At 35.7% G+C, this 118,782-nt stretch overlaps 9 protein-coding genes and 1 long non-coding RNA gene across 13 annotated transcripts; 5 read left to right on the forward strand and 5 right to left on the reverse strand.

The window, feature by feature from the left end:
- The first annotated feature begins 806 nt into the window (after positions 1–806).
- Positions 807–9,417, forward strand: LOC109012488 (chaperone protein dnaJ 15-like). The gene is made up of 11 exons (XM_018994160.2): positions 807–1,397; positions 2,022–2,145; positions 4,891–4,973; positions 5,046–5,157; positions 5,235–5,339; positions 5,519–5,569; positions 7,722–7,811; positions 7,927–8,035; positions 8,142–8,290; positions 8,376–8,429; positions 8,812–9,417. Exons 1-11 carry the CDS (start codon positions 1,255–1,257, stop codon positions 9,025–9,027), a joined length of 1,236 nt encoding a protein of 411 aa, XP_018849705.1. The 5' UTR covers positions 807–1,254; the 3' UTR covers positions 9,028–9,417.
- A 6,514-nt stretch (positions 9,418–15,931) lies between these two features.
- On the forward strand, positions 15,932–17,110 carry LOC109012487 (zinc finger protein GIS3-like). Its single transcript, XM_018994159.2, has one exon. It carries the CDS (start codon positions 16,083–16,085, stop codon positions 16,830–16,832), a length of 750 nt encoding a protein of 249 aa, XP_018849704.2. The 5' UTR covers positions 15,932–16,082; the 3' UTR covers positions 16,833–17,110.
- A 6,263-nt stretch (positions 17,111–23,373) lies between these two features.
- On the reverse strand, positions 23,374–32,029 carry LOC109012486 (cysteine--tRNA ligase 2, cytoplasmic-like). Of its 3 annotated transcripts, none has more exons than XM_018994157.2 (10): positions 31,729–32,029; positions 31,201–31,466; positions 30,093–30,156; positions 26,754–26,915; positions 25,623–25,793; positions 25,264–25,545; positions 25,050–25,175; positions 24,352–24,585; positions 24,108–24,224; positions 23,374–24,017 (listed from the first exon to the last, which is right to left on the reverse strand). In XM_018994157.2, the coding sequence occupies exons 2-10, from the start codon at positions 31,368–31,370 to the stop codon at positions 23,757–23,759; spliced, it is 1,587 nt and encodes a 528-aa protein (XP_018849702.1). In that variant the 5' UTR covers positions 31,371–31,466; positions 31,729–32,029; the 3' UTR covers positions 23,374–23,756. The 3 variants fall into 3 exon arrangements, with proteins under 3 accessions (XP_018849702.1, XP_018849703.1, XP_035542347.1); XM_018994158.2 differs by having other exon boundaries at positions 31,733–32,010; XM_035686454.1 differs by having other exon boundaries at positions 31,201–31,575; positions 31,729–32,010.
- Positions 32,030–51,763: 19,734 nt separating this feature from the next.
- LOC109012485 lies at positions 51,764–53,438 on the forward strand. Its single transcript, XM_018994155.2, has 3 exons — positions 51,764–52,769; positions 52,872–52,949; positions 53,153–53,438. The coding sequence occupies exons 1-3, from the start codon at positions 52,020–52,022 to the stop codon at positions 53,156–53,158; spliced, it is 834 nt and encodes a 277-aa protein (XP_018849700.1). The 5' UTR covers positions 51,764–52,019; the 3' UTR covers positions 53,159–53,438.
- Positions 53,439–58,239: 4,801 nt separating this feature from the next.
- LOC109012539 lies at positions 58,240–59,588 on the reverse strand. Its single transcript, XM_018994243.2, has one exon. The coding sequence runs from the start codon at positions 59,173–59,175 to the stop codon at positions 58,381–58,383; it is 795 nt and encodes a 264-aa protein (XP_018849788.1). The 5' UTR covers positions 59,176–59,588; the 3' UTR covers positions 58,240–58,380.
- A 3,868-nt stretch (positions 59,589–63,456) lies between these two features.
- LOC109012484 (glutamine--tRNA ligase-like) lies at positions 63,457–77,263 on the forward strand. The gene is made up of 23 exons (XM_018994153.2): positions 63,457–63,798; positions 64,178–64,228; positions 64,482–64,553; positions 64,695–64,794; positions 65,071–65,166; positions 65,680–65,741; positions 65,948–66,049; positions 66,170–66,262; positions 66,997–67,149; positions 67,238–67,293; positions 71,483–71,573; positions 71,659–71,745; positions 72,196–72,393; positions 72,479–72,577; positions 74,073–74,204; positions 74,304–74,440; positions 74,539–74,638; positions 74,714–74,809; positions 75,173–75,273; positions 75,355–75,460; positions 75,571–75,660; positions 75,771–75,900; positions 76,961–77,263. The coding sequence occupies exons 1-23, from the start codon at positions 63,661–63,663 to the stop codon at positions 77,053–77,055; spliced, it is 2,385 nt and encodes a 794-aa protein (XP_018849698.1). The 5' UTR covers positions 63,457–63,660; the 3' UTR covers positions 77,056–77,263.
- Positions 77,264–81,399: 4,136 nt separating this feature from the next.
- Positions 81,400–83,231, reverse strand: LOC109012482 (transcription factor MYB62-like). The gene is made up of 3 exons (XM_018994152.2): positions 82,722–83,231; positions 82,495–82,624; positions 81,400–82,329 (listed from the first exon to the last, which is right to left on the reverse strand). Exons 1-3 carry the CDS (start codon positions 82,870–82,872, stop codon positions 81,696–81,698), a joined length of 915 nt encoding a protein of 304 aa, XP_018849697.1. The 5' UTR covers positions 82,873–83,231; the 3' UTR covers positions 81,400–81,695.
- Positions 83,232–86,922: 3,691 nt separating this feature from the next.
- On the reverse strand, positions 86,923–94,305 carry LOC109012483. The gene is made up of 4 exons (XR_001999453.2): positions 93,677–94,305; positions 91,086–91,166; positions 88,044–88,180; positions 86,923–87,482 (listed from the first exon to the last, which is right to left on the reverse strand). It is a non-coding gene; the product is annotated as an uncharacterized LOC109012483 (long non-coding RNA).
- Positions 94,306–97,056: 2,751 nt separating this feature from the next.
- On the reverse strand, positions 97,057–102,961 carry LOC109012481 (probable NADH dehydrogenase [ubiquinone] 1 alpha subcomplex subunit 12). Its single transcript, XM_018994151.2, has 5 exons — positions 102,832–102,961; positions 101,839–101,865; positions 98,667–98,755; positions 97,530–97,639; positions 97,057–97,459 (listed from the first exon to the last, which is right to left on the reverse strand). Exons 1-5 carry the CDS (start codon positions 102,921–102,923, stop codon positions 97,304–97,306), a joined length of 474 nt encoding a protein of 157 aa, XP_018849696.1. The 5' UTR covers positions 102,924–102,961; the 3' UTR covers positions 97,057–97,303.
- Positions 102,962–103,480: 519 nt separating this feature from the next.
- LOC109012480 (ERAD-associated E3 ubiquitin-protein ligase HRD1B-like) lies at positions 103,481–114,575 on the forward strand. 2 transcript variants are annotated; one of them, XM_018994148.2, is made up of 8 exons: positions 103,481–103,517; positions 104,194–104,738; positions 106,020–106,196; positions 107,407–107,556; positions 107,638–107,843; positions 108,489–108,645; positions 113,349–113,640; positions 113,971–114,575. In XM_018994148.2, exons 2-8 carry the CDS (start codon positions 104,206–104,208, stop codon positions 114,130–114,132), a joined length of 1,677 nt encoding a protein of 558 aa, XP_018849693.1. In that variant the 5' UTR covers positions 103,481–103,517; positions 104,194–104,205; the 3' UTR covers positions 114,133–114,575. The 2 variants fall into 2 exon arrangements, with proteins under 2 accessions (XP_018849693.1, XP_018849695.1); XM_018994150.2 differs by lacking the exon at positions 103,481–103,517 and adding an exon at positions 103,894–103,947 and having other exon boundaries at positions 113,971–114,224.
- The last annotated feature ends 4,207 nt before the right edge of the window (positions 114,576–118,782 follow it).

Below are 118,782 nucleotides of genomic sequence, written 5' to 3' on the forward strand. Positions count from 1 at the left end.
TATATAAATCATTTTTCCATATATATATATATATATATATATATATATCAAAATAGCCATATTCCAATTATGACTAATCACTTCCTAAGTCAAAATAGCTTTTCTCCAACAAAGCTCAACCCATAAATTAAAAATTGCTTGTATGTATATATATATATATCTTGACCCAATGGTATTGAGTTTTTCACTAAAGAAAAGACGAAAGGAATGGTAGGTGAGACTGTATGGAACAGTACATTAATCAGGATACTGATCGAATCCTCCTTATAAAGCAAGTTCAACCCCCCACCATTATTATTATTATTATTATTATTATTATTATTATTATTATTATTATTTATTTATTTATTTTGTTTCAAAGATGTGTTTTGTCTGGTACAATTTGTAACCATACACAGGAAGTTACTTGCCAGAACAGGTCATAACCAACCTTTTTTGTATGAATTTCAAAATTATTATTATTTTTTATCTGTAATAGTGTAAATTGCAGCATTCTTAAAGTAATACCATCTTTTCTTTTGTCAAATATTAATAGAATCAAATAATTAAGAGATTCATTTTCACTTTTAGAAAACTATATAATTTTCAGGAAAAAACAAAAACAAAAATTGATATTCATAAGATTAAAAAAAAAAAAGGTAGAGCTGAGTGATGTTTATAATGACAATTGGGTATTGACAAACCCCAATTTGTTAGATTATTTTATACTTATTATAAATAAAACTAATAGATTAGCTGAAATTACGTAATATCACTGAGAGTTTGAAAGGATAATATATAAATAAAGTAGATTGAAAAACAAAAGGACGAACTAACGAAGAGGAGGAAAAAAAAAGAAGAAGAAGAAGAAGAAAAAAGAACGAAAAAGGATAAAAGAAAAAGAAAAAGAAAAAGAAAAAGAAGTTGAAAAAGAAAATATTCACATCTGCTCCCTCCATTATATTTCCGTGAATTCCTAAACCCTAGAGCTATCTCTGTTTTTTATATCCACCATTTTTTTTTTAATCTGTGCAATTAGATCTCGCTTCGATTAGATCTCTGCTACTCGATGTTACATAATCAGTTTCCGTGTTTTCGAAACTCCCGAGAAAGTTCAGCGATCCAATGATGCTTTGAATTGCGTGTATTTTGTTGGAAAATTTTGACTTTTGTTTTCTCGGTCGTAAACTCCTATTTCTTTAGTGGAAATATTCTACGATTGGAGCAACTGACGGGAAAAGATAGGACTTTCTGATTAGAGAGAAACGAGGGTGAATGAGAGAGGGAATGGGGACGGGTTCGAAGATGGAAGGACCTTCGGCCCCAGTGAATCGGAGAGACCCCTACGAGGTACTGTGCGTTTCGAGGGATTCCACCGATCAGGAAATCAAAACGGCGTATCGAAAGCTTGCTCTTAAGTAAAATTCGCTTCTTTCAATATTTTTATGATTTATTTATTTGTTCTTTTTTATGGTTAATTCTTGATTCTTTTTCTTGAATATGTTTCCGGTGCTGGAAATTCTGGTTGGCCCAGCATGGTATTGTATAGGAACTTATGATTGGGAGTTTGATAATATGCGCTATTAAGTTCGGTTGCAACCTTAGTTTCTAGCTCAATGAGGTTATTATTCTGAAGAACACGATTGCGCGATTAGAAATTCGGAAATGAATCTTGGGAGGTTTGTGGCAGATGAATTTAGGGAGCAACCACTCCTATACCAGCGGTTCTGCTGCTAAGCTGTTGATGTTTTATTACTTCCTTTTTTATGAACGTCATCGTTCAAGTTGATAGATTCATCATTTGATTCAAACAAAAAATGCTACCCTTGTTACTCTGTTGTTCTTGGATAGATTAGAAAAACAAAGCCCATTTGATAAAATGTGTTGAACATCAATTTTAAAATGCTACCTCTCTCATAAATGTGGTGTTATGACTTCAGTGCTCAGTTGAGTTCGTTCAATAACTTTTTCACCGGTGATGAAGATGCTTATCCAATTGAGCTTTTGCATACGATGTGAACGTGAATTCCAATATTGGACAGGTATCATCCTGACAAGAATGCCGCCAATCCTGAGGCTTCTGAACTTTTCAAGGAGGTTGCATATTCTTATAGCATCTTATCTGACCCTGAGAAAAAAAGGCAATATGACAGTTCAGGGTTTGAGGTGCGTTTCTTTCTTCTCTTTCGATTATATACTCCTTCCTGGGAAGTAATGTGGCGACAGTGGCGTTCATGCATGTGAGTGGTCTAAGTGCATGTGTGCCTGTGAAAGTGTTGGCAGGAAGTAGTAACATTAACTACAGTAAATTCTGGAATAATTTCAAAATTTAGTCATTCCTTTAATGACTTCTTATATTTCCATTCAAAATTTCTGTTTGTTAACTGATGGAAATGTTGTGCTACTTATAAAAAAAACTGATGGAAATGTTGTGCTACTAATAAAAAAAACTGATGGAAATTTTGTGCTTAGTTTTTTCCCCCTAAGCAAATGTTGTACCTAGTTAATTAGAAGGAAATGATGATTTATAACACAAGTCCTTTGCACTATGTGTGATGTGGAGCCCATCCTCTTAAGAAGGCCTTCTCTGTCTTAGTCAATATTCTAGGGAAAAGATGCATCAGTGGGAAAAACATTGCGAAATTTGGATGGAATAATCATTGAGAAGTGGATTTTATGAAAGTAGCGTGCGATGAGGAGCTGGACTTGTTGGCCTATTTCTTTGTCCAATCGTACTAGGTGTGAATAAGACATGGGAGAGAAGGCAAAATGCATTGGGCCCTATCCAAAAGGGTGATGTTTGAACTGAAATTGTTTTACTGTGCGTTGTATCCCAATGACCAGTCTTCTTTCCCATGGAAAATCATTTGGAGGAGTAGAGCTCCTCTGAGAAGGTTTTTGCTTGGGACGCAGTTCCATGGAAAATTCTCCCACTAAAAAACCTCAAGGAAGTGACAAATAATAGTGATAAATTAGTGTTGCATGTGCAAGAGAGATGGGAAACTGGTCACTTGTGAAGTAGCTAGTACACTTTATAAAGTTGGTGTTCTCGAAAGTATGATCATTCCTCCATGTTCTTTGTCCAATTGTACTTGACAAATTAGTGTTCTTTGCTGGAAAGTCATTTTGGTAGCCACATAGTGCACTTGGAGGGAGAGGAATGATTGTACTTTCAAGAATATTGAGAAGAATATGGAGGAACTAAAGGATGTCTTCTTTAGTTCTCTGTATCATTTGATGGCCGTAATCTTTAGTTTTTTGGATTTGTTTTTTGAATCTTTGTAATCTTTCTACCTAGGTGTGGCTAATGTATTTTCCTGGTCAGGTCTCTCTTTCTACCTAGGTAGCTTTAATATATAAATTTTTGAGAAGTATTAGATTTACACAGAGGTTTTACAAAAGTAAAATTACATTATGATGTAGTTTGATGTGATTCGTTAGACGTACTTTACATTAAAAAGTGCCTTACAATCTAATGTACCACATTGAGACATGTTAGTTTGTAAGTTTGCTTTTGTAAGATCTCGGTGTAGACCAAACATTTTTCTTTTTTATAAGATATTTTATTAATGACCAAAAGGCGTTGTAAAGTACACAAAGGTTATACATTAGATAGAAGATAATTTTTTTAATAACCAAAAGGTACCGTGTCTCTAAATTATATCTTGTACTTTACAGTGCCTTTTGGTCATTAATAAAAGTATTTTATAAAAGGTTATATGTTAAAGCTATCAAGATAGAACAATGGAGAAGCTGAAAGTTTTTTTCTTTAAAACATTGTTTTCTTGGGTGGGGGCCATTGTTTGTAATGGACTAAATGTCCATGACTTTCTACGTTCAGTAGTAAACTCTAGTTAGGTACTTCTCATGCATACTCCCAGTGTACTTAGACTTTGCCTATTATATGAATAAAATTTCTTGATTACCGATGATTACCGATCAAAAAAAAAAAAAAAGCTATGAGGATAAAGATTGAAAATTTCTGTGCTGGGCCCTGAAACTATAGAAATTGACAGTTGGGCGAACTAGTAGGATATCCCTCGCATTGGTGTGGAATGAATACAATGCTGTGTAGTGAATACTTTACCTACTTATTAAAAAAAAAAAGAATTGTAGTATTGAAGGGTTAAGAATGAATACATAATAAAATTTTCCTGTGTACATGGGCTTCGTCTACTTCATTCATATTAATGAAATTTTCATTTTACTTATGAAAGGAAAGAATGAATACATAGAAAATAACCACAAATTTATGAAAAGGATTACAATATGTAGATACCAACATGGGTATCGGACATCGACATGAGTATGAGGGATAGAAATTTTTCCTGAAAAATGGTGTAAAAAGTGTTTTTAGCTCTTTCACTTATACTGAAAATTGTTACCATGCCACTTAACCACAAGGCCAGGACCATCTCCAAAATCTCACACAGCCACAACCTGTACACATTGGCTACCACCATAGCCAAGACTATCTCCCCCCTTATACCCTAGCTTTAATATGGTTAGAAAAAGACTGCAAAAACCATATCCAGCTCTGGTCTGAATCCACCAACCTTCCAACAACACCAAAGGGTCATAAAAAAGCACTCAATCGCAAAAATACACACAAACCATCTCAAACAAATCCTAATGTCATGTTTGCTAATAAAAGTAATCACTTCCATTTTTCTATTTTCTTCGAATATAGCATGTATATCAACAACATTTTATTAGGATTCACTAATTCCATGTATAGTTTTCATTTGACTATATGATTTCACTTCATGTTTCTAGGCCCTTATGGATCTAATGATGCATATGAGATAGTTGGTTCTGTTCTTGCAAGTTTTCTTTTTATTTCCTCATTTATTTTTTCCACTAGAATTCCTTTTTAATCTTTTATCACATTTTAGTCATTAAATTATTCAGGCTCTTGACGCTGATGGCATGGATATGGAAATTGACTTGTCTAATCTTGGTACTGTCAACACAATGTTTGCAGCTTTATTCAGGTAATATCTGACTTGTTATACTAAGAGCTGTCAGGGTCATTGGGATTTAATAACCTCTCATTTTGTCTATAGCAAGCTGGGTGTCCCTATTAAGACTACAATTTCTGCAAATGTTCTTGAAGAAGCCTTAAATGGCACTGTTACAGTCAGACCCCTCCCAATTGGAACAGCAGTTAGTGGAAAGGTGCCTACACAGTTTATACTGTATGGGGCCATACTCTCAGGTGTAATTCCTTTGCTGATTTTTGAATGCTGCTGCAGGTAGACAAGCAATGTGCCCACTTCTTTGGTGTAACAATCAATGAGCAACAAGCTGAGGCTGGGATTGTAGTAAGAGTTACCTCATCTGCACAGAGCAAATTCAAGGTTTGAAAGAATTTGTCAATAAGATCATGTAGACTTTTGCATGACTGTGGGACATCTCTCTGTCTCTCTCCCCCTTCAGTCCTCAGCCTGTCACTATGTGTCTGTGTGCCTGTCTATCTTTGGATCTACTTTCTCTGTACTATTCTTTCAAATTGTAACATTAGAAATTGATTTTCCAGTTACTCTATTTTGAACAAGATGCAAATGCTGGTTATGGCTTGGCATTACAGGTATATATATTTTTATTTGGTGCTTTTTCAACCCAGTTTTCTATCATTTATCCCATTACTTATTTTATTTACCGTGTTTGTTCTAAATTATATGCACCATTTGTTTGGAAAGTTGAGAAAGAAGATGCATTCAATTTATCTCATGTTGATGTAGTGTTTGGATTTCTGTTGTTATATGATATCCCGCTAGTTTAATACAGAAGTTTATAGTATAGAGGTATTCTCAGTACTCGCTTGACACAACCTGGTTTTCTTTGGCATTTCCAGCACTTTTGAGTTTTCTGGAACTTGAGTTCGGTCATATAACTTTAAATGCCTGCATTAAACTCATGTTATTTTGGTATACAAGATGCCAAAAAAAATAGTGTTTGACACAATACTGAATCTTCTCCCCTTATATTTTTCTTATGCTTCTTGTTATTCCTTTGTGTAAGTGGAAAATTTGCGAAATAGAATTGAAGCATGTAGAGCTGTGAATATATGCTAAATTGGTGCTTTTTTTTTGGCACATAGGCCAAGAGTATGGAATATTATGTTGTGGTTTTTGCAATACATGTTTGAAATAACTTTGAGACTTTGAAGAGGTAAAGTGAAACAAGCTGGTTAAAGGGATGTTGTAGAGCCATGGTATTTATTAAGTTTCCAAGATTCAGCATTCTTCTCCAAAGGGATCCATCCAAAGGTTCTTGTTTTAATGGGCAGGTTTAGCTTGATGAACTGTGGATTGCAACAAATTAAGATGAGCACTGGTGTTTGAAATTGATGTTTGAAGAAACAAAGCAAATCGTGTTCACCATACTTCTCTCATTCTAATTTTGGAGTGAAAAGGGTGATCATGAATGTGAAGTTGCTGTACATGTGTATGTGTTTTTGAGAGAGAGAGAGATTGTTGAATTTAAAAATGTCCCAAGTAATGAGCTCACCCCTTATGCGTGTCTCCCTTTCCATGATTCTGTTTATGTGAGACCAGCACTGAAGAATCACCCAAGTAATATATCACTGAATTTCTCATTGGTTGTAGTGTTACGTTAGGATTGGAGAGATTATTTCTCTGTGTCTAGAATTGGCTTCGGTAGTTTCTTGGAGCGAAATGTACTCATTCTTAAATAAGGTTACCCCAAGCATACTCCCTGTGGAATACTGGTGTATGGTGTGTCTGTTCTTATTCTTCATTTGATGAATTGACCTTTTCTAGTGACTTAGAGAAAAGTGTTTAGTCATCTTTCTCAGTTGTATCACTTGCTGGAGCAAAGGCAAGGCAATAGTATTTCTACGTCTCAATGCAAAAACTTGTGCCCTTTCATACATCATAATTTATATCTAACTGGTTTGGAAAGTTGATATGGGATTTGTTATTTTGAGAGTGAAGTGTTATATTTTGTATCACTTCTTATTCACCTGTCACATTGTTCCACATATTTGAGAATTGATCTAAAGAAGCATATTCCCGATCATATGATATGCGAGTCTGTGGTCTATAAAATACACATACTTATTATATGTGTCAATTTAGTAGGGTGCCGATGAAACAAACAGAAAGTTAGTATGGTTCCGATGAAACAAACAGAAACATGCACTCTCCCAGCTTAGAACTATGAGCCTCCTAGAGCATGTCTCAGCCAATTCATTGAAAAGCGGCATCCTGTAAAATTATATTCATTTTCTCCATTTGATAATCTTCACGTGAAAATATTTCCCATAACACCACTCGAAAGTTCAAACATTTCCCGAGCTTGAATTTGGTTCAGCCTGTAAACGCATGCAATCTTGTGTCCAACTAAGACTGCTCAATCAATCTCATCCACTTGCACGTTTGTGTAAAAGTTGGTAATTCTAATTTCTAATAGTCATTGGTTCTGCCGCTCTAGGAGAGAATTCCATAATTCAAATCAAAATTGAGGAATGCACCTAAAATGGGGTCAATTTTTAAGAAAAGCAAGCTATTTCAATGTTTGAATTCATAAGAGTTTCCGTTAAACAGCCTAGAATGGTGTCCAAGGATTTTTTTTTTCAGGTTTTGTTTTATCAATACCAATCCAATACTTGAAAATCTGCGCAATTGAACTACATCCATTTTTTCAGACATTTATTGATTCTCAAGGTTGGTTACTTCAGTAAACCTGAGATGCTGTATCTCTCTCTCTTTGCACAGGAAGATAGTGAGAAGACTGGTAAGTTGACATCTGCAGGGATGTACTTTTTGCATTTTCAAGTGTACAGAATGGATTCAACTGTGAATGCGGTATGCAAGCTTTGCAACCTCATCATCATCATAATATTGGTTTGGGCAGGGATGTGGGTAAAATATTCCTTCCTGTCATTTTTGAAAAAGTGATGAGTGAATCCTGTTGGTGCAGTTAGCAATGGCTAAGGACCCTGAAGCCGCTTTCTTTAAAAGGTTGGAAGGCCTTCAACCTTGTGAGGTCTCAGAACTAAAAGCCGGAACTCACATATTTGCTGTTTATGGTGTGAACTTATTATTATGTCCCTTCATCATCTTGCTTTATTACTTCATATCTATTAGACTTGTTCATCTATTCTGTTATGCTTACCTACTCTGAATTTTGTTCAGGAGACAATTTTTTTAAGACTGCTAGCTATACGATTGAGGCGCTTTGTACAAAGTCATTTGAGGACACAACAGAGAAGCTGAAGGATATCGAGGCTCAGATTTTAAGAAAGAGAAATGAGCTACGTCAATTTGAGACGGAATACAGAAAGGTGGAGATCCTGCCTTTTAGTTATGGTTTGTAATTGGTATTTGGTAATATCCTGTTCATACAATTTTCTTGGGATGTTTTTGTAGGCATTGGCACGCTTTCAAGAAGTGACCAATAGATACAACCAGGAAAAGCTGTCTGTAAGTTTTATATATTCCTCTTTTTCATAACTGCATTTTAATATACGCTATTGTCTCTGGTTTCTCGCCCACTGGTCCTTACACACGACACACTTGCAAATTTTAGTATAATAGGAAGCTAATGGGACCATCTTTATTCTTTTGGGGGTTAATTGGGGATGCCATAGCATGAATGACTTCATATTTGATGTCATTCTCTTTTTTTATTTTTTTTGTTTCTCAGTAACAACCTGTGCTGCACTCTAGCACCTAAAATGTTTGTACTTTCAGATACACATGGAATCTTTATTTTCTTTTCATGTGTAAACTTTAAATCATTTTGTTCAAATAATTAAATAAGCTGACTCGTCTTCTAATATCTCCATTTTGGCACATTAATCAGGTCGATGAGCTTCTGAAACAGCGAGACAATATCCATTCTTCATTCTCTGTAGCAAGAGTAGCCAATGGTAGTGGGAGTGGCATTAATTTAAGTAATGGCAGTAGTAGCAAAATTACTGGTGAAGATTCAAAGGCAGAGAGTCCTGGGGAAGATGGAAGCTCAGATGGCAAGGATAAATCAGCCAAAAAGAAATGGTTCAATAAAAAGTTTGGTTGAGAAGGTGTTCGGCTTATTCTGTATTATTCAAGTGCTTGAATATCCATCCTTGCGTTTATATGTTTGGGCGTCTAGCTTGCTGCTTACAAAAGGCTTGCATTGAATTCCATGTTCGATTTTTCTCCGAGCTCCCCCCACACAGGTTTTCCGTTACTGGTTTTACAATTTGGTTGTAAAAACATTTGAGATTTAAAAGGTATGTGTATTAATGCCGGTGTATTCATGATGCTACTAAGGAAGAGTCGATTCATTCCTCTTTGGTTTTTATTTGTAAAAATGAAATCTTCGCTCCTTGAAGCATCTTCTGCTAATGACAATGTGCACGAAGAATTGAAGTATCCTCCGCCTCTGCTAATGATAATGTGCACGAAGAAACGAGTTGTCACTTTATTATATCCTTTTTTAACTTGTTTACATTAAGGAATCTTGAATATGTGAAAAGTGGGCCGAAATTTGGGGGAAGATGAAGAAACAAATGAGACCATGGGGCGATGGGAAATACGAGTCCTGATCCATAGAGAGGAAACAAATTTAGTTGAGATGTTATCTCAAAGATTTGCACAACAGGTGCGAGTAGGAGATGGAGCACATGATGAAGGCAAGCATGTCACCGATGGACAGTTTGTTCAAGATTATCAACTTTTCTTCGACGGAGTGGCTCACCACTGACGACCCAGAGGCAACATGATTAGTGTGAGGTATATGGGCAAGGAGTAATTTCATGGCCTACAAGAATTCATGGACACGACAGAATAGTTAATGAATTCTTAGGATGCTATCAAAGTTTTAACGGAGTCGAGTCGAGTTGAAGTGGACTGTCCAAATATGAGAAGATGGAATAGAAAGGATTGAAGGGGGCCTTAGGGGTCCTCCGCCCAGACTAACTCCACAAATTAGGCATAGGAGTTTTCCTCAGCCATTCATGAAATCACAGGCCGCAAGCTCATGTGCTTATTTTCTCCTTCCTCTTTTTCAGGAGTCAGTATTCGGCAAACTGTTCCAACACTATCATTGCCAAATGCACGCATTAAGATCGAGGCTATTCATGAGTATTGATAGAGTAATGTTCATGCAAGTCGTACGTGCTGGAGTCATTAATTTTCTTGATCTCGATCGATCGATGTCTTTATAATTAGGGCCATATTGCATGAGTTGCTTGGACTTTTTCCAAGGGACAATGACCCCAGGATTCTGGAGGAAATTGAACTCATTTCAATTTATCTGAGTTGAGTTTAAAAATTTAGGTCTAGCCCAACATCCAAACACACAACTCACAAATTATTAAATATCACTCAACTCAAGATCCTTTTACATATGAGACTCACAATCATTTTCAACTCAACATCTCTATCTTTAAACGCTGAACCTATAACTTTTTTCAACTTTCTATAAATATATTTAAACTCATCTTAATATCAAAACACATCTAAACTCATTTTAAGTGGCCTCTACAAAACTCACTTTATCATCTCAACTCACTACTATTTATAAAGAACTTAACTCATCTCAATTCAGCTCAACATCTAAACGAGGCCTAAATGTTCTTGGTTAAAATAAGACAACATATATGTAGATCATTAGGAAGCTGTGACGCTTAAACCTTTTCTTATTATAAGACATGAACAATTAGCTATGGATTAGGGGGAACTAATTAAAGAAGAAATTTGTACAAAAATAATATTTTGATCACGAAAATTCGAAAGCAATTCAGATCTTGAACATACGTACGCGTATGACTACTTTTGTTCATCCTCGTTCATAATTACTCTTTGTTAATTTCTACAATCCAAACACATCATCATGATCAGAAGCCATGATGTGGGAAAGATTAGAAGAAAAGGGAAAACATTTGAGGGTCAGATTATGGGTTAAATAGAAATAATATTGTGGGTATTAATGGAAACATCCGAGTGTCTGATCTCACTTCATTAACAAGCCAATTAAGCACATTTAGTTTGTCTCATTGATTTACCAAATTGAGTTCCCATGACTCCAAAGTCCGAGCACATCATGATTCATTTGAACATATATATAGAGTAATATATATATACACTTTTTGAATTTTGATGGAATTCATAGCCATCATGGTTTAATTACTTAAATGTTTGGCAATATTATTCTTGAAAGAAAATATTTTAGTCACAAAAAGATTACACAAAAGTAAATTCACAAACTGATATGGATTGATGTGGTACGTCAGATTTTAAAGTTACTTATATTATAAAGTAACTTTAAAAATTCTACGAATCAAGTCAGTTTATAGATTTATTTTATATAATCTATTTGTATTTATAACAGTTCTCAATCTTAAATATTAATATAATCTAAGTAGCTATCTATCTTTAAGTGATAATTTATTATATTGGATGATGAGTGGTTAAATTCCCTCGATATATGAGCAAGCAACTAGCACAACTTGGACGTTGGTCATAATTAATCACGATTCGGCCTATCTTAAAACGATAACATCGATCGGGATGATCACTTCAATCAACAACAAAGAAATTAAGATGCATGGTGGAACCATTACAAAGTTAATTACCAAAAAGCTAAAAAAAAATATCCATTGATAAGGAGACAGTTGTTAGCAGCTTGTTGGGAAAGTCATGAGATTGGACAATTCTCTCAACACTCCACTTAATTAGATTCTTCCATATTTGATTGATAGAGATATATAGGGCGTTAGGTGTTCATGTGGGACCATATTGCCTCATACCAAGCAACCACGAATATGTGGCCCCAAAGTGCCTCATCACCGTGTAAGGGCCATGCCGGAATTTATTCAAAAATAATGTTACATATAATTTTGAAAACTGCTACATCTATAAAAAAAAAATTATATAAAAATAATCTTATAATTTGACGTGATTTTATTTGATTCGTTAGATTTATTTTATAATAAAAGTAATTTTATAATCTAACGAACCACATCAAGCTACGTCAGTTTGTGGGATTAATTTTGTGTAATCTCTTTGTGGCTAGAATATTTTTCTATAATTTTAGAACAATGCTAGATATAGTCTCTATTTGAAGACTGTAATGTAAGTCTAGACTATTTTAACTTTAAAATTTTTTAAAATTATAAAATTATCTCTCCTAAAATGATGTTTTCTCTTATTTAATAATGTGCATGCACATGCAGTCCTCACTTAAGGACTGTAAATAGAATTTTTCATAATTTTAAATAATTCTTTTTAAAAAAAAATGATATATTATTAAAAAATTAATTTTTATTTTATATAAATATTATATTTACTTAATTTTGAGTACTGTTACAATATCTACAAATAAATTATATAAAATAATCTCACAAATTCACGTATCTTTATCTAATCTATTAGATATATTTTATGATAATAATAATTTTATAATTTAATAAATCACATAAAATTATATCATATTATAAAATTATTTTTGTGTAAATTATTTATAATTAAAATATTTTTTAATATTTTTATATAGATCCCCGAGCCCAGACAAGTACTGCATCTAGCTTTTAGGTTTAGCGTCTACGTACCAACCCTAATGCATGCTATGGATTTGGTACAACCTAGGTAGGCTATATTGGTAAAAAAACCAAGATTTTCCAAAATTGGGACTTTCCTTATAATTAATTAATTAGCTCCCACTTGCAATAAAACCCTAAAGCCTTATACATTATATATTTAGATAAATGATAATTATAATTGTAAGTATATAAATATTATATAATTATTTTTAAAAGAATAAATATATATTGAATTTACATAAAAAAAATTAATTATTTAATAATAAATTTTATTCTTTTTTAAAATGACTGTACGACGCTTGCACACTTGACGACTGCATGTCACATTGTTCATATATTTAACCCCTGATCAATATTCATGATCTTGCTGTACTTGTACTGTTTCTTCTTTTATATATCCCTCTAAACCATAATATATATATATATATATATGTATATATATGTGTGTGTGTGTGTGTAAGAGTACGCGGTAGATACTTAGTTAACTGATCCCATCTGGTCCCATGCATGCCACTCTTCATTATTCTTGATCAAGATCCAAATTAAGTGCTTCGTCCATTTCAATATATTGATTCTATCTATTATTATGGGAACCCGAGCTAGCTAAGATGTAAGAAATTAAAAATCCACAAGCATGCCATCCCATAACTACTAGTTAAGCTAGCACGCATATGTGTATATATATATATATATATATATATATATATATATATAAATATATATATATATAATCTAAAAACTGATATGTATCAACCGCTGGCCGCCATTGTTTTTTTTTTTGTTTAGGAATAAACCTCAAACTTTCATATATAACTTTCCTGCATACATCTTCTATCAAAATCTAGACTATTTACGATAAAATCTGGAACAATTTCTATACAAACTTTTTCCTCAACTATGTGCTGGCCGCCATTGTTAACAATTAAGCTTGAGTATATATGATTTCTCATATTCTTTTTCCCCCTGTTTGGGCACATAAACAGCTAGAGTAAGAAAAGTAGTAGGGTTGAGGACCCTGATATATATTATATATATAAACTCCCCATGCAGTACTTCAGGTATTACAGGAAAAACTAGATACAAATAAAAGATTGAAAAATGAAACTAATTATAAGTAGATCGACCGATCCAGTCCTTTAACGGACTGCATGCTAGTAATTGGCTATCTGCTCATGTACTGACAATTTGAGTATATTTGATTCATCTATATATATGTGGTAATTCATGTACGCATCGATCAACACGTACACATTCTTTTCTGCATGTATGTGTATATATATACAAACCCACCCCTGTTCATATTTAGTGGTATTCATCATCATGATAAGTTGTGCAATCTAACGATCCAAATTAAAGAGTGAAATATTTCACCTCCAACCACCATCCATCCAATTCATGAAAAATGATAGGGTTTTCATACATGGGAAAAATTGACTAGCTAGCTGGTGAGAATTGAAGGCTAGCTTTTTAATGGATTAACAAACATGAGAAAGAGGGAACAAAGTGGGTCATGTTTTGAATGCATTGGAAAGAGCTTTTGAAATAACAAGGTCAATTGATACATACAATTATTGTGCTCTTTAAGTGGGAGATTACAAAACCAAAGCACTCGTAGTTTACAAGATTCGGAGAAATCTCTCCCAAAGATCACAGAAAACCAATAAGATTGAAACTCAACGTGAATCACGCAAACATCCTAGCTAAACAATCATTCATCATCATGAACACGTGCGTGATGGTGGGGTCTGAACCCTAAGTTATAAACACACCTGAACATTCATCCATATGATGCCCTTTTGATCTCATTCGATGCACTTTCAGACAAGCTAACTCTGTTTCTTTTCTAGCCCAGCTAATTCCCTTGTTGACTAATTTATACACAGAACTGCCATCATGAGATCAGTAAGAGAGATAGAGAGGGGCGGGGGTTGGAATTTGAGACATGCGTATCTGTTATTAGATATGCGATGTTGACACGTGGGCCATGCATGCGGAAGTGACTAGTGGCCGGGACTGACAATGTTAGATCTCATGAATTCTTTGCATGATCTCTCAATTTAGGACCCTACAGACAGTGAAACTGTTGCATGCATGGATGCTCTGACTTTATGTCAGAGAGAGAGAGAGAGGGGGGGGGGGGCCGGCCGGGGGACTAAAGTCTAAAATTAGAAAATCAAATTGGAAAGAGCTAAGGAGTAACAGAGAAAAATAAATGGAATTGGGAATTGTTTTAGCAGTTGCAGTCAGGATCAAGAGGGGCATGGGCATCACGGTTTCTCATCATTAATGGGCGATTTGGTCCACACTCCACTACTACGTTTATATATACGTTTTGAGTTTTCCAATAACGTCTAGCTCTACTGGCTAATTCATCTAATGCAGGAAGATCATGGCCAGGTTCTCAACCAATAAAGAATTCATCTAATAGGAAATGTGTCCTGCATGTAGTGGCCAGGAATTGTCATGATCAACTCAGTTTTTTTTTTTCTTTCTTTTTCATTTATTTAAAACAGCAAAGGATCAAGTGCTCCATAACATCCATTATCTTTTCACCTAATTGTAATAAGTTGATCATCCCCAACTTAGTGAGCAAGGAAGGAAAAAAACACTAATTAATTTACATCTGGGTCTTTTTCTCTCTCTAGAGTCTAGTAGAAGTACTGTACGTTAGTGTAGGAAAAATGATAAGACTTTGGAGTGGATGAATGTTATCATGGTAGCATTAGATGATCGATGCACCCATGTTTATTGATTAGGTATGCTAAGTACGTACGTACTGGTCATCAACAGCTAATTCATGACCGATCGAGTTGTTGATGTTGCCGCCAACCTGTTAAAGTGACCTAAGTTTTGAACTAACAACGACTGTTATATATGCATGCAGGTATGGTAAGGATAGATAGGTGCAAAACAGAAACGATGGAGGGTTTAATTCCCACAGTAGACAAAGCCAATCATTGTCATTTTAATATATATATATATATATATATGTATATAGTATTTTTGTACCATATATACTCTCCTGATCACAATATTCCATGCATGCCCATTACTACTTCATTAAACTGTACGTTTTCCGATGCATAATTATTGACCATCAAATTGGTTATCAGTTGAAATTTGAAAAAAAGAGACCAAAATGGGCCCCCTATTTCAAATCATGTGTCTCGTATCAGGGTAATCTGACGATTTAACCATAAATAAATAAAAGAGGAAAAATAAATAAATGGAAATTAGAGAGAATCGGTGGGATAGTAAAATATTCCTTCTGGGGTCCCGGAATTAGTACTGTTCTTGGTCGTGTTCCCAAAATTGCACACTTTCTCCTTTGTATGTATGTCTGCAACCATCTCTCTCTCTCTCTCTCTCTCTCTCTCTCTCTCTCTCTCTCTCCCCTTTCTTTACACATTATAGAAAGTCCTTTTTTACTGATCTGTATATAAACCCCCCCGCACATGCAACAACTCCCTTGTATCCTCATCCTCATTTCCCATCTCTCTCTCTCTCTCTCTCTCTCTCTCTCTGTGTGTACGCAAAGCACGTACAAATGCATATGGCAGAGCTCGACCGCCCAACCAAACCAAGCAATAATGTTCCCACCAACACTAGTAGCAGCACAGGCTTAAGCTTGAAACTCTTTGGCTTCAACGTCCCAGAAGATGATGAACCTTTGGACTCCTATTATAAGAGTACCCCACCGGATTCGGGTGCTTTTCCTACCTCCGGCGACAGGAAATACGAGTGTCAGTACTGCTGCCGAGAGTTTACCAACTCCCAAGCCCTCGGCGGCCACCAGAACGCTCACAAGAAAGAGAGACAACAGCTCAAGCGTGCCCAGTTGCAAGCCTCGCGAAACGCAGCCGTATCGTACGTCCGGAACCCGATCATATCAGCCTTTGCGCCGCCACCGCACCTCTTGGCCCCACCTGGGACCGTCGTGGTCCCGGCTGGAGCTGCGGCGGGGGCTCACCCATCTTGGTTCTACGTGCCACGCCCGGCGCCGCCGTTCCACGTCTCGCACGGGAGCATGTTCACAACGAGTACTGGTAGTAGTAGTAGTAGGGCGGCCGGCCCGACCAGTAGTACCCGAGGGAGAGGTGCAGGGATGTTGTTGTGCGCTGGTGCCGTAGGGGATTCGTCGTCATTCAAGATGGGCTTGCAGGTGGAACAGGCCCGAGGCCATGGGAGTCCTGATGGGCCGTTATTGAGTAGGTTCTCCAAAGTGGATGGTGGGCCCACTTTTGACCACGTAATGGACTTGGACTTGCATCTTAGCCTTGCCCCGGCTGCATCGTGATCTCGACTCGATTTTAATTAGATAGTCAAGAGTCAACAAACCGTTTAAAAGCTGGCTTAAGGGGTCGCTTCATTCATCTCAGCCATGGTTATCTGATCTCCCCAAGCCAGATATTGTATATTTTCCCTATTTATTTATTTAATTTTTTTTTTTTTTTTAAAAAAAAGAAAGTGATTTGGAGTGTGAGAGCTTTGAATTTTTGCACTTTTTTGTTCTATAAATTAAAGATGTCATTTGCTTTAGAGAGTTTGGGACATTTGAACAATTTCTTGTTCATTTATTGCAATTATATATAATGCTCCATTTGATTGTTCTGAAAGAAAAGATAAAAGCAAAGGAGATTTCTGCGTGAAATGAAATCTTACCTTCCTTTTGGACCTATAAATTACAGAGAATGGAAAGCAAAGTTAATTTATAAGTATCGTTTATTTTCTTTTCTTTTTTCTAAGATTGCGCCATTTTAAAGGGAGGAATATTATATATACTTTCCAAAAAGTCATCCATCCCATCCTAATATTACTTTCGTCCAAGCACGTTAATTTAATGTGAAAACTTAAGGTAAAATTTTTTTATAGATCCGATACATTAGTACTAGTATGATCGCACTATTGTACCAAGAATGTACGTATCAACCAATATTGCAGTGTTTCTGGTTTGTCTGCACGAATTCCAACTAACATGTATTACATATATGTGACAAAAACAACCTATTAATTGCAGTGTTTCTGGTTTGGTGCCCTCTTTCCACCCTATTAATTGTATGAAATAATATTGGCATCCCATGTTTGGGATCATCCAAAATACACTATAGTAAAATGACAAAAATACCCTCACAACAAAACCCACTTCTCTCTCATTTCACACATTTTAATTATGAAATTCCTCTCTCTCCTCTCCCGTCCCCCGTCCTTCTGCCCATCCACACTGCCTGAATTCGAAATAGTATCGGGCAGGCTTTGAGAGAGAGCTGATGAAGGAGTGAGAGAGGGAGTGAGAGAGCTGATGGATGAGAGGTGAAGGGTGAGACAAAGAGAGCGAGAGAGAGGTTGAGGGTTTGGCTGGCTTGGAGGAGCTTGGGGAGGAGGTTTGTGGTGGATGGGTCTATGAGAGGTGGTTGCCAGTGTGACGTGGTGGAGGTGCAGTGGTCTGGGTGGCAACGTACGGAGGCGCAAGGGGAAAGAAATGGGTGAAACCCATTTCGGTTGGGTTACCGTAGGGGAGAGAAAGAGGGTTGCGCGTGGGGGAGATCGGTGGCTGCTAGCTTGGTTGCCAGCGTGAGGGGGAGTTGCCAGTAGTGGTAGTGAGGCTAGGCGGCGCACGACAACGCCGGGCTGAGCTGAAGGAAAATCAGGTGGAGGCTTTCATCGAGCTGAGAGAGAGGGGTAGATGAATCTGAGTGATGAGTTTTGCATTAAAAAAAAAAGCAAAAGGTAGACACGACACGTGGGCTACGGATCAGCAGTGAACAAGGGCTGATCCATAACATTACTCTAATTGTATTGTCACTACAAGAAATAAAACCTTTTGCGGAAATTTTATGTCTGTTGGAAATAAAATCGCTACAAAAAGTCTTTAATTGCATCGATTTTTGCATCATCGCAATATTTTTATATAAATTTCCAAATTGGTCTTTTGTGGTATTTTTTCACTTTTTACGACCAACACATTTGCCGCAAATACTAAATCGGTCATTTACAGCGATTTTTACTTTTTTATGACGAACACATTCACCGAAATATTAAAAACAATTTTACGACGGTTTGTTAATCGTTACAATTGCTAAAGTGGTCTTTTGCAGCGATTTTTTATCTTTAAAAATCGACGAAAAAAAGTATATTTCCAATTATTTTAAAATTGTCAGAAAAAATCCCTGCAAATACAAATTATTTGCAATGATTTTAAATTTCGCTGCCGAATTTAACACAAAGTTTGAAAATGCTGATCGAATTTACTATTAAGCTTTTTGCAGTGACTTGTTTCACCGCAATAAACAATTGTCACTGTAGCGTGTTTCTTTCCATCAAATGCAAAAATCGACGGAATAGATTCTTGTTGCGGTAATTTTAACTCGCCAAAAAAAGCTATTGAAATTAAATATCCCGCTCTTTTATTGAACATTTCCCTCCAGGCTCCAGCCATCTCCCGACTCCCGACTCCCCTCTCTCTCTCTCTCCAATCCCTTCATTGAGCACAACCCACGCAGCCGCGCACAGCTCGTTGCCAACGTTCCCACCAAGCCACCGCCACCTCGCCTTGACGGCCACCCCCTCCATCTCCCCCAGCCCCCTGCCGAAATCTTGCCTCCCTGAATCTAGCGTCACCCCTCTCTCTCTCTCGGATTTATCTATGTCGCCGCCGTTAGGGATGCCGTTCGCCACCACCCACACGTCGACGCCGTCTCCAGTTCTCTGTCAAAGCCCCCTTCTCCTCTGCCTAGCCCAGCAGCCCGAGCACCTCCCTCTCTCCCTTGCTCTGTTCGCAACCTATGGCCACTAGCTCTCCTCAGCGCCGCCTTGCTACTCCCGATCCACCACTCCACGCCAAGCAACCACCACGACCACCCCTCTCAACTTCCTCGTTCAAAAATTTGGCTTGCCAAAGAGAGGTTAGGGCTAATTTTGTTTGGTTTCAGGTATGAGTAATGCCTTCCTTGCTCTTCTTGATATTGTGCAATCACATTCATTGGTTATGTTTGGCTCACTACACTGGTTTATGCTAATGATGAATTCATTGGTTGTGTTTATGTTCATTGTGCTACATGTGTGTACCGGTAGGTGTGTGTGGGAAAAAACTTTAAATTTGTATTTCGGTTATGCTAATTGTTTTTAGGTGTGTACTTTGAGAATTCTTCATTTGTAGTTACCAACATTCAAGGTTGTTATATTGCTATGTACTGTTGTTATTCAGTATCGACTTGGAGGTGATGAAGCGTGGGACCGATGTTTCACATGGAGCCCAATACTCTTGCATGACCAACAGTTTTAAGTTCTGCAGTTAATTGATTAATGCATGGATCATGCATATTGAGTCATGAAACGCAAAATTCGTTTGTTGTTTCTGGCCTATTTATATTATATTAAGAGTTTAATTATATTATTGGGAGCAATGGCGAGCTTCTAATAATAATTAAATGTGTTCTTTATTAATTAATCAGCAACTGAATAAACCAAGTGTAAGCATGAAAACAAGGTAATCATAATAATGCATGACAAGCAAACACACACTATTACAAGAAAAACAAGTATTTGTGAGTTTGTGACTGATTATTTGTGACGAAAATAAATTATTTTTGACAAAAAATAGTCATTTTCACACAATTTAATGAATAATTTAATAATTATTCACGAGTTTATATAAAACAGATAGATCATGATGAAAACAGTCAAAACTAGGGCAATTCGGTACTCCAAAAATATTAGTAATTCCTTCTTTCGGTGGAAAGTGAAGTTTAGAAGTGCTAGCTAGATCGAGTTTCAAGCATGTATGCATGCACCTAGCCAGCTACCAGTACCTTATGTGATCATGGAAACCATTATAAAAATGATCAAGCTTGCTTTTGGCTGTTTCATTGCCCCAACACTAATATGTATAAAAACTGATTTTAGCAAGCTAACTAGCTTAGGCTTAGAGGGTGACTGCAGGATCATTTAGATTCAATTAGGAAACATGATAAAGAGGACATAAATTCATTCTTTTTTTTTTACATAATAAATAACTGATCACAAATAAATATTTTTTTATAATAATAATTTAATATATAGTAACTATTTTTTATTTATATAATTAATTCTTTTGATCTTCTCCTTGAAGATTTGATAATAATTTTGGTTGGATTTGAGGAGATCAGATCATCAATATCCAAGTATAATCATTAATCGTAGATTTGAAAACTTGTGCCCTTGAAAAAAGTTATTTTATTTTTCTAATTAGGGCCTTTTGACTTATGGGGTACAAACATTCGAAAAGTATATAACTAATCTTCGACCATAAGGCAGATCTAATAAGAATTAAATAAAACTAATTAATAATTCCCACAGCTTTCGATAAATATGATAATAATAATAATAATAATAATAATAGCTGTGGGTTGGACATGGACCCATCAATTAATTTTATCAAATCGAATCAATTAATGATATCTATATAATCTTAAACTTGAGTTAGTTAGCTAGCTAGCTGTAGTGGGAATAAGCTTAATCTATATATATGTAGAATAAATAAATTATAAAGCCAAAGATGGAGTTAGGGGACTTTAACTATATGATCTTAATTTCATTAATTTATTTAGTGATGACCATGATCCAATCCATTAATTAAATAAATCCTAATTAGCCATATTTTTTATGGCTTAGTGGCATTAATGGTCCAATCAAATAGGCATTATATATATAAAGTTAATTAGTAGTTGTGTCTTTGATTGAGGAGCTAGGTAGCTAGCAAGCAATCTCAAATGCCTGCAGGTAGTTGTCGGGACCATATATAAATAATTAATTAATGTTGTCAAAACAGTGAGTTCCTTTTTCTTTTTCCTTTTCTTTTCATTCTTTCTTTTTAATCTGTTTTTATATCTGTGAATTACATATAATATACATATAATTGTATGTACATACAATAATATATATATATAGGGGTGTAAACTCAAATCGAAAAACTGAAAAATCGGATCGGACTGGATCAAACCGGATCGGTTTTACCAGTTTGAACCGGTCCAGTCCGGAACCGGTTTTTAAAATGTAAAAACCGGCCGGTTCCGGTTTTGGGATTTTTTGGACCGGACCGGTTGATTAAAAAAAATAAAAAATAATATTTTTATATTTAAATTTTATATAAAATATTTTTTATATATAAAATATTAATATATATAAGTTTTATATATAATATATAATTATAAATTTTTATGTGAAATTTTATATATAACATATATATAATTCATATATGAAATAATTTCTTATTATAATTTATAAATTATTACATAAAATGTTAATACTATATCACTAAAAGTTTATAATTAATACTAATATATAACTTATAACTATACCAATAGTCTAATATTAATACTATTATATAGTCTAATATATTAATAAAAGTATAAAACAGTTTTTTAAAAATCAATTTTTTTTTATAAATAAATTTTTAATGACAAATTGTGAAATTTACATTTTAAAAAAATCAGAAAATCGGATCGGACCGAACCGGAAACCGATAAAATCGAAAGTATCGGTTTAGGAGGGTAACCGGTGCGTAATCAATTTTGAAAAATATAAAACCAGTACATACCGATTCGGTCCTAAATTTTATTCAAAATCGAATCGGACCAGACTGATTACACCCCTATATATATATATATATATATATATATATGTTCAAATGAATCAGTGTGTATATATATACACATATATTCCTTCATAACCACTACTAGCTCTTCGATTCCTTGTGAAGCTAGCTAGGTAGCTACCATCCATGATCATCTTAATTTCAGGGTAAAATATATGTTTTGTGGCGGCGTGTTACAGTACGTACAGCCACCGACAATATATATGCATGATCATGAAGTTAATTAAAGCCTAGCTAGTACGTGCATGCATGATCGAGTGGTTGTCTGGAGTACTACTGTTATCTTATTAATTATTTGCTGTATGTTTTCCCTGCCGTAACCGCAAAGATCGATGATTAATTTGTACGTTGTCTGATTTTTATTTTGGGATTTTGAAGCACTCAATGCATATGTAGATTTGAAGAAATTACAACCTTAAATCCTACGTACGTATCTTTAATTTGAGCTATCACGAGGGTGACAGAAGAAATAAAGGTCGATCTAAGTATGCACAAAATATTCGGTCGTCCGGACTTTGTATTTTCATTTGCATGCATATATACATGATGCCTCTCTTGACCTCTTCAAAATTGGAGTTTTTTAAAAGCTTCGGAAGTTTCCATTTCTAAAAATTCTGCAGAAGTCAAGCTAGAGAGGTATTTTTACATTTTCTGAAAGTTAAAAAGAATAATTTTAACTCCACGTGTAACTCTTTGAGTTATTCTATACATTAATCACTATTTACTTTCACACTCCCACACACACACACATATATATATATTTTTTGAGATGTTTTTTATAAGATGTAGAGTAATAAATAGTGACTGATAAGAAGAATTTTTCTAACTCTTTTTTAAAAAATAGGATGTGTTTCCTCGTGATATGTTTGTTTGGCCATGGCCCCTCGACCCTATTCCTCCCTTCCTCATCCCTGGCTGTACGTGCGTAACAGATATATGACTTTCTTTAAATACACGATTAATTTTTGTTGATTTTTCAAACCCAAAAAATAAATAGGGTTTTGTTTTGTTTATAAATTAGTTAGTGGATGGATGATGATTGAGAAAATGATCCAACATTTTTGCATGCATGGTACGTACGTAGGATTATTCAACGTTTCCCATTAATTTCCTCAACATCCAACAATCTTATCATTATTAATTAACACCCTAATATGATTTATATATTAAGACTGCATGCAACATGATCTCTCTAAACCTGACTGCATGCCGTTGTTAATCACGCTAGCTGTATTTCCTTAATAAGCTGTGTTTTAAGTATGAAACGGGTCATAATAAGAGCACAATATTGCTTTAACACACATGGATCATGGTCACAACCTAATGGGGATGTAGTAACTTATGATAGCCGCCCCCAAATGTTACAACATTAATCAATAGATTCAAAAATTACAACCATGATCCAGAAAATAATTTAAACCATATCACTCGTCAGTCAAGCATGCGATGGTCGGGGTAGGAACAAGGCTTTCCACCATCTCGTCTGAACAGGTGGTCCACTTTGTTCTTGTTCAATAGGTGATACATCTGCAATTGTTTGCATGGATGCGAGTTCGTTCTTATGCAAACAATGCTGATAGCGGTTCTCTGTTAAACTGGCAATGCCTCGTGCTCCTGTTCAACTGGTGGTGCTGGCTGCTCTAGTTCAACAGGAACACATGGTCTCCAAATAGTTTCCTTGCCCACATCCATCAGCGCAATGCCCTTCACAGTTAAATCAGCCCTGATCTGGTCACTCTTTGAGAAATCCTTGTTTTTCCTTGCTAGGGCTCTTTCTTCAATCAGATGCAGCACATCATTTTCCTCCAACCCTGCTCTCTTCAGAGCCTTGTCTTTTAATTGCTGCAAAACCTATAAGATGGAAAGCAACTTCTATGTTATATAATACTTCAATAAATCATGCATCTTTAAATTTATTACACGAGCCAGGAATTAAATCACCTCCACGAAAGTGCAAGAGGATAGCAACCCCAGAATATTAAGAACTTCTTTGACTTCTTTCTCCACCTCAACAAGAGATTGAATCATCGATAATTGTTGTTGTTTCTGCTGCTTCTTCTGGAAAATATTAACAAGATCATATCACATTTCACACAGGGAAAAGAACAAATAGAAATAAAGACAGATAACAAAGAGAGAAAGAGAGCACATCATAGGCCTGTTGGAGCTGGTTTCTAACATGTACCTTGAGCATGGTCAAAGAACTGTTTATGAACTTCAAGGCTTCTTGAAAAGCACCGGTCAATATCTGTGCAGTGTTCAAGTCATCTGACATTTTAGTCTTGAACTCACTGTGCAGCTTACTGATGCACTCTTGAGCAACAGGAGAGACACGGACAGTTTTTCCTTTTTGTTCTGAGCCTTCCTTGAGGCTTCCTTCTTGCGATGGGGATAAAGCATCTCTACAATCTTCCAAAGTCTAACAATCACAAGATAAGGTATCAATTTTTCTGAAGGTAAATAGGACCTTAGGACCCTTTCAAGAGTGTTTTTACAGTTTATCTGCCTTTTGTGACAATAAATTCAATTAATAATTAATAAAATCAAACAAGAGGAGATGATATTGCAGCATATCAACCCAGAAAAACATGGAATCAAACTCTACTTATCAGGAAGAAAAACAAGGATAACACTGCCATAACAGCAGTTTTCTATCAACTCTACAAGGGGTTGCATCCATTCAAAATCCGGTTCAGTAAGAAATCCAAGCTACAAACGACACGCACGTATTCACATGCAAGCACATACATGAAACCTTGAATGGATGAAAAATTCAAGATAATCCAACTCCCATAAGCGCATGAACATTGATTTGCTAAGGACTGAGATAGTAGAATTCCCAATAATAACTAAAAAGTGAGGAATCTAAGACAAGTTTTAAACCTGATATATGTAATAAACAGCATCTGATGAACTTTCCAGCTGTAAGACTGTGTAATTGAGAGGAGATCTATAGTGTGCGCTTATCAAGAAATGTCTCAGAGCCAGCGGATGATACAATCGAGTAATCTACAAGAAGATACCATATTATTTTAAATGCAAATACTCGTACAAGACAAGTTCTTAAAGCATTGACAAATGTGTAGCCCCACTTTACCTCACGAATTGTAAAAAAGTTACCCAATGACTTTGACATTTTCTCATTGTTATTAGTGACATGCCCATTATGCATCCAGTAACTCACGCGGCTCTCTTGGCAAGCGGCACAGCTCTGTGCAATCTCATTTTCATGATGTGGGAAGATTAGATCAATTCCACCACCATGAATATCAAATTGGAAGGACAGGTATTGAGCACTCATGGCACTGCATTCTATGTGCCAACCTGGTCTTCCAGGACCCCATGGGCTGTCCCAACTTGGCTCACCGGGCTTTGCAGCCTGTAATTATTAGAGGATATCAGATACTGAATGATATTAAGAAGACTTAAACTTGTCATTTGCAAAGGTCTTTACACCTTCCACAATGCAAAGTCAGCTGGATTACGCTTCCTTGAGTCAACAGCAACTCGTTCACCAGCCCTGTTGTTTTCCAATTTCTGCCCAGATAACTGGCCATAATTTAGGGATTTGTCAACAGCAAAGAACACATCTCCATCAACTGTGTATGCACAGTCATTGTTGATAATCTACAAAATACGCAAGCCATATATTACAAAACAAATAAAGAATTCCTCATAGTGAAGGAGCCATTATCCCAAGTAGAAGGCAATTTCCCTTTTATCAACATCAAAGAACACATCCCATCAAGGCCAAAATAAATTAGCTTAAATCCAGGAAGTCATAATCCCTAGTGTGAAAGCCAGATGGAACTGGATGCCTGTGCCATGACCACATATGGCTCAAGAAGGAGAGGGGCAAAGAATGCATCAGAAATAAGTTACAATGTGTATATTTCTGCTACAATGGGAATTCAAAGTCCCATATTTAATCCTTGGTCAAATATTGTAACAAGCTGCTTAAGCAAGTCAGGCCCAACTCAATATTTGAGATAGGAAAGTAATATCAATGATAAAATTAGAAATAAAAAAAAAAATAGAAAATCACATACACTGTAATACGATGAACATTATAAATTACTACTCAATTAGGAACTCCGGTTTCATGCTCGTTTTGTATCATCATATACGAGTTTCATGATGTTTTAGGTAATTCAAGATTAGAAATTAGGAACTCCGCATGCCCATTGTGTATCATCATATACGAGGTTCATGATGTTTAAAGAAATTCATGAAGAATACCGGTTTCATGATTTTTAAAGAAATTAGATCTTCGCACATTACATCTGAAAAACAAATTACCCTAATATTACCATATAAATATACTGCACTACACATTTTTTCTAAGTAGATATACTTACTGCACATTAACATGGACACAGTTCATTTTGACAAACACTGAGTGCATGCCAACAGAAAATATATATAACTAAAACTATAAACAAAAGGCACACCACTCTGTTATGTACTTTCAACAGAAAATCCCCACTTTGCAGTAATTTCCTGCCTTTGTGCATATGCATGTCTGTTAGAGAGATCAGAATTTATCAACATCATCAGATAAAGTGAGCACTATAGTAGGAATACAACCTGCGTTATCATATCCTTTATCTGTTCCATATGATCAGAAACGCGTGGCTCATGGGTAGGAGGGAGGCAGAGAAGATCAGCCATGTCGACAACATATTCTTGGCAAAAACGGTTACTCAAACTTAATGGATCCTCCCCAAGCTCATTCGCTCTACGAATTATCTGCATAAAAATGTAAAAATGTTAGCAGTGTCTAGATACGCATTTAAAACCCAAGGAATGAAGAGTTAACTGAGGTATCACAGGTTCCAACATAAAAATCTTCTTTATTAGTTTTATGGTTCATTCGAACATAAATCTTCAAGTGAGCTTTTAAGCAAATTGAGGCAATGAAAATAATACAAGGCCTTCATATCAGACCAATAGTTTAGTCAACAGTGGCATTCTGGAACTAAACTCCAGTGCTAAACTTGCAATTTAGAAGAATGATTAAAGCAAACTGTAGGTTTACAGGAGAAACAGAGTGCATCCAGGAAGAATCATTAAGAAAGATTCTTAAATTGATATATGTCTTCATAGCTGGAGAACAAAGCATAGTTGCAGAGTTTTTCTATTTAGGTGAGGATTTCCCATTAGACTAAAACCCAACCAGATTGTAGAATCCTATAAACCCAACCCTCTGCCAGACACATTTTCAGCAGCTTCCATGACTGTTTTTTATTTAAGCATAGCTATTTGAAGTCCACTTAATCCATCTTGCACATGTTGTGGGAAGCTTTTCAATTAGATTGTTTTTACAGGTCGTCTCAGTTTACCTTCAACATAGGTATCTTACTTGTTGCCAAACTAAAAAGCATATGGATCTTATCCTGTAACTCCCCAACGGAAGGCCAAAACTACATGACCTATACCTCAACAAAACTAGTTAATGATACAATTAGAGTCTCATTGGAACCATTATAAATAGTAAGAACCAATGTTTTGAATACCGTACCGGATGCTGTACCGGTCAAGGCACTGGAACGAAATATTTCGATACCGGGATAGCGTTTCGAAATAACATTTCGGAATACTCGATATATAAATAAATTATATATAAAAATTATATTCCAAAATAATAGTCTATATATAAATCAATTATCTATAAATACATATATATATATAAATTATAAATAGTCTAATCTGAATTGTGGGTTAAAAAATAAACTTGTAGTTTGAAAAAACGAAAAAAAAAAAAAATACTGGCCGAAATTCAGGCCGGTACAGGCCGAAATTGAGGTCGGTACGTCCGGTATTTTGGCCAGTACGAAATAGATATAGTACCCTTGTACCGGCCGGTACGGTATGAAAGAACTTATCTTTCCTAAATATAGTAGAATCTCATACACCAACTACCCTTACACATCAGGGGTATCACAATCCCCCCCTCTTAAATTCTTGACGTCCTGGTCGAGCCTGTCCGTCGTAGGTGGTCTAACTCAAATCCCACATTTCTAGTTGGGATAGGCTCTGATACCATTTGTAACGCCCCAATGGAAGGCCCAAACCATATTATCTATACTCTGAAAGGACTAGTCAATGATACAATTGGAGCCCCATTGGAACCATTATAAAGTGTTTCTCCTTCCCAAGCAATATGGGACCCCATACACCACCTACCCTTACACATAATATGGGGTATCACATATCCTTTCATTTTTACTTTTGTATTTTTTGAAGGTAATCATAAGAACTTCTGGATTCAAATTTCAGTCCAAAAAGTAACTGTTAAAAAATTGATTTTGATATTATGTAGAATCCTAATCTCTATGATTTGGTTCTTTTAATTGGTTAATTTTTTTTATCGGTCTCTATGGTTTGGAGTTAGATGAATGAGAAATGAAGAGTATATGAAAAGACCACCTCTCTCAAGGAAACTGTTTTATTTTCACACAATTTTTTCAAAGAAAAAACCTTATTGATAATAAAAAAAGAACTCCTAGCTGGGGGCCTGTGCACTCCTGGAATTAGTCGAGACGTTGTTCCTGGACACCCGATGCCAATAAAAAAAAAAATATGTTATCTAGGTCTATACACCGAAAAAGAAAACATCATTGGGCAGACATCCAAAAGAAAAGGGCTCTGAAGATCTCTGATAACTAAAAATAGAAAGGCATGATTGGGCAGACATTCCAAAAGAAAAGGGTTCTAAAGAAAAAAAATCCTTGATCGATGCCCCCCCTAAGGTCATTTTCATGCAATTTCTTTGCACTGCAATAAAAAGAAAAAAATCAACTCCACCATGGTATAACATCCAAATTATCCAATGAAATTTGTGGACAAAGCCCAGCAAATAGGATGGATCATGAGGCATGGGTGTCGACCAACAACTAAGCATTAGCGAATGACTCGAAACGGTTCCAGAACGGGTGCTGATTGCCATGGAACCAGGAATTTTCAAGATCACAGAATCACAAGCAACCTACAAGAGGCTGCCAATCAGAGGCTATGAACAAGAAGCCAGATGTAAAGGATGATCTTGGTGGGATCGGCGGATGGACTAAGTTGAACAGCTGTGTTTGAAGGCTTGAGCTAGATCCTGAAAATAACTTCCTATTTACCTCAGAAGGGTTTTTTTTTTTTTTTTATAAGTGCCTCAGAAGGGGTTATTTACCATTAATCAGGAAACATTGTTTCTTGGCTAACTATCCATGTAGCATCACATTGTGGAAAACGTAAAGAAAAAATATTTGAGAGAAGAGGATCTTTGTTTAAAAAAATTGACATAAGGAGAAGATTCTTTAAGATTCATTTTTGTTAATTTGCCTCTCAGACCTATGGGTAAGGCACTAGGATACCCTTTTCCGAACATTTGAGACGAGTTTTAAAAAAGTTAACCATTCTAACAACCAGTATTTCTAATGGCAAGAATAGAATACTGCAAGCTCTGAGAATACAGGGGTTTCTACTTCTCAGGCACAAGGAAAGCACGAGATTTGAAAATCCTCTGTAAGTTCTAACTCTACTATTTAAAGATTGATTCTCAGCATATATTGGCTGGGGCAGTGGTCCTTCTAAGAAGGGGTTCTTCCATAGCAATAAAGTATTACACTGAAAGGGAAACATACATTGTGTCTATCATTATTTCCTCCTAAACAACAGAGTTTTGATGGCTTTTGAAGAAGATTTTAAGAAATAACAGTTAGGTAGCCAAGCAGATGGATGCATCCCAATCAAATCAATTATTATTCCCACATTTTAGAGAGTAAAGTGACTGCTCTTATCAAAATTGAATTTCCATTATCCACAATGGATGGTTGGAATTTCTGTTTTCATCTTATATCTTATATGGCTTCAAACATGTCTTGATACGGCATTTCAAATAAAAAATTCTTCAATCCAAAAGTTGATTATTCTCACCTTGTCATCAACATCGGTGAAATTCCGCACATAAGTAACTTGATAGCCCAAGTGTTGAAGATATCTGCAGGGTTCAATTCCAAGTAAAACCATGACTACCATCCACATATTAATTATCATTGCTTTATACCTAATTCATGTACGAAAATGAAGGGCACAGTAGCCACATTGTAAAATAAGGCAAAAGCACGAGCTAAAGAATGGGATGAATTGTGCAGTGAGTTGAGATGAGTTGAGTTGGATTTAGGTGAGTTGAATAAAAGATTGTTAGAATATTATTTTTTAATATTATTATTGTTTTAGGATTTGAAAAAGTTGAATTGTTTATTATATTTTGTGTGGGAATTTGAGAAACTTGTAATGATGAGATGAGTTGAGTTGAAGTGAATTTCCAATCCAAACTGAGGCTTAAGGTTAACGTCAATTTCAGCTTCAAATTAGCACATATTGGCCAAGGAATTTCAGCTTCGAATTAAGGTCCACTGAAGTTCCTTTTTTTAAGGCCGACGATGGGTTAACCAAGTCAGAGCAAACAAAGAGGGAAAAAAGAGCAAATGAAATTCATCTATACAGTGGCCCTAGGTCACATGCATGAGCACAAATTCCCAATCAAAAGACTAAATCTTTCGAAGTGATTATTAAATGGATGGGCAGAACCTGTACATTGTACCATTTTACTCAAGATGTGGAAAGGAAGAGGTTTCTTTTTTGGGGCAAGGAAATTATCTTTTAAGCTTTTGCAGCCAAAGATCCATCAATGATAATTTCTCAAATGGTATATGGAGGAACCTGAAGGACAAATGAGAAGTGTGTTTTTACAATATCAGAGGAAAGCCTTGCTGCTTTACAGTCCAGCAAAGCTTTGTTTGCTGTGTAATAGGATTATAAATTGCTAACTCCAATCCGTTTCTCTGTTTATAAATCTTTTAAAGAAAAACTTCAAAAAAAATAAATTTTTACTTTTGGCAATAAATTGCTTGAAGTTGTCAGATCAGTAGCAAAATTAGCAACGACAAATATCCATGTTGGCAATTATATTCTAGTTCTTATCCTATTAGCTATCAGATAAGTGGGCAATCAGGTAGAATCGAAACTGAAGGAGAATAACCTGAAGAGGACGTCGAAATTGACAGCAGCGCGAGCGTGGCCTAGGTGGCTGAGATCGTAGGCGGTGACACCGCAGACGTACATGCCAACACTCCCTGGCTTGTGCGGCTTGAAGATCTCCTTCTGCTGAGTCAACGAATTGTACACTCGAAATTCCTCCTCCTTCGCCATTCCTCCCACACACAGCTCGCTTTCCTTCTCCCTCTCCCTCTCTCCGTCCCTCTGCGTCTGCAGCTTAACGATGCAACACAACCTAAACCTAAAAGCCTACAGATTTCACCGTAGATGAAACGCCAATGGTAACAATCGTTATACCAAAGGTTTAGAACAGCGAAAGCAGCTCGAAAGCACCCTAATCCTCTATTTTCATGAAACCCTAACAGAAAAGAAATCTCACAAACATGCTAAAATCGATATAGTCATTGTATAAGTATTTTGATTGTATAAAATCAGACTGATAAATACAAGAATTCACGAAATACAAACTAAAAAGGATCAGTAATACAGAGAGAGAGAGAGAGAGAGTCACTTGCTAGGAGAGACGGCGACAGCGAAATAGCGGCACAGCGTGGGAAGGGGCGCCGGCAGTCCACAGCATGAGGGGGAGAGAGAGAGAGAGAGAGAGAGAGAGATTAGGGATGGGGAAACAAAATAAAAAGGAAAGTGCTACGCAGTCCACGTAGGACCAGGTATGTACTAGGGGCTGTTGACGGCGTGAGAGAGGGGCTGAGCGTGAGAGACGGGTGCGGGGACTCAGGGACTCGAGAGGCAGAGCAGAGATGGTCAAGCGGGGAGGGGGGGTTAAACGACGCGGTCTGGCCTTAGGGACTAAAATTTAAGACTATATTCATAATATATATAATATATAGTATAGTATATAGTATACTATAGTATATATTATAATACTAACTATATATTATACTATTATAGTGATACTATCATAATAATACTATATACCATACTGATACTAATACTATATATAGTTATATATATTTTGTTATAGTGATTTAAGCTATTAAAAAAAGTATAGTGATTTATATCTAATATTATAGTATAGTATTAGTTATAGTGATTTAGGTTAAACTATTAGTTTATATTAACTATTAGTTTATATCAACTATAGTATAGTATTGTTAACTATAGTTTATATTAAACTATTATTATTAGTATATATATTAGTATTAGTTATAAACTATATATTTAATATTAGTATTAGTTATAGTGATTTAGTATAACTATGTTAGTATAAATATAACTATAGTCTATATTAGATTATTAGTATTAGTTAGACTATATAATAATATTAATATTATACTATTAGTATAGCTATATAATATAAGTATAACTACAGTCTATATATTGTCATACTAATATAACAATTAACAAACTCACTATATTAGTATTTGTTATTTAGTATTAGTATTTGTTAATTGTTATAGTGAGTTTAATTTATTATAACTATATTATTGATAGTATTATAGTGATAGTATTAGTATAGTAATTTAGTATTAGTAATTAGTTAATACTATATCATTATTTTATATGTGATTATTTAGTATAGTGATTATTTAGCTATATATAATATATCAGTATAATTAGTTATATATTAGTATAGCTATAAATAAAATGTTATTAATAATTTAAATATATATTTTATGTTTAAAGCATATGATAAATTAAATTTTCATATTTAAGGTTAAACTTTTATTTTATAAATTATAATAACATTATCTTATATATAATTATATTAATAACATATGATCAGACAAATTATAAATGTTTATATTTAAAATTAACATTTTATGTTATAATTTATAAATTATAATATGAGATTATTTCATATATAATTATATATTATATATAAAACTTATATATAAAAAATATTTTGTATAATATTAACTTTGTATAACCGGTCCGGTCCGGACCCGTCCAATATTTCAATTTCTCTATTCAAATCTACACCCCTACGTAGGACTCATTGCCGTCCAAATATGGGAATAGACTAAAAGACTCCGATTTTTATCATGAAATTGACTAAAATATCTTACTTTTAAATAAAGAACAAGTCAGAAATCTGAACTCATTTTGTTTTCCCCTCCCTCTGTGGCAACTGCGTGCATTTGGGTCCTCCACTGCCATTCACAAAACTTTGGTTGTTTTTCTTTATTTTCCAGCAATTAAATTTTGTGTGAACTGCCGTGCATATTTAATTTTGTTTTTCTTTATCTGTAAACTACCGTGCATCTAGGCCACCTATTCTTACTACAACCATGAATCTACACTTACGATAAATCCAAGAAAAGTAGTTAAATACGTGACTTGCAGTCTAGTCTAGTCCAGGTGAAAAAACCTTACTACAACCATGAGACCACAAGAGAAAGAAGTCCAGTGCAGAGCTAGAAATTATATCTACATCTAAATATTAAACTTTATCACACATGTATGGTTCACCATCTAGAAGGATACAAGCCCTATGGAAAATTCTCAGTTCACACGAGCTTGAACCCAGATTCTTGAATATTTAAAAAGATGTCATGCATCCAAAGAGAAGCACGAAGGACTTAGGAGTTTCATAAGGGATTCAGGATTTTCAGAGGATTGTTCGTGTGTTTGAAGTGCTCTAGGGGCTGTGAGTGAAGTGCATCATCAATGGAAATCATGGACCAGGCCGTGAGCCTTGTTGAGAGATGTTGGGTTTATTCTTAGTAGAAAATAAGCCCGTTTGGAGTAGAGAGTTATGGCCTTGAGGCCCTTTATGTTTTAAGTATTACGTCATTTTCTATATTAAAGCTTGTTGTTTTAATTGTAATCTTCTAGAAGGAATCTAGTCTGCTACGTCTGCTGTGTCATACCTATTTGGGTGGAACGTCCGCACCTGGAAAGTTATGCAAAATCATATGAGAAGTTTATTATTCCTTCTCTGTGTTCTCTCTCTCTATTTCTTCTCTATTCTTTTCATGGATGTTCTCACCCTCTAAGTGAGCAAAATTATCAATTACAGGCCATCATTTTATAAATAAAACCAATATATCGAGTTCTATAGTGTTACAGTTGGTATCAGAGAGTGATCCCAAGTGTTATCACTCTATTCAGCTTCACCATGGTAGAAGGAACCCACCTCAACCAGCTTCAAGATGGCCTCACATCCTTGAAGAAATCCACCGATTTACAGCTGAAAAATCTGGAAACAGAAATGTTAGCTTTGAAAAGGCAATCTGATTCGATCATGCAACAGTTAACTACAATCATTGTGGAATTACAGAAACGTAATAATGACTAGCAAAGGGAGGGAAGTACCTCGGAGAATCAACAATACAACTCTCACCATCGTGACCATAAGCAGAAGCTACAACCCAGACAGGTAAGGATTGATTTTCCTTACTTTCATGGGGATGACCCTAGTGGTTGGTTGTACAAAACTAATCACTATTTTACTTTATACAATACAATGCCTCAACACAAGCTAAGGTTGGCCTCTTTCCACATGGAAGGGCTAGCCCTTGTTTGGTTCCAAGATTTAGAAGAATCTGGGACTGTCCAAGACTGGGAAGGGTTTACCAAGACATTGTTGGTGAGATTTGGACCATTTTCCTATTATGATCCAATGGATTCTCTTACGAGACTCAAGCAAATTAGTTTGATGGAAGATTATAAAACTAGTTTTGAAGGGTTGTCTAATAGACTAAAAAGGTTGTATGAGGACTATAAACTGAGTTGTTTTCTCAAAGGATTGAGGGATGAAATAAGGCTGCCGGTGCGTATGTTTGGGCCTAAGAACTTGTTGACAGCTTACAATTTAGCAAAGATTCAGGAAGAGCATGTTGGGTTGGCTAGAAAGGATGTTAGAGGACTCAACTATAACCATGACCTTGGGATTTTGAAAACCCCACAACTCCCTACCTCCAGCCTACACAATAACCAAAAAGCCCCACACATCCCTAGTTCCAGCTTCCATAACCACCAAAATAACTAACAAAGAGCCATTGTACCAGTCCATAAAATAAAACCACAATAAATGAAAGACCAGAGAGATAAGGGTTTTTGTTACTATTGCGATTCCAAGTGGAATCCGGGCCACAAGTGCCAACAACTCAAGCTTTTCCATATTGAGGAGGTTGAGGAATAGCTGAGTGATTCCTTGAAGGTGGAAGAAGTAATAGAAGGGGGGAGATGCTGATTTTGTTACAAATTCAGTGCAACCAGAAATATCATTACATGCTTTAATTGGTTTAGTCAACCCTAGAACTATGAGGGTGAAGGGTAGGGTTGGGAACCAGGAGGTAGTTATTTTAATTGACTCGGGAGCATCCACAATTTTATAGACACTTCTGTGATTACAAAAGGAAAAGTTCCAGTGGACAGTGACAAAATAATTAAGGTGAAAGTGGCCAATGGAGAGACGGTCATGAGTGAGGGCAGTTGTGCCTCATTGAGAGTATGGGTGCAGGGGAATGTATTTGTTACTGGAGCTTTTATGTTGGTGCTAGTGGGCTATGACATGGTGTTGAGAGTGCAATGGCTTCATGAGTTGGGGTCCATTCTTTGAAATTTTAAAGAATTGTTTATGAAATTTCATTATAACAGTAATGTGATTGAGTTGCAAGGCTTGTGTCCAGCCAAGCTAATCGAAGAGGGCAGCTTGAACAAAAACAATAAACTGGAGAAAAAGGGCGTGCTGTTACAGTTAGTGGAGGTGAAGGAGAATCAAGAGTCGAAGCCAAAAATACACCCAGCTATCCAAAATTTACTAAACCAATACCAAGCAGTTTTTGGGGAACCAAAATGCCTACCTCCTATAAGATCCCATGACCATAATATCACCCTACAGCCAAACACTCAACCCAATTTAGTCCAACCTTACCAATATCCTTATTTTCAAAAGGATGAGATAGAAAAAATTATGAAGGAGCTGTCGTCCTCTGGTGTCATAAGGCCAAGCCAAAGCTCATATTCCTCACTGGTGTTGTTGGTGAGAAAGGCAGATGGGACATAGCACATGTGTGTGGACTATAGGTCCTTGAACAGGGTGACAATGAAGGACAAGTTTCATATCCCGGTGGGGGAGGATTATTGGATGAATTAAGCGGGTCTAAATTGTTTTCAAAGTTGGACTTGCGTTCCGGGTACCACCAAATCAGGGTCAAACATGAAGATATTTCTAAAATGGCTTTTAGGACTCACGAAAGGCATTATGAGTTCTTAGTCATACCTTTTGGGTTAACGAATGCTCCTAGCACTTTCCAAAGCCTCATGAATGAGGTTTTCAGACCATACTCAAGGAAGTTTATACTGGTTTTTTTCGATGATATTTTGGTTTATAGCGCTAACTTAGATGATCATCTCAGGCATTTGCAATTAACATGGGAGGTGTTACAGCAGTATAGCCTGTTGGCTAAGCTATCTAAATGCAGGCTTGTTGTCCTGGAAATGTCTTATATAGGCCATGTGATCTCGGATGATGGTGTAAGAGAGTAGATTCAGAAAAGCTGGTTGCTGTAACATAATGGCCATTTCCAACTTCTTTGAAGTCCTTAAGGGGGTTTCTAGGATTGACGGGCTATTATCGTCGTTTTATAAAGGGGTATGGAAGCATAGCTGCCCCATTAACATAGTTGCTCAAGAAAAACCAGTTTGCTTTGAATGAAGAGGCAAATGAAGCTTTTCAACTCCTTAAACAGGCAGTGAGTCAGCCCCCTGTATTGGCTCTCACAAATTTTTCCCTTCCTTTCATAATAGAATGTGACGCACCGGGAGGAGCAATTGGGGCTGTTTTGATCAAAGGAACAGGTCCATAGCCTTTTACAGCCAGGCTTTAAAAGGCAGAATCCTAAATCTGTCCACCTATGAAAAAGAGCTCTATGCATTGGTTATGGCAGTGCAAAAATGGCAACCGTACTTGTTGGGGCACCCTTTTGTGGTGAGGACAGATCATCAGAGTTTGAAGTATCTTTTAGAGCAGAAAATAGGTACTCCTACACAGCAAAAGTGGACCACGAAATTACTAGGGTATGATATGTTGGTGGAGTACAAAAAGGGATTGGAAAACATAGCAGCAGATGCCTTGTCTAGAAGAGGTGAGGGAGAGGAGCAAATAGTGGAAGCCACCCTTACTGTCATTTCTTTACCAACATTTGAGTGGATGAAAGAGATTAAGGAAGGGTACAAGGGGGATCCTAAAGTACTAGAATTAATGGAGAAATTTCAAAGAGGTGATTTACCTCAGAAATACTCAATAAGGGAGGGATTGCTTTTTTACAAGCAGAGGTTAGTAGTGGCTGATGATGCAGCCTTCAAACAGAAACTGTTGCAGCTGGTGCACTCTAGTGCTTTGGGAGGACATTCGAGGCATGATAAGACCCTCCATAGACTTAGAAGAGATTTCTATTATGAGGGTATAAAGAAAACTGTGAAGGATTACATTAGGGATTGTGAAATATGTCATTGTATGAAGATTGATCAGACAAAACCCAGTAGCCTACTTCAGCCCCTTCCAATCCCTTCCCAACCCTGGACTCAAATCTCTATGGATTTCATAGAGGGTCTACCTCCCTCACATGGTTTTAATAGCCTATGGGTAGTTGTTGATAGGCTCACAAAATACATCCATTTTATTCCTATAACCCACCCGTATGCTGCCAAAACCATAGCCCAATTGTTTACCAAGCACATCCTAAAACTACATGGAATGCCCAACACCATAGTGTCTGATCGTGATAGGACATTTACAAGTACCTTTTGGCAGGAGCTGTTTAAGTCCCAGGGGATGCAATTAGCCTTCAACACTGCATACCATCCACAGTCAAATGGGCAGACTGAAGCCGTGAACAAGTGTGTAGAGAGTCTTTTTAGGTGCTATGCGGGGGACAGACCTCGGGATTGGATCCAATGGGTGCCCTTAGCTGAGTGGTGGTATAATACCACCCAACACTCATCTATTCGAATCACCCCTTTCCAAGCACTGTACAGGTATGAACACCCCAAGTTAATCAGTTACATGCCAGGGTTATCTAAAGTGCAGATAGTTGAAAAAATTTTACAGACAAGAGAACACATGAATAGCTTACTCAAGCATAATATTCAGAGGGCCCAAAATCGCATAAAAAAATACTATGACTTGAAAAGAAAGGAGCAAGAGTTTGAAGTAAGAGATTTTGTTTACCTACGCCTGCAACCCTACAGGCAGATGAGTGTGGCTCATCGCAAGAACCACAAGTTGTCCCCACGTTTTTATGGCCCTTTTTCCCATCATCCAGAAAGTGGGATCCGTAGCTTACAAGTTGCAACTTCCTCCAACCTCGACAATATACATGGTATTTCATGTGTCACAGTTGAAGAAAATCTTGGGACAAAGGCATGTTTATTTACCTACCCTCCCACCCATGGGTACAAATGGGAACTTTATGCCTGAGCCTGAAAAGGTCATCCATCACAGAGTTCGGAAACACCACAATTAGCCTTTGACCGAATGCTTGGTGCAATGGTAGGGGCAAAATGCAGAAGACGCATCATGGAAACCGTACGAAGAGCTGAAGGCATCTTACCCGCACCTTGTGGGCAAGGTGCTCTAATGTGGGAAGTTTTGTCACACATCCAGAGAGAAGCACGAAAGATGAAGGAGTTTTAGAGGGGATTCGGGATTTTCAGAGGACTGATCGTGCGTTTGAAGTGCCCTAGGGGATGTGAGTGAAATGCATCATCAATGGGAATCATGGACCAGGCCGTGAGCCTTGTTGAGGGATGTTGAGTTTATTCTTAGTAGAAAATAAGGCCCGTTTGCAGTAGAGAGTTACAGCCTTGAGACCCTTTATGTTTTAACTATTATGTCATTCTCTATATTAAAGCTTGTTGTTTTAATTGTAATCTTCTAGAAGGAATCTAGTCTGTTACGTCTGTTGTGTCAGACCTATTTGGGTGGAATGTTCTCACCTGTAAAGTTATGCAAAATCATATTAGAAGTTTGTTATTCCTTCCATGTGCTCTCTCTCTCTCTCTCTATTTCTTCTTTATTCTTTCCATGGAGGTTCTCACTCTCTAAGTGAGCAAAATGATCAATTACAGAGCACCATTTTACAGATAAAACCAGTACACCTAGTTCTATAGTGTTACAAAAGAAAACACTAGCTTCCTTTCGTTAAATCTTACATCTTCTCACACTGACTAGGGTCGATTACAATAAAAAAGAAGAGAAAATTGATTACACAAATTTACACCTTACAGCCTACGGGGAGAGAGAGAGAGAGAGAGAGAGAGAGAGAGAGACATAAATACACATGGGCAAATTGGGTCCTCCCTTGAGGAATGGGACAACGACGACGACGTCAATGGCCGAGAGATCTGTGAGGGCGACGCGATTTCACTGAGGAAGGAATGGAGCTATGTCTGGATTTCACTAAGGAATGAAGGAAGCTTTGTAAGCTTCCTTGGTTTTGCTACGTATTGGAAACGCTCCATTTCATCAATAAATGAAATGGAAGCGTTTCATTTAGGACTGCATTGCAGGCCACGCTCGTGGACTGTGATAAGAATTTTCCAAAAATAAAAACTATGGGGATTGTGTTTTTTATTTTTGTAAAAGACTATTTCTGGCGCTTTAGTACTCCGCAAATAAGCAATAATTAGTCGCAAATAAAAGTCGCCACGGTTATTCTCCATTATGTGAATCCCTTTCCCGTCACATTTTATTATGGCAACAAAACATAGACACAAAAGGTAGATTTTGTGACGATTTTTCACCCTCGACGGAAAGAAAATACCGTTACAATAAGAATAGTTGTTTCAACGACAAAACCATCACAATAGGTATAATAGTCGCCGTAAAATATTATACAGTGAATTTTCCATCAGCATTTCCCAACTTCGCATTGAAATTTAGCCATGATTAGAAAAACGTCGCAATTAAGGTCCATTTGCGGCGATTTCTTTTGTAACGAATATACAATCGCTGGAATAGACCGATTTTCTTGTAGTTAATGTTAAAAAGTGTATTGAATTAGAAAGAAAAAAAAAATACAACAATCGATCATTCTATCGGTAGACCATCGGTCTCCGTAGAATGATCCCTTTAAAATTGTAACTTTTTGGACATAATCTTATTGCATATTATTCTTTATTCTTTTTCTTTTAAATATTTTTTAAACATCTTTAAATATTTTAAAAAATATTTAAAAGAAAAAAAATAAATTTTTGAGAGATCAAATTGGGAGGACAAATTCAAACGACATAGTATCATTTTCCGTACATTTAATTTATACCCTAGTTGAATTAGTACCATCTCAACCAAGTGCGATTCATAGGTTGTTCTTGCTACTGCCATGCATACTTCTATTAAAAGGGAAAGTTATTAATAAAATTATCAAGCAAGTTAATGCGAATTTTTGTTTAGTTTTTTTTTTTTTTAATTTAAAAGTCATCCTAGCTTTTTATGAAACTACTTGACTATAGATAGACACCCATCTATTATATATAGCACAAAAGTACGAGAGAGAGCGAACCGATATTCTTATACGATATGAAGGGAATAGTACTCATGAGAGAGAACCTCAAACTTCTCTCTAAAAACTCCCCCAAACCGAAACTAGCTTGAGGGGCTGGGAAATTTGGCTCCTCCCCCCTCACTTTTCAAATATGTATTTTTTGTTTTGTTTTGTGCATTTTTCAAGTCTAATAAAGGAGAAACACGATCTGGGTTTTTCAAGTCTGTGTGGTTTGTGTGTATTTTTGTCCGTTGCCCGCCTCCTTCACATGAGCATTTTTTGGGATCAAAGTGCTTCACAGTGGGGAACGGCAGCATGTAGTTTGGTGCTGTTTTTATGCAAAAACAGGGGAGATTCTCTTTGTTGAAGGATACCCGTGGGGGAGGGAGGTGCAGTGGTGGTTGGCTTGGAAGAGGGTTGCGGCTGGAGGTATTACAAGACAAAGCTCGGAGGCCTCGATAAAAGAGTGGCTTACGGTGGTCGGTGTTTGGTGCTTAGTGGGCTCCGAGTTTCACGACTCCATGAGCAGACCAAGATGCACGCCAGTTTGGGTGGGCTGTGGGAGAGCGGGAGACCAACCGCGTCCTAATGAGTGGGCGACGGAAGGGTATCTCTACTATTTATATGCTCCATACGAAGCTCACTTCTCAACTTGCTTTTGTACTGTCTCTAAAAATGTGTGGCATCAGCGTTTGGGACATTCTCAAGCCTTTGCTATCCAAGTTCTTAAATCTAAATGACTTATTCAAACCTTTGGCACCAATAAAACATTGTCTATTTGTGAAAGTTGTCAGTTAGGCAAACTAAGCAAGTTTTTTCGTTTTACCAGCTACTAGTTTCACTCATGCTATTTTTTATAAAGTTTATTAAGACTTATAAGGTCCTACCCCTATTGTTTATGTCAGTAGATTTTCTTACTATGCTTGCTTAATTGGTGCCTTTTTAAAATTTATGTGGTTTATTCCGCTCCAAAAAAAAAAAAAAAAAAAAAAAAAAAAATCTGATTTTTTTTGGGCCTTTTTACTTTTTTAAAAATATGTTGAACACCAATTCAATAAAAAAATAAAAAACTTTCAAACCGATGGGGTGGAGAATTTGCTAACACTCAGTTTACATTACATTTATAACAACAAGGTACTATTCATCAATTTTCCTACCCCCATACCCCTTAACAAAAAGGCACAGTGGAACGTCGTCATCATACTATTCGAGAACTTGGTATGGTGGCCCACCCAGACCGACGTGTGTCTTGGTCTTGTCGTGTAGTCGTGAAACTCAGAGCCCACCAACAACCGACCACCATCAGCCACTCTTTTGTCGAGGCCTCTAAGCTCAGTTCTACAACACCTCTAGCCGCAACCCTCTTCCAAGCCAACCACTGCTACACCTCCCTCCTCCACGAGTATCCTCCAATAAAGAGAACCTTCCCTGTTTTTGCATAAAAACAGAGCACCAAACTGCATGCTGCCGTTCTCCACTGTGAAGGACTTTGATCACAGAAAATGCTCATGTGGAGGAGGCGGGCGGCAGACAAAAACACACACAAACCACATAGACTTGAAAAACCTAGATCGTGTTTCTCCTTTATTAGTCTTGAAAAACACACAAAACAAAACAAAAAACACAGACTTGAAAAGTAAGTAGGGAGGAGCCAAAGCTCCCACCCCCTCAAGCTAGTTTTGGTTTGGGGGAGTTTTAATAGAGAAGTTGGAGGTTCTCTCTCATGAGTATTATTCCATTCATATTGCATAAGAATATCAGCTCTCTCTCTCTCTCTCTCTCTCTCTCTCTCTCTCTCTCTCTCTCTCTCTCTCTCTCTCTCTCTCTCTCTCGCACGCGCGCTATATATAATAGATGGATGTCTATCTATAGTCAAATAGTTTCATAAAAAGCTAGGATGACTTTTAAATATTTTTTTTTTTTTAAAAAAAATCACATTGACTTGCTATGGATGGTGGCGATGGTAGGTGGAGGCGGACGCAGAAGAGAAAAAAGAGAGGAAGGGGTCACGGGCAAAGTAAAGATGCAGAAAGAAAAAGGAAAAAAAAGGGCGGGGCAAAGATAATGATGAAGCCCTAAGGGCTGGGCCCATGTGGTTCTTTTTCAATTTTTTTATTTGTAGTTTTCTATTGTTTTGTTTTAGGTAAAAAATAAAATGAAATTGACTATTGGACTTGGTGTCCATAGCAACAGAGTCTCGTTCCTCCTTTGGGAGGAGTCGGAGTGATAGTACTCATCCTCTTTAGGAGGATGGAGGTTAATAGTACTTCTCTTCTTTTGGAAGAGGGGTCATTTAGTTTTGTTTTTATAGAGCGCTATTCTCTCTGACAAATCAAAATATTTGTTAGGAGGGAGTTTATAAAAGTTAAAACAATGTCTATCACAAAGAAATTTGTGTGGGGGGTGCCCCAAAGCAAATGCGTAGTTTGGTTTGTAATCCGGATTTTTCCTTGTATTGATATGTCACAACTGTAACTTCGATTTCATTGAATGAAATGAAAGTCTATTTCCATAAATATGTATATAGCACAAAAGTCGATATAAAATGGGAAAGTAGGTCCATTCAGTGCCATGTGCTCTCCACTACTTGTTTCCATCCACCCATATATTTGCAAGGTTGTTTGCAAATTTTTTTTTTTTCGTTAATTAGTTTTTTTTTTGGATTTGTATTACGTTCAATTTTCAAACCAAGTTTGCTGAATAAATAACCATATGCGAGAAATATTATTTTAATTACAAAAAGATTCTACGAAAGCAAGTTTATAAACTAACGTAATTTGATATACTATATTAGATTGTAAAACTATTTTTATTATAAAATAGATCTAATATACCATATAAAATTATGTCAATTTGTAAATTTATTTTGTGAATCTCTTTAGCGGTAGCATGTCTCACATTTTAAATATGTGAACAAATAGTGAAATCAAAAGTTCAAAACCCATCGATCTCCACAATCTCCAAAAATCCTACGAAGAGGAGACGACAGTAAATTAAGAAAGTACTACAAAATCAGTAATTAACAATGAGCTGATCTACAACGACATGCCATATGCCCAATGTCTACTTTAATCTTATTTCTTCATTGCGTTGCTAAATTGATTCATGCCTCTATATTCTCATCTCTTCGTAGAACCTCTAAAAACACCTCCCATCCCTCTGATCGAGCGACCTTATACTCTAGTCTTCATCACCAGAACTCGATGGCTCCAAAAACTACCTTGCAGTGACATCTTCCATGTCCGGAAAAGCAAGCGGAGCTTTGAATATACGTAGGTTGCAACCACTCCTTAAGCTCTCAAGCTAAACCGTGCAACATCTATATAGAAAGAACATCAAAGAAATATCTCAAGGCCTTTTGTTCTTGAAATGGTTTCTGCAGTAATGAATGATGGGGTTGGTTGAAGGAGAAAACTGACTGTACTCCTCAAGAAGCCCACAAATGTAAAGTTTGAAAAGCTTGAACCTCTTGACCCTTCTTGCTTTCTTAAGAAATATTAGTTTTGAGATTATGGCTTATCTCATTTTCGCAATGAAAATGGAGAACTTCAGAAGATTTCATACCTTTTGGAGAATCGGTAGCCCTTTTGTGTAGGACTGTTCATACAATTCTAGCCCAAGAGCCCGGGTTCCAAACTCGGGCCGAAATCCGGACCGGGTTAGTTCGGGATAGATCCCGAGTGAATCCAGGTTCTAAACCTGGAACCCAAGTTTACAACCCAGTACCTTTTTTTTTTTCAATTTGAATGTTTTGATTTTTTTTTTTCAATTTATGCCATGTTGTTATCCAGGAAGAGCCTCTCTGGATTGTGTTCAAGTGGGCGGGACATAGTGATGACCAAAAACCACAAGAAGATGATAAGGGCAAGAGAAAACCCCACTTTGTTCTGAATCGTTGAACAAAAAACATAACTATCAAGATTGCCATTGAAATCCCCACAATAGAATCTGGATCGAAGCATATTTAATACGCTAGAGATAATAATCTAAAGAACTTTCTAGTCCGCTTATAAAAGAATGATTGATATATAACATAGTACTTGTGCCTAGCAAGTATATCCCATCTGTTTTGGACGTATTTCACCGCCACCACCTCGTGATCACCTGCAACCAAAAAGTAGATGGCTTGGGGGTTCGATGGAACGCCTCTTATGCCTAAGTCAATCACTGAAAGTAATAATGTAATTCTCAAGAATTCGATCCTTTCACGTACCTAGGTTCTCCCCTTATATAAAACCGTCTAATCCGTCCCCATTCTTTGGGTGATAATGTCTATTCATTATTCAAATTTAAATTTGAACATGAAGGTTCATCCTTTAGTGAATTCAAATTATAACAATTATTACCTTCTACCGCCTTTGGGTGGTTACCCAGTCGGTATTGGCAGTGGGCTAGACCCTCTTGGTATTGATTGGGCTTTTCGATAATGGGACAAACTTCAGGCCTAAGCCAAAGCCCAGGCCCATGTGGGGGCTAATCGGTCGGGAATATTCCCTCCACCATCCACCGCAAAAAGAACTGCATGTAGTATGCAAAACCCATTTGTTAAATGTTACAGACAACATGTTTAGGCTTGTACTGTCTTCATCAAGTCTGAGATTTTTCTGTTAAACTGACCTGAAATGGATGGAGTAAGATCCCATCTCAAATTACCATGGAAGTTCCCATGATGGTGACAAGGAATTGCAAAATTTGTACAATATCACCATGTCTTGCCCGTTTGAACACAATCCAGAGAGGCTCTTCTTGGATAACAGCATGGCGCAAAGTGAAAAAATAAAAAATAAAACCATCAAAAAATTCAAACTGAAAAAAAAATAGATACCGGGACCCAAACTGGGTGTACTCGGATTTGTTCTGGGCCGGAACCCAGAACCAAAATTCGATTTTTTGGATTCTAGACCAAGCCAGGAAAAAATTCGACCCGGATGAACAGTCTTACTTTTGTGGGCATTATGAAGAAAAAAAGAGTTATGAGAATCAAAGACATGCTCTTTCTGAAAACAAAAGGGTTGGCTTGGAATTTGGTAGGGACTCAGAGGTTGAGGCATGGGCAGGGAAGGTTTTTAAGGATACAAAAAGGGGAATGATTTGGGAGGACATGATTCTAGTGGGGAATGAAGAGCCAATGTGTAAAATAATGGTGTGACGCAACTTGTACACGAGGGGTTATTTGGAAAGTGAGATAAAATTCTCATCTCATCTCAAAACCTCTAATCATAATATAATTTTTTTTTCCAAACATCATTTAAATATAAAATACTTTTCAATTTCAAATTTTCAATATTTTCAATTAATCATTACAATTTTTTTCAAATTTCCAAATAAAACACACAAAATAATATTTTTTTCAAAATTTAAAACAAAAATTATATTTAAAAAATTTTCTAATTTTATAATATTTTTATTCAACTTTCTCTCTCCCATTTTTCAAAATTTAATAAAATATTTTAACTCAAATTATTTCATTACTATTCATAAATTATTTTACTAATATTCACAAAATCGCATATCATCTCATTAACATTTCCTTACGATGAAATTAGGGTTCTATAATTTTTACCAAGAAAAGCCCAAATGATGAAATCTTGGTATGTAATGATTCAGCTTAATTAATTGATTGACAACCCCTTAATGAATTAATCTTCGAAAGTGATAGCACAACAGTCATTATCTAGACAATATTCCAAGACAATTTTCTACATTAATACCTCACCATTCTCTTGTCTAAAGTCTTGTTTTCTTTTTTCAACACAAGTGGAATGTTATTGTTAGCATGTCACTTCATTCGTAGCACCTAACACTAATGAAGAATTAGGAACTCGATCGATCGGGCTTGTTTGGCTGCAAGATATATGCATAATTGTTCAAGCTTTGGCCGGTGAGGATAACTACTCAAGCACCAAACAAGATTATCCTCACAATTAAGACGTACATGCTGTTCTATTCATGATTTTTTTTCATTTACAGAAAGAAAGAAAGGCTATCACTTTTCATGACCAAACACAATCAATCTCAACTTTACTGCACTGTATAGGCACATGATTTCTTTACAAAAATCATGGTGCTTGGAGAACATGTACATTTTTTTTTTTTTTTTTGGAGAACATGTACATGAGCACGTTATCCTATCATTTTCATCAGCAAAGATATATAGACATAGAGCACTGAAAATGAGATATATAGACATATAAATCAAGATCTATTGTCCATATGAGTCTCTTGAATAACACCAAATTATGAGAATTGAGAACATTGGAATTCAAATAAAAGCCTTAAATAATACTTATGCTATAAAGTGTTAAGATATAAAATAAATAATTAAATCTATCTCTTCCCATCAGTTTAACCTTTTGAGACAAATAATAATTTCATATGATATGTAGAGGTCCCGAGTTCGAATCCTTACTCAACACTCTATCCCATTTAATTAAATATTCCACGTGTTGGGTCATCCATTGAGAAAGAGTATAGCCTACTCGTGATGGTGAGTGTTAAAATATAAAATAAATAATTAAATCTATCTCTTTCCATCAGTTTAAATTTTTGAGATAAGTGGTGATTTCACATAAAGATGTTAGTTAAATTATAAATATTTTAGACTTTTCTCTAATCAGAATATAAAATTTGAGAATTGTTGTTTTTTTTTTATATATATTTTATTATCAACCATATTTGTCAATAAGGTACATTTTAAATAGCTTTATATTCAAGCGGAGATGTATAAAATTAATTAAAATAATCATAATAATAATAAATAAGAATAGAGATGACCAAATTCAAGAAGAAAAATAGTCACAAAAAGACTTGCGTGCCAATGCGTCACACCCCGGAAAACTGGTCTTTCTTTCATGTTATTATGCCATACGTAGTTTTCGGTTTCTTAATTTATTCCTTAAGGTTTACCTCTTTTCCCTCGATTGTATGGAAAGGCATTATATATGTCATGGAAAATGCTACATATCACTCAAATGAATTGCTCAAAGTTCCGTTATTTAGGTTTTCTTTTTTAAATGTTTAAAAAGGAAATACGGTGCTGTGAGTTTCACTTTACACATTCTCTATCTCTCTCTTCAATTAAATAGGCATTCCACTTAAAGGGTATAAATCGGTCCGGTCTGATTCGGGGTTGATGGATTGAAATTTTTGGTCCATTATTTTTTCCGAACCAAACATCCATAGAGACCAGATTGAATCGGTAGCTATCGGTCCAGTCCATTGGGTTTGACCTAATTATTTTTTATGTTTTTTCTTCTTTTGTTTCCAAATGAATTAATAAAAAATTTTATTTAAATTACTAAATTAAAATTAAGTGAATTATTAATGTAGATCATGTAACTAACTCATTAAAAATATTTTATATAGTCAATGATAATAAATTAAATGAAAATTATATCATTAATTCATATAATTACTATATAAAAATAATATTTTAAAAATATTTTAAAATATATATATATATAGGAGTTCAATCCAGTCTAAAATTTATAAACCCCAGGACCGGATCGAATGGTTTCAGTCCAAAATATATTCAAATCCCCTGCTTTATTTTGTTTTCTTGGTTTAATGAATGTTCAAAATCCAATTGCTAAAATTTTTCCCATTGTTTTACATTAGGTATCGATGAATGTTCAAAATCCAATGGATGAATAACATTTTTCTCTCTCTCTCTCTCTAGCTCTCTGCAAATCCCTACTTGATTTTGTGAAAGGAGGATAGAGGCGAATCCCACCAAAAAACACACGTTTCTTGAATTACTCATATTCATATTTACAAATCACATGACCCACGGAGGTAGATTATTCATATTCATATTGACGAGTGACGACCGCAAGATCCAGTGTTTCTAAGAATTGATGACAGAAACCAACAACTCGTTTAGCACCACAAATATCTATCGATGCAAAAAAAAAACCTTGCTCGCAAATAAATTGCCCAAATCGAAACATTAAGAAGACTAAATCAAATTGAATGTCAAAGACCCAAAAACTCTCACGAGGGAAAAGTCTCCAATGATAGTATTAATGGAGTAATCGAGAAAAATTGAAGGTACGATGGGAGGGAAAAGGGGCATACAGGGTTAGTGGAGGAGAGTGGGGAGGGAGAAGACGAAAAGCATACTTCTATCTTCGTGGGAATGAGCTTCGTGGGGATGGAGAAGTCTCGAAGCGACGAAGGGGATCAAAATAGAAACGACATCGTTTGTAATTTGCCATGTCGGATGCGATGATGCAGAGTCTCCCAAGTCAAGTCGATGCGAATAAAATTTTTCTTTGTAGAGTGCCAGAATATATTTATTATTAAAATGATGGATATATATATATATTAATATTCGAAAGTTGAAACGATTTGAATATTGATTTTTTTTTTTCGGTAATTTGAGGTCTACTATAAATCTTAATATGTATGCAGGTAATTCAAATCCCATGCACCCGTCCTCGATCAAATCAACTTGGACCAATGTTTTTTGCCTTTTGGTGATCTTGTTATCATGCATGCATGCCATTCAATATATGCAAGTGATCTCTTATTGTCAGGCTACGTTTGGTTGTAAGATTCGACTCAGTTCAATTTAATTTAGTCTAATTTTAAGCTAAGTCTAATATCTAAATATTCAATCCTCAAATTATTAAACTCATCTCAACTAAAAATTTTTTTACACGTGAGACACACAACTTTTTTTTAACTTAACACATTTTTATACTTGAGATCCACAATTATTTTCAACTCTCTATAAAAAGTATTAAACTGATCTTAATATCTAAACATACTTGAAACTCAGTTTAGATGGATCTCACATAACTTCATTCACTATTCAACTTATTACTATTCATAAAGAATCTTAATCTACCGATCGATTCCATTGAGAAATGTCATAAAACAATCGGCACATGATATTCACACGTTGCCTAGTTTGCGCTCAACGCATCATAGGCCTCTGCAACTTTTTTTGGGGTGACATCTACTTCTAATTTTATATACAAAATTTATTTTATCAGTTTATTTTTTAAAATTAAATTTCATAATTTTTATCAATAGCTGATACATACATATTAATTATGTAAGTATAAATTACATTTTTCATTATAGCCAAAAGCAATGTTTCCGGCCACCATTGAGACCATTTGAAGATCATAGCTAGCTATCATCGATGTTATTAATGCTTCTTCTAATGAAAGATTACGAGGAAGAAAAAAAAAACGAGTATTTCTATCTGCCAATCTAGAACATCTCCAAATATATATATAAATCTTCTGAACTTGCCATTATATTTTATTATATTTAGTTATTCATTTTTTTATCTTTTAGTATGGTCTTTTATAACTAGCAGATCTCATTTATTTTATTATTATGTTTTACTTACATTTTATTACTATTTAATATTTTTTATTTTATTATTATTATTTACTTACTTTTTATTATTATTTAATATTTTATTATTATTTACAGAATATATGAAAATATCTATCTACTCAAACGTAACTTAAGTGCTTATTTGAATTTATTTATAAAGACCTTACTATGTACAGAAAATGAATTGTTACGTTTCCTTTGACCAATTCAGAATATTTTGGTAGGACCCCTTTGACTTTTTATCGATGTTTTGGATTCGAGGACTAAAGGAGGATACAATTTGCTATATTATTAACTAAATTAATGTTTTGCACTTGTTTGATCATTTCTGGCATTGCCACAAACAAAAAGGATAAATAACAAATTTATCTTGTTGGTCCCTCTCCTTATATATTAATTAAAACTACCCCAACTCTCTTTTTATTTATTTTTTAAACGACATATCTAATTATAACTTCAATATTATTTTAATTTTTTTCCGTGGGCAAGCCAACTCAGCGGAAGTTAATAGGAGCCACGAGAAAGGTAACTCCTGCATTATACCGATAATGCAAATTGCACTTCATTTGGAGGCACCATTCTTGTGTTTTTTATGGGACACGTGTATTCCATCTAATGAGTCTTACTAGAATTGGACCCAAATCATATGGGACATAAGACCGGAGTGCGGTTGCATCAACCTCGCTTAGCTATGGGTTGTCATCAATTGTGATTGAGATATCTCAAACCTAAACACATCTTACAATTCAAAGAGAGATTGACTCGTTTCTGCACTACCTTATGCTGCACTCAAATAATATGAATTTTGTTATATAATGCAATGAGTTCTACATATTATATCAATCTCTCTTAAAATTGTAAAAAATATTCAAATCAGAATATTAATATAGAAAGTTCTTATACACATGCGACCACCTCTATCAAAACACCATGTCCTATTCGAATTGTTGTTTCTTTGGCATTTGAATAATGCTAATTAGCCTCTAGTGTACCACTCAAAATTATGTTAAATGCTATTTTATTTTATTTTTTTAAAATGGTTAAATATGTTATTATTAGTGCATTTATGTATTTTTTAACATTTAAAAATCACATAAAAAATTAAAATGAACTAGCAGTAATTTTAAGGGAGCTAAATGAAGGGGCTAAATGAAGAGACTAGGGTGTGTTTGGATGTTGAAGTGAGTTGAGTTATGATGATAAAATATTGTTAGAATATTATTTTTTAATATTATTATTATTTTAAAATTTAAAAAAGTTGAATTATTTATTATATTTTATGTTGGAATTTGAAAAAGTTGTAATGATGAGTTGAGATGAGTTTGGTAACCAAACGCACCGTAGCGACACCCTCTTGTCATTTAATAAACCTATAATTATTTTATAATTATTTTACTATTTACTTAAAATTTGTAGTTATATATGCCACTTATTTAAAAGATAATTTCAATTTTATTTAATTATTATTTATTTTAAATAGAGTTATATAAAATTGTTATAGACTAGTGGTATGTTTATGATTTTTCTTTAAAATTTAAATCAAACTAAAAAAACAAAAACAAAAAAAAATCCTACGGCTATACGAAGACGTCATTAAAAAAAATGTTTAAATCCAATGGTAGAGACAGCCACCGTCACTCAAAAACGACGTCTCGCCCGGGAAAAGGCCAGCGGCGGGCATAAAACGCACCTACGGTGCATTTTAGCATCGACCACATTAGGGACCAGGCTCGAGAGTGTTAACCCGAACGTTAAAACCGACCTCTCTCTCCCTCCTATATAAACCTGGGCTTCCCGGCGATATTGTGAATAGAAAGAGAGATAGAGAGAGTTAACAAACACCAAGAAAGAACATAATTTTCCAAGAAAAAAGAAGTGATAGAAGTTCCTACGAATTATTGGAAAGCAACCAGGGTGAAAGGGGAGAGAGAGATAGAGAGCTCTGATCTCAGTGCTCTCTGTTTGGAGTCTATTTGATTTGTGTTTCCGATAGATGGTGTGTGCCGGTGTGCGAGGGGAGAGAGAGACAGTGCAACGACCTAAGAACACGACCATGGCGATGGGACCTGAGAGATCCAAGGCTCTGCATAATTTCACGCTGCCTTTGAAGTGGGGGAACCAGAGGTACCTGCGGTGCATGAAAGAGAGTCCACAAGACGTCGATCAGCGATCTCCTCCTCCGACACTGGACAGCTCGCCAGTCACTCGGCGTCGGGAATTGGATAGGAAGAAGAAGAGGGATTGGAAATCGGGAATCGAGAGCGGAGGAGGAGGAGGCGGCGAGGGAATCCAGGCGTTGAGGAAGAAGGTCTTGTTTGATCTGAAAACGGAGGCTAACAAGATTAAAGACGCGTTTTTTAGGATGGAGGTGGGAGAAGAGGAAGACGTAATTGAGGAAGACGAGGAGGAGGTCGGCCAATCGCCTCCGGTGGAGGAGTCTGCGAGGCCGTGGAATCTGAGGACGAGGAGAGCCGCGTGTAAAGCTCCGATTGCCGGAGGAAAGGGATTGGGGATTGAGGAGAAGAAGAACGTGAGTTCATCGCCGTTGAGGTGCGAGAACAATGGCTCGAGGTTGAGAGGTGGATGCGGAGGAGGAACGTCGGAGAAGAAGGAGAAGGAGAGGACCAAGTTAACGGTGTCCCTGTCGAGGAAGGAGATCGAGGAGGATTTCAAGAAGATTCTTGGGCAGAGGCCGCCGAGGAGGCCCAAGAAACGGCCAAGGACCGTTCAGAAGCAATTGGATGTAAGTTCGCTTTCTTCGCTTTCGTTGATGAAATTGCGTCGCTGCGTCTGTGAGGTGTAATTTCATTGGGTGTTCTCTTCTTAATGTTTGCTTTCTGCGCAGTCGCTATTTCCGGGGTTGTGGTTGTTGGATATTACAGTTGATTCATACAAGGTTCCTGAATCCGTCGAGAACGGCAAGGTAATTGCTAATCAAGTTTTTCCATTTTATCTGTTACGTGTTTTCACTTCTGGGAAACTATTTTCATCTCTTCTGAACTAATTTCAGCCCTTCTGGGGGCTCTCTTCAGCGGTGAGCGGTGGATTTTGAATTCAGTTACCTTTCTTCTTCGATCGGCTTCATTGAATTTTGGTGAGCTTAACTCCTTCCATTCTTTATTGCAGAGGTAGTAATGGGAATGGCGGCCTGAGTGGAAAGTTTCAAGGATTCTGCTTTCTGACTACCGGTGACTTCATGACCCTGACTAGTGCTATACCACACCTTCTTTCTGAATTGGGAACTTGATCAAAGTGTTGATTTCCCAGTTACTTGTGGTTTTTCTCTACTTTCTTTTAAATGCTAATTATGATTTGTTTTTCTTTCTTTCTTTCTTATCATAATAATCTTGTGTAAAGGAAAACTTTGGTAGCTGTTATTAGATGGAAGAGAACCCTTTTTTTTTTTCTTTTACAAGTTTGATTTTCTGAGCACACTTAAATCAAGTTGCATTTTGGTCAGGCAACCCAACTTTTCTGGGTTATTGTTTTGACTTAAGCGGCTTGCATAGCATCTCTAGCATCAATTGAGGAATGCACGCAGAGCTGTTGGTACTACTATGTGTACCAATTTCTGAAAAATTCTGCTGTTAGTTTTATTTTCTCCTAATCTATATATACTGCTTGTTTTAGGGTGAATAAAGGCATCTATTGATCACAGACAATGCATAGTTCTTTATCTTCTATATAACAGTCCAGGTCCCTATCTCTTGGTGGTGTAGCTTTGGAGGTAGAGACCAAACTCCACCTTATGTTTCATGATCTTCTATATAGAATTGAGAGGAATAAGTAGTTGATTGGTTATAGTTATGAAATTAAAGAATCTCTTTTTTATTTGTCCTAACTAATAACTGCAATCCATGAACGCATCATCCTTGGGATTCTTTCCCTTTTCCCCTTCACACATATCATTAAGCAATGAAAAAACCTCTTTATTCTTTTGTTTACTACAGTCTACAGAGCTTTCTTTTATAATTACATCCTTGGCAATGATTATTTCATTGTCGGAAATATCTCGCACTTATTTTGCTTTATTATTATTTTTTTTCCCAAAATATATTGAGTTTTAACGGGCGAAGATGGTGCCTTCTCTGCGTCAACATGCGTGGATGTATGGAGTGCTCTTCTTGCCGTCTATACGGACTTCACGGTCGATAGTAAAACCTATAAATTGAGCAGGTAGGCCTTTTGGTGGTGGGTTGGTTCGTCGTTCGCTTCGCTTGGTGCAACTTCAACAACAACCCATTGCTGGCAGGCTAGCTGTTAATTCATCATTGTCTGAGGTCTTGCAACTTGGCTTTCTCATGGGCCAGAAGTTTGACTGTCTTCGCCTCCATTTTTTTGGTGTCTCGCGGGATGTTTAAATACAATATCATTATTTTTATGCGGTTTTGTGAAAGGGGTGGAATCTATTGAAAATATGGTTAGACTGGGAGAGGGTTTTACAAATTTTTTATTGGGATTTGAAAGAACAAAATATTTTGAGAGAGTTTATATTTGGTAAAAGTTATGTTGATTTCTGTTTATTTTGGAAATCGAGATAAGACTGTTTTGGTCTATTTGGTTGGTCCTTGGTCGAGTGGTTTCAATATATCAATTATTGATGAGATCTATTATTTTTTTAATTATTAATTAACGGTTAAATCAATAATTTGTTTTAGGGAGGGTCAAACAAAGTTAAAACTATAATAAAATATTTTTTGTTTTATTTCTATACAATTTTTTCTGCGTATAGAATAACCTGATAGTAAGATTTAAAATAAAAATAAAATACGTTTAATATAATCTATATATTAAAAAAATATATGATATGTCAAGAATAATATATCATTGAAATAACATAAAAATACTCATACAAATATATCAGACAAAAGAAACACAAAATGTCTAAAATTGTAACTTACGTTCTTTTAAAGAAACAAAATCATTAAGTATTGAATCTAATTGGACTTATAAATAATTAATCTATAAAATCAAAATAATTTTATAGAGAGGGCCAAAATAATTTTTTAGAGGATGTCAATCCAAAATAAGATTAATATAATCCTATTAAATTATAAAAAAATTAATATATATTATTTTTTTTCAAACTTTTAGGAGGGCTGTGGCCCCCTTTCCCTTCATAGGTCCGCCGCTACTATTAATAAAAAATTAAATTCATCTCAACCTATTTTATATATTTACACATATTTTAATCTATTTATATTTAAATATATTTTAATGAGATCTATAAAATATTATTATTTTCAAATCAATTCAAATCATTTAAAATCATATCAACACCGAAACGCACCAACCAAACACTGCCTGATCTCGAAAACATTAAACTAATTTTTTTAAAGTCCTTTGGAGCAGATAATATAAGGCCTGATCTCAAATGGAAAAATCAGGTTCACCCTCAACTCCTGTATCAAAAAAGTAAAAAAAAGCCAAGAAAACAATCGGAATCAATAAGTTATAACCATTTCCTCTCCTTTATCCTTCCCTCCGACTATCACTCTATTTTACTTGTTTTGTTTTTTTATTTTAAGTAGATTGGTCTATGTTTTGGATTAATTTGCATTGTTTCCGTTGTTTTTAAGAATATTTGAGCTGATTGTGTTTGTGAGTATGCTCTAGCTACACGCACGGCCTATTGATGTGCTAAGATAGGCTATGTTTGAATTGAAAAGTGATCTCAACTCATTTTATCATTATAATTTTTTTTAAATTTTTATATCAAATATAATAAATAATTTAATTTTTTTAAAATTTAAAATAATAATATTAAAAAATAATATTATAATAATATTTTATTTAACTCATCTCACACTATCTCATTTTTCTAAATGGGACTTTAGATGTAAACAAGTCGATTTTTGAGTGAGTAGTAAGTAGTCAAGCTTTATTCGTTTAACTTTTATTCAAACAACTTTATTTATTTGATAAAATATATTATTTATATTGAATTTCTAACTTTTGACAAACAAAATTTTAACATTTTGATAATATCTTTATAAAGTTTATATATACATATATCAATTATTATATTTACATAGATCTTGGTATTAGGTTTCATCTAATATCTTTAAACATTAAAAACGTTCTCGTTATAAAAAAAAAAGATAATATTATGAAAAATAATAAAAACGATTTTGAAGAATTCAATATTGATGCTGATATTGTCACCAAATGTGACAATAGGTAATGATTAACATTCGTGAAGTAATGACTATTATCAGTTGTACGTTATGAGTCCAATAAGTCCAAGTTTCACCTCTCTATGCAGCAAATGCCTTTGTGTTTTGAAAATATGATTAGCCTTTACAGCAAATTTACATTCAAATAATTGTTGGAGACTTTTTCTCTGCTTCATATTGGTATGAGAAATAATATCGAGAGCTAGTTTGAACAATAAATGAGATGAGATGATTTTAGATGAGCTGAATAAAATATTATTAGAATATTATTATTATTTTGAAATTTGAAAATATTAAATTGTTTATTATATTTTGTATAAAATTTAAAAAAATTATAATGATGAAATAAGATGAGATGAAATCGTTTCTCTGTCCAAACATGCCTGGATGTTATGAGCCAAAACAGAATGTGCACTTTTTCTTAATAAAAAAATAAAAAAATTGAAGAAATATTCAAAATTTTTTAATTTTTACTTTCTCTCTCTCTCTATATATATATATATATTTTAACGGACTTAAATAGTTATGAAGATTACCTGTTTTGGGTTTGAAAATTAGTGACATCTAATCAAGCTCAATAGAGCTCTAACCATGTAATTCATGCCAATAATTAATGATTAGTGGCTTGGTTTTTCTAGGGACCTTGATTGACTGGTTGAAAAAAAGTTGTTATTCCCAATCCACTTGAATTATGGAGTATGAAAAATGATAAACACACAACACTTTATACAACACTTTCTACAGCAATGTTTTAAAAGGAGGGATATTTTTGTAAAATACCTTATAAAACTAACATCACTTTACAAAAATACCCTTATTTTATAACATGTGTTGTGAAAAGTATTGTACAAAGTGTTGTGTGTTTATCACTACTCTATGGAGTATACATGTTTTGACTGTTCTATTACTGTTATCTCATCTCTTATGCTTTAGAGAGAGAGAGAGAAAAAAAAAACACACCACATTTTAGAGGAGATTTTGGATAGTACAAAGAAAGGGAAGGGGCCAAGCTTAAGCCTTAGGGTGGTGGTGACAACTAAGCTAATACAAACAAAGGCTTCGTTTGGTTGATTAACTCATCTCAACTTATCTCAACTCATCATTACAACTTTTTCAAATTCTAACATAAAATATAATAAACAATTCAATTTTTATAAATCCCAAAATAATAATAATATTAAAAAATAATATTCTAACAATATTTTATTATCTCAACTTAACTCAACTCAACTCACTTCAACATCCAAACACAATCAAAGTGTCTCATAGACTAGAGGAATCATTTATATTAGCAAAGCTAAAGTTAAAAGAGGAGCCAGCCCCCCCTCCCTCCCTTACTCAATTATCTCCTTTGGAAAATCCCAATCCCTTTGTAGCTACTGTTTTTTGTCCCAATAAAACAAAAAGACCAAAATTTAAGGATTCCAAATTAACGGATATATTTGCATGAGTTGTATTTTTCATCTTAAATTTTATGATGTTTTATAATATATGGTAATGCAATACATTTTTAATGACCATCTATTTACGTTAAAAAATCTCCTCGTCTCTGTCTAGAGGGGGTTGGTGTTTCGTTAAATTTTATTATTCGTTAATGCGATATATTTTTAATGACTATCTATTTAAGTGATTGATATATAAAATCACTTAAAATATTCTACATTTAAAAAATATGAGTGAAAAGAAAAATACTACAAAAAAATCGGATTTTTTCAGCGTTTAATTTTTCCGTAAACATAAAATTGTCGGGAAAAACATTTTTTCTTATATTTTAAAATATAAGATCAAAAGTTGCATTACTTATATTTACAATTAATCATACTAGTAAAACACCAAAATAAGAACTCAATCAAACTTCAAAAGACAGCCACATTAAATAATTAAGAAAGAATTCAAAAGATAAAAGGGATTAAAGCATGGGATTGGAGACAGCCACAAAAGAAGGGAACCTTGTTTATCTGTTTCCCAAGCCAACAACATGATGCGATGAAAAAGAAAAGGTAAAAAAAAAAAAATGATAACCCATGTAAATTCTGAAACACTATTATTATTTGTTTTGTTTTTCCTTCAGCAAAAAAAAAAAAAATTATAATCAATTTACAGAGCTGATCACACATGCAGATTCATGAAACAAAATGTACTTGAACACCAGCCATGAAAGATCAAGTCGGAAACACATCATTTCTTCTTCTTTTTAGCCTTACCATTACAGAAGAGAGAACCAAATCCGAAAAAACTTACAGTTACTCTAGAAATGCATGGTGGTGGAAGGTTTAGAACAGGGCTGATTCGAACCCCATCGCCATAAGCTCCACAATTCTTGATCTTGGTGCAAGGCCTTTGTGAAGAACTATAGGAATAGTATGTGGTTGGACATGATGCCGATGACTTTCTTCTTGACACCGACGGTTGTTTCTGCAAATGCGGCTTCTGGGTCCCCTTCGAAGTTGTTGGTTGTTTGGAATTATTTGGTACCGAACCTGTTGAGTTGCTTCTCGATAAGAACTGTAATGAGCGGATTAAGCTTCGGCTTCTCACACTGTCAAAGTTGAGGCTGCTGCTTCGCTTGAACTGCCAGAAAGATTTTGATGGAGGCTTTTCTTCCGCGTCAAAATTGTTGGACAATAAGTCTTTGAGCTGCTTCTTTTCTGTGTTCCCAGAACAGGAAGGCCGTGGACGAGAAGAGACGGACTCCGATTTGATTGACGTTTCATCTGGGGAAGTGACCTTTCGTTTGATTTCTTTTGCACGGATCTTGCCGTTGGAGAAAAGCTCGTCAGCCGGAGCCAGTTCTTGTGCAAATCTATTACCAATGCAGAAGACGAAGTCGGAGCTGGAATCCAAGAGGGTCAAGTCCGACCGGCGGCAGTGATCCTCGTTTGACAGAACATCTGGCCTGTTCAGATCATATGAAAACGAGATTCTTGGGCTGATTCCCGCGCTCGAAATCTCCGAGCAGACATCGATTGCCATGGCTATACTACGAGTGCCCCCCAAACACAACAACCAAAGCTATTATTAGGAAGTGAAAGTTGGTTTAAATGTTGGGTTTCATTTCAGAACAGCGGCTAGAAGTTTCAAAGTGAAGCTGCAGAGAATGTCGTTAGATTTGGAGTCAAAAGGAAGCAAATGAGAAGAAAAAGTGAGGAATCGCAGCCTTAGCTTTTCTTTTTTTGTCTGAGCTATGAGCATCTTTTCAAACACTGAGAAATCATGGGTGCCATATATTATGGATGTTTAAGCAGAGTGGCAATTGAGTTTGATTCCATCGTTCAAAGTTTTCATCAGAAAAAAGAAAGAAAGAAAGAGTAAAGAGAATGAAAGCAGTTGGATTGAAGCACCGAAAGGCTACAAAAGGATCCCTCTCTGAGTGGTTTCCAAAGACACTTTTTACTTATGAATTGGAATGAAAGTGAGATATATGAATGGCTTCACCTGCTCTGTTACTGTTTTACATGTGATTTTTTGGTTGAAATTGACTAATTAAGAAGCTTTTAAATTGTTTGTGAATTAGATGCTCCAATGTAGAGAGATATAGACATGAATATTGCTCATATAGGCTTTTCGGATGGTGTGCACCTCACATTATTAGTTAATATTGTATTTATATCTCTTCACTATTGAACCATTCGGCATTCAGTTCGATCAAACTATTACAAATAATCTCAATTACACATTATGTATTATCATGTTGTAAAATATGCTATGCTATGCAAGGGTTGGGGTGGGAGAACTCATCTTATATAGATTATAGTGATATGGCATCTCCCTTCAAGCACTTGTAACTTAGAAGAGAATTTAGATTTTAGTGCAGGAGAGTATTTTGAATTTGAATAATTTAAATGTACTCTAGATTTTACATTAATAAATAAAATATTGTGTTATATAATTCAAATTGGGATAGTACTGAAGTTGTCGTTTGTCCGTTGGAACCATAAGATGCACAAGGTTGATTATTGAGAGGCTAACAATTATAGGCCACGAGATGTAGGGTCCATTAATGGATTTATATATGTTAATAGTAAGACTGTTCACTTGGTACGGATCTGGGTATCGAACTATATCCGGACTTGGACTCAGGCTTGTAATGTAGCTCGATTATCTGTTCCGATTAACTTGAGTCATAATTCGGATATCTGAATTGTATTCAGGTCAAGCGTAATTTACTTTTAAAAAAAAATGAATTCGGATTGCGGTTATCGGGTTTAAAAATCTAGTCTATTCATTGTTGGAAAGAAGGGTTGTCCAAAGAAGGAATGGTTGAAGAGGGTGAAGTTCTCTTTCTACCTACCTACCTGGAGACTTTTGTGTAACGGCTTGAACAACAGAACTACATGTGGGGTTAGAGCAAAAGCATATTGAGGGATACCCATACTTAACCTTTGAATAATATATATGAACAGTGAAAAGGATATGTGAACGAGATCCACCCCAAGCGGGCGGGGTTGAAGGTTGCCCCTGCAAGGGGTGGATCCATAACCATCCCAGCTCATCCAAAAGGGGCAATTGAAATCTACCTCCATTGTGAAGGAGTAATGATAGAGTTATAATATATTTATTGAGAATAATTATATAAAAGTGAATGATTTAAATTAAGAAAATTCAGGATGGCACGATTAGGGGTGCTACCTGCCCCCCCACATGGGCCGAGGGGTAGGGTTTTCACCCCGCCCACTTCAATAATGGACTACAGTCTATTAGACTCAAAAATTATTCATGGGTTCAAAAGTAATCAAAAACACATTTTTGAACTCAATTATAAATTTAAATTTATAAATATGACTATAATTTGAAAATTATGTAGTTTTTAAATTTGCTAGTACATATTTTGTATAAGTTGTAGTATAATACAAGAGTCTCACATTACTTAAGTGTGAGACTTGTATTGTTAAGACAATCTATAAAAGGGTCACCCTGCTACATTACAACTTATATAAAGTATTAAGTAAAAGTTTTACTTAATACATATTATTATATTTATATATAATAAACGTTTATAAATTTTTGTATATAGATATATATTTATATTAAAAAAAAGGTGCGGGGAGGGGTTAGGCCCTACCCGCCCCCGCATGGGCGAGGCGGGACAACTGGGTGCGGGGCCTCGCTGCCCACCCCTAGGCACGATATGTCTAACATTTTTTTTTTAAAGAAAGATGTTTTATTACTCAACCAAACATTACAAAACTTTTTGTATAGTCAAGAATAACTTCAATATCTAATATAACTTCTCTATGATTAAGAGCATCTTTAGCAAGATGCGCTACTTCATTTGCTATCTTGCATCTCATTTTGTAAACATTTGACAACTTGCAAAGAGTCTCCTTCTAACATAACCCTGCTGATCCCTACAGAAATTCACTATCACTTGTAGTGCTATTGATTCAACCATAGAGGACTCAACAAACAGAGATATAGAGTTATGACAACAGCCTATGACTTGGCCCATGACAACAACCTAGTCTGCTGGGGGCTTCAACCACACAGAGGTCTGAGTAATGGAATTACCTGATGAGGGCTTCCTCTCTTGAGCCACTTGAAACATATTACAATCCTCTTTTGCTTTATTGATCAAATAACTATAAGGATGAAACCCTTTGCCATGAAGAAATGAGTTACTCCCCAACCAAATGAGTCTTGTGATCATAACAGCCATATCCAATTCCTCATTATTCAATTTTGGAACTAGCTCACTCCAGATTTCTACAAAACTATAGCTTTGGAAAGACATTTTTTTGGACTTTTTTACACCTTATACTCCATACATCTTGTGAAGCCACACAAATCCATAAAGCATGCCCCACTATTTCTACAAAAGAATTGCAAAAAAGGCATTTGTCATCTTCCATAATCTTCCTTTTGCAGAGATTAGAATAGGTGGGAATGGCATCTCTACATGCTTTCCAAATAAAAATTTTGACAGCATTGCGGACATTCAATTTGCAAATGGATTTCCAAAAACCAGAATTACTTCTCCCTGTTGAAGTACTTCCATTAAATTACTTCTCCCTATTGAGCTCCCTATGAAGATTGTATGCACTTTTAACAGTAAATTGGCCATTGTTAGAATAGAACCAAACTAGTTTATCATCTCTGCCTCTTGAACTGATGGGGATTTTAAGGATCTGATGAACTTTATGAGGTGTGAAAGTCTAGTTCAGCAACTGTTCATTCCACCATTTTAACTAAGATTCAATTAGTCTTGCAACTTTTGCCTCCTCTCCAATAGCTAAATTGGAAGATTTAATGCTATGGCAATAAGGGGTTGGCAGCCACCTGTCTTTCCAGATCCTCACTTTTTTGCCATTTCCAATTCTTCAGTATAAGCCATCTTTCAATAACTTTTTCCTTGCCATGATACTTATCCACACGTAAGATGATCTTGATCCTAACCTTGCCTTCAAGAAATCATCCCGAGGAAAATACTTTGCTCTAAAAATTCTTGCAAGTAAAGAGTCGGGATGATTGAGAATTCTCCAACTTTGTATTGAAAGCATAACTAAATTAAAACTCTTGAAATCCCTGAAGCCTAAGCCATCATACTCTTTTGAAGCACCTAACTGGTTCTAATTACACATTGAATGTTTGAGTGGTCATCATTATAGTCCCACAAAAATTTCTTCAACATTCTATTCAACTTCTGCACAATGAAATCAAGAAACAAGAAAACTTGCATAGTGTAAGTAGGAATTACTTGAAGGACAACTTTCATAAGAATCTCTTTACTTGCTGTGACAATACTTTAGTTTCCCAATTTTCAGTATCTAACATTAATCAAATATAAAATATAAGGATCAAATGACTGTTTAATCCTTTAAAGGCAATGGGGAAATTTAAACGGGAATACAAAACGGAGGCAAAATGAAGGGCAAATTTTTGGGCCGGTGTATGAATAGTACATAAATTCGGCCTCCATTTTCTATTCCAATGTAAATGGGGCCTTGTATATATGACCGCTCATATATTCTATAAATTGATAAAATATTAATGAAAAATATTAAAAAATCTTTAAGAAAAGTATTGAAATCTTTTTATTTTTATTTTTATAACAAAGTATTGAAATCTTTGAAGATGATGAAAAATATTATATTTTAAATCAAATTATCTCATTTAACGAATTATAAGATCCAATTTACTTACATGGGCGTCTGTCTGATGACCCTGATCTCTTTGGAACTGTATTAATAAATTTAAATTAAATAAATATCTCGAAGGAGTTGACGAAATAATTCGTCAGCCTATTGAACGAGGAATCCATAGAATCTCTCGTATCCGAAACGCCAACAGTACCCCCTCTGCCCCCCTGCCTCTCTCTCTCTCTCTCTCTCTCTCTCTCTCTCTGTGTTTATATTCGGGTTTTATTAGGGTTTTGCTCAGTTTCTAAGCCGGCTCCCCCTTCCAGATTTAGACACCAATTTAGGAGTCCCAAGCCCTTAGGTCCGTTGCTTTCTGGGAGAAATGCCTGGGAAGGAGGACAGCTCCGACAAGGAGAAGCACTTGGAGCTGTTTCTGAAGATCGGATTGGACGAGCGAACTGCGCGAAACACCGTCGCCAACAACAAGGTTACGGCTAATCTGGTTTCTGTGATTCATGAGGTATTGTATTCTTCATTTCACGTCCGACCAGACGCATTTGATTTGTTCATGTTTCCGTCTCTGTCTGTTTGGTTGCCGATAAATTCGAGGAATTGAAAACCAAATTAGGACCGAAGCTTTCGACTTGTTTTGTTTTAATAGCTTAAAGAGAAAGCTCAACTCAAAACTGCGACCATAGGACCATGGTTTTTGGGGCTAAATTGGATTCATTTTTTAATTTCGCTGGGTTTCTTCTCGAACAAACAGAGCCTTCCCAGTTGAGTTTTCTTTTACTATTCTGTTCTGGAAGCTACCCGTTTACTTTATGCACATGCATGTCAAGTCTCTATTTTATGATCTAATTTTTATAATATTTGTTTGTTTGGTTTGTGATTTCCAGGCTGATGTCACCGATGGATGCAGTCGGACCGTCGGAAATCTCCTATACACGGTAAGATAAATGCTTGAAGCAATGATTTTCGCTCTGCATGTTTTGCTAAAAAATCATTTCCTTGAAAAGTTTTAAACTTGATGAACTATGTTTCAACGTCCAATTTCGTCCTTGAATTATCAATTGTTTCAATATATTATTTAAAGTTCTAAAAATTGGACTTTGATATTTTTCCCTTAAACCAACTTTCCGTCAGGTGTCAACACTGTTACTACCAATCTAAGACTTATTGCCATGTTCCCCTGTGTGACAGGTTGCTACAAAATATCCAGCAAACGCCCTTGTGCATCGCCCAACCTTGCTGGAATACATTGTTTCCTCGAAGGTTTGCAGCTAAATTGTCTTTAAAACATCAACCATGACGTTCAAATTTTATTATTGTAATGGTTGATATAGTCCAAAATTTGAATGGAATTAGAAAAGTTTCTGGATGTACTAATATGCTTACATGCTTCTTGTTTCACAGATTAAAACCACAGCCCAGTTAGACTCGGCGCTTTCATTTTTTGCATCTACTGCTTCAGATGATTTTAAGTTGAATGAATTTGAAGAAGCATGTGGTGTTGGTATGATGAAAGAGAACATCTCTTGCACATGTTTATAACGTTTAGGTTACCTTGTTCTTAATGTTTCTTGTATATTGAATTTGATGCATAAATTCTAAACACGGAGTTAGTTTTTCTGCTCTCACCGGAGTCTCATTTTCTTTCATTGTTGTTTTCCCTAATTCAACTGTCAGCAGGTACTGTTATTTTTTTCTTGTGTTGTGTGCTTGTATGTTTGTGAATTTTTCTTCCTTTTTCTTTTTTTGTCTTTCATAACTTCATTGTTTTTGCAACTAGGTGTTGAGGTTTCAGTAGAAGAAATTGAACAAACTGTTAGTGAGGTTTTTGAAGAGAATAAGAATGTGATTTTGGAGCAACGATATCGAACAAATGGTAAGTGATTTGTTTTCATGAAACCGTTAATAATTTAGATATGTACTTTGATTTAAGTTTGTTAATACGGGGGGCATATTCTTGTACCAGGGCTATGCCTTTTTTGTATTGTAATAAAATCTTTTGATTAGTTATCAAAAGAAAATATTCTTATCAATATGCTTAAAAAATATTACACTTGCTCTGGATCATTGCTTGAACAATCAGTTTGAATTTTTTATTGTACATGGGGCTACATTAGGGGTGCCTCTGCCTATATGATTGTGTGTGCATATGCGATACTGGTCAGCATTTCTTTGTTTGCATGTGCATTACTGGTGAGCCTTTTTTGTTTGCCCTGCCCTTCAGTTCAGGCTACACCATCCTATTCCCATCATCATGATATCGTATACACTATATTGTGATATCAATGAGCATGCTTGCTATTCCTTGTAAGCATTTAACCTCCCCATTTATGCTATACCATTCCATTCTGTTCTGTACATAACCTTCATGTCTGTTTTTGGTCTCTAGTGGGTGAATTATTAGGTCACATTCGGAAGAGGCGCCCATGGGCTGATCTGAAGATTGTCAAGGTATTTTTCTTTTAAATATTTTGGAATTTTTGTATGGTTGGAGTTTGATAGGCTATGAAGTTAACCTAATTTAAATTCCACTAATTTGCTCCTGTATATATCCCATGTACTTGTGATCTGCATATTCTCATTAATTAAGTTTCTTTTTTACTGAAAAAAAAAAAATTCACTAAGACTATTTTGCTTGCTTTTTTTTCTCTTCGCAGCAATTCGTTGATAAAAAATTGTATGACATACTTGGTGAAAGGACGGCAGCTGATGATGAAAAGACTTCCAAGAAGAAGAAGGATAAGCCAGATAAAATAGAGGTGAATGCATTTGCAGATTTTTTTTTCCAATTTGCCTGGTCACTTTTATAATGTGACTGATAATTCTATTTTGATAAGTAATGTGACTGGTAATTTTGTGTCCCCTTTATACTTTTGTAGGTTAAAGCCATTGCTGTTGTTACTCCAGAACAGCCATCTGAAGAGGAGCTTAATCCATTTTTGATATTTCCTCAACCAGAGGAAAATTTCAAGGTACATAATTGCTTCTTTCTGTTTTAATCTCTTATGATTCCCTATTCCCCATTCATAATTACGGCACATAGTATATATCCCGTATATTCGGGCCTTTGTCTATTTTATGCTCAATAAAATTTTGTTTATCGATCAAAAACAATAATTACTGCACATGGCTTTTTTTTTTTTGTACAACTTTTCAGTCACTTAACATCGATACATGTTTAAAAAACTAATTTTTGTAGTGCTCATCAGAAAACTAAGCTTTGTAGTTGCCCTGCTGCATAATATTGGCTGATTTCATCTGGTGTGATTATTTGATTTGTGAATCACCAAGAAGAATAAGACAACAAATGAGAGAAAAGGTTGATTACATAGTGATTTTATTAACTTCATTATATATCCATGTGAGAACAGCCTTTTGAAACCATTTTTAGTGAGATTACTACTTAAAGGTTGATACTTGCAGAGATTGAAATTGGATTGTTATAATTTGTAATAAATTGGGATTTGATGTTGTTAGCTAACCTTCCATCGATTCATGATTCTCTAAACCATTCTTCAAATCTGGGATCAGGCTCATTCTATTCTTGTCATGATTCAGGCTTATAAAGCTAAACAGTTGACAATTTCATGATTGTCTCTACTTGCTGTTAGTGTTCGTCAACTTTTGATATCCCTTTATACGTCAGCACATCTGCAGCTCTGCAGAAGAATTTTGTAAGATGTTTCACAGTTCTTCTGCCTTTCAGGTGCATACTGAAGTATTTTTCAGTGAAGGTTCTGTCCTGAGGTGTTGTAATACAAAGGAACTGCTTGAAAAACACTTGAAAGCAACCGGAGGAAAAGTTTTAACCCGCTTTCCTCCTGAACCAAATGGGTATTTGCATATTGGTCATGCTAAGGTAAATAATGTTATTTTATATTTAAGGTTGATTAATGTTTTTCTAGACCGTGGCTGTACCTTATTATAGTTACTTAATGGTTACTCAGGCGATGTTTATTGACTTTGGCCTAGCAAAAGAGAGAGGTGGAGGATGCTACCTTAGGTTAGAATTTCTCATCTCTGCTTTGCTACTCCTTGTGCCCTGCAAAATATTCCATTTGTCAAGAGCACACGTCTTAAAGAAAAACATGCTTTTCACCTACTCGCTTCATACTTGTTTTCCAACTTCATCTTCATGATTATCACTATTATTTATAATAGTGGAAAAGTAATTGGCATCACGTGTAATTTGCAAAAAAAGTAGGCTATTTTAGGAAAATATGTAAATTATATCCTGCATTTTCAAGTCATGGACATTTTTTTTTTTTTTTTATGTAAAAAGAAAAGGGTAATGCGCACTTTTATTATGGGATGGAGGAAGTTTACTCTAGCTGCTGTCACCGTGTCTCTTTCTTTTATTGGTAGAGGGTGCTATGAATATCTAATGTTGAGGTCGAATCTGAGTTTTAGGTGTGGTTTGGATAGTGAGTTGAGATGAGATGAAAGTTGAAAGTTAAATAAAATATTGTTAGAATATTATTTTTTAATATTATTATTGTTTTGAAATTTGAAAAAGTTGAATTGTTTATTATATTTTGTGTGAGAATTTAAGAAAATTGTAATGATGAGATGAGATGAAACACTCTCATTATCCAAACGAGGTCTTATAAAAAAAAACTATCCAAACGAGGCCTTAGTGTTTTCAATCCAGTATCATGGATTGGCGTTTCAAGTGCACAATCTGCTAGAGATATTTATAATGGTTATAGCATACTTATGAAGAAAATGTTTACAATTTATAGCTATGAGAATAATCTTTGTTTGCAACATGTGTTTTGGATCTTTAAATTGTGTGCTATTGGCATCAATCGCTGGGTACAGCCTAGTGATCGCTTATAGACCTTGGTTTTGATTCCTCACTAGGTGCTTTCCTGGAGTTCTTGATACATGGTTCTAACAATTGGGTCAGATATCTTAGGTTTACTCCCCAAGTGTGGGTTTAAAGGGCCCCTTTTGGGTTAGGCTTCACATATGGCATGTTTTGGTATATAGATTATAGTTGGTACTATTTTCATCTGTCAAAGTGTATAGAACTTTTCCACCATTTCACGTATTGAAGTTCTTTTTTACACGTTAGCATTTGTGATAGCTGGTAGGTGTTGATACTTGTAATCTAGTTGGTTCTCCTTATGCGTGGTAGAATAGGAATCACAAGACATGATTTTGTAAGGTAGTCATGGTTGAAATACAGGCTCCTGCCCTGAAGGGTTTTTTCTGTGCATGTGCAGAGCATGATACCAACAGATAGCTGACAACATATAATGTGAAACTAAAAGAACTTCTATTTATTTCCTTAATGAACTAAAATATTGGTGTTCATTCCTTGATAATATTCTAGAAGATTACTTTTGGGCTTATTGGTTATTACGAAATATTGTAGGTTATCTTTTTTTTTTTTTGGGAATGCACATGTACAGACAGACAGGAGAGAGAGAGAGAGAGAGAGAGAGAGAGAGAGAGAGAGAGAGAGAAGATTTTCCAGGCACTGTTGAACCTATGGATCCGCCACCGCCACAGACAAGACCGACGAGAGAACACTCCTGTGACCAGGATCCTCTTAGGAAGCCTTCCATTTAGCTTTGTCGACACAGATCTGGTGTGCGCTTATGCTTCCGTCACTGACAAGGCTGACGGGCTCCAGCGACTCCTTTGAGGACACCTCAGCGAGGGATTTTATCAGAAAGCCTTCCATTTCGTCGGCGCAAATTTGGTGGAGAAAAAGCTTAGATCTGGTGTTTCCTACATCGTTGGAGTAGATCTAGTCTCACTTAATCGAAGCTCTCTCATAGTCGTTGGGAGCAAATAGCTAGGAATGAGTGCACATATGGCTATTTTCGGTGATGATTGCCGGAAATAGTTCTTTGTTTCACTTAGTGTTCACTTCATCATGGATTAGTATGTGCAGTTTTGGGTGGAATCTAAGACTTTCGAATTTTCACTAGAGAAATGGAGGTCCTCAATAGAAATTATGGAGAAGAGTAAAAGGGTTTGGAGGTCTCTAGTTATGGGATGTAGCAGTATAGGATGGTTGGTGGATATGGTGGAAGCTGTGTTTCAGGCTAAAAGACAATCGAAATTCATCAAACAAATGCGTGAAGGAAATAGAGCCTTCGTGGCTCAACGATGCTCCAACGTACACGGTAGGTTCTTATTTGTAACCGAATATGGTGAAGGAGGTCGGCGGGGGGTTCTAGTCATTTCGGAAGGATAAGAAGGCATGTGTTGTGAGAAATTTGTTGTCAAGTTGCGGAAATTCACTAATCTTTTTCCTCGCAATCATGGAGATGGATCACTGGGGAAAAGTAAACAAAATTTATCTGCTCATGAGAACAACAATATTGGCCTGAAACAAAAAGACCAGAGTGCAACCATAGTGGTGAGACGATCATATGTAGAAGCTCTGAATACAAGTCCTGCTTCTATGAATCAGTTTGCTAACATGGGCAAGAAGGGAAGTAGTGAAAGGGGTTTGTAGCCTCTACAGATTATGCATGGAAACATTCCAAGTCAGAAGGGGTCTGGCTTGGATGGTTTGGGTCTGTCCAATGGTATGCACTATACATTAAAAGTGATGCAACACCAGCTTGGTGAGTTGAAGGCAGTTGTTGCTATGTTATCGGCAAAAAAATAAGGGGCTAAGTGAGCTAAGAGGTGGTAATGGTGCTGTTATAAGGCCCAATAAGGGCGAGCTTGGCGTGTTAAGTGATGGGCAAATTAGATAAAGGAAAAAAGAAAGTTGGGTTTGGCCCAGTTTTAATACCTAGACCTAGGCGAGTGTGGAGGGTCAAAATGAGAAGCAGGTCATCTACATTCGAAGTGGGTTCTACGTCGGGTATTGGCATGGAGACGAGCGAAACACACTGCCCCTCACCAACGGTGACTCGAAAATCGTCGACGAGTTGCGCAGTCAATGCTCTTTTCGTCGAATCAAAGGCACCTGCGACGGAATCTGTAGTATTGCCGAGTTTTGGGGGAGTTTCTGCTAACCCCAAAATTCAAATGGCGACCATGGTTTCACCACCCTTGTTGGAGGTAACTGGTGTGCCTCTTTAGGCATCTTGTGGGTCGACACAAAACTTTGGCCAAGGTGGTGACAACATCAATCGCACTATGGAGGAGATGCGAGTTTTAGGAACTAGTGTGGAGGAAGGGATGGGGCTGTCATTGGTGCCTTGTAAGGGGGAGTTTTCAGGGTATGATCCACAGTTTGGAGAGGAGACTGCAAAAGATGTTGTCCCCCTGATATCTCTCACATTGATTAACAATATAGCTGATTCATCATTGGATTGGGTTTTGGAAAAGGTAAATGAGATACAACAGTGTGTGGGGGATTACCTGCGAAGGATTCGAGGACCAATTCACAGCACTACTCACTGCAATAGAGGCGGGTCATGTACTTGGCGTAAAATCAAGATCTAAGAAGAGTAGGGAGTTAAAGCATCTAACCTGGGCAATCAACTATGATGATAAGGGAGGTAGTTCAAGTCAAGGGAGGACCAGAGGGAAGACAAAACCAATTGTATATTTTTAGGCTCATTCGGAGTTTACAAGTATTGTGGAGTGTGTTGGAGAATTGGTGGTGGGATAGGCTTGAGGGCAAAATCTGGTTTGGTGGGATAGGCTTGGTGCATTGGTGGTGGTTTGGGGTAAGCGCGTCTTCCATGAGCGTACGAAACATATCGAAGTCAATTGTCATTCCATACGAGAATCCTTTGACAAACATGTGATTACTCTTCCTCACATTTCCACCAAACATCAAACTGCCGACATATTCACTAAAGCTCTTTCTTAGCACCGGCATCAGTTCTTGGTTGACAAATTGATGTTTCTTGATCTACCAGCATCAATTTGAGGGGGGATGTTACGGAGATATGATTTGGGATATGATTTATTGTATTTTTGGTGATAATTTCCTTTCTAGCTAGATTAAATATTGATGTAAATACTTACCTTGTATAGCATATTAGATGCATAGAATCTGGCAACAATCTTGTGTATTCTCTTCTATATAATAAAAGCAAACCCTCAGTAAAGGGTATTCAAACCAATTTGACAATTAATACATTTTCACTTATAAAAGAAATCCTTTTTATTTTTGGGTATGCTCTTGATCTGTTGAAAATAGATAAAAAAAAAAAAGAGTTTCCTGCAGCCCAAGTTTTGCTTGATCCCTGATTTTTTGTAATTATTAGGTATGATGACACAAATCCTCAAGCTGAAAAGAAAGAGTATATTGATCATATCGAAGAAATTGTCCATTGGATGGGCTGGGAGCCCTTGAAGGTATTCCAGTTGCTCTACATTGATGGAAAATCCTTTGATCTTCTGCCCTTAGTTTCTGCAAAATGTTGACATTAAATTTTTGCAGATCACTTACACCAGTGATTACTTCCAAGATTTGTATGATTTAGCTGTGGAGCTCATACGCCGTGGTCATGCATACGTTGATCATCAGGTTGCTGCTTGATAATTGTAGAAAATATTAATTATCTGTTAAAAAAATATCTTATTTAAATATTTTGTTTGCTGTGAATTAGCTAGGTCTCAAGGGTGTGGTTTAGTGCTGCTTGTCACTTCCATTTAACTTATCCAACCCACTATGGGTTTATATCAATGTGGATAGCATGACTTGTTGTTAGTGAGTTATGAAGTTATGTATGTTAACATGGGTCTTGACTATGATCTTTTTGTGTCATTATTGTCTTGTATATTTATCGTTGCTCTGGTGGATGAATGGTTGTAGCTGAGGCTGCTGTTGAGTTCTATTGTTCATGTTTTCCATAATGGAATTTGATTAGCAAAAGAAGTACAAAAATAGAATCTGACCTTGGCCCTTTTACGTTGCTTCATGTGATTACTTTCTTAACCAATGTTGATAAAGTTATTTTGTAAATATTTGTGTTAGACCCCTGATGAGATAAAGGAGTACAGAGAGAAAAAGATGAACAGTCCTTGGAGGGACAGACCGGTTGCAGAATCTTTGAAACTTTTTGATGATATGAGAAAAGGACTTATTGAAGAAGGGAAAGCAACACTGAGGATGAAGCAAGACATGCAGAGTGATAATTATAATATGTATGATCTTATTGCTTATCGTATCAAGGCAAGTGACCACTCTTAAAACTTCTTTGATTGCTCAAACTCATGGCAATGGTCCCATTCAATGGTGCAAATTTCTTTTTCTTCAGTTTACTCCTCATCCACATGCTGGAGATAAGTGGTGCATCTATCCCAGTTATGATTATGCTCACTGCATTGTGGATTCTCTTGAGAATATTACACACTCGGTATGTTTTCAGCCTTAAAGTATTACTTCCTGATTATTTTTCCAAATAAATTCACGATTTCATCATAGGGGAGATTGTGTATGAAATGATGGATTACCTTACAAATAAGCTCAATTTTTGTATTGGTTATTGAATAATGGATGCATGGGTTGGTATGTTTTTTAACTATTTCTTGTGATAGCCACAAGTTTCTGTAGCTTCAATAATCGGACTTGGATTGCTTATCACTTGATGGATGCCAGAGGATTGAAAGATTTTTAGACAAGTCTTTCCATGTGGCAATTATATAACTTTATGTTCCTTTGGTGTTGCCTGATCATAATTAAAGGAAAAGAGTTGCCAGATTAGTTCTCACTTTTCACTTATGAAAAAAATATTAGTTCTCGGTTTTCACGGAGTTCTAGATTTAACTCAACTTAATCATTGTTTTTTGCTCCTTTTTTTTTTTTTTAGGTCTAACACCTATTGTGGTTTGGCCAGGTTGGGATTCGGCACTTGTGCTTTTTTTAGAAATAACCTCATGCCATGACAAACTTTGAATCAGCCCCCTCCTTTACAACTTTTGTCCAGCCTGGTTAACGGAAAAGTATGACTGCCGTGTAGTATTTTCTTTTTTTAAAAAATTTGAAAGCATAATTTATTTATTTTATTTTATAAAATTACAAAACAGAAAAAAGGGGCAGGGACACTAGACCACCAATCTAACCTAGCTCTGGCCACCACATGGGTGGCCAAATCGACTAAGCCACTCGATGGTGGCCAAATCTGGGCCTCTAGGTGGTGGCCCTTTTCTCAGTATTCCTATGGTGGTCTGACCTCTGCTACCAGATGGGTGGCCGAATCTGGCCAACCATGGTAGCCTAAGCTCGGTCACCACTTGGTAGTCAGGTAGGGAGGGGTCCTCTCCCCCCCTATTTTTGTCCTACTTTTTTTAGATAAATGTAATTGTTGGTGTCTCATAGCCTTGATGAATGTCATGCAACTGCTCTTTGTGATGGAGGTTGTTGTCTTGTTACTTCATGTGTTGGTAAGATGGGTTTGGCTATGTGATGTTGTGTTGGCTTTCTACCCGTGCTTTATTGTCAATATTATTTTCAGATCCACATCCTCATTGATTGACCTTTCGGCCCTAATGGTCAGACAATTTTCTGGAAACTTGCACCTTCTGCAACTTCTATTAGCAGTTTGTGTTTGAAAAATAGGGGTGTGGTTGCTTTGAATAAGACTAGGGCTTATTGGCTTGTTGCAAGTGTCAAACTCTTTTTGGCTCATATCCATTACCCATTTTGATGCACTCTTTTTTACGCAATAAGTGTTCTTCACCATCTGATTTTAATCCCTGGCAATCAGTGGCATAAATATTTTAAGATATTTTTTTATTTGATCAACTCTGCAGTTTTGAGTTTGTGACTTGGATAGAATTTTATTTTGATTTATTGTTGGGGATAATTTCTGATTTTGATTTCTTCTAGTCAACTTTGGATGCTTTATGCAGCTTTGTACACTTGAATTTGAGACACGCCGTGCTTCATACTATTGGTTATTACATGCACTGGGCCTTTACCAACCATATGTATGGGAATATTCACGACTTAATGTTACTAACACAGTGATGTCTAAGCGCAAGGTCAGTGAGAACATATTCTGTTGAAAGCTTAAAGATGTGTTATCTTATCCTGCTTAATGAGTTCCCCATAATTGTTGAATATGATATACTTTTGCACAGCTAAATCGGTTGGTAACAGAAAAGTGGGTTGATGGTTGGGATGATCCTCGCCTTATGACACTAGCCGGTTTGCGTCGTAGGGGTGTGACTTCAACTTCAATCAATGCTTTTGTTCGAGGAGTTGGGATCACTAGAAGGTTTGATATACATATTTTGGGCTTGCATTGGAAAAATAGAAAATGTGCAGGATCTATGACTACTTGTTAACATAAGTATGCCTTTTCTTATGCTACAGTGATAATAGTACAATAAATTTGGATCGCCTTGAGTATCACATAAGAGAAGAACTAAACAAAACAGCGCCTCGTGTAATGGTCGTGCTACATCCGCTGAAGGTCTGCTTCTTGTTATGCACTCTTTCTAGAACATGTTTTCATTCCCAGTACAACTGATTCTTTCTGCGTTTGAAGGTTGTTATCACAAACCTAGAAGCTGGCTCGATAATAGATCTTGATGCAAAGAAACGGCCTGAAGCTCAATCAGATGATGCATCCGCTTTTTACAAGGTGACATTGGATTCTATTATGACTTTATTTATAGTAATTTCTAGAGAGCAGTACTGCTTCTATATAAAATTTGAACAACCAGGAAGGGAACTTAACTTTATGTGTTGTTAATTTGTTTTGGCACGAGAGTATATGCTTCATTGTGATTGGTGCCGTATTGAATCATTGATCTTAATACAATAATTTATGCTGGGTCTTCTAACACCAACGCATTTGAATTATGAGAACAACTTTGCTTCCTTCACAAATGTATCATATATTCTTTTCAGTTGCTCAGTTCATCTTAATTAAAAACCATATTTTGCTTGGAGCGTTTAATTTATAATCTGTTTCTGGTTGTGCTTTTTACTGCTTCTGCCATAGGTCCCATTTTGCAATATTGTGTACATTGAACATTCTGATTTCCGTATGAAAGATTCCAAGGATTACTATGGGCTTGCTCCTGGTAAATCTGTCCTGCTCAGGTATGTATATATTGGAAGTTTCTATGTCTCTTAGATTGAGCAGGTCTGGGCTTTATACTGAGAATACTTATTGTTGGGCAGATATGCATTTCCCATAAAGTGCACTGATGTTATCCTAGCTGATGATAAGGAAACTGTTCTTGAGATCCGGGCAGAGTATGACCCTTCCAAGAAGACAAAGCCAAAGGTTCACTGTTCTGAATTTCTTTGAGCACTGCAAAATTAAAATTGGCGCTTGGTGGTAAATATTTTTTTCATTTTAATACCTACATTTTCGGTCCATTTATTGTAAGACAGGGTGTTCTTCATTGGGTGGCTGAACCTTCCCCCGGGGTTGATCCACTCAGGGTGGAAGTCAGATTGTTTGACAAATTGTTCCGTTCAGAGGTTGGAAAACATTTACTATGGCTGTGTTATTCCTGTGTGTGCGTGCATGTGCTTGCTTTGTTTTTTGAAGATATAATGTATTCTTACTTGTGTTCTAATGATTGAATCAGAATCCAGCTGAACTTGATGATTGGCTTGCTGATCTGAACCCTCAGTCCAAAGTGTTGATTCCCAGTGCATATGCTGTACCCTTCCTGCAGAATGCTGCAATTGGGGACAGATTTCAGTTTGAAAGGCTTGGTAAACTCCAGAACCCTTCCATTATATTTATATGTGGGCTAATTGTGAAGTTTAAACTAGGGTTCTCTTTTCATAGGATCCATTTGTGCATCTAGTTCTAACCTAATACACCTGGGTAAAAATGTGATACCCCCCATATTATAAGAATAAAGGTAGGTGGTGAATGAGATCCCACATTGCTTGGGAAGGAGAAATTATTGCTCTTTATAAGGTTTCAATGTGATTCTAATTGTATCATTGATTAATCATTTTGGAGTATAGGCCATGTGGTTTGGACTTTCTATTGGGGCGTAACAAAAAATTCTGATCCTTCATACCAAATGGGCATGAAAGGTCGATGTGGATTTCAATGTCAGGGCTTGTCAGAATACATTGATAAAATGGATCCAAATTTTATTGCCCCTGGAGAAATCCAACCACAACCCTTTCTTGTATCTCTATTGAAAACTGAAGGTTTTGAGTTCCTTCAACTGGTTATTCCTTGCCATCCGTATATCTTTTTTCAATCAGTCCTCTATATTGCCAATCTGGTCAGGTTTAATCGTGCCAATGCAATTTCACGAACTCCCTCTCAAGTCTTCTTTTTTCATCTCTGATTACTTGATTATTTAAACAAGTGCCAATCCCATTTTTTATTTGCCCAAAAATTCGAGGGATGGTTACTTCAAAGTGCCAAAAAACAAAGTTTGGTTTTGGAAAACATCATCATGGATTGTGGTTATCATTTCACCAAGTTGGCATTTATACAAGCCGGATCAATGAAGTGATAGCCTACTGAAGCCATTACACTGCCTTTTTAGTTTTTGTATCATTTTGTAAGTTTCCTGCAGTTCACATAGCGCCATTCTTCAACGGGTTTATTATTGCTTGGGGGGGGGGGATCAGTCTTAGGATGGCAGATTATATCTCCCCATTGGGGTTTATGCATATTATTGACTTACACCACTCATGTGTATGTGTATATCCATGACATGTAGTTTTTCTGTCATTTGTCTTCTCTATTTTTTGAATTTGACATACCACCCTGTCAGCAAGCCGTGTTTTCTACTTGCAATTCCAGGTTATTTTGTGGTTGATAGAGAATCCACTCCTGAAAAGCTTGTCTTCAATAGAACAGTCACGCTAAGAGATAGCTATGGCAAGGGTGGGAAGTGAGTTTCTGACCATGGAAACCGCAAGTAAAATGAAATTTGGCAAGCTGGAGCTACGAACTTGCGAGTATTTTGAGTAGGTCATGTAAGTTTTTTTTTTTTTTTTTTATAAAATAACACTAATTATTCATTACAATCTACAAATACATACACTACTTTTTCATGGACACTACAACTACATTATAAAATTGTGTATGCTCGACTTTATTTCACGTGTTGTATATGGGGAAAATCTATTCAAAATCAGTTAGATTTCTTTTATTTTGAAGAAGAGCCCTTTGCTTATGTATAGAACTGGTTTCTGCCTTTTTAGGGATAGGGCTTGTTGAGCCGATCTCAAACTCTACTTACATAAACATAGATGTGGTGTTGCTTCCAACTAGAGTTGAGTTTATATCTCCCCCGCCCACCCTCTCTTATTGCCAGTAGGGATTGGTCTTAATTAAGGCGTTTGTTGGGAAGCTATTCTCGAATTTACGACACAAGGACAGTTCTTTGGTGCCGGAATAAAAAAAGAAGGTTCTTTGGGACCAGAATACTGATGTCCCATAGTCTTTGAACGGAAAAGTGATGGAATCCGTGCCTAGGGTCCTTAAAGAATTGTTGTGTTTCGGAATGGAATTTTGGATATGCTTGTCTCGTGCTAATCTTGACCATAATGAGGTGCATCGAAGAGCACTTGACAAGTTGATTTTACAATGTTTATCAACCTTGGAAGTGGAAAAGTAAGAAACAAACATCCTTAATTTACTCCCATTTGAGCCATTGCAGTGCTGGTGCTGGTATTAGAAAAATCATCTTGAATTTCAGTGCCTCTCACTTCAATGGACCTACCCTCCCCGTAAAAAAAGGTTCACTTTTTCATCAATAAATTCATAATTTCATTCTCTCAAGACTTCCAATCATGAGGTGCTAGTCATGTTTGTCCACTATCTTTCAAGTCACTTTAACACTATTAGGTTGGCATTCATATAATATAAATATTAAAAATTGTATAAAATCATTCCTCTAACGTGTAATTTTACTTGCAAGTCAGTATGGTTGATATGTCTTTCACATTATTAACATTGCAAGATTTGATATGCAAAAATAAATTTAAATCAAAATTTTCTGGTAAATCAAATCTCATCACGGCGACGATGTGGATTATTTGTCCTCTATATCAACATGCGCACACACTTTGAACTTGATTGTAGTATACATCAGCGAGCGTCGCATTCTATACACTTTGAACTTGATTGTAGTATTATACATCTTTGACTTGGGATGCTTCATGGCTGAGGGTGGGTGCTGGAAGTTATGTGGTTGGATGGCCAATAAGGGAGGCAGGCCTACGACTCTTCTCGAGTAAGATTTAAGAAAAGTAAAAAGCCTATGTGGGGGAGTTTAGTCTCTTCACGCTTATATGTGACTCTGAAAGGTTGATTTGATGGAAATGTGATAGGATGGGCATCTAATCTTTCGAGTGCCTAATCCATCTCGCTTTCAAAGTTTCGACTCTGACGTAAACTTGGGCAATTTGGCACCTGTTGAGGTGCCAGTTTCTACAATGCAAAAGCTCCCTGATCTGACAGCCGAGGGGCTCCTAAGAAAAATATCATGAACATCTTGGATGGTAGGCAATGCTACTTTTAATACTTTTTGCCAATACAGATATACTTATGGGAATTAAGGTGGGCCTAATCTTAAAGATATATTGTAAGTTTCAGATGGGTCAAATACAAGTTCAATGGCTTAAATGATGAAGATTCAGTTTTGATTCATTTGATAAGCTATAGAAAGGACAACAACATGACTTAAAGGTTTTGGGCATTTGAAAGCTTTCAACTTATTTAATTCACTTAAAGAATTTATTTTATTAGTTTAAAAAAAATGAGTTTATTATGGGAAGTACTTAAGGGGACCTTTGTAAGGACATGTTGGGAAATTTATTATTTTATTAAATTAGGATTAGGGTTACTGTAGTCGAGTTACTGTAGCACCGTACAGTAGCCGCGGCACTGTTCACTCAGGGGTGACCATCATATGCAATGCAATTGAGAGAATTAGGTAAGCTATATCCTTTTTTTTAAAAGAGTTGAGGTCACCTGTCCAATAGCGACTATTTTTTAATTTTATTAAAAAACTCTCACTTATGACGGAGGAATACCTTGACAATAAAATAAAACACTTGAGATTTTGCAAAATAAACAAAACTTATATGCCAACAAATCCCAGAAAAGAAAACATCTATCATCATCTAATGTATGAAATGCCAAGCTTATCCATGTGAATGAGTCCCCGAATATTTTCTTGTGAGGAGATAACGTTATCATAATTAACGCCTTGGGAGCCTTGAGGTAAGCTATCTCCTTACTCTCGAGGGAAGCTTAGGTGAGTGAGCCAGACTTTGAGTAACAACTTGCATGTCATATGTTTAGAGTTTGACATTTCACTCTTATAATAATCTCTTGCGATCATCCTAGGATCCAAACTAATATGATATGGAAGTGTAAAGACCTTTCTGTTTTTTTTTTAAGAGGACGGATCCATACTTTTATTAAGAAAGTCTCACTTAGTGCAAAACTAATTGGCTATTAGTGAAAGAAATCATAGTGCAGAACTAATTGACTTTGTCGTGTGACTAAAATGCATGGGCCATGTTGTCCGTTTCTTTATCCATCTTTCGGCCATAAATCAAGGTGGATAAGTGCTATCTGTAAGTGATGATCATGTCCTTGTGAGTGCTAGCTATTAGTTTCCTTAGGAAATAATAAAACAAAAACAAAAAAAGAAAAGAAATATACGATTCATTCGTAGTTAGCTAGCCAGCCAGCCACAAGGCTGCTGATCAAATAGGTGGTACTGAAAACGATATACCATTTGAACATTTTATGGGACTAACAAAACATCAAAGATCTTTGGCTTCAACTAGTCATGGCCGTCATGTCCTTGGAAATCTTTTGAATTGCCTTTATTTTACTGCTAGAGAACAAAGTCCACAGTAGTACTTCCCCAGATTCATCTGCCTTAGATAATTTGTCAGTGTTTTCAATAATATGTCAATAGTTTTCTTCCTTGATTTCTGTTAAGTTGACTTACGATCGTCCCGTTAATTAAGCCAAGACTGATGATCAGAATAGCTAGCTTTATGGTTTAATTCTTACTAGACTAGTCAAATTTAGCCATCAATACTGTTGGCAGTAGTAGTTTCTACATGCATATCAACTATCTATTAGGGCGGCCCCCTGTGAAAAAGCATATGATATTGAGGGTTTTTTTCTTTTTTTATCTTTTTTAAAAAAAAGTAACACAAAGTGGGGGGGTTTGAAAACTTTATCATACTTTTTTCTATTGTTATTGTACTTCCCTCACATCATTGTATGTGAACTTTGATGATTGAAGTCACTCATCTAATGCTGATCAACACCACATAATACAGATCAACAGCATTCATAGTTTCTCGAACCTTTTTTGAGTTCTATATTCTGAGAACCTAAATTTAGAATGGTTATAAGCTCATCGTATGCTAACTGTGGTAGATATGTAGAAATTAAGGATGTTGAAACAATTGTTTTATGAAGAAATTTAGTCATGCAGTAGCCAGTCCTTTTTTACGAGTATGATGTCTTTTCTACATCACAGAGGAAATGCCGGTGGTTAAACAGAATTCAGAATTCTAGGAAACTTGAGGCATGTCATGTCAAGTACATATTAACTGGATTTCAATGGCAGCATGGAAGCATGAGAATAAGAATTGCGAGTTCTTGAAGAATAAGAATATGCAATCTACGTGGATGCATTAATTCTTTTGTGTTTTAGGAAGCAAGAGACTTGATGCAAGTTGTCTACCTTTCTGAGATCGAGATAAGGGGAGAGGGTGGGTATATATGACCTATATAATTTCCAGGTACCTCCACAGAAGACATTATAGTTCTCTTTCTCTGCTATTTTCATCCTTCTTGAAAAAATAAAAAATAAATAAAAAATTTCAAAACTACCTTTAGAAAGTGGCCGCAGATGACATGGTCCACTTTTAATTTTCCGGTGAATTTTGGCACCAGTTCATTATGTTTAAGTTTTGGCACTCGAATAATTTGAAGAAGAGTAGCGTTTTTGGGGCCCTGCCTGCTTTAGAGCACCTTCACCAAATTCACCGCCCTTTCCTAAGAAACATGTCCGTATGATATGTGCCCCCACAACTAGATGTGACTCCACCTTTCTTCTCTTTTGACGTCACTTCTTCTTGATCGTTTATTCCTTTCTTTGATTGGCTACTGCTACATAGTTGATATCACCATGGCTTGTATTACAGTGGTCAAGTTGCAAATAATTTCAGTTACTTGTTGAAAAATGCAGTGATAAAGTATAACAACCCAACTGAAAAGAAGATACATTTGCTTCATCTATATACAGTCTTGTCCAACTCCTACAAACCCCATTATGGAATCACTCATTACATAACCATGCACCATTAAAATTCATATTTGCTTTAGATTTTGAGCTAACTTAGACATTCTTCAAACTTCAATATTGGAGTAGTTGAGTACATCAAGTATCAAATCCTATTATATTAACTAAATTATGATGACATGTGGCTCGAGCCTCACATAATCAAAAGATCACCCATTGAAGATGCTCCCCTCACCTGAAACCCTTAAACTGTTACATTTCATTCATGTTCCATAAAGAATCTGCCATGTCGTCAGAAAGCCAATCAACGCCTTCCATATGGCAACCCAACAGAGAGTTCTCAGAGGTGATCATTGCTGACGTGGGGTCCAGCATGAGAGTCTCCATGTCATAGCTTCTGCTTTCTACAGAGTAAGAATTAGCTAAATTTGGATGACTGTAGATTGTGTTGCCGAAGGCATCCAAGGTATCTGCCGGGTGTTCATGGGCTCGAGTGCTTTCGGAGATTTTCATGGAATCTGAAGTATGAATGATTGGGCTTGTAAATGAACATGAATTTTCATTGGGATAACTCGAAGTGTGTATCAGCTTTCTTGGCGGGGAAAATGAGGATGAAAGAGAAGCAGCTGTCGGATTGGGTGACAGAGGAGCCGAAGAACTCCGGGAATTCATGGACGTCGTCAATGAAGAATTAGAAGTAGGGGAAGCAGTTTGCTCCATCTTCTGTATCAATCTTGGCATCCAGAAACATTTAACTGCATCAAGGAACCTCTTGCTATTAGACTCAATATTAAGTTGGCGTGCCTGTTTTTGCACCCTTGTTCTCCAATAGTTCTTGATTTCATTGTCTGTTCTTCCGGGTAGATGTTGTGCAATCTTTGACCACCTGGGTTTCCAGTGTGGAATTCCAAGTTAATCGTGACGAGCAAAATTTGTAAAAACAATAGAAAAATCAACCCAAAACTCTTCTCAGTTCGAAGTAAACTTCAGTCCTGAATACTATGGGGTTTGGGCTTGCGTGTGTGTGTGTATAGGTAAGCAGAAATTTCACCTATTACCCCACTTGGAATGGAGTTCAAGAATCATAAGCTGTTCTTGTGGAGTAAGGTTCCCGCGCTTAATATCGGGTTTTAAATAATTCAGCCATCTCAATCTACAACTTTTTCCAGTCCTCTTTAGTCCTGAAAGTGGAGAGGAAAAAAAAAAATTTGAATCAATTCAAATGAAGAAAAGAACAAAGTATATATCTTGTTTATGTGATGGAATGGTTCTGTTTACCTGCAAACTTAGCTAACAGATTCCAACGACCTTCCCCATGACAGGCAATGTGGTGGATGAGCGTACTGTCTTCTTCAAGTGTCCATGGACCTTTCCTTAGCTCCATATCTTCTTCATTAGAATTGCGAACCTTCTTTGTATGTGCAGGCATGGCTGCTCTCCTTGTGTGAGTTTCTGTGTGTCCTCCTGTATCTGTGTCTGTGTGTGCACGTATGTGTGCGTGTGAGAAAGGAAAAGGAGGGAGGGTGGAGTTGTGTGCAAAGTTGTTCCTTTTCCTTTTCTTTTTCTTTTGTTTTTTCTGTGTTTCGAGTTAAGATTTCTTAAAGTAAAAGCAGGAGAGGCCACATATATATAGAATCCAACATGTTCAACCTACACCTTGAAATCTAGAAAAGTAATCCAAAATTAAAGTTTCTCCACATGCTCTTGCCTTTCTATATTAAAATAGAAAAAGAAAAAGAAAAACTCTTTAAGACTTTTTGAGATGGGTTGGTCGTATAGTGTATAATTAGATCATCGCAAAGATGGCAGATGTAGAGTTGCCTGATGGGATCAATCGGTCCTATATATTATATTCATACATTTAGTTTATAACTCATTTTACAACCAATGCAATGGCGCCACTTCATAATAAATATTAAAATATTTTATTTAAATACCCAATGGGATAACTGATCACCATCTTTAAGTTATAAATTTTTTTCCCCATCATCAATCAATAACGAAGCTGGATACAAGATCAGCTGCATTTAATACTCATTCAATAATGGAGCAAATCAAATGGCCATGATCATCTGATCATTGTATCTGAAGTGGGTCCATCATGAAGAATGAATATTTTTCATGCATTGCATATACTATTCATTTACTTAAGGCCTTTTTATATTCTATTTTAAACAGTTTATATATATATAATCGAATATCAGTTGAGTACTGAGGGAGGGAACTGAAAAAAGCCTCGAGAAGTGGAAGAAAGATAAGACCTTGCTCTTGAAAATGAAATCTGATGTTTCATACGGCCGGGAATGATTCCTTGCATTGTGTCGTGCTTCCAGATCTGTCAAGTAAGAAACGTGATTGACTGGACAAAATATATTCCATGATAAACTAAGCATCTAAACGTGGAAATGTAGGGTATATGTTCAGTAGTGCTGCATTGAATCATGTTACAAGTTTTAATTGTATGAATAGATAAAGTGTGATTGACAGATGAATGCTCCAAGCACAGTAAACTTCTGGTTTTCTCTGTGATTTTGTTCCTCCATCCCCATCAAACTAAAGGCAAACACTCCCCCAATAGATCACAGAATCCATCACATTGAAGCAAATAAAGGCCAAAGATCAGAGTGCAGCTAAATTTGACTATGATACAGTTAACTTTCATGTTGTGTCGGTAAATATATATCTACAGATGTAAAAAGTGAAAAATTGTATTTGCAAGTTTTTTTTTTTTTTTTTTTCTCAGCAACTAATAGATTCATTCAAAAACGGAAACTGTTCCATACAACAAAGAAGCAAAGGAAAGCAACTAAAACACAAAAGTACCAATAATACACATTTTAAGAGGGTGGGTCTTTCCCACTATGGAAATCCAGCAAACAGTTTAGGATTTTGATGAGTGAGATATTTTCAAACTCTAGGTTAGAATGAGCACATTACGCAATGGAATGCACGTATCGATTCTGGAATCGATGTATCTTTACAGCTCTCCATGCTTGTAGGTCTTTGAGCAGAAATCTAGTGTTTCTAGCAATCCCGTCAGTTTCCCAATTAATAGCCTTGTCAGGATTGTTGATGGAATTGATTACATTTAGGAAATCTCCTTCAGTTTCCCAATGAGTAGCCTTGTATTTGCAAGTTGGTACAGAGGACACACTCTATAACACTAACATAATATGATTTGATTTACAAAAGAAGGCGCGGAGAGAGGAGAGGGTGCATCCTCCGTACTGTCTTTTAAGACTAATCTCTAGCTCTCTCTCGACAAAGCACTGGTAAGGGATCATTGAATGTGGCATGCGGGTTCAATGTGGCATGTGAGTGACGGTGGTGGGTCTCAGAGGCTTAAAGCTATGGATGGATTGGCATGAGAATCAATTATTGAAGGTGCAAAGGGGGCCTGTACTCCTGTGAGGGAGTTGATTCTCTTGAGGATAGAGCATTCCATACTGAGTCATAAGTGGAGAGTTTCCTTCATCACAGTACGACACCTTTTTTCTTTTCACATCAAAGCTCTAGATTGCTCAGACTTGGTTCTAGATAAAGTATATGTAAAATCTTGTATCTAAGATAGGTGCGAATGACATGAACATGTTTGTAAATATGGCATATGTTGATTCTAAACTTAAACATATATTTAAGTTAACTTCTGCACGTGTTCCCTTCACAGATTCCCCATAAAAGATACCTTGTAGTTCCTGAGTTTTGTGCATGAAAAAGGCAAAAACAGAATAATTTTTCTCTTCTTTCTATAAAATTAGACAGATTCTCCTTAACGTGACTTTTCTTTTTCTTGGAATCCTACGTTGAAAATCAATGCGAAGGGCCAAGGCATCGTCAGGAATTTTGAGAGGATATATATATATATATATATATATATATATATATATATGTTCTTCAGGAAGCCTGATGCATGGGGAAATGGCCTTTTATTCTTGATCTCTTTCCCCATTTCAAGAAAATCGAATTGGGTTAATTTGATTTAACATTTGATTCCAAGCCTCCGTCATTGATAAAAGCACTCGCATCCTCGTCTGAATTATAATGCCATTTTCACATCGTGTACTGCTGTGTTTACAATTGTTTACAATTGACTTCTTCCAATGGTGACCAAAGAACTGTGCTTTATTTGTCCCATTTGATCAGGACAAAAAACTCGGAATCATCAACAAAGTAGACTTAAAAACTTGGTTTTATTAAAAGACAGCTCATCATCGTCATCATATCCATTCATTATGTGTCTTTCCTTCTATCATTTGGTCAACAAAAATGTTACTCTCACCTACAGTTGGATATAGATTGGGTTTTGATATTTTTATTTTTTTATTTAATAATTAAAAAACTATTTTTTACCAATATTATAAATTTTTTAAAAAATATTTAAGAATATAAAAAAAAAATAAAAAAGTTTTACTCTTATCGTGACCTGTCTTATCGGGACCCGTCTCATGCTGTAGCACTACTGCTCCTAATATTATTAGGAAGTGCAAAGGGTGTAAAAACAAGAAATAATGACACTGTGGAGAATAAGCTAAAACAAATTTAAGTGAAAATACTACATATTGTTTTAAAAATTGATAAGGCAAAACAAATTCAACTATGTTTTCATTGACTCATGAGGCTAGTTTGAAAAGTGCCAACCCCGCGCAAGGACCTGATCAATTATCGTTAGGAGGTCGAACCAAAAACCTATTGTCCTAACTCTTCCATGTCTTATGTTTCCCTCCTTGTAGAACAATTGCAAACACTCTTTTCAAACGAAAAAAGGAAAACAAATCTAAGGCTCTGCGTGAACATGGTGGACTGGACAGCATGAACATCGGTGCCCATTTTATGGCATCATCTCAACGCCAGTTGGCTCATAAATCTTCCATTATACCAGTAAGAGATCATCAGGTGTTTGCTACAAAGGGACATGTAAGAACGATTGTTTAGTACTTACCAACAATTCATGTTTCCTATTCAGCAAACAAATTTATCATATTGGCATTCATCTAACCGAAAGTGTACAAAATCAAATATTAAGTAGTTTGTGTTGTTTCCGAGTCATGCATTTGTTTTGTTGCCCACAAGCAAAGATAGTGTTGGAATGTATATGTCATGGTGGCGTGTGAATGTTCCTCAAAAGTAGTTTCGGTTTCTGAAACAGCTTAAATGTGCCCATTGTAACACCATACTTTGAGGCCCTTTGGGTTGAAAGTAAGGAGACAAGAAATAAGACCACAAAAGTAATGAGGATGCACATGTGTAAGTTTAAAACCTTATATCACCACACACACATAGAGAGGAGCAATGCATTCTAGATTCTATCATCGCTAGTCGTATTTGTTGATGTGGCATATTTTAAGCGACTTTACATATCAACCATTTATAGTATAACAGTCAGTTTAATATGTCATAAAGCAAGTGTGACTGAGAATGACAACATTAAAGGATGAAAAACAACATGTCTCTTAAAGAATATAAATCCTCACTTATCTAATCACTACCATCAAGTGCATTCAAGTGTAAGTTGAGTGGTCAGGTAGCCAATGGTTTGGATGTTCGAGTCCCACATTGGAAAGTGAGCGGTAAATATAATCTTTCCAAACTAAAACTCGTTTACAAACCTTTAAATTAAAGCAATGTCCCAACATGTTATATCAAACCCTTCTCATGTACCGAATGGTATAGTCTGGCTTAACTAACAACTCGTGGTACCAAATTGAAAGGGAGAAATGCTAAATGAGTAAACACTAAACAACACTATCTTCCTACCCCTTGTCATGGTGCACATGAAGATAGTGTGGTGCTTCTACGCTATGATAGGATCAGAGAACAGAAACATCTATATTATCTTATGGCTATCCACTACTATTTAGTTACAGCCATGAACTAATAGCATAAATGGTTTCTCCCAGCATGGAATGAAACTGTGCAGGGATTTCTCAACCCGACGTAAGCCCCATTGTCTCTGGTACCGCAAAAAAATTATATGAAAAGAAGAGATGACACAGCAATTGCCCCGAATAAATAGAACCGAATTCCAGCTCCCAGCGACGCCTGCAATCAGATGTGAAATGATGGTGGTGGTGGTTTAAATGTAAACAAATATAATCACAATGATATTGCTTACTGGTAGCACAACCACAAACAGACTCAAGGTTTGTCTACATTGGAATAAATCTGACATTCAAAACCATGGAGAGATGCTTTTTGCATGAACCACCAGGTATTGGAGATAACAAGGTTTGGGACTAATGCTTCTATGGACGTGTTTCTGTGTGTGTCCATAAGACAGCACAATTTTTAAGGTAAAACATACAATTTGTATAATTAATGATCCCAACTAAAAGAGCATGGAAAGGCAGCAACAACAAAAAACAAGATTCTCTTTGGTGCCACTGGCTAAACCAGCTAAAGTATCAAAAACATGGTCACATTCTCAATCACGTGCAGTAGATAGATAATCATGCAAGCCGAGACAAAGTGAAATCACTGGTATAGCATCTTTTGGTAATCTTGATAACTGTATTTCTACTTGTAGGATGAAGATATTAAAGGATGATGTTAACCCTAAAAGTCTAAAAGAGCTAATTTTGGCTGATAGAATAAAATAGGCACCTTCAAAGGGGAAAATGCAAATGTCTAGAGCATTTACTCCAAGATCGACGAGCACTGCAATACTGAGCCCACGCCCTCTTAGGCATAAGGGGAAGATCTATGAAATCATTAGCCAACCAATCGGACCAAAGGATAAACTGCAAGACCAATTTCAAGAGTTGCATTGTTATGTGGTAAAGAATGAGAAATGAAACTTCTAAACCAAGAGGACATGAAAAGTTAATAATTGAATTGTTTTTTGGATAAAACAAATGAAAACTTTCCAGATTGGGCTAAAAGATCAATAATCTGACTTGATCTACAGAAATTGTTAATTCTCCACAATATATGTGACAAAATGATATGATGGATTTATTATCAAATAGTAGTTATTTTTCTTTTTGGCCCCGTCATCTTCAATCGTTTTCCAATTAAAGAAAAATTCTACTATTATGTTACAATTGCATGAATCGGCTCTAGATCAAGGTACAATGGAGACAACTATGCAAGTTGTCAAGAGCAAAAAGTTAATGGCTTCTACCTAACTCGTATAGAACTCCCATTATCAACTATCTCATGATCATAAAGCTAATTAATAATTGCACTAACACCCAGTGCCAATCAAAAAATAAATAAATAAATAATGGCACAAAGTTCTACTTCACTGAAGGGCACACATCTCTCAATGCATGACCATTCAGCAGAAGGTGACAGATATGAGGATTGCCTTGTTACAGAGAGATGCATCAAGTGCGTGTGAACATAACCATCCTTTTAATAACACCCTTGTACATTACATTCGTATTGAAAATGCAAATATAAATCTCCCGGTTATGTGTTGTGACTCCACAGAAAGATTGCAGCCTTGATCAATATCAAATTTGATATTCTGTCCATAATGTCTTCCAAAAGTATATACTAAACCCACAACATCCAAGGAGGAAAGATGAAATTTAGACACTAGGAAATAAATAGTATACCCTAGAGGCCTAAAAAGATCATACTTCGATGCACTTTACTCTAATGAGGACATCCCTAGGTAAAACATTAGTGTTTCTATTATCTCTGCTTCAAAGCTGTTAAATAAAAATAAGTTGTTTTTAATATGTAAACCGGACAAACCTCCAAAGGCAGAAGACTAATGCAACTTTTTGAACCTTGAGCTTGGGGTAATATTAATGTTTGGAACGATGTTTATATTGCAGGCTGCATAGATTTTTCTACATAATTCTTTATGTGTTTGGTCTCCCAGTCGAGAATTTATGCACTAGGACCATGAGAGAGAAGACACCAAAAGTCCACTGTTGTTGAAGTGTTAAATAATATTGTAGAAATTTTGCATAACATTGGATAAATAAGGCTAACATGTAGATCCTGTTTCCTGGGAAGGGGAATTTCTAATATTGAAGAAATAGATTTATCACGACTTTGATGGAAGTTCAGGAGAGATTTGTACACCGAGAACAGTAAGGGGAATATGCCAATAATTTAACGGTAGCGGTAAGGACTGCACTACAATAACAGTCTTCATTGTTCACTAATGGAATCTGCCTCAAACAAATGCCAGGCATAAACAAGATCATGATCTGTATCTCAATTTTCACCAGCACATGTACACATAATGATATTTTACACTGTGAATGGCATAAAACTGTTTCATCATGCAAAAGCACAAAATTTTGGGATGAGAATATCAGTAAAGAATAGAATAGAATTTCTATTTACCTGGTAACACCCAACATACAAAAGCAGAGCAACTACAGCCTCAATGGGTACATCATCCAGGAAAAGGTAACATGACCCCAAAAGGAATAAGGAGATCACCTGTTACAAGGAGTCTTTTTTTTTTTTTTTTCTAAGCAAACATTTCATAGATAAATTAAGTGATTACAAGATACTAGATTCAATGGGGTGGAAGCCCCCAACAGTCATCCCAAAACAAACAAAAGCAACACAAGAAAAATAAAAAAGAGAGATCTGGAGCCAAAAATTTGGCTCCCCACCCATTTCCCACAAAGGGGAAGCCGCTTGAAGCGGTTTTAATAGACTATAACACTAAGACTACAAGTCACAGTAGATTGGTGTGTGCTGCATTTTGCTAGTATGGACAGGTTGGAGGAGACTTTCACGACCACTTCATCTTGATCCTTGGTTAGGGAAATCGGAACATAGGAAAGTAGCAACCGAAAGATGGGTCGATTCGCCAACGAACAACCGTTACTAGCTGTGGAGGCGTGTGTAGCTCACGTGCCACTCTTGGCAAGAAGGTAAAGGTCGGATCTGAGAGATCCGAAACTATTGGTCCCGATGGTGCCGCGCGTGATGGTGTCAGACTCCCCAAGGCGCGGCGAAGCGTGAGACTCAAGTGCGGTGTGAGCCAAGCGTGAGACGTACAGGCAGCTCTTTTGGTCGATTTTCTTCTACCGCCCGACAGATCGGCTGCTGGAGAATTTAATGGTGGGGCGCGTGGCGGTTGTAGGAGGCTGGTAGGCAGTAGATTGGCACATCTTGGTGCTATGGACGGAAAACTAAAGAAAACTGAGAAAAAAACCTTTGGACAGTTCCGGCGTAGGCCAGACAGGGGGAGGGAGGGAGGAGCCAAAGCTCCACCCCCCTTTGAGCGGAGAGGCTGGGATGATTGGGTCCTTTGGTAGAGAATACAATGCCGCTGGAATGGTAGCGAGTTTGTTGACTTTTATTTTCACTTGTAAAGGAGTCTATGCATCATTGATGCTCCTAATAAGTCGCTCAGAGGTCCATTTTTCAAATAATTGGAACTACCATGCCTTTTTCTTATTGGAAAATAAGATTTTATTGATCAATTGGAACTCCCATGCCTTAAACTTGCCTCTTTCGATTTTTCTCTTTTCTTTTCTTTTTGAAAAGAACGAGACCTAATTTTATCAAAAGGTTTAAAGGCAAGTAGTTTGAAATGGGGATTGCATGTGACAGACTGGACTAGTGATTTTCAATATACAAGTCAAATGCTGCTTCCATTTATCTCAATGGTTTGGAATTGAGAATCGACGAACCAAACATTCATGTAGAGAAGTAAGGACTTACCATCCCAGAAACACCTCCAAGTAATAAAGGTCTCCTCCCAAGTCTATCAACAACAAGAATAGTTGCTCCAGTCATTATCAACTACACAACAAAAGAAAACATTTTCTTGAAAAAACATTAAGAAAAAACAATAACCTTATGTAATTTTTTTTTTTTTGGGGGGTGGGGGGGGAGGGGGGGGGAATGAAATATGATAGTGTATCCATAGATATGTTAAGAAACTCTAGTATAACCTCTCTCTCTCTCTCTCTCTCTAACATGATGTCTACTCATAACAGAAGATGAAGAGAACTTTTACTGTTTTCATATGATAAAAGAAAAATGTACAATAAATATCATCACTTATCATGTGATGAATGTCAAAGTTAAAGAATTTACATATCTTCCACATACTAAGGGACAAAAAGTGGACATGATGAAAATTTATGGTAGTTTGAAGCATATACAACACCTCAATCATAAGTCAATCACTTATGGTTTCACCACAGCTAGAGCCACTTCTACCTTGTATAAGTAACTCAGAATCCAAATTAATACATTTTTCTGATCAGTATAGAACACAAAATAAATTTGGATACTCCAACTTCCATTCGATATGGATTGAAGTATGAATAAATATATGGATGGTCCAACACCTTCCAATTTTGGCAGAAATTCAGAGCTCCCTTGTATATTTTACAATTATAATTGAATCCATATCATAGGATTTTATCGGTATAAAGATGTAAATTAATGATTCTGTCCTTTTTCTTTAAACAAAATACTAGGACGCACTCCATCTTGAGAAAAAAAATAGAAATATAATTTGCACATGAGAAAGATAGAGGGTAATGGGTGGGCAGAGGGCCGTCTGCCCCGCCCCTCATAGAAGACACCTAGCAGGGGTGGGAGGCGGGCTAACCCCAGCGGGGGACCATCCGCCCCACCCCGCATAGAAGACACCTAGCGGGGGCGAGAGGCAAGCTAACCCCAGAGGGGCCCCATCCGCCCCACCCCTGCATGGGCAGGCAGGCTACCCAGCACCGCCCATGCGGGGGCCCGCCCCGCATAGAAGACACCTAGCGAGGGTGGGGGGCGAGGGGCGGGCTAACCCCAGCGGGGCCCCGCCCCACACTCCCACTTATATATTTATTATTTATATATATAAATATATATTAATATTTTACAAATTGTATATATATAAATATATATTACAATTTGTTATATAGGTTGGCCTCCTAGGCCAATCCAATACATGTACAATCTTGTGAACAAGTCTAACAATTTGATTTTTGAAATCCTTTTTCTTAGGAAAAGGTTTAGAAAAAGGTTTTTTGTAAGTTTTCTTATAAAATTCGTCACGGGGTTTTCTCCTAAAACCACCATGAGGTTTAGAAATTTTATGCTTTCTTTTAGATGGAGCAATACTAGGAAGGCCAAATTGTTCACAAAAAGTTCCCATTTCATATTTGGCTTTCTTACTATTTCTCAATTGTTATATACTTTTATTTTTATTTACAATTTAAATTATATAATAATTTGGGTTTGGGTCTACCCAGAAATAATTTTTAGGCCAAATGAGGCATCAGTACCCTTGAAGTGAGAGGGGGGCAGGACGGATGGGATGTCCGCCCCCGCATCCCTAGGGCGGGGATATGCGGGTATCACCCCTTCAATGTATAGATCTAACAGAAAAGACTTATGGTAATCTTGTAATAACAAAACTAGGGGTATTTTTTATATCTCGTCTCTAATCATTCTAACAGTACCAATAACAACTTTCTTTACATAAAAAATGGATTGGACTAAATTGTATGCCTAATAAATCAAATGGGAGGGAGATCAATTTAGTTTATTTGGGCTATGCCTAATTAACTCTCTCTTGTATACTACCCATATACTTGGGTTATGCCTAATTATGAGGATCAATAAATTTTATTAATTATCAAAAATATATAAGATGATTAGCTATTGCAAGATTAATTCTAACATCATATTGTATTAGATAGATCCAAGTTCTTTTACCGCTGAAAAATCCACGTTCTTTTACACTACCAAAAAATTCATTGCGATTTTTTATTCCAAATACTCAACCAAATGGAGTTTAACTAAAAGAAAATATGGCCACTTTCCCAATCATCGAGATTTTCGTTTATTTTTGTTGAGAAGTCTCACACGGCTTAAGAACAAATTCATCCTGATCTTTATAAGGAGTTACCTCACTCCTCCTATTAGGCCTTTTTTGGGAGAAATGAGTGTTTCTATATAGTATCAAAGTCAAGTTAACCTATGACCGATGATGGGCTCCTGCAACCTACCCACGATGATGGTACCGGAAATACCGGCCCACACATCAGGGAGCGTGTTGAGAAGTCTCACACAGCTTAGGAACAAACTCATTCTGGTCTTTATAAGAAGTTATCACACTCCTCCTATTAAGCCTTTTACGGGGAAAAATGTGTATCTCTATAATTTTCCATGCAAAATTTTAGTCAGCACTCAGCAGATATCAATGTCATATTTAAAGGCATGAAAATTTTCAACTGCAAATCTCCAATAAAACATCTGTACAGAAGAGTAAAAATTTCAACAGAAGTCGAATGACTACTCACGGGAGGATTGTAGCAAGAACGGAATAGTGTTCAGAACCGTGAGCGCCATTTCTTGATGTTCTATCGTCTCATGCCCATTACAATGGAACAACCACTTCGAATTCAGACAAGCTCCAAGTTTTCTCACACTTTGTGTTCTGGCACTTCTTTCAAGGCACCCAAAACAAACCATAAATGAACAAACCCAAAAGAGTAATCCTCGAAACAAATTAGTGAAAGGGGTGGGGTTCTAGAGCACAAGGGAATTGATCGAAAACCTTTCCAAGAGACGTCAGCGCGAGCCGCTCAAGACCAGCCACCATGAAAATCCGATCTAAGAAATAGCGAGTAAGAAAGAAACTGCAAATTTGTTCGACTGATACAAGGAGTAGGAATTCGATACGAAAGAATCGAGAGAGATATTTGATGGCAAATAGTTTTACAAAGGAATGAGAAGAGCAAGGCTTTGTTTATGTACGTGGGATTTGACAAAGGGGTCTCATTCGAAAAAGAAAAAGGAGTTTGTAAACGGTAGGCAGCTGGCCGTGGGGGACTAGCGAAGAAAATATGAAATGCGATCACAGAGAGAAGAAAATAGAGGTTAGAGGAGGCCATAAGAGTTCAGAGTCCAGACATGAGTGACTGAAGGATGTTTGGTTGGGTGGCACATGTTTCGACGTTCTTTAATAATTTCAAACCAATTTCAACACTGGTTTTTGACCGTTGGGTTGAGCAAGAGGGGGATTTACGTCCTTTTTACTATACAAGTTACAACTGTTAACTATTTTCATATATTTATTTTCTTTCTAAATATCAATGAAATATAAAATAATTTTTAATTTTTAATTTTTAATTTTTAATTTTTTTATCTAATCATTATCTAATCATTATAAATTTTTTAAACTTTTAAATAAAATATAAAAAAAAAATTATTTAAAAAAAAAATTAATTCTATAATATTTTTATTCAAATTTTTCTCATTCATTTTTTACAATTCAATAAAATATCTATTCAAATTATTTTACTATTATTTACATATATACTAAAATCTTCTAAGTATCCAAACCGACTCTTAGTTATTTTATTATTTCTTTTTCCAACTTGATTTGTCTATTAATTTAAATAAAATTACGTGTACTAAGCTTGTCCAACAAATTTTCTGTAGTGAATTTCTTGCCGGTTACATACATAGAAGCTCAAAATTTTGTTGATTTTGCTATGTAATTTTAAAACCATGATTAATCCAATAAATTGCTCTTGAGGATTTTAAATGATACTATAATCCAAATAAATTAACCTTGATTGTTGGTAATAGCACAATGAAAAATGATAGATACACATCTTTGTTCACAATTATGTTTTAAATGAGGGACATTTTTATAAAATAAGTTATAAAAATAACATCATTTTTCATAAATATCCTCGTTTTAAAATATGATTCTATAAAAAGTTATAAAAATAATTGTGCATGTATCATTACATAAGAATAATATATATCCTACATGAGTAACTATAGTCTTCCAAGTGGTTATGACCAATTTACTACTTAATTGGCATTGACATAATTTAAACAAAAAGAAAAATGTCAAAATAAAGATATAGAAAATATTTCATAATTCTGAAAAATATTTTAAAAAGAGTAATGTCATACACCATACTATCATTCTATTTTTATATCATTAGATAAGATGCGACACATTTATCACCATTAGATGATAAATAATCACTCAATAAAAGATCATCTAATGGTGATAAATATGATACATCTTATATAATGGGATGATAGTGTGGTGTATATAATTTTCCTTCTTAAAAAAATTATAAAATTACCACTTAGTCACAAAAATTTAAACTGATAAAAAAAATAAATTTTATTATTTATTTTATATCTTAACAAATATCCCTTAAAAAGACTATTGTTAATTGGCTGCAAACTAGTTGGAGGGCTTCCATTTTTCATCCTACACGCCTCAACAAAGTCATGGTGAGCGAGGTTCATGAGATGCTGTACATGCACATTCTTGGCTAGCATAGTCATGTTACGAGGGTGGCCACACGGCAGATATTGCAAGATAGAGAGAGAGCTTTTTCATTTCTTGGAAAAATAGTTTTTATTTTTAAATATAATTAGTGTTCTAAGGAATTTTTGCTTTTTGTCATAAAAAAAATTTCTTTCAAATTATTTTTCAACAAAAATAAATAAAACAAACAGATAAAGTAGTCGACATTTAAAGCCATTCCAGGTTTCCTGACTTCGATTAGCTTTAGGTTTTGGGTCATGTTTTATCCGAGAAGTATCACCAAGGTTGGAGATCTTACCATAGGAAAAACCTTGTGCCTATTCTGTTACACATAAATCAGACGGTTGCAATTTGAACAACATTACTACCAAGCTTGTCCTCTGCTACTTCACCAGCTTCTCTGTAACACTACTCTCTGGCATTCAACTTCATTTTCTTCTTTAAAGATCAAGGAGTAAATCACATGGGATTTAATGAGACCCATACACTATTCAATTAATTAGACCATTGGTTCGAATCTCTTGATTTGATATAATCGAATTTAAAAGCCTGGAGTTAAAAAAAAAATAGACATATGCAGCTGATCCTCCATCTAATGATGTTCAGAAAATACTTACTTTACGTGTCTCTCTCTTTCATAATAACATTTTCAAAGTTCAAACGAGAACCCTTTTGTCCAGATGGTCATTCAAAGTCACCATCTCATCGTCAAGTTTGTCTTAAAACAAAAATCAGAAAAGGGAATGTTTGGTACTTGACATTATTTTATGGCTGATAGAGCAAGTACTAAGGTGAGAATGGTCAGAACATTATTAATATATGAAAAAATCTATTCATCATCTATTTTCTCATCACCCTCTCATCATCCCATGATATGGCATTAAATGAAAGGTTCACAAGTGAAATATAATAAATAGCCTCCAATCATATAATGACATATCATGGGATGATGAGTAGCATTACTCTTTAGTTGATCTTTTGGACAAAGTCTTACCCGATTATTTCCTTTCACTAGAAATTGGACTATCGGATGCCTAAATACTATGAGCTTAGTCTCCTCATACAGCAAATTATGTTTCATTGGCACTTTGTTTATCTACTAGCTAAGTCTTCTCAGAAGACATACAAAACCTTTCTTCAACCAAGATTAAGAAAAGGAAAACAAGGAACACAAAGGGATCCCACAATGACTTGCTCTATTCTTACTATGGAAAAAATTCATTTATTTTGGGCTAAGAATTAAAGGCTTATTTGATCTTTTTTTTCTAAACAGTGAACATTCAAGGTAAAATGTCTGCCTTCTCATTGCTTCAGGAACAAACCCCCCCCCCCCCCCCCAAAAAAATAAATAAATAAATCCATAGTCTACAATCTCGCACATTTATAAAAAAGCACATGCGCGGATGTATATTTGTCTTCAGTTGAAAATATACTCAACAACATATGTCGATCGGTTCCATTAGTCAGAAAATGAAGTAAGATAGTTCACTGTCTTCAAATGAAACAAGTGCAAAAGGTTTCAAACCTTCCAAATGGTACAAGACATTTATTCAGGAATACGGGAGCAAGCAAACCCCCAAAGATTTCCAGGTTTTACTGAGAAAATGTTTTGTGTCGAAGGAATAGCTTAAGACTTTGTGGGTTGCCATGATTGGTACCTGGTCCACTCTCTCTGTCCTGGATTAAGCGCATGTCCCTTGGAATGGTAAATATAATCATCACCCTCTCCAGAAAAGTTTTCCTTGTGCTCAATCCCATACCTCTTTGGTTTTAGCATTAAAAGCTGAAAAAATGCATGCTTGGTTAAGTACATGTTTCCATACAATCTATCATGTGAAGTAAAAGGGACTTGCCTCGTCCCCAGTGTGATCGGTTATGTAGTGGAGCCAACCATGCCATTCTGCTGGCACCTGAGAAGCATTGTAGCGACCCTTCTCTGCATATTCCACCCACCTATGTCGCCCTACAAAATCCCCCGCAAAATCACAAGCTGTAGAAATGCATCAAGCAATAACATAGACTGTGGTAACCTATAAATGCCGGTACGCTTCAAATGCTTTTTTTTATACAAGTAAAACTGAAACTTTATTAATAGAAAAGGGCATAGCCCAAATACACAAGAAGCATACACAAAATACGCCTAAATACCACTAAGCACTAATGATGGAGGTATGCTTCAAATGCTTGTACAAAAAGATGCAAAGTTTCTTTATTACAGTATTAAATAAGCTCATGTTGACAGCAATAGCTCTCCCTAAATACGTGCACACCTAGATAATGCCGATGTTTTTGTACGATCTATGGTTTAAGGCATCATCCTCTAGGATAATTGCAAGCAACAGAGTAATTGCTCAAATTTCATACCCCTACTGCTTTTCTTCATTTCTTTCAAGGAGATCAAAGAAGCTTTAGTCCTAATACAATGGAAAAGGACCATATCCACAGTGATGGAATAGATGTTTGCTGTAAGAATAGTAATGTCGATATGGAGCTATAAAGAATATAAACAGCTTAAATCGGCTGCAGAAATATTAATAGCATATAATACACAGCATAGTTCCCAATAAACCAAACCGGTTGAGAAATGGCTCCGTTTTTGGATGACATCCAAATACCAAGGATAACACTATGCAAAGAATCCATATTCATGGCATAGCCATATGCACAGATGACTCTCTCATTCAAGTGGATGGGAAAAAAAATTCTTGCTAAAATCTAAATTAGGTAACAAATAATAAAAAGACTAAATGCATGGCTCTTTCTTGCATCTGATTTCAGGTTAGTAACATAATAAAAAAAATGAATATGCATGACATGACACAATATAACAACACCAGAAACAATCAGAACAAACCCGTAATAACTGTGAAAAGGACCAATAGGTATCATAACTACACCAAATGTTATTGCAGTTTCCTTAGTATCTCCAGTGGTAATAATACTGCAACAGCAAGAAAGTGCATAACTGAAAGACTTAGAGAAACACTAACCACATTGAACATCAAGGTTCTCATAATACTTGTTACCAAATTTATCAACACCCACAAGCTTCGCCCCTATATTGTGGATTTTGGTTTGCCTGAATGCATAAAGTTAAAAAAAAAATCAGAGTTGCTGGAGATAATGACCTGTATTTTAATACAATTATATCATTTGACACATAGATTAAGAGAAGAAACAATATAAAAATGACAGCAATTGACAATGAGTTCTCAGGCTTCATGTGGAGATTATAGAAAAAAGAAGATAAAGACAACATTTTCAACATAGATATCACAAATGTAATTATGTAAGAGAAGGCATAGTAGTCCATTTACTTATAAAAAAATGTAAAGAAGGCATAGAACTGCTGACAAGAACACATGGTGAAACTATGTCAAACAACTATGAAATCCTAGCACAAAATGGACTAGGCTGCCTAACCCGTGATTTCTCCTCATTCATTAAGGCAGTTCATTGTTCATACAATCACCTTCTTGTTATAATGAACAATATCATATTGTATTTCAATCCTAAGACTGTTCTTGTGACAACTATTCTTGAACTAAACTTTGAAGAATCCTTACTTTCCCAAACTGCTCAAACAATCTTTCCAGGTGGCACCACCCACATAATGGAACTTATCAAGAGGCCAAGTATCTAGAGACTGAAATTCATAAATAAATGTAAGGCCGTATAAAATAAATAATAAAGAAATAATTTTTCTTGTCAATAAATGTCACGCCTCTCTAGACTAAGTCTCGTCCAGCAGCTCTACCTTCATAAATATTCTGACTTGGGGTGGTTTAAAAACATAAAACAAACTAAAATGAGTCGATGATTCGGTAAGAAACTTATCATAACGTAAACATACTTAACATAAGGTTTTCATAAAAAAAAAATTATGCTGAGAGTTTAAAATCATGACTGATCATACTGATGTTTATGCTATGCAAGACTGATTTATCTGAATTAACTAACTAATCTGATTTATCTGACTGATCTGACTGGCCAACACACTTAACCCTATGTGCGAGGTTGTGCACTAGCCCCACGTCCCGCGGCCGTAAGGAGAGCCACTAATAGTATTCTAGCATACTATGGTGGACCACGATTGAGTTCATGGCTTGCACATCCACCCTAAAACTGCATTGTTATCATGCATCTGAATGACCATCTGATTAATCTTTATCTTACACTTGATTTTATAAAATCTTACGTGTCATATATAACGTGAGATGCATAAAACATACATAACTATAATATGCAGAATGAAACATGATGAATGACGTGCTTGCAAATATCATGACATGCGTGGTACATAAATACTAACTTCCAAAGAAATGACTTTAATAATATAATATATAATTAGCTAACATGTACTAATCCTAATTTATGATCAAGCTACTTACCTTGTAGTGTTGCTTCCTAAAATTTCTGACACAAAATCGATCATGGTCCTGAGTTGGGAGGTTTCTGGTTTTTTCCAAATAACAAGCGGATTGGAGATATTTATAGAGAGATTGGGAGAGGGTGACGACCAATTTGAATTTGACTTGGTTAATACATGTAGTGACACTAATCTGCTGAACATTCAGTCGTAATCATCTCCGAAGAGAGTTTGAATTTAAAAACATGATATAGTAGTTCATTCAATGTAGGATTGGCAGTGACTGAGACTACATAGGGGACTTCAATTAGTGATGATTTTAAATTGAAATAAACTTCTAATGGCCGATATTTAAATTCTAAAAGGAGTCTGACTCATTCAATAAATAATAAATGGGATTTAACCTAATTATTGAGCCTCAGTAAAATTCATAATCAATCTCAATAATTTATCGTTCATGGGCTTATCCAATATGGCCCATTAAATATAATTTAGGCCTAAGGCCCAATAAAAATTATTAATATCTCGACTTTAGAATTATTAGGCCGGGTCGTTATAAGAAAGCTTCTTTCAAAAAGTTCTTCGACTCATATGAAGATTCAGCTCCCGCTTTAACCCATGTGATAACGAGGGTACATCACCAGGTCTTAGGTTCAAAAACTTCAAATCACTGTTGCAAATACACTATAGGCCAGGGAAATTCAGACAATAATGCTTCTTGGTCAAAATGATCCATTAGAGAATGAGATGAGATGAGAATTTTGTAAACAATAGTAAAATAGTTTGTGAATAGTAGTAAGATAGTTTGAGTTAATGTTTTATGGAGTTTTAGGAAATGAGAGAAAAAGTTGAATAAAAAATATTATAAAGTTAAAATATTGTTAGAATATAATTTTTTAATATTATTTTTGTTTGGGGATTTGAAAAAGTTGAATTGTTTTTTATTTTTTGTTTGAAAGTTTGGAAAAATTGTAATGATTAGTTTGAAAAAGTTGTACTCATTAGTTTGAAAGTATTTTTGTTTGAATGATGTTTGGGAAGAAGATGGGATGAAAATTTTGGGATGGAAATCTTTTCCAAACAAGCCCTAAATAACTAATCTGACCAAAGTGTTCCCAACAAAGATAAAAAGAGAAAACCATATTGAAACAGAAAGTATTCTGTTAGTACTTTGTTTGGGGTTGGATTTCTCCAAATGACTGACTAGATCACATCCCCCATCCCCAATTGTGAAGACCTAACCACTTGCTGTTTTCTAGCGACTTTTAATCTACAGTCAAAATATGGCAACCAACATTGTACAATACATTCCTCAACATGTTATAATCTCTTTTTGAAATTATAACATCTAATGCAACTTGGAATATGAAAAGTATAGTATGGCATTATTATGAGAATCAAACGAAATTTTCCTGACATGGTTCTTTGCTCCACTAAGCACAACAATCCAAGAAAATTTCAAACCACATCTCGGTTTATACTCAAAAAATATTAGTCAAGGTTATAGTCAAGATTAGTCAAGGTTGGTCAATGTAAGACTTGACACTCAATGTACCTTTATCACATCTATTAACCTCTATCATACTTCTTCCCCCCAATGTGGAACTTGGTGGGGCATTACAGATAAAAGTTATAAGCAAAGACCATTCAATTGGCAGATCTCTACTTAAGAAATATTTATAGCTAATGACACTTAGGATATGAACAAACATTGTGCATGGGATTGCTAAATCCTTTAATTAAGAAAAATAAATAAATAAATTTTATACTAAAAGTCCCGCAATTTAACTCACAAAAGGTTTCCATCCGGAAGGCATTTCCTGCAAAATAAAAAAATAACATAAGAAATCAGTCGGCGATTTCAAAGATGAATATTACAAGGGAGCAATCAAACAGCCAATCAAATAATTTAAACAAGCATCTCAAGGAAGAATGCGAGGCCTGAAGAATAGAACAAACTTGATGAGATAATCACTATTCAGTAATAATCAATTCTGTTGATTCACTAACAGATGATCTCTACATCCACAAACAAATAAGATAACCATAGTCATTCGACTGGCCTCCATTGGTTGTGCATAGAATTGTGTGCAAGACTGCAAGTAAAATTTTACATTTTCAGGTTTCAAATTCTTGATTCCCAGGAATTGAAATGCTTACTCACAGCCACTAAGCACTATAAAGTTACAATATTTTTATGTTTCATGGGCTCCCAAAAAAACACAAAGCTTCAAATACTAGTTTCTTTTCATACCCTTGCATTTACCAAAAACTAAACGGCAGACTAAGAAAATTTTACTCATCCGGTTTATCATTTTTCCGCTATATTTTAGTTTCTTTTCCAATGATTTCTTAGCAAGAAAAAACTACTCATGCAGGAGACCAATTTCTCCATTCACGCACCCAAAGTTTCGTAGCTGAGAAAATGCCGGGAAAAAACAAAGCTGACCGAAGTTTCCAATAAAAGGAGCTTCTTTCACGGCTCAATTTCTATAATTTAACTCCAAAATTAATCAACAACTCAAAAAGCCGAATTCTTATTCTCAATCTGTTCCGGCAACAGAAACAGAAACCATTTCCGCCAAAAGGTAAAGGAAGAGTAAGACCCAGATATTTCACATATAAAAAAAATGGATAGATCTGAAAACAAACAGATATTGGATTGGTACTGACAAATAGAAAGAGAGGATTTTCAGACAATGAAGCTAACGATGAGACTTTTGTCACGGAAACTAAAATGAGAAATCCTTACGCAATAGGATTAGAGAAAAGAATGAAACACTTACAAGTAGCCTTCTTCCTTGAGCTCTCTCAAGAAGTTGCCCACTCCTTTCTCCCTGATCCCCTTCATCGCGTTCTTCACTACCGACCACGCCATCTCTCTCTCTCTCTCTCTCTCGCTCGTGCTTTCTTTGCGAGCGCAACATTAAATGGAAAATTGAGTGACTACCTCAAATGGGCCGCTTCGGTTATGGGCTTGAAAGTTCCTGCCAGGGTCCGGCCCATCTAATATCAGTCCAAAATATGTACTACATTGACTTCGGAATTCGGAGTAAGTCCAGGGTCGAGCCTCCGGATCCGGGCTAGATATGGCTTTTAGGCTTCAATAATGTTACTTTGTACTCTTATTTTATCAATTTATTTTGATCGTTTATTTAATCTTTTTCTAATTTTTTTTATTTATTAATTAAAAAAATGATTATTAGTTTATTTTTTTATTTTTAAAAATATGAAAAATCAAAATAAAAAAATTAAAAAGCATGGATTTTGCTAGCTGCACGCCCAGCGATTATTGCTGGCCGGCCGACAGCCTAGCATTGCCCTTTAGTTGGCTAAATATACGTCACGTGGCAGTTTCTAGTTGGCTAAATATACGTCACGCTAAGGTCCCTTCTCTGTTTCAATTGAATAGAATAAATAAGTAGATGTGAGATCTTCGTCACAATCTGGAGAAGAACGGTGCTTTCTTTAGGTAACTCAATATATTAAATTTACGTTTATTTTGTTGTTATAATCTGGTCGTTTAATTTCTAAATATATTGGATTTGATACGTGCTTTTCTTGTATGGGGCTCGTGATCTCTGAAAATTCCTGAGTTAGAACTCGATTTAGGGTTTTGTGGATGCGTGTGGTTATTGAAAAACTGAAAGAAAGGGAACAACCAAATACTAGAAAGTTTTGGGGGTTTTCTGCTTTGTGTTGATGCCATGGGATTTTAATTGGTTTCGAACTATTATGTATGAGCTTTGAAATTGTTTCTATTTTGGATGCTCCAAGTCTCAAGTGTTATTTTCATTAACATTATTTCGCCTCGCTCAATTTTCCTGTACTTTCTCAGCTACCAAACAGAGCGTGATCTAATTTTGATGCATGATTTGAAGCTCTCCTGGTGACGCCATTAGGTTTAAAACGATTTTCCTGACCCCCACCCCTGCTCAATTTGCATATACGTCTTTGGAATTGCTGATTATTTGAGATTTTTTCCTCGTTTCAGGGTTTTTTTTGTTTGCTTCACAAATCGTCTCTATTACCTTGAATGACACGTTTGAAATCACACCAAGGAAATATAGTTTTGTGTAACATTTCAGGTTATTTTGTTTGCTTTTGTATATTGGTTAAGTTATTAATCAAATGATATGGTTGAACAGTGTCAGAGGAAAATGATGAAGCTGCATTCTTATGCTGGGCTTAGTTTAATTGCGACTCTAGCAGTTATATACCATGCATTTAACAGTAGAGGCCAATTTTATCCGGCCATGGTTTATTTGTCAACCTCTAAGATCAGCTTGGTGCTCCTTCTCAACATGGGCCTGGTCATTATGTGTATCATGTGGCAGTTGACGAAACAGCTGTTCCTTGGTTCACTCCGAGAAGCAGAGATTGAGAGGCTAAATGAGCAGTCATGGAGGGAGGTCATGGAAATCCTATTTGCGATCACCATTTTCCGGCAGGACTTTTCTGTTACATTTCTTGCTATGGTCACGGCTCTATTGCTAATCAAGGCTTTGCATTGGTTAGTTCAGAAGAGGGTTGAGTACATTGAGACTACTCCATCAGTACCCATCATATCTCATATTCGGATTGTTTCTTTTATGGGGTTCCTCCTCCTTCTGGATAGTCTCTTCTTATACAATAATATAAAGTTTTTGATGAAGGAAAAGAAGGCGTCAGTTTCAGTCTTCTTTTCATTTGAGTAAGTTATCTGTCTTTATGCTTCTTTTTTATTCTTTTCAGTTCCATTGATTTATGCTTAGTAAAGCCTTGCGTTGCATTGCACTTTCATGATTAGTGAAGCCTTTTTTTGCTAATCAAGATTGGTAAAGCCTTTTTATCTGGCCGTCATTTCAAATGTAATGCCCATTTATGTCAATTTGAACTGGAAATGTGCATGCTTTAATGGAACGAACTGCGGCAGATGTGGAAATATGTAAATGTAAGTTCTGGTTATGCCTAAACTTTTGCCTTGAAAAGAACTAGTAGAGGTTTTGAATTATAACGAGTTATAATCCCAGAAGGAAAGTAAAAAATAAAGCAGATGAAGAAACTCTAAAGCGTGAGAGAGATTAACCATTTGGATTTATCATCAGATTCTGGGGATCCAATAGAATCTGAATTCAAAACCAGGGATACCTTAGAAAGATCAATCTGACAAAAGAAGGATGACCGGTTCTCTAATATTGGCAAAAATATAGGAGGCAGACTCAAGAAACCACAGCTAAGCCCATGTTCTAGAACATGGTTTGCTTAACATGTGCGAAGAGAAATCTCAATGCTCATTCAATGTTGGCGCAAAATAGTTTTTACCAGGTATCAAGGATTTTTTCTACAAGATATCAAGGGTTTTTGCTACAAGATATCAAGGTTTATATAGCCTATTTTAGCAACAATCAAAATATGGTTTTTTACTACTTGTGTTCCATTTAAAAAAATTTGAGAAATACTCCAAATGGGTACTTGTTGAACTCTTAGTGCATAAGTTGCAATCAACCAATGCTCGGACAACCCTAAAAAGTGTTGAAGAGAAACTCCTTTTTATTTAATAATGAAGAAGGGGGTAAGGATCAGTTCATTGTTGCAAAATTGTCAAATTGCGATATCGATATAATTGCTCCATGCCTTCTACTTTGTGGTCGAATTGATTCAAGATTATCAATTAAATTAGTAACTTTATTGATGCAAATTGCCATTTTGATGTGATTGCTCGACATTACTCTCTCCTTCCAGATGTGAACCTTACATATTTGACTAATTTCTATGGGCCTTCCACTATGTGAAGTCTTTAACCTATATTTTTCCATCCATGATGTGTATCATGTGCATCTTTTGGTTAACCTAAAAGACAAGTGTTTACTTACCAAAAAAAAAATGTGTATCATGTGCATTTGAAAATTTTCTGTTACCACATGAGTTATTAGTATATCCAATTGCAGTTCATTTGCTCATATATCATCGATGCCTGTTACTTGTACCACAGGTACATGATACTGGCAACAACAACAGTTTCAACATTTGTAAAATACGTATTCTATGTTATTGACATGCTTATGGAGGGACAGTGGGAAAGGAAGCCTGTCTACACATTTTACTTGGAAATTGTCCGAGACTTGCTTCACCTGTCTATGTACTTGTGCTACTTCCTTGTGATTTTCATGTAAGTGATTTACTTACCCATTTATTTATCTACTCACCCGCACTTAAAATTTACACATTGTCTTGTACATGCACATAAGTGTTCCTAGAATAATTGTGTGTGCAGACACACTCACCTTTTATTCTATCGGACCATACTCAAAGGCACATACATCCACTTGGGACTATTGTACCATATCACTACATGGTTGCACAGAGATTACACATTTTATTCTATCGGACAATACTCAAAGGCACATACATCCACTCGGGACTATTGTAACATATCACTACATGGTTACACAAGGATAACATGTAAATTTAATTAGGATTTTACCATGTATGGTTATGCTTCTGCATAAATGAAGAAAATGTTGGTGCATCTGCAACTTTCCATACTGAGCAATAATGACGTGTTTTCACAGTATCCTGATCAATAGTGTCTCCTTCTTTCTGTTATAAGCATATATTCTATACCCGTTCTTGTAGTAATCCCTAGGAGTGGGGGATTATCTAAAGTGGGTGAATGTCAGCCTTAACTCAAATTCCAATATTGTGAGATTAGTATGCTTGAGCTTAATTTGAACTCGGTTAGGCTGGGATCTCTTAGATGTGACAAGGGACCTTGTACATTATCTTGCCCTAATGAAAAAAGTTGCCATGGCTGTTGTGCTGACTATTTTAGAATCAATTTGAGACGTATGTTGGAATGTTGATTTTTGTGCAAGAGAGTAAAACCTAAGGTAGTGGGTGGCAGCTTGGGTTTTAATTTCCATGGTTAAGGTTTTTATAAATAACAGGATATGCTCCCTTTTGTTTACTTAGAAGAATTACTTACTTGCTCCATTGACAACTTAAACTCAAACATTGTGGTCCAATACATTTTCCAAACGTTCAGTCGCTATTTGGCTATGGCAGGTTTATGCATTTGTACCTGGTAAGTGTGTCAACATGGCAAAAGTCCAAAATATCCATGCCTGCTATATGTTTCATTTTTAATTCCACTGTTATCCACTCCATTGCTAGGTTCTTTTCATGTGATTCTTGTTTAGATGATAACATCGATCTTTTTCATTATAATTTTTACGGTTGACCTAAATTTTAGTTAGTTTTGTTTTGTCCTGATTTGTTGATATTGTTGAATATTGCCTCTTGTTTATTTTAACCTTAAGTACATTTATATATCATGGGCTATATCATATATGTGACTGACTTTGAGTTGGTGTCCATAGGAACTATGGTGTGCCTTTGCACTTAATACGAGATCTCTATGAGACGTTTAGAAATTTCAGGATTCGTGCTGTTGATTTCATTCGTTATCGAAAGATCACTTCAAACATGAACGATCGATTTCCAGATGCAACACCAGAAGAACTCAATGCGTGAGTTTTATATTTCCGTCGTGTTTATGTTTGTGATACTTGGACGCTGGTATTTTAAAAGTTTTCCTAATGGGCATGCAGAAGCGATGTAACATGCATCATTTGTCGTGAAGAGATGACGACGGCCAAGAAACTAATTTGTGGACATCTATTTCATGTGCATTGCCTTCGGTCATGGTTAGAGCGACAGCATACTTGTCCTACTTGCAGAGCCCTAGTTGTACCACCCGAAGATGGAACAAATACAGCTGCAGGGCATGGGTCACGGTCAGATGTTAATCAGCAAGGTAGGTACATAACTACTACTAATGTGATTGGGGTGAAATGATTTTGACAAATTGCTGCATGAAAACTGTGAATTGTGTATTTCTTTCCGTGTCGTATTATGAACAAGTCATTCCCTTTCCTGCCCATTTTGACCTTGTGGAATCGTTGGAAATTATCGAGGAGCGATATCTTCTTAACCAAAGAGAGACCAAAAAAAAAGAAACCAACCGGAAGGCCTCTGTCCTTCCTTTACTTACAATTATTCAATGTTCAGATCTTCTCTTTGCACTCAAACTTGACTAAAAAAACTAGTCTAGGTGTTGATCTGCAGTAATGAGATGAGGTACTTGTATCACTCTGGCATGAATGCTGTTTCTGTGAATTTGTTGTGATAGAATCATTGTTCTGTACAATATACTTTCAGATTCTCATGTGGTTATGTTATAATAAGTCACAAGTGTGAATATTCTAGCTTCAGTGATATCGTCCTTTGTTTTGATTGCGACAGTTGTTTGAACTTTTGGAATGATGGACTTCTTTATTGTAATATACTTCTACTATCAAAAATAAAAAAGAGTTTTTCACTATACAGTTTTTCCCTCGTGCAGTGAAAGCTGGCTTGATATCTTAAAAAGACATTGACAATCTATTTTAACTGGGAACAGGGACAGGCACAGGAAGTACGTCTCCTCAGGGTTCTATTGGTAGTGGTGTGGCAGGTGATAATTTGAGCCAGCATCAAGCTAGACTCCAAGCTGCTGCTGCAGCTGCCTCAATATATGAGAAATCTTATGTTTATCCTTCTGCAAATACGCTAGTATGGTATGCACCTTTGTGCTACAATTTTTTCTTTTTCTTAATTTGGTTCAATTTGTCTGTTGGCATTAGGGCTGGGCAAAACCTCCGTCGGCTCTGACTCTGGTGGAGTCGAAAATTTCAGAATTCAGAGTCGGAGTTGCTCCGAAAAAATTGATTGGAGTCGGAGTCAGAGTTGGAGCTAATGCCAGCTCCGACTCCGATCGTATTTTTCAGAGCAAATCTCTGCTACGATCTCTGCAATTTGTTCACTGTCTCTCCCCCTCCCGCTGTCTTAAACTTTATCATTTGCTTCTCCGAACAAAGAAAGAAAAGTCTATATTTTTATTAGCTTGTTTTTTTGTGTATGTAAATCTGTCTGAACCAACTTTATCGAATTTGCTAATTCCTTTTTACGAGGTTGCTTCTTATCTGAACCAGTTGTCTTTCTTCTGAGCCAACTATATCAAGTCTACTTTTTATGTGCTTTCACTGCTTTGGGTTCAAATCACCGTCGTTTTCGCCTTTTTCCTTGTTTTTTTTTTTCTAATTTTTGGTTCTAGGGTGAGTGTACATGTCTAGTTTTATAGCCCCGTGAGTGTTAGCTTTGAGGTACCAATCCAACCGCTCATTCTTTTTCATCGACGCCTTTACTTTTCCTTTTTGATTGATTGATTTATTTGATTCGGATACAGTGCACATATATATATATACTAATCAGTTTTTGAGACCAGGTTTCTCAATATTCGAGCTCCTCTTCAACCATGGCAGTTTATTAGTTTGTTAGAGGGTAATTCTTAATCTTCGTCTTGTCCATCTCAACTCCTTCGACCCCAAGTTCCCTCCTATTTTCTTTCTACTTTTATCGAGTCATCTTTCAAGGATGACACACTCCTCCTTCTCGAGGCTCCATATCATCATGGTGGCTTTAGCAACGTCGACGATGCCACCGTTTGACTGCGGCGGCCAACTAAGCCATCTCTCCCTCCCTCCCAAAAGTCGGAGTCGAAGTCGGAGTCGGAGTTCGGAGTTCGGAGTTGGGCTTTCTGACTCTGTCGGAGTCAGAGCCCAGCCCTAGTTGGCATGGCTTGTGTACTATAAGGGGCTGGGGTACGTGGGTGGGAGCAGGAGTATGCTTCTGATCTGGATCATGCAATTTTGAACATTGGATGCTTGAACTCTTAGGCCTCATTTATTTTCGCAAATGAGTTGAGTTGAGATTAAAGTTAAAAAGTTGAATAAAATATTGGTAGAATATTTTTTTTAATATTATTTCTATTTTGGGATTTGAAAAAGTTGAATTGTTTATTTTATTTTGTATGAAAATTTGAGAAAATTATAATGATTAGATTAGATAAGATGAGTTGGGAAGTTTCCTGAAAACAAACGTAGCCTTAAAGGACAAATATGACAACTATAACTTATTTGTTAATTATGCCTTTAAATTCTCCTATTTTAGGATAGTTTAAGAAATAGTGCACTATTATTCACATATAGTATATACATAAAGTTTTGGAGTGGGTCAGTCCAGTCACTTCAACCACTGTTTGGCTTAGTTGGCCTCTTCTGGGTTGCAAAACAGAGTAATATGGAAATCTGAATATATATATTAATGTATATATTATAATTGTCAACAAAACGTGCGGGATGGAGGCCAAAGCTGGATGGTCTTGTTTTTTATACTATTGCGACTCAGGAAGCCTCTTGGTTGGATAGGCCTTTTGAGGAGGAGGTAGTGTATGATGTAGCCAGACGCATGAGTAAAGATAAAGCTTCAGGCCCAGATGGTTTCTCGATGGGTTTCTTCCAATCTTGCTGGAAGGTGGTGAAAGTGGACATTATGAAAGTGTTTTAGGAAGTATTATTGGTTGGAAAGTTTGAGAAAAGCCTAGATGTTACGTATATTGCGTTGATCCCAAAGAAGACTAGTGTGGTGGAGGTTAAGGATTTTCGACCCATTAGCCTTGTGAATGGGGTATACAAAATTATATCCAAGGTGCTTGCTAACAGATTTGGGGCGGTTTTGGGCAAGATCATTTCGCAACCACAAAATGCATTGGTTAAGGGACGCCAAATTTTGGATTCAGTCCTTATAGCGAATGAAGGTCTGGATAGCAGATTAAAGGATGGCTTCACAGGTATTATTTGCAAATTAGACATGGAGAATGCATACGACCATGTAAATTGGGATTTCCTATTGTATCTGTTGGGGAGATGTGGTTTTGGGCCTAGGTGGCGTAATTGGATTAGTTGGTGCATTTCTACAGCTAGATTCTCAGTGTTGATTAATGGTTGTCATATCGGCTTCTTCAATAGCTCGCGAGGTCTACGGCAAAGAGATCCTTTGTCCCCACTTCTCTTTATTATCATTATGGAGGCTTTGAGTAGGATGACATCGGCGGCGGTTACGCATGGGTTTGTGACTGGATTTCCGATTGGTGACCCCAATAGGGGCATTATTACTTTGTCTCATTTACTTTTTACAGATGATACACATATTTTGTGAGGCAGATCAAAATCAGTTGAGAGCTTTGAAGGCTTTGTTACTATGCTTTGAAGCAGTGTCAGGCTTGAAAGTGAATTTTGACAAGTCAGAGTTAGTGCGAGTGGGGAACGTGAGTAATACTAGACAGCTAGCTAGTATTCTTGGGTGCAAGGTAGCCTCTCTTCCTATTACTTATCTAGGATTGCCGTTGGGGGCAGCAACAAGGGCCTCATCCATATGGGATCCAATCATAGAGAAGATAGGAAAGAAATTGGCAGGGTGGAAAAAATTGTATTTATCGAAAGGTGGCCGCTTGACTCTTATTAAGAGTACCCTTTCCAACTTACATACCTACTTTTTATCTGTGTTTCAGTTGCCTGCCAGGGTAACGGCTCGGATTGACAAGTTGTACCGTGATTTCCTTTGGGGAGGGATAGGGGATGAATTCAAATTCCACTTGGTCAGCTGGGATAAGGTGAGTACACCACTCTCGTCTGGTGGCTTGGGTATAAAAAATCTGAGAAGTTTCAACCGGGCCCTGCTTGGGAAGTGGTTATGGAGGTATAATAACGAGACAGAAGCGTTATGGAAGTAGGTGATTGACTGTAAATATGGAAGCATGTGGGGGGGCTGGTGTACTGGAGAGGTGTATGGGGCTAGAGGTGTGGGAGTTTGGAAACACATTAGGAAGGGGTGGGGGGATTTTAGTAGCCATTCCAAATTGGTGGTGGGAAGGGGTTCTCGCATTAAGTTTTGGAGGGACATATGGTGTGGGAATGAGGCTCTAAAGGATACATTTTCAGCTATTTTTCAGTTGGCATACAACTAGGAAAGCTTCGATAGAGGACCCTATGCTTCTAACAAGGGACCATGTGCAGTGGAACGTCACATTTAGTAGAGCGGCGCAAGACTAGGAAATGGACATCTTTGAGGCTTTTTTCAGCTTGCTTTATTCTGTAAAGCCAAATAGTCAGCAAGTCGATAGACTGTGGTGGACTCCCGCGGGTAAGGGCATTTTCTCAGTTCGATCCTTTTATAAGTCCATTTCCCAAACTACCAGTACCCCGTTCTCGTGGAGGAGAATCTGGAAAAATAAGGCGCCTCCGAAAGCGATCTTCTTTACTTGGACAGCAACGTTGGGGAAGATTCTGACTACCGACAATCTGAGGAAGCGCCGATTAGTTATACTAGACTGGTATTGCATGTACAAGAGATCTGGCGAGACAGTGGAACACCTTTTGCTACATTGTGAGACTACTAAAGCCTTGTGGGTCGAAGTCGTTAGCCGAATAGAGTTAGCCTTTGTTATGCCTACAACGATGGTAGATCTATTGGCTAGCTGGACACTTCCAAGAGGAGTGCAACAAATCAAGGCAGTGTGGAATATGATCCCGATCTATATTATGTGGTGTATTTGGCAAGAGCGCAACGATCGGACCTTCGAAAACAAAGAGCAGTCCCCGGAGGAATTTAGAATGCTATTTTTTCGTACTTTATTTCTATGGGCCATTGCTTTAGATTTTAATGGCCTGAATTTTCATGATTTTCTAGTTTCCCTTATTTCGACCTAGATAGGTTTTATTTCTTGTATACCATCTTATGTACTTGGGCTTTGCCTATCTTTATTAATACATCTTTGATTACTTATAAAAAAATATATATTATATTTACTTATAAAAATATATTTATTTTTTTTTATGACGGGGGAACCAACCCACAGCAGAGCCCTTAGGACTCATCCATGGAACCTAAACCCCAGGGAGACTAGCACAGCAACCCACCGTCATGTCCTCCCACTTAAATCGCAGTTTGATCCCAAGGGGAATCGAACCTGTGGCATGGGGCTCATGCACACAAGTTCACCCTTGCCACTTGGGCTACTCACAGGTGGGTTCATATATATGTATATGAAAAGCTTGAAGCGAGCCTAGGATTCAGAGGTTGTTCCAGATTTTGAGATGTTCTAGGTTGGTCCCCCCTTTTCTTCTCTTTACTGTTTCGCCGGTTCAGATTTTAAAGGAAGTGGTGCAGATTATGATCTTAGATAGGACAGAATGCTGGAAAAAAGATTTGTGTGGATGATGGTTATCCTGATTAGTTAAAAAGGGATCCATAGAGCCAACACCAATTTACTTGGGATTAGAGCTTAGTTGATTTGATTTAAAATTGTGTTTTAGGACCAACTGTTCCAACAGTCCAATTGGTTGGTTCAGTCTTTAACAAAAATGTGTACTCTTTTTTGCAGGTCCCCTGGATATGCTGTACTTCCTCAGGTTCAAAGAACTTCAGCTGATTCTGCCAACTCTGCTGCCAGGGAATCCAGTGGAGAAGAAGCTTCCATTGGACAACAAGAACCACAGTTCACAACCTCTGGCGGACCTGCAAAGTCATCCTCTCCTCAATATCCACACTGTATATTTGTTCCTTTTCAGGCACCTGGAACCAATGTGACTTATGCAGATAGGTCTGACGGCAATCTAAATATACCAGACTCGCAGTTGGAAGCTCAGACACAATTTCTTAGACATCAGATTGTGGTAAAATCGAAAGTGTGATGCAATTATCATTAATGGTTTATACATGGGATGTAAATATATGTTGGTTGATATCGTGCATAAAAGTTTGAGGAAGTGCCCACATATGCATATATCAGCAGGCGTGACATGCATATCTTCTTATCTAACCCTGATAAACTTGGGCGCCAGCCTTATACTTTCCTCCAACTAGTTGCGATACATGACCGCCCTCAAATTTAGTTATAGATTGGTTTTCTTGAGCCTTTAATTCATATTTTTTCACTTTCAAGATAAAATAAAAGCACTTGATTATGTTGTAATGCTGTGGTTATACTGCCCCTCCTCGTGCAGGTAATGCAAAATCAGCTCCAACTTCTGCAGAAGCCAAAAGTTAAGGAAAACACGGACATTGGTTCAACAACAACATCAGATAACAAAGGAAAGAATGTTGCAACAACATCATCTGTCTCAGACTGTGGTCGTCATGGGGAGATTGAAGAGGCTGATACATAACCTTCAGATACTTATAGATGTAACGCAAGTAGACTGCAGAATGTTGATACAGGAAAAATCGAAGATACTACGTTCCAGAGTTGCTTCTGTAAGAGCGGTTGATGTTAATGTCGATGTAGGAGCCCCCCCCTCCCGCTTTGTTTCTATCTTTTTTCTTTTCTTTTTTTTTTTTTTTTGAGTTTATTGATTTTTAGATCATGAAATATCAAAAGAGCGTCCCTTACATATGTCTAACTTTGTGCCAAAAATTTTTTGGGCTTCTGATGTGAAAATTGTGCCTGGTGGACAAATGCATGTATCTTGTACTCTCTCTGTGATTCGTCGAGTTCTTGTAGGAAGGAACTCGGATAAGACATTGCTTTCTTATGTGCGTCTGGTACAAACCGCAGACATGTAGTTTTGTTCATACCCAGATCTTAGTAAATAATAATACTACTTTCTAATATCTATATTGTATATTTGTATATTGTTATTTTTAGTCACCCTAAATGATGTGATAGATTGATTGGAACAAAATTGATGTGATAGATTTGGAGGAACAGTGATCTCTCTGGTTGGAAATGTTTTGATGATTTTGTGGATTTTTATTCTGGAGCGGTCCTGTATTTAAAAAAATATATTTTATTTCATTTTATTATTATAATTTTATTTAATTTTTATATAAAATAAAATAAATAATTTAATTTTTATAAATTTTAATTTAATTTTTAAAAATTTTAAAATAATAATAATTTTTAAAAATAATATTATAATAATACTTTTTTAAACTTTTATTTTTTATTTATAATCATTTCCTCTCATTTTTAAATTTAAACCAGCCTTGTCTTCTGAAACAAGTTCAGATTTTGGTTAGTCGATGAATCATTGCTTCTATTTAGTTAGAGAATAAATCCAAAAAATAATGCATCTACGAAGGCGAGAAATAAACAACGAATACCTGCTTATTCCTTGAACCTTTCATATTATCAGTCATTTGACCCTCGGTTTGAGGGATTTCGTTCGATGAAACTGGATCGAATCTGAGCTGCATGCCAATAGAATAAAATACATTTTTTAATATTTCCTTTTTCATTCTTCTCACTCGGATTTAAATCCTTGTTTAGATATTGAGAAAGTTGAGATTTGCAACTTGGATTTAAGAGCCCGTTCTGTATACAGAGGTGAGAGTGTCTCGTCTCGTCTCGTCTTATCTCATATTTCACTTCATTTCATCTCATCTAATTTTAATTAGGCTTCATTTATTTTTATAGATGAGATGAGTTGAGATTAAAGTTAAAAGTTAAATAAAATATTGTTAGAATATATTTTTTTAATAATATTTTTGTTTTGTGATTTATAAAAGTTGAATTGTTTATTTTATTTTGTATGAGAATTTGAGAAAGTTGTAATGATTAAATGAGATAAGTTGTGAGGAGTTGTGAAAACAAACGAGACCTAATAATCTCACTATTATTCATAAATCATCTCAACTCATCTCATCTTATTATCCAGACGAGCCCTTAAGTTGTGGACGGGGTTTGTATTTTGTTCTCTATTTGATGGCGGAGTAAAGATGGAGTATAAAAGTCTTTCTATTTGTATGGTTGTAAAATGGGAAAAAGAAAAAAAAATAGTGTTATAGCTATAAAGAGATTACATAAAAATAATCTCACAAATTAACGTGACTTTATTTGATCGATTATATCTGTTTTATAATAAAAGTGATTTTAAAATCTGACGAATTACATCAACCTACATCAATTTGAGGAACCATACTAAAGAAATCAATCTCATCAATAATGGTCGACAGAAAATACCATTTGGTGCGGTCTGTTTGGCACCAACACCGTCTCCCTTTCAATGCATGCTCAATTAGACCCTATGGTGTAGAGAATAATTGATGCTGGACAACCAAATAAATAAAATAAATGAGAATAGAGGAGGTAGAAAATGAGAGAATAAGAAGTAAGCTATGCCCGAAAAGACAGAGAGAATAAGGGTATGTTTGGGTACCAAACTACTCTCAACACTTTTTAAGTATTCTCGTACTTTTAAAAATACTTCACATGCCAAACAACTTAAAATACTCTCAATAAGACCCACAAACTCACTTCAATCTCTACTCATAACTATTCACAAACATTCTATAATACTTATCACTATTATATATAAATAAAAAAATGAAATCACTATAATATTTATCACTATAATATATAAATAAAAAATAAAATCGCTATAATATATAAATAAAAAATAAAATCACTATAATATTTATCACTATTAAATATAAATAAAAAATAAAATCATTATAATATATGAATAAAAAATAAAATCACTATAATATATAAATAAAAAATATTTATCACTATTATATATAAATAAAAAATAAAATCGCTATAATATATAAATAAAAAATAAAATCATTATAATATATGAATAAAAAATAAAATCACTATAATATATAAATAAAAAATATTTATCACTATTATATATAAATAAAAAATAAAATCACTATAATATATAAATAAAAAATAAAATCACTATAATATTTATCACTATTAAATATAAATAAAAAATAAAATCATTATAATATATAAATAAAAAATAAAATCACTATAATATATAAATAAAAAATAAAATCATTATAATATTTATCTCTATTATATATAAATAAAAAATAAAATCATAAAATATATAAATAAAAAATAAAATCACTATTATATATAAATAAAAAATAAAATACTATTATATTTATCACTATTATATATAAATTAAAAATAAAATCACTATAATAGATAAATAAAAAATAACATTACTATAATATTTATCACTATTATATATATATAAATAAAATCATTATAATATTTATCACTATTATATATAAATTAAAAATAAAATCATTATAATATTTATCATTATTATATATAAAAGTAAAATAAAATCACTACAATATTGATTAATATTAAAAAATCATTACAATAAAATCATTATAATATTTATTACTAAAAATAAAATCACTATAATATTTATGGGACCCACACATTTTTCAACTACCTACTCAAAAGTCAACAACTCGACATACTTCACACGTCCAAACAACTCAAAATACTCTCAATGGGACCCACAAACTCACTTCAATCTCTACTCATAACTATTCACAAACATTATCAACACTTTTCAACACTTCTCACTACCCAAACGTACCTTAAGATAAATTAAGTATGTGCTTGGGTAATGGAGTGCTATTTAATTTTTTTTTTTTTTATCTAATTTTTACTACTTTTTACTATTGTTTATTACTATTTAATATTCTATCATTATTTTTTCACTATTTTTTACTATTATTCACGGATTATTTGAGATCACTCTACTTTCCGTTTGAATGTTGAGATGAGTTAATTTTTTTATGAATAATAATGACTTTGAGATTGTAGAGTGAGTTTTATGAGGCTAACATAAGATAAATTTAAATGTGTTTGAGTATTACTATGAGTTTAAATGTATTTATGGAAAGTTTAAAAATGTTGTGCGTCCCACATGTAAATAGGTGTTGTGTTGAAAAATATTGTGAGTCTCACGTGTAAATAAGTTTTGAGTTGAGATGAGTTTGGTGATTTGAGAGTTTGAGTGTTTAGATGTTAAACTCAGCTTGAGAATATTACTACAAAGCCTCTTACATCCATACCACACATGTTTTATTTTTTATTTTTTATTTTATTCCTACTAAATTGATTGAGTTATATTATACTCATCATCCATACATCACATATTTGTTAAAATAAAATAAAAATATTAAAAGATAAAAAATTAAAATAGGTGTGTGGTATAAGAATGAAGAGAATAATTTTTTAGAAACTAATATCATAGAACCCAAAATAAAAATAATACAACTTGTCTAAAAATAATAATATTCTAATAATGATAATAAATAATAATAATTCAATTCGGGTTTTGAGAGTGGGATAATATTAAAATTTTGTGAATGGTAATAAAATAGTTTGTTAATAGTAATGAGATAGTTTGAGGTGTATTTTTTGGGTTTTGGAAAATGAGAGGAAAAAAATTGAATAAAAAATATTATAAAATAAAAATATTGTTAAAATATAGTTTTATAATATTATTTTTGTTTGAAAAAGTTGAATTGTGTTTTATTTTTTTATTTGAAAGTTTGAAAAAATTGTAATGATTAGTTTGAAAATATTTATATTTAAATTATGTCTGGGAAGGAGACGAGAATTTTGAAATTATATCTAGTTCCAAACAAATTAAAGCTCGGTATGGATATCCATATGAGATACAAACAATCTCATGTGGGTTATATGGCAAGGCTTATCTAGGTATCCAAACGGTCAGTGGGATGTTTTTATTTCATATATTTGTTTTTAACCTTTATTTGTGTTTTTAAATTAATAGCTGATATAAACAGTAAAAAGTTAAGTAAACAGTGCAAAAACTGGCATTACCAATCAAATGAACAATACAAAATGACATAAACAGTTTAATAAACAGTACAAAACTGATATAAACAGTAAAAGGAACATTACAAAACTGACATAAACAGTACAATAAACAGTATAAAACTAACATAAATAGTAAACTGAATATTACAAAACTGACGTAAACAGTACAATAAACAGTATAAAACTGACATAAACAGTAAAATGAACATTG

The sequence above is a fragment of the Juglans regia genome, chromosome 16, assembly GCF_001411555.2.
Source record: "Juglans regia cultivar Chandler chromosome 16, Walnut 2.0, whole genome shotgun sequence".
Lineage (NCBI taxonomy): Eukaryota > Viridiplantae > Streptophyta > Magnoliopsida > Fagales > Juglandaceae > Juglans > Juglans regia.

Excerpts from the sequence above, each read along its gene's own strand:
- LOC109012488 (XM_018994160.2), top strand. The coding sequence starts at position 1,255 with ATGAGAGAGGGAATGGGGACGGGTTCGAAGATGGAAGGACCTTCGGCC. Across the intron at positions 5,570-7,721 it reads GTTATGGCTTGGCATTACAG|GAAGATAGTGAGAAGACTGG; the intron begins GTATATATATTT and ends CTCTTTGCACAG. Across the intron at positions 8,291-8,375 it reads TTGAGACGGAATACAGAAAG|GCATTGGCACGCTTTCAAGA; the intron begins GTGGAGATCCTG and ends ATGTTTTTGTAG.
- LOC109012487 (XM_018994159.2), top strand. The coding sequence starts at position 16,083 with ATGCATATGGCAGAGCTCGACCGCCCAACCAAACCAAGCAATAATGTT.
- LOC109012486 (XM_018994157.2), bottom strand. The coding sequence starts at position 31,370 with ATGGCGAAGGAGGAGGAATTTCGAGTGTACAATTCGTTGACTCAGCAG. Across the intron at positions 24,586-25,049 it reads CTGTTTATTACATATATCAG|ACTTTGGAAGATTGTAGAGA; the intron begins GTTTAAAACTTG and ends TGTGATTGTTAG. Across the intron at positions 24,225-24,351 it reads GTTCTTTGACCATGCTCAAG|AAGAAGCAGCAGAAACAACA; the intron begins GTACATGTTAGA and ends AATATTTTCCAG.
- LOC109012485 (XM_018994155.2), top strand. The coding sequence starts at position 52,020 with ATGGTGTGTGCCGGTGTGCGAGGGGAGAGAGAGACAGTGCAACGACCT. Across the intron at positions 52,770-52,871 it reads CCGTTCAGAAGCAATTGGAT|TCGCTATTTCCGGGGTTGTG; the intron begins GTAAGTTCGCTT and ends CTTTCTGCGCAG.
- LOC109012539 (XM_018994243.2), bottom strand. The coding sequence starts at position 59,175 with ATGGCAATCGATGTCTGCTCGGAGATTTCGAGCGCGGGAATCAGCCCA.
- LOC109012484 (XM_018994153.2), top strand. The coding sequence starts at position 63,661 with ATGCCTGGGAAGGAGGACAGCTCCGACAAGGAGAAGCACTTGGAGCTG. Across the intron at positions 67,150-67,237 it reads TGCATATTGGTCATGCTAAG|GCGATGTTTATTGACTTTGG; the intron begins GTAAATAATGTT and ends ATGGTTACTCAG. Across the intron at positions 74,205-74,303 it reads CAGTGATGTCTAAGCGCAAG|CTAAATCGGTTGGTAACAGA; the intron begins GTCAGTGAGAAC and ends ACTTTTGCACAG.
- LOC109012482 (XM_018994152.2), bottom strand. The coding sequence starts at position 82,872 with ATGCCTGCACATACAAAGAAGGTTCGCAATTCTAATGAAGAAGATATG. Across the intron at positions 82,625-82,721 it reads TCTGTTAGCTAAGTTTGCAG|GACTAAAGAGGACTGGAAAA; the intron begins GTAAACAGAACC and ends CTCCACTTTCAG. Across the intron at positions 82,330-82,494 it reads CATTCCAAGTGGGGTAATAG|GTGGTCAAAGATTGCACAAC; the intron begins GTGAAATTTCTG and ends CTGGAAACCCAG.
- LOC109012481 (XM_018994151.2), bottom strand. The coding sequence starts at position 102,923 with ATGGCGTGGTCGGTAGTGAAGAACGCGATGAAGGGGATCAGGGAGAAA. Across the intron at positions 101,866-102,831 it reads CTCAAGGAAGAAGGCTACTT|GAAATGCCTTCCGGATGGAA; the intron begins GTAAGTGTTTCA and ends TTTATTTTGCAG. Across the intron at positions 98,756-101,838 it reads CTTCCGGATGGAAACCTTTT|GCAAACCAAAATCCACAATA; the intron begins GTGAGTTAAATT and ends TTATGCATTCAG.
- LOC109012480 (XM_018994148.2), top strand. The coding sequence starts at position 104,206 with ATGATGAAGCTGCATTCTTATGCTGGGCTTAGTTTAATTGCGACTCTA. Across the intron at positions 104,739-106,019 it reads TCAGTCTTCTTTTCATTTGA|GTACATGATACTGGCAACAA; the intron begins GTAAGTTATCTG and ends CTTGTACCACAG. Across the intron at positions 107,844-108,488 it reads GTCAGATGTTAATCAGCAAG|GGACAGGCACAGGAAGTACG; the intron begins GTAGGTACATAA and ends AACTGGGAACAG.